Source organism: Accipiter gentilis, chromosome 14 (genome assembly GCF_929443795.1).
Source record: "Accipiter gentilis chromosome 14, bAccGen1.1, whole genome shotgun sequence".
In the NCBI taxonomy this organism is placed as follows: Eukaryota; Metazoa; Chordata; class Aves; order Accipitriformes; family Accipitridae; genus Astur; species Astur gentilis.
The window spans coordinates 9,851,443-9,995,621 of NC_064893.1; the positions used below are offsets into that span (position 1 = coordinate 9,851,443).

The window sequence follows — 144,179 nt, forward strand, 5'->3', positions numbered from 1 at the left end:
GTACTCCCATTCAGAGACACTTAACTCAGAAACCCAGGAAAACCTGTTTAAACTCTCTGATCACCCATAAAACTAGAGCTAACTTTGCACGAGAGGTGATGCTGGTTTGCAACTCTCCAGGGCTAAAACCAGACCTGAGCTTACCCAACGCAAGGCTTACTCAAGTGAGAGAAATGCCAGGAGATACAAGGTTGTGTGTGACTCGGGGCTCCTGGCACAGTCGGGGTTAGTAAATTGCAGAAGGCTTTGTGGTACCAGAAAGTCACTTTATTCAGGAAAGGGAAAAAAAAATCCCACCTTTCCTCCCCATGTCAGGCAAGATCTCTTTTATCATCTGGGCTGCAGATGAGACCTCTGATGCTGCCCCCGCCGGCACAGAGATAATGCTCCAGTTCAGCTCTCCTTCTGCTACGGCTGGAACATTGTAAAAACTGCCTCTGATCTACTGTGATCCGCTTCGTGCTGCTTCTTTGAGACAAACCCCCATTTCCACTACAAAAAAATAACACAGCTGTAGTTCCAGCATCATTCTTTAAAGTCAAAAGCAGACGTTACCTGGATTGATCAAAATTAGTGGGCTAGGAAGTATATTCACCAGTCAGGTTCTGGTGATAGACCTGGCTTCACATTCAACACTTCTCTTACAGCACAGTCCTTTGATACAAAATCAGCTCAGATCCAAATAAGGAGGGGACTGAAGAAATAAAGAAGCAGAAAAAGCACCCAGGAAAAACAGTGTATGTACTCTTCTAAGTTGGTAAATACACATAAATAAAGCCAATCCACTCTCCGTAAACTGTAATAAGTATTGCAAAACTAGAAAAAAAACCCAGTGAATTCTCCCCTATCCTCATTTATAGCCAAGCTTTTAGAAAAATCTTCTATACTGCAAACTTCCCTAGGAAGAAACAACCAGCAAAGTGCTAATTAACATTCTTTCTAGTTCACGTTGATCGTAAAATGTTTAAAGAGGAACATTTTACTTTCTGTGGGGCTTTACACTGAAGAGGGGGAGACAAAGAAGAGAGACTGCATGACCTGCATTATCTGTGGAATTTCTCCCTCCAGAAGAAATAAGAAGGCTTTTACAAAGTCAGATCACAAAAAGCCATCATTAACCAGATGTCAGTTCTCGGCACAACTTTTAATCCGGTAAATCACCAAGAGAGCACACAGATTTTATTTTGCACCAAATCTCTGTGTTCGGATTCTGGTGAAGGTCACAGAAAAATACATGCTTGTTCAGCAATGCCCTCGTAGAGGTTTTTTTTCAAAGCATAAGTGGGACAACCTGGCTAGAGAACTGCCTTAGCTAGTGACCTGCGCTGCACCATTGTTCCTCGATGTCATGTAAAAAGCCCCACTGCTGTGCTGCAAAGCAGCATTGGCGTGACATCTCAGTCACCAGAGAGGACTATGAAACACCCATGCCCAGTAACACGTTCTTCTACACAGTGGGGTCTTCCAGCACATTTCAGTGCCCCCATCACTCCAACGCCTGAAATCCTTTCTCCTGAAATCAATGCCACTGGAAAAGTACTTAGTGACCTTTCCGGACTTTGCCAACTTTTATTTTTCCTGAATCAATGTTTGAAGGCTGGATTGTCTGGAAATTCAGCTGCATGAATGATTTTGGGGTAGCAAGTGTGCCAATAATTCTTTTTAAAATTGTATATTATTTAAAATAGAAATTTGACTGGTTCAGCGCTGTGACCAGTCTTCTATCACCTTGAGTGACAGGGTGCAGAAAATGCCCTTTCCGTGTCGTGGATCTTTTTCTTGTTGTTTGTCCTGGGTCTGTCCCACTGGCAAATCTTCTTTGGCTCATCACTTCATGGAAGGACGACAGTGGCACCGTATCCATTTTAATGTGTGTGACGAATGCAGCACAAGTTCCGATGTGACCAATCACCCATCAGTGCCCTTCCTTCTTACTTCTCAAGTATCCCCTCCCATACTATTTAGCCACTGAACTCTTCAACGGCACGCAATCTCTGGGAACATTTTATACCACCTTCAGCATAAAGACGCATCTGTACCATGAAACAAGTAGCAACCGTTAAAAGAAAGGAGAGGCATCTGTGCTAAGTTATTTTAAAACAGCATGGTAACAGGTTACAGCCTGTGCATCAGTATCAGTCCCATCTAGGCACAGACCAAACCTGTGAGTCACAACTATCGTTAAGACAAATGGCAACTGTGCTTCAGAGCAGGTCAACCTTACACGAAATGTCAGCAGCCGTCAGGACAACCGCACAGCACCACAGCTGGCACCTCTGCCATCTTCCAAACATACACTGTCCAGGGTGTTAGGCTCCATCAGACTTTCTGCATCCTCTCCCTTCCTCCCTTCTCTACCACCTTTCTTCTATCCGCTTGACCACACTGAATTTCTACTCACTGTAAACACACCGATGTGACTTCTGACCAAAGACTTTTTGTGCAATTGCTGTTCGCTACCTTTCCTTTTTTAGCCTGTAGAAGTCCATTCCTTATTTTGATTTTTGCCTGAATCACTGAGTGACATCTGCAATTCACTTCCTCCTGCAAGAACAAATACCCACCAGTGCTAAAAGCAATAAACACTGTGGGCTGCTGCTCAGCCCTGGAGTGACTGCAGCTTTTGTTTAAAGGCACCGAAGGGCTGCTGGGCTTGCAACATCTTTCTTCATCCTTGTCAATTTAAAAAGTTTTTATTTACATCAAACATGTCACCTTTCCCCCAAAGAAAAACTCTGTTCAAATGGTTCCACAGGGCATGTTAAACTTTTATATAGGGAAAAAAAAAGCAGGACTCTGCTGTGCTACAGATTTTACTTTAAAGGATCTCTTTCACAGTCCTTCTAGGGCCTTCTGAACAGGAGTTTTATGAATTTATAACAACATATATGTCAGGCAGACACTGGAATTCAAATTATTTTAACTCCAACTAAAGGCCTGTGTCTGAATGTCTGAATGCATTCCTTTGTGGTTGAGATTTTTGGAGTCTTAAAACTGCAAAGACTGTATCTCCATTATAAATATTCCATTTCTTAGTCATTCTTGTGTCAAAGGACTGCTGGAGAGAAAATCTACACGAGCGGGGTCCAGGAGGAAGCAGAAATCAGAAGAGTTTTGTTGCCGAAGCAGGGACGTGTAGAGCCAAATCTGCTCGCTGAGCCTGGCATCTCTGTTATGTAGCCACATCTTTGGTACCAAAAATGCATAAAACCAATATGAGTATTGGTATTGCTTAGCTAGTACTCACACTGCAATGTGATTTGTCTTGATCCTAGCTGCTTAGGATCTATTGGACTTAGTTACTGTTACAGGGGTGATTTTCGTTGGTTTCCTTTTAATCCAATACAGAGTCTGGATGACTGCTGGGCTGCCAGGTTAATACAGACCTCTGTATTTGCCTAGCTGCTTGTTATTGCCGACTTCTTAACTGTCAGAATGGCTCATAAATGGCTGGCTTATTGGACTACTTCATTTAATGGCTGTTAAAGAAAAGACATTCTTACACAATGAACCCTGTAATTGTTTCTTTGGAAACCCCTTTTCAAGCATTTGCTAAATACAATAAACATCTCCATGTGGATGTAACAGCAATGCAGCGTACACATAAAATGGCTGAAATGAGGCATGAGAATGGCTTTGTGTTTTATGAAAGTCTGATTGATTTTTAGAAACCTGACAGCTATTTCCACTTAATGAACCCCTCAGAAAAAAAAAGAAACTTTTTATTCAAGTTTTACGATCTAGGCACTACAAGAACTAGGAGTAGAGGCAAAAAGCGTGCTGTCTGCCTTTCCCATTGCTGCATTTCTAGCAAGCTGACTCATTGCTTTCTCGAATCCCCTGAAAGTCTCTGAGATGGCTCCTGTGTAGGAAGTAACATCCATTCTGTTCTGCACAGAAACAACCACCAGCACTTTGCTGAAGTTGAACCTCTCATGTATGAGCCAACACAAATATGCCAGTGAGGAAGGAGGATCCTGGCTAAGGCAGGGCTTGGCTGAATAATCTGACCTTTTTCTTGGCTTGACTCTGAAAGGTATGTGAAATATATCAAACCACCCCATTTTGGCTACCTGCTGTGCCCAAGGCCATTGGCCTGCGCTAAAGAAATTCTTTTTTAAATTAACACTCTGTAGAAACCATTTTCTTACAACTGAAAATGTTAGTTAATGGTAGGGTACCCAAACATGAGATATAGGGAGCAAAGGCTGACTGTAGCACACCTGAACATTTGGTATAGCACATACTCAAGGCAGTTGTTTAGTCTTGCATTTAGCCAAGCCAACTTTCCAATAGGATATATTCCTGAGGCTGACACTAAAACCCATGCGCCTTGTATCATTTACATCCTGTTAAAATCATTTAGTTCTTCTATGCTTCCTTCTCATTCTCCCATAGAATATGGACAAACAGCACCTTACTGTGACTCGGTAAGAAACTTTAATTCTGCGCATTTCTCCACACTGAAATGAAGATTTAGCAGCAACCTGATTTTAATAACATTTCTTCCCCACTGTTACATGAGATTTAAATAACTAGTATTTTTGAGTTGGTTTCATCTCAAAAGATTCCAGTTCCCTTTTACAGCCCAGCAGAGCCTTTGCTATTCTTGCACTAAGAAGTTGATAAGGGCAGTTCTGGGAGACAGAAAGGCCTTTTTAATGTTTCGTCCCTGGAGATGCTTGACACCAAGTTCACTTTGAAGAACTAGCTCGTGGACTTCTTCAAAATTGCGGGCTGCTTGCTGAGGCACAAAAACTGTGCCACAAGCTTTGTTATTGATCTGAAAAAGAGACATGAAAACAAGAAAAACCAGAAGTTACTAGACTGACTTATACAATTTCATTTCCCAAATCCAATCAGTCTCATTACACGGGGAGCTGGGGGGGAAAGTGGATCAAACTCTTTTCTCCAACACCAAACTTTCTACATAGAGGGTAAAATGCTCCATACCTCCTGTCCATCTACCGGAAAATAAGAGAATGAAATTCTGACTCATGATACTCGAGGAAAATTTAGAAGTGGCCAAAGGAAGTCTTAGTTTTGAAGATAGCAAGCAGCATGTGACTATGCAATGCAGCGATCTTTTAAGTTTAAAAACGCGATAGTTACACAAGCTGAATAATGAGAGTGAACATAATGGTTTGTTAGGTGGGAATCCTGGTTTGTACATACTTCTAGGCTGCAATTTGGATTCTTTAGAGCTAAGTGATTTCTTACAGAGATTCAAATGCAGGATTTATTAAAATAAAAATATTGTGGCTGAAAAGATATCTGAAAGATTCATCATTGCTCATTTTTAGAAAAATAGGCTTTAACTCATGATATGTTGCATTTGTACTAAATGCATGATTCATTAAGCCAACAGTGACCACAAAGACAACAACCACTATAAGGTAATGCTTTCCTGTGTGCAGCTGGTTTTCAGAGCAGCTTCCATACTGGTTTGGCATCAGCAGGGCAGAATCATGTAAGTAAAACTGAGTAAGGCCTTCAGTGGCCTTAATCTTTAAAACGGTCTTTCAAATCCTTTCTGTCATCCAGGAAGAGTAGATAATGGACAGAGACTACAGAGCCTTACCGAGTACCTTTCTGGAATTGGCATAAAATTAATTATTACAAAAGCTTTCATATTTATATGGAATACTTGCAGTGGATTAATGAAAAGAATATCAATCCCACATTTTAGCAAATGAAATAATTTGAATTCTTAAATCCAGTTCAATCAAATCACTTGCATAAAAATCTGCTGCAGGTACTGCAGAACTTTGACCTTTAGACATCATTGTAATGAATTTTCAGTCATCTAAAAGGAACATAAGTTGCTTCATACAGCTTGGACACGAAAATGCCCACAGCTTGGTTTTCACCTGGATTTTGTCTAGGATACATGTATGCAATGTACCACGAATGAGAAAGGCCTACTTCACTTAGTTTGTACTTTATTGAAAATAAAATAATCTGTACAATTCTCTAAGTGAGGAAGTTGGGACAGATTTTTAAGGAACAAGATGAAGTCTCAAATGCAGCTGGGATGAGTCATTTCTGGTTTTTGACTAGACTTGACATTAATTTGCAGTGATAATGTAGGTCGGTTTTTAACTATTCCTACATGCATCCGTAACGTGGTATCATAAAAGGCTGGCTGTGTTAAACTTCGCCTTTAGCACCTGGTGCAAAGTAAATCCCTTGAAAAACACTGAAGAGTTCATTTTTAAAGCTTTTGTAAAAAATAAATACAAGTAGTTCTTTTTGACAGGGCACTTCAGAGAAGAAATGCATTCCACAGGAAAAAGAAAATGGTAAAATCCAAACAGATACAGTTTTAGTGAGTATATAAAGCCAAATTGCCAGCTCGCTGCTAGGACACACAGCCTGCAGTTCAAAACTATGCCTGCTTAGTTAAAATGTCATTCACTGTCTGCTCCATGATGCAAATTAACATGTCCCAGAGGATGGATGTTGGCAGGGGGAAACTTGCCACAACTAGCCTATTTGGTGCCGTTTTCAACAGAAGAGCCAAGCACTCTAAATCAACTTAGTAAATAAATGACTGCTAGCGGTTGTGTTTTCCTAGAAAGGTCGAGAAGCCTGGGCGATCCGACACTGTGTACCTTCCCACAGCATCTCTCCTGATCTTCCCACACCACACTGCAAGCCGAGTCCAAGAATCCTATCCAACAGCAGACTGGTTATGATTTCACCACGTCTGCAGCGTGGCTCTCATTATATCATAGGTATCGTGATGCGAAGTCAAATGTATTAACACCATTCTTAAAAGAAGCATCTGCAGATTTAATCACACACTGTGCGTAACAAGCATCCTATTCACATATTCTTTTAGTTGAGGGGTTAGATTCTCAGCAGGACATATATCTTCTGGTATGCCTCCATCTCTCTCTCTCTGTATCTCCCTAGACCAGCATAACCCTCGGCCGCTCCAGGTAAACGTGCCAGCACAAGAAACTTGGGTGCTGGCAGCCTTGTTTCTCTGAAAAACCATGGCAAACTGCAAGAGGAGAAATAAATGAGGCTTGGGTCCTTTCTTCCCAAGGAAGGAAGCTGTTGCTTTTTCTTTTCTTCTTCTTTTTTTTTTTTTTTTTTTACATTTGACATTTTAGACTATTTTGGTTCTAGAGGGAGCTAGAGGGAACTGGAGAGGTTATGAAGGATGAAATGAAATCACAAAAGACTGAAAAATAAGCACCTGGAGGCTGCAGAGAGGAATTTTTAGTTCAACTCCAATATTTTTTTACCGTTGATGCATAATCCTTCTGAGAAGTAAAGGAAAATAAAAATCTGTGCACTGTTAGGCCTTCTTCATATGCCAAAGCAAGAAACATGACACCAACTTTGTTTTATAAAAACATCAGTCATAAGACCACAGCTGCTAACAGTTCTGCACCACCTAGAAAATGTGAGGAATGCTAGTCAGAAGCATGTCCATAGGATAAAATGCACACTACATTCAGGTCAGATTTTTTACAGCATTAACAATATATGATACGATTAAAAACATTCAACTTTGCAGTAACATTTAGAGTAACAGATACCATGCATATGCAGTGAATTTAAATGTCCGTCTTGTAGGCAATCTGTACTGTATCAGCCAAGGATGCAGTGAGTTGGTTGCTTTTGCTGCTTTGGGTTAAATATGGAAAGCCATAACTCCAGCACAGACAGGAAATAATGAAGTATTTTGTGTCAAGAGAAATAAACCCATAATGTCTCAACAGGCAAATCCCTGAGGCAGTTTGATGTCTTGAGAAGAATAGGGTTGTGGCCCAAAGACTCAGTTTGACTGTGCAGCCTTGTGAAGAGACACTGCCTCTTTGCAACTAACCAATTCATCCATATGTCGAGTGTTTCTTGGTTTAATGAGGGCAATTTATTTTTACAGCCATACAAAAACCTACAGTGTTCACAAGACTTTAAAATATTCACATTTATGGTGACTTCTCCCTGCTCCTCCGTATTTCCCTTTTGCCTTACTCTAATGGCAGAAAGCCAGGCACACCCCCTAGGCACTATTTTTAAGAATTATTCCCAGTTCAAAAAACGAACTTGTCTCTCTGGTCTTCCAGACCTCACTTTCTCAGAACTAAGGAAGGTGTTTACATACATTATATTCTTTTATGAATATATGGCTGAGAACACAGGGGTTGCTTTTTCTCTTATTACAAGACTTCTACTTAAGGCTATGGCTTTGACAAAGTCAACCAGGAAAAGAAACAAAAATAATTTTCGTAATGGTTGCTTAAAGCAAAATTAATTTTTCTTTTTCTGGTTTTTTTTTTTTTTTTTTTTTTTTTTTTTTTGAGAAGTAAGTTTTTAATGTCAGAAAAATATCAGTGAAATGCTTAGGCATTTTCACGTTCAGTTGTGTAGTCTTAAAAACATTGAGTTCAGAATTTTCCCTGTATTGCTGAAAATTTTATTTTAAAGATAAGTTTAATAACATGTTTGCTTTAACCACAATTGCAGAGAAGTTTCTATAATTACACAATTTCTCATTCATGACTTCCTTATAAACTGAACACTGGCATTTAAGATGTTTGCTAGCTGTGCTTGAAGGTGAAGGTTTATTTTAAGCTTGAGCAAAGTGATCATACCTCAGTGAAGATTTTTGTGGATATATGACCTTTTCACTTGTATAAATAAATGCTTATCACTTAAAGCAAGCAAGCATGCAAGCAATAAACCCACAGTAAATATTAGGCTAAGTCTGCTATTAACCCCAGCTGGCACTTAAGTCCTTCTCCTTGGTTTGGGAAAACATGACAATTGAAAATTTCCTCAAAAAATACATACTCTGTAGCCTCTGCCAAGTAGGTATGTTGAATGTTAGAAAATTTAGTGTTTTAGCAGCATTTCTCATTCTATTCAAGTGGACCAACTGAGAGATCTGGCAAGATATGAAATTATTTGCAAAGATACTTTGATTACAAAAACCTACAGCAACATGACTTCCCCTCAATCCAGCCAATCTCTTCCCTCCTCAAAAAAATCCAGCTGAACAAAAATAACCGAACTGCCTTACTACTTCTACCCAAAGGAGCTAACACAATAAAATACAGATGAAATGCATTGCTTCTGTTTATCTTTTACACACACACAGAGGGAACATGCAGTTTTACATGACCAAATGACATTTCTTCTAGAGGCTCTGTCTCTTTCAATATCCAGAAATACAAAAAGCATTTAAGTTGAAACATTTAATTTAATTTAAAACATTTAAGTTTAGAATGTCTGCATGGTATATTAAAGGTTATTCTTTGGTGAATAATGCAAAAGGCAGGAGTCCTGCAGATCTAATAGTATGCAACTACGAAATTACAGACCATCATAACACCTAAGCATGAAGAACTTGAATGCAAATTGACCAGGAGTCAGGTGATGGAAGAGCAGAGACACCACTCATGGAACCCACACCCTTGGCTCCAGGCAGTCTCTCTATGGCCTGCAGTGGCACTTGCTGCTACTGTGCACTATTGAATGACAAATGATGCCTGGGAGCATGCTGAATACAGGCTAGTTAACTAGAGATGTGGGAAAAAAGACAGTGACCTACACTGTGCATGTGCACACACACACGTTGGAGAATTACCGGTTGAATATATGTAGTTATATGTCCACTCTTCTACTGAACTGCCAGCTCTTTCCCTAGACCACAAAGGTGTTAGAGCTCAAAGAGAAACCGGAATGCAGTTATAACATTACCAAAGATACCTGTTTTTCTTCAACCTCATTCCTGCAAATATGCTCTGCTGAAATGTGCCAGAAGTTCGTCCCAAGGCAGATGGGAAACATAATTTGGCAAAAATCACAGCAATTTAACCCAGCTTATGATAGGTTGTATTAGGCAACCAAAGCACTACAGGTACCACAAGAAGTGTCACCTAATTACACATTTTTGTACAGGGCCAAGTTCCTAAATGCTCTGTTTGGCAAAAAATCTGGAGGGACCTGTACTTTGATCGTAGTTTTGACTGTACTATCCTTGCCCACAGCCCTTCATCGGTCAAATCTCCACAGGTACTAATATTCAGTCACTCAAAAAGATTTATATTTAGATTGTCTCCCTTCCAGATTTCCTACATTTTTTTCATTTAGGAGACCATTTTAATTACTCAGCACAATGGTAATTGCAGCTTCTATTCTAGCTGTCCTTTCACTGAGCCACGTAAAAAGGGAACCAACTACCACCAGAGCACAAATTTTGTCATCCTCTGAGCTCGTAATGCATTAGTTGGCCACCACTGAAAACACATGAAAACGTTCATACCAGAACAGACATCTCCACAACATCTGACGGCTGAAGGAACTCTGGGTCTACTTTGGGCCAGGACTGATGCAGCACATCAGCATCCCAGTGATGATGAGTACAAAGTTTAATCTGCATATGTGCCAAACCTGGAAAATGAAAGCAGTCAAACATTCAGCTGTACTGTAACCAGAACATTCGATCTTTGGAATTCGTTTGATAAATAAGAACAGAATAAAGTTGACTTTAAAAGCAAGTCCCTTTGGAGGAAATAACATTGTTTAGATTAGCATAGAGCACATTATAAACAGAAAGATATATATCTTTGAAGTACTTGTTTTATACCATGTGTAGGGATGCTAACATGAACAATGTGGGCCCATTTTAGATTTTCATTAGCACTCCATAACTTTGCCAAAAGCACAGAAGACCACTGTTTATTACTTTAAATTGTAATACTGCAACACAAGCTGACCTCTATTTCTGGAAGTCAATCATAATACTGATTTTTTTTTTTCAGTAAAACCACCAGTTTGATTAAAATTTTACTAACAACTCAATCAAAATAATAAATAATTATGGCTTATTATTTTACCATCTGTAATATGCTGGGTAGCTTCTAAATTTGCAAGTCAAGCTACTTGCAAGATTTTTTCATATTTTGTAAAGTATCTATTTTCTCACAAATTAAAGGTGCTACATAAGAATACCTTGCACAGTTTGCTTTCCTTCTTATGAGACATACATTCTGAAACACTTTATCCCTTGATTTTATTTAAAAAAACCTCCTAAAATGGCTATAAGTGATGTCCTTTTATTAAATAGGCTTTGCTTTTCCCAAGACAATTCATTCCTGATTTATTTGAATAATAGGAGAATAGGATGCAATTCATTCTGAAGCTGCATTCTTTAACTGAATAAAAGCTTCTGAGTGGGATTTATGTTGCTGTTTACTCCAACTGTATGACAAAATAAAAAGATTTCACTTAACAAGAGGCTGTCAGATATGATCAATATTGATGATGATTGCTCTTGTGATTCTCACAAAGCCAGGGGATTTTTAAATGAAAAACATTCTCTCTGTATGAATAAGAATACAGACTAAAACTTCTTGTAAGCACAGGCTTACTCCAGAACTGCAAAATGTATGTGAAATCTCATCTGGTTTAGGGCAACTCCAGCAAGAGCATGAAGAAAACCCATCAACACAAGATCTACTGTTAAGACTGAGGTACCTGAAGCTGTTCAAAACCACAGCACAACAGCAGACACAGGAGCAAAACCAACCACATGTAATATATACATTAATTTACCTAGCTGGATTGTTTAGGTTAAGACTGGGAATAACAGCAAACAGAGACATAAAGAGAACGCAACTTCCTCCAGAAACATCTGCCAGATTTTTGTCAGCGCTTTTTCAGACAAAGCACTTTGGTAAAATGACACACAGCCTTGTTATTTGCTGAATGATTCAGCAAGGGGCACTGGGGTGGATCGATGGGAGCTATTTCTAATGGCAAGCAAGAACGTGCACGTTTCCCAAGAATAACAACTAAGCCACAATCTTATTCAGTAAATAATTGATTAAAACACTTCAGTGGATCTGGTTTTGTGTATTTTTTTTTCTTACAACGGTAGCTCAGAAACTGAAAGAGTAAAAGATAGGAACTCAAGCAGGAAAAAAAAATATCTTTGCATTGGTGATTCATTATCACATTGACTTTAAAGACAACAGCTGCTAGATTCTTCCCTTTTTGGCTTTTGAACAGCCAGATGAGCTCATTGCTTTCCAACTGATCACATGCCTTGTGGCAGAATCATGCATACTCGCCACTCCTTATTTTCCTGTTGAAATGGATTCTTCAAAATATTTAAAAACCACTTTCTGATGTAAGTCAAGAGCTTCTATCTATTAAAGCAAAACCAGTGTCACTCTTAATCCCTGTGGAAGCTGTCAGTCCTACCACACCTACTAATGAAAAAAATTAAAATGTATTCTGAAGCAGATAAACTGTGACTAAGCACAATGTCGATTCTTTGGTTCGTCTTCTTGCTACAAAATGAGCTATGAGCTCATCCGTATTAAAAAAAAAAAGTGCAAAAGTCAACAGAACTAGTTTCAGAAAACAGTTTGACAGGAAACCAAAATGAAGGTTTTAGTTATGTTGCCTGTTTGGCTTCCTGCCTTAATTCACATTTCGTGAGCTGTAGAACACAGAAAACACAATGATTTGGTTTGTATTTTCAAAATGCAACACACACAAGACCAGAAACTTCATTGTGATGATCCAGAATGGTGACAGTCCACATGTCAGGACCCAGACAGAACCCTCCTCCAGCCTTCCCACTTGATTCTGAGACACTACACAAAGGCACTGTTTGAGAAGTTATAAACTGTCCATTTCACAGACTTTTACTGTGGAAACATTAAAAACCTGTTTTACTGTCTTATTGTACTGGAAAGTACCTAGTAAAGTGCACTTTATGAAGCAGTGTGCATTTTGCTTTTTTTTTTTTTTTTGATGTATTTTGCTTTTATGGCTACAGATTCCCTTGCAGATGTAGGACAAAGCCAACTGAGTACATTTTTACTTACTGTAAGCTGCTTACTTATATGTATAGATCTGTACAGCCATACAGGACAGATCAAACACAATACTTGTGCTCAATCTGAAGCCCTCATCCTGCTATTGAGATCTGCTTCAGTGGACTTTACTGACTAGTAAGCTAATATGAGAACAAGGTTTCCCTAACCAGCAACTCACAGCATTGGAGCCCAAGTTAAAACACCAAGTTAAATGTGTATTATATTACTGTAAAAGAGTGAGTGGAGAGAAGGAGGGGACAGGACAAGACTAACAACATTTCAGCTCATGGCAATGTTTTAGCAGTATTATATGAGTATTTCATAAGCATAATACTTCCCCTAAGGTGCTATTTGGCAGGGAAGAACAGATTCTCATATTAAAGAGATTTAAGAAGGAAGATGTGGAAGCAATCGTGTATCAGCAAGGTGTTAGGACAGCATGGTAATTCTAGTCTTACTGATAACTTTTTCTAGTGCTTTTTTTCTGTAAAATTCCAGCAATAGTGCAACTAGTTGGACACAAAATTATGTAGGCAAGAGAAACAGATGTGATTATGGAGTAAACTGAGTAAGAGCTGGCATGGGACAGGCGCCAGCACAGAGAGGTTAACAAAGCAGAAAAGGCAAGGAGGATGGAAGTCTTAATGGGCATCAAAAGGAAGTTAACAAAGGCAGCTGAAGCAATGCCAGATTTGGAGTTTAGGATGAGGGATCTCCTTGTATTTCCTGTTAGAAAATCAGCGGGAGCAGTGTAAGGTGACTATGAGAGTGCGTTATCCAAATGCTGATAACTTTTGGATTTAGCAAAATCAAACCAATAGAAATCTGTGTTATGCAAAAATCCACCACACTATCAGACAAGCAGGTCAAGTTTTTAAACAGCTCAGAGTGGGAGTGTATAAGGGTACGTGCAGATTCTGGGTCAGTATCTTATTCCCCTCTGCAGTCTCTTCGAAGGACAGGATGGTTGCCAGGTTACTTTGTTCTTGATATGCTTTTTTACTATTTAATGACTCTTCCTATTTGACAGATTCAGGCAAGCTGCATATCCAAAATACCTTTCTGCAGCTCAGGAGGAATATGTCTGTCAGTCATATGTGAAATGGTCTGCAATCTCAAAGAAATGACAGCAAGACAGTAACAGCTGTTTCCAGACAGCTCTGAGAAAAACTGTTATTATATTACTGGTACAGTAGTACAGAACTGGGTTAAGTCAGGAAAATTTACATGTACTCAATACAGTACCAGGGGATTCATTTTATGTTTCCTAGTGAGAGCTGTGGAGCACCAAGGTGGGTTGTGAAAAGCCTGGGTTACTAAAAGCTAACTCTAGAATCTGTTTCCAATTCAGCAAACTCCACGTGAATCCTTTTAACCTTCTGAAAATGATCTGCCTTCCTCCATTTGTACGAACTTACTATCCCTTCACTTCAGGTTATTACTCTTGGAGGTAAAAAATATTTTTTTAATTCCAAATTGTGTTTCTTCTTGGATTTGTGAAGAGGGATTTCTGCATTCAGATTTTCAATTAAAATCTGCAACATCAATTAGCTTCTAGTCAGCTCTATTCTTTACAGAAGCCTTCTTCAGCAAGGACTGAATTCAAAGAAATTCTTGCAAAAGAGCTATTGCAGTGACAGTTAAAATGCTGCCAAAGCAATTACACCATTACAAATTCCAATAATTATATTTAATTTCAATATATCTTAAGATGTGTTTATCATCAGTATATATCTTTCATGTGCCGTATCTAATAAAAATTTAACAACTCACAATAAGCAGTTTCATATCCTTGTCTGAACAGCACAATACTGTACTACTACAAACTAAAAAAAACCCAAAATGTTTCAAATGGTGTCTGTATATTCCTCAGATACAAGGTTTCAGGAAGGAAACAGATTTCCTCATCCTGTTAGTGTTCATAAACTGCCAAGATATCAGCCGGATGAACTCTTCCCACACTGAGGGGCTACAGTCGCTTTTTATGTTATTAAGCGATAAACCAGTGTATTCACTACACAATTAAGACCATTAGGTTGACACACCAAAATACTGAAAACTGTTCCTCCTCTAAGCAGGAGAAAGAACTCCTTCACAAACAAAATACCGGGTTATAATTGTTCAGCTGCTGAAAGGTGAGGCATTGCTCAAAGAGCATTCAGGCAGCTTTTCCTTCACTCAAACTGGAAATACGTACTGCCAATACTTAAGTACGCTCTTCGGCCAGCTCACAAAGAGAGCAAACTCTTAATTTCTACCTGATGCATGAAAACAAGATGGTTACATACAAACTAAACCCCATGGGAGAATAATTCTTCAGCTGCAGAAGAACAAAACTTGCTGTACCTTGAATCTATCTAATTTTACTTTAATTATACTTAAAAGTTGCACATTGCATCAGAAGCATCCTCAGGATATCAAACTGCAGTTCTGAGTTTGCAAAGTTCATCAACAAACTAACAAAGAAAACACAGTGGACTAAAAAGCTAAAATTTCAAATGAACTCTGATGCAACTCTTGCAAAGCAGGATAGCATTACTACAGTCAAAATTACTTATGTCACTGATGCTAGTCCTTACTTAAAATGTCAAACAAGCATCTTTAATTAACACTCTAAAATAATCCTTGTAGTTTTCCTAGTCTTTTCATTAGTTGGTAATCATTAAGATGGACTGGTTTGCAGTTAAATCCAGCTGTAAAGAACTTCTTTGCTAACCAAGAGGATACCTATATACACATTTATACACTTAGTTTTAATTTTTACAAGCTATTGTATTAGAAAACACTTTCACTTTTTTTTTTTTTTTTACATTTCATTGTCATCTATGTCAAATAGCTTTTAGATTGAAATGGAAATCAAGATGCAAAAAAGCATTTTTTGCTATTTAAATATAAATGCATTCAGAATGGAATTATTTAAGAAAATCTGTTAGATACTTAAAATTTATCATATCATGTTTTGCAGTTAAACATTGTTTTTTTGAGCAAAGGAGAATATTAATGTAATTACTGAATAAAACTAACAGTGTTAGATATTTTTGGAAATCAGAGCCTTCAAGAGTTTAATATTTATAGATACTAGCCTCTTTTGCCTAGCTTTTTATTCCAAAACTAGAAAAGGAAGAAAGGTTGGCTGATTTTTTTTCAATTTCCAGAACACCTGTCATTTAAACTGAAAAAAATACAATTTGCACCTGCGGAAGAGCTTCCAGTTGTCAAAAGTTATTTTATTACCTCCATAGAGCCTCATCTTAGCCAGAAAGTTCTATAGTTCTGTCGTTTAATTGCCTTCAAATCTTTGGCAGAATTAACTTAATACAATACCTTAAGTCAGGGTCTTATTATAGGTTGTCATTATTTCACATTTAGTTTTAAATTCTATCATAATTTCTTCTTAAATGTTTCTTGACAATAATCAGTGATCAGAAAAGCATAAAAGGAGAGATTACAATGCAACATTAAAAGTATTATTCATCCTGTGAAGCACAATACAAACAGTTGGAATTAATGAGAATGCTTTTTTCTTCTCTCTCTTTTAAGGCTGTAGTAAAATTAATATTAAGCATATGTCATTATGTAGTAAGCACTTTCTAATGAGAAACACTAAAAAGAAAGCAAAATCCTTTTTCTTCAAAAAAAGCTTAAATACACAAGGAAGCATAATGTGGTTCAGAGTTAACCTAAGTCACTGTTCCTACCAGCCTTCCTACTCAACTGCAAAATTATCTGTTTGATAATAACTACATAGCTTCCAAGTTTCCCAGTTTCATCTTCCCCTGTAGAAAGAAAAATGCTCCTCCTTTTAATCACTAAATCAAAACGTAAAGGCTGCATACAAGTTATTTTAGAATGAAATGTCAGTATTTAATTATAAATACGTTGCTTATGTGTTGTTTATTATTGGCAGCAGACAGAGGCTTCCATCAGAGTGTGGGGACCACTGCTATAGGTGCTATTTATAGAGCTAATAATATACAAAATCCTCTTCCTGACTAGTTTACAAGAGAGGAAGCAGCACTATCCCTACATTTAGATGCAAAGCCAAGGTACAAAAAGAGAGACTTACTGTAAGTGTGGATATGGAGAACTAAAGCACAATGAAAACTAAATAGAGCATTTAGAAAGGTTGATTTTTTTTTAATCAAAATTATTTAAAATAAGAAAGCATCATCAGCTATACATAATAAAGTTTAAGAAATTGGTTACATCAGAAGAGCAAGAAGAGTTGGTGGAACCAGATTCAAATTCAGAGCATGAACTTGGGGAATCTTTCTCTACACGACAGTTGGACATTTTTCACCAGAAATCCCAATCCCAGGACAGAATTACTAGATGTTGGCTATTTCAAAATAATACAGCCTTCTTACCACAACGCAGTAGTTAAATGTACATACATTCTCCTGATAAAATAGTTTAATAAGTTTGAGGTAATGTAATGATGATCATGCTAAAAGAGACTGTGATTTTCATGTTTAGTCATAACATTCTTCAGGTAATAATCACCACACAATGTTTTTGTGTGCTAGTTGCACTGAACTACAATGCACAGTCTTTGAGCCACACAAGCAAATTTCTGTCTTTAAATGCAGACAGAAGGTGAGGGCAAGACACTCCCAATTTTTATACGCTACCTTTTCATTCTTACATCAGAAAGAGATCCAGCAAATGTTTTATCATTCTCATTCTCTAGTGATTTTAGTAGTAAGAAAAGACTTCCTTCTCTAACATTCAAAACGTTACAGCATTAAGCTTTACCTTTGACAAGTTGTTAGTTGAGACATCCTAGTGTTGTCATTTTATCAAACACATTTGATAATTCTGTATTCCCTAACATGTATTTGAATTTCAAGTTCACAAGGCACTGTCTGTTTAAGTAATGAGCCTAGACCTCTTCTGCCTCCATCTCAACCAATGCAGAAAACAAAGTCATGGCAATTACTTCCATTTAAGTATAATTTTAACTAGACAGTACTTCATATTCTAAGATACTATTGACCAGTAGTTTTCTCCAGATGTCTGATGCCACTCTTTATTCTGAACAATTAAGGTTGTATTATGACATCTTAAAAACACTGGAAATGAAAACAGAAAAAAAACCACTCTCCCTAATATATCTTGCTGTATGCAGAGTCTGTCCCTATGTTATTGCTTTGAACACGAGCAGCCTTTCTTTGCCAGGTAACATTACTACAGGGCCATGCACAACTCTAAAATACAAGCAATTTAGTAGCTCTACTCTGTAAACACTTGAATGCACGAAGTTTTAGGACAACTGTTGAAAATAAAACTATTAAAACAGCATCCAAAAGCTAATGTTAGGCCCAAAACCACATAGCAATTTGTGGCCAGTCTTAATGCAGAATATATTCCTATCTTCCCACATACGTCTTGGGACTTCTCCCAATAAACCTTAAAAGCAATGGCTGAACTCTGTCATGCAGGTCTCTTATTTCACAGGTTTTAACTGTAGCAGCACCACGCAACTTAGCCCACCTGGGATTCAGAACTCAAGGTTTACAAGCGTGACAAATCTTAAAAAAGATTTCCTGTCTACCATTCCCACTTTCCACGAGAGGTTAATTTGCAGCGTAACATCCCTCAGTCTCTAGAGAATTCTACAAGAGTAGGGTTTTTATTGAACACTCCTTTAGTCTTTTTAGTATACAGCCCTCTGATATGGCTTCCTGTGGCTGAATTCCTGAAAGAAAATATTTGCAGTCCAAAGACTCTGAAACAGTTGTTTGAAAAAGGGCTGTTTCTGTCCTTACATTCAGCTCTTAATACTGCCATCCAGATGCCGGAGCAGCTAGCAGCTGACGTGAATTCCTCATGCAAGTCCTGTCTTGACTTTTTTCCTTCCTTCTCTCTTTCTCTGCCTAGTCTCAAGAAATCCACCTTTCTATGCAAGGGGAAAGAAACTAAAGCAGAAAGAGAGATCTGGGAGCACCACAATCTTCAAGTTTGTTTAGGAATTATGACAGAAAGGGACAAGACAGATGCAGAATTCAGGGTTAAGTGACACATGTACTACGCTGAAGACACTTTTGCAACCTTTTTACTTTTTTCCTGGAACATCAATAAAAAGTTTATTTCTATAAATACCTTTCCACATCTCTGATGCAATGTGTGGAGCCATAGGTGCAACCATAATGCAGAGTGAAGCCAAAGCATCTTCAAATTCTGTGCTGTGGAGAATAAGAGGCTGAGAAGCTTGCTAAGTGAAAAGACAGAAGGAAAAGAAAATAAATTGTTAATATTCTGAGGTGGGGAGAAAGTAGTTTAAGAAAAAAATGCAGTAATAAAATCCAAAACCAATGTCTATGCTTAGGACAGCATAATTTCACAATAAATTGGAAACTTATGGTAAGTTCTGGAGAATTAAAATCGCAACTCGTGGTCACAGAGTGCTGCTCTCTAACACTTGGAAGCCGATCCTGAACAGGCTGATGCAGACCCTTGGGGTTCTGCTCTAATACAGGAGCTGAGCACAGAGCCACGAGGCCAACAGCGGCCCTCAAAAACATTTTGAGTGTCACCTCTTCTAGAAGTGCAATCTTAGATAAAACCGGAGCTATCTGAGGAGAGGTGAAGTACTTGTATGAGAGTCAAACTGTGCTGAATGCAGCATGGGTTTTGTTGGGATGAGGTTCAGTTGTACAGGATCCTATAGTGGCTTAAGTAAAGCTGAATTTAATGACAAAGTGAGGTTTTAAAGCTGAAGGAAGCTTTGGGAATGAACAGTGCAGCACAGCCTTTTACAGTTTGATGTCCAGATTGCTTTAGTAAAGTGGTCAGCTTCTCTAGTTCAGAAAATTTTCAATTTCTTGCAGAAGGTGCTAGACTGACAAAATTTGAACCTTCATTCCTCTATTTATTGTATCTTAATAGAAAAGATATAGCACTAAAAGTAGCTGGATGAACTTTTTCCTTCTTTGCCTGTTTGAGAGATTACATCCCATGGTAAATTCAGATTCTGTGTTTATTTTGTAATTTGCCCCTCTAATGAATCAGCACAGAAAAATGTCAATACACGTTAGCTTATGAGAATTATTTGGTGGGTATTGGTGAACACCCGTTCCTGTCTACTAGAAAATTGTCCAAAACCAGTGATTTGTTTGACATAGACCACAAATGTTGTCAAACGACATGTTCTTATCACTGATACTAATGAGCTCAGTGCAAACTTTGTTTGAGTAAGTTTTAGTAACTACTCTCTGCTTTCTGTATTTAATCTTCACCCACCTCCCCACTTCCTCCTTTCAAAGGGGAGCAAAAGAGGAAGTGTCAGCAGGCTATATGGAAACTTGTTCTTGAAAGATACTGCACTGACTTCACTGGTCAAGAAATATGCCAGATACTGATTTTTATTTAATAATTTTTTTTAACATTCACTCATCACCATCCACCAGCCCAAAATGCATATGAATCACTGAGTTGAAGATGAAGAACCATGTGTCACCTTCCCAACAACACACAGTACCCCAGACTTAAGTTACCTCAATACAGCACTTACACACACCCTACTTAACTTTCTTTTAAGTTCCTTTACTTTGCCAATAATCTCCTTGGAATCCATAATGTATAAAATGCTATTTCAATAGAGAAGTTGAAAAATCCAGATTTATGACTTCTCATCTAGATCAGGTTACCATTGTATGCCTGAAGGACTGCTCAATCAGATCTAAGAGTAGTAACAAAAATAACAATAATAGTTTATTGTATTTGCTCTATTGCCACTGGCTGATAAACAACATAATCTAAATAAAAAATGCTAAAGACTTAAGTTATTGTTACATTTGTTTTAAAATGGGGAATTTGCAAACTCTATTACTAGCAGACAGTTCAGTGGTGAAAGCTGTCTCTGAGGAACGCAAGATTATGTGTGATTTTCCTTGCAAGTAATAACCCTTTTAGTGAGAATGTTTGGTAATTCTATAATGTACTGCTATACCTAGCTACCTATGCAACTTGGTTAAAAACAAAAGAGAGCAAAGAACAAAGCTAAACAAAATGTATCCTTCTGAACTTACAGGATGCAGACGTAAACACCAGAACCTAGTGGCTCTAATACCATCAAGGTCTTCCTGCAAAACTGTGAGTTTCAGGGTCACAGTGATATTAGAACATGCTGCTTTTGAAGTGAATAATTCAACAAAGCTCTTGACTTAGTAGCAATGTTTATGACAGCAAATGACTTATGGAAAGCTGGACCTATAGTTCAGGCAGCTCCTCCTTTGTATAAAGACTTACAGGAACAGGGTCTGAGAGAAAAATACCTTCATTAATATCGTGTACTTACATGGAGTATATTAGTGAGGCTCATCAATCGGGAGATAGCTGCATTGAACAAATGATCCTTTGTGAAGTACTCTGTTACCTTGTATTAGAAGAAAAGGTCTGTCACTAATTACTTAAAATTCTCAAATATGGAATATTGGGTTTTTAAATGAAAAAGAATTATTGATAGTCGATTTCCATTTGTGAAACACACCCATTTTATCTCTTTCATGAAAATCACTTTGGCATGCAAACACATCATTTATGGAATCACATGTGTATGGGGAAAAAATAAGCATAAAAATTCAGTTGATTAGCTTTCCCTCTGTTTCAGGATTTTAAAAGCTTCAATCAATGCCAATGAGAAGTGTGTATTAGTAATCACCCTCTATTTCCTTTAATAAAGTATCTTCCATTTGCCCCTACAAGAGGCCTTCATATTTGTTAATGCTGGTGAAAGCCTGTCCACAGATTGCAAGATTATAATTTTAAAGTCTGTTAAAAGACCTATAAGGTCTCTCACCACAGGGTTTAAATCAGGAGAAGTTTTTATCCGTAGAAAAATATTTTAAGTTAATTTTGCAGGTCTCAGAACTTCTGAGTCTTGGATAACTGAATTGACACTATTCACAGCATGAAACAATACATAAGAAGAGATGAACAATCATTTCAGTAATATTTTTTTTTTTAGGATATGCTAATATATTTTCACCAACAACATTTTTCATTCTGTATGAAACAGCAGGCATCATAATGAGGTGTGAAACAAACAGATCAAAAGCTTTTGTTAGGGATAACCCGCATAACTCACCTACAGCTTTGCTACTGGAAATGGAGTTACTTGAAACCCAGATTGATAACACTTCAGTGCCATAACATTTCATCCTTTAAATGAGGCACAAAGCAGAGAAATTTTCCCAATCCAAATCTTATTACTTTGCAAAAAAGTTCTGTCCCATAGAATTTGTTGGTAAATAAAATTACTTGTACAGAGTAATTCACTTAAAAATTATGAGCTACCCATCTGGGGAAAAAGCTTTTGGCTCTAAGTCAAGCACACAGTTTTAGCGTAAGCAGCAACTTATTTAGTCATTTACAAACTACGTAAGTGTTTCTCTTAACCTCAGAAATCACCAGATTCTTCTGCTCCCAGATCTTTCTGGCTTCAGCCTTCTCTTTCTTATTCAGAAGCTCAGGATTGGGCATGGTTCCTGAAGTCCTTGCTTCAATAAGTTTGGTTACGAGTGCCCAGAGGCGCGTCTGCCATCTCTGAACACCTGGCATAGCATCAGCTGAGATTAATGAAAGATTGCAGAAACAAATTTCAGTTACAATGAATGAATCCAAAACTTTAAAGAAAAGCAGATATGAAACTGAATGCTAGAATTAAACATTTTTTAAAAAAACACCTGTATTTTAAATGAAAAATGTCAATGCAATTACAAATGCCTTTACAAATAATGCTGGGTTGCCTTAATGAAAAGAAATCAATAAGACAAAACAAAACTATTTTTCTGCAACGACTTTAAAATGTATATTTGCTGGTTTAAATATATAAATGTATAAACCAATAATATTTGCTATATCTATAAAATAACCCAATGTTATGTCAATGTTAGAATGCTCACCTCATGTTTTAATGACTCAACAAAACAGTTCTACATGCTCTCATTCTTCAAACTCATGGAAGAATACAAACATACATATATACACACATGCATGCACACACATATTTTTTAAATTGAGATGTATCTTCTAAAATTTGAATTTAGAAATCACATATACTTTTGTTGCTACGAGATGCTACTGCGCTAATGAGTATAGGCTGTGATTCTTGGTACTACCTTTTGACACAGCTTCGTTTGTGATGGGGAGATTATAAAGCTGTTCACCCTGTTCACTGATTGGTAATAAATGAAATTAATTTCCCCCAATTCAAGTCTGTTTTGCCCATGATGGTAATTGGCGAGTGATCTCTCTCTGTCCTTATCTCGACCCACAAGCCTTTCATTGTATTTTCTCTCTGCTGTTCAGCTGAGGAGGGAAGTGATAGAGCGGTTTTGGTGGGCAGCTGGCCTCCAGCCAAGGCTAACCCACCACAACTTGCCTGATTTCTTCAATTTAAACATTCACTAGTTTGTTATCATTAAGAAATTTAGACCAAAGCTTAAAGATTTAAGAGATGCTTTTCACCTACTTCCCATTTTTTTCCCCTGGAAGTATCTTTAGGCTGCTGGCATCTCCTTCTGTTCATGTCTTCCAATACTCTTCCAACATGACATGACTCCGAAATCCTTCTTTGTATTTCTCAAGTGGTAAACAGATTGGTTTGAATGTCTAAGTGCATTTTTGCTAGCATTATACCTGCATGTGCTTCGCTTTCTTAAAAAATGTTTAACCACCAAGCTCTAGTATACTTTGCAACTAAGATTCTGTACTCACGATTCTCACGCTAATTTAATTATTCCATTTTCAAGATGGAAAAGTACAGCAAAAAGATTGTGCATCACTGAATTAGCTGCTTCAGAGGGAATTATGTACCTGTGTACTGTTAGGGATGCAGGAGTTAAAGTTTGATTCCAAGTCGTCGTTTTTTTTACAAGACCCTTTCATCTGCCTAGCTCTGTATGGTTGTGATTACATGGTGACAGAACGTAAACTGAGAAAAGCCATAAAGCCCACTCCCCCAGTACATTCCATAATGCAATAATAGATAAATGAACATATATGAATGTAAAGGTTGACAGACACCAACTGACAGATACCAACTGAAATAATGCTTAGTGCAGGTTGAACTAGGTAGCAAGAAGCTAACACCAGAAAGAATGAAGAAATACCAGGCATGGAGTGTTTTATTAAAGCCTTATGCAACAAGAGGGCTAGATTTAAATGTATGCATAAGACATTAAAATGTATGAACCACAGTAGATAAAAGAAATTAAAATCTGTCAGTGTGACAAATTGCATGATGGCAGTAAATAAGTGCGTAGGAGGGTGAATCTTGTTCAAGAAATAAGCTCATAAAAATGTCATGTACGTACAAATATTAGTTACTAGGAACTCTGATTATCTTCTAATGAGATTCTTCCGAGAAGTATTTCATAGTCCAGCTTACAAAAGCCATTGCATACATGTGTAAATAATGGAAATAATAAAATATTGCAAAGTTTTATCTGTAAACTGGTATGATTTAAGCAACAGCTTATAATGAAGAAAATAATCTTGAAACAATCATTTTCAATCAATCGTCACTAATAAAAAAATAAGAGAATGAGGTCCAAGTTTGCAGAAGAAAATACCACTGAAGAGTACTTTCCATACATGCTTTTAGCTCCTAAGAGGTAAGCTGCTTGCAATAATCTTGCAAGCCTGCCTCTCAGTGACAGCTTTGTGACCCGCTCTCTTTTAAAAGAAACAAACAATAAAACCTGCTCATTATACTTTTTTGATTCAATTGTTCCAAAACTTGGGCATCAAGATCTGTATTAATTTTGTGTTTAAAATTTTACACACTAGAAAAAAAACAAACCAAACACAAACAACAGAAACAATCCGACTTACTTTTAGCATCCCATAAAATATCTTGTTCTGGAGGAGCAGCAAACAGAATGTAAAGACGTAGGGTGTCAATGCCATACTCTTTGACTAATTCTTCAGGGTCTATTCCATTGTGCTTAGATTTGCTCATTTTTTCCCAAGCAACTTGGAGCTTCTCACCAGTTTTTAGGTGAACTGGTTCAATTCCTAAATATTAAGACATACGCAAAATATTAAACGAAATTTTGCTTAGTTGTAACAGCAATTAATTTTGTTCTCTAAGCATAAGAAGAAACAACTATTTCTAGTGGGGTTTTTTGGTTTCCAAACAGCTCAAAGAGGAAGAACAACCATTGTAAACACCCTCTTCCCTCCCAAGATTTTCCTACTTGAATGTTTTAACACAAGTAATATTCCAGTGCTTCCATTGCATCATGACAGAAAGTCTCCTTCTACCATGTGGAAGCTGTATCTGGCACTCATCCTATGCACTACCTTGGCAGCCCCTGAGATTTAAGCATTGTTATAACCTGACATTTAAAACCTCCTAGATAGGCGTACTAATTTGGTACAATTCTGACCTGCACTTAGCTTTTACAAACACAAGATTTATGTTTCAATTGCAGTAAGTTATCCTGACAACGTGCCTTCTGTTGCATGGATTTAGAGATGGAGATGGACATTTACACTGATAAAGGTGCAACCCAGCAAAATCACCTGCTACAAAAAAGCCCTAGCTTTTCTGGAAGAAAACAGGATAGTAGACAGTGGTTTGTTTTGTTTGTTTGTTTAACCGACTTATGGGGTTTGTATATAGGAGAACAACAGTGAAAACAAGGTTCCGTGAGAGAGGAGTGCTTAAGGGAGGCAAATATGACCAAACCACTCTTGTTGCTACAGGTCCCCAAGCCAGGGCTTGCTGCTCCAGCTTATGCAGTGAAGCCACTGGAAAGAATCTGAGAAACAGCACTTTTTCCTATACACATTTTACATTCCTAATATCTACTGAATACACCAACATCTGCGTTAGCTTTGCCACAATGTTTTTGTAGGTGATCTGTTTGCTGGGACTACTAGCTCCACTCAGCAAGCTGCTGAGCACTGTCTTAACAAAACTGACTTCTGATCTTTTGGACTATACTGGAGCTAAAATAATACCAGAGCGCTGTTGTTGTGTTTGGATAAAATTAAAAGCTGCTGGGTTAGTAGCATCTCTACTCAGTAGTGCATATGAATCCAAAACTCACAGAAATTGCTTTCCAGTTTAAATATTACAAGGATTCATTTTCTCTTCTAAATTTTCCCAGCACTGAGACTTGTACACTGAAGCAGTCCCTGACTTTCTGGATACACCTATGCCAATTTTCCCATGCAGTCTCTCTTACCAGTGAGATCAACCTCCTCTCTCTTCAAACACTGGCCTGTTGTTGTTAGCCTGAATGTCTGATTCTTGATAAGACCTTGAACCAAGAGTTTACGGAAAGGCTCCCTAAGGATGGAAGGAAAAAGAAACTTGTCTGTTGAAAAAAGCTGTCAAAAGCATACTTTATGATAAGCCTCAGGTGTTGAGCCAATCAGGCACAATTATTTAATGCAACAAGAATGTCAAGCTCACTATACATAAATGGTTGTCACCTTAGAAAGAGTACTTTGTGCATTTATTCATGGCGCCTGGCTGGCAAGTATAAGTATTTATTTGTATTCTGCACACATTCTTGCATCCTGACTTAGTACTAAGTTATTCTAATGTCACTTTTCAAATTAGCACATGGATAATACAAAAAAGTTTCTTGGCCAACAGTGCAATTTCACTAACTTCAAGCTAAATCCCCATGTGTAAAAACATTCAAGTACCTGACCTCACTGCCTCACAAATATTTAGTTCTAGCGTTGAACAAATCAAAATCTCGCTGCACATTTCTTTCTATAAACGGAGAAGATAGTTTCTCTAACATTAGCACTTGCATGCCTCGTCCCTTTGCAGAACTAGCCATGAAGACCTAGCTGTAAGGAAACAAGTACACTAGAAAAACGGCAATGCTGTTAAGTTATTATGTTAGTGGATCATTTTTTTAGCATCTTGAACATTAAAACTTTACTTTTCTAACAAAATTTACATCAGGAAGAGTAAACTGTCATCAAATATGTGTACGATAGAGCTAAAAAGAGCCTTAAAAGCACCAAAGCTAAGGGCAGTAGTGCGCACACACATGAACTCTAAGTAAGCACTGCTCTAGTTGTCAAATACATTATTGTGGCCACCTCCTTTAATGATCTTGCATTTCTAATTCAAGTCAGATGTCTGTCACTGTTTCCACTAAAAAAAAAGACAACAAAATTAATCTCTAGAGTTTTGGTTGCCACTCAATAGGCCAGGAAAGTAAGGCAGTTTTAACAGCAACCCCAAGAAGAGCAGGGGCCATGGAGGAGGTATGAAGCCAGATGCAGAAGGCATACACAGTCTGGGGAGCCTCCTCATGGGACCCCCAACACAAAGACATTGGTGACCATCATTTTGGAGGATGTGCTAATCAGCGCTGGTTACTACTGACTTGCACCTCCTACTGCTCATGTGTGCTCAATATTAAGCAATCTGAATCCTCCACACTTCCACCTAACGACACCCCACATATCTACCAAAACAACTTATGTAAAAAGAATGCATTACTCCTATTTACATATTTTTTAAAAAGCAAGAATAAATGCATCTAAGGAAGAAAGGGTAAAATCAGACTTCCACATTTTACTTCACATGTATAAAAAAGTCATAATCCAAAACACCACTCACTTTTAAGGAGTTAATTTATTATTTTACATTATTAGGAAATATAAATTATATGACATCTCACGATTTAAAACACAGTAATTTATTTAATAATATAATTAAAATATTATTAAATTATATAACAATTATGCATGTTTTAACTGTATTAAAGCAGATATCTTCCAAGTACTAGTCTTTAAATCCTTTGAAGACTCCGAATTAAGGAGATATTTGAAATAAAAGCCTTAAACTGGGAGAGAGAATGTGACAGGCTTCATACTTTAACATATTCATGTTTGAACACGAGTTTCCTTTCTCACATATTTTGTACACTTCTAAATATTGTGCAAGTACTGGCACATAGTGGCATACCATTCAGTCATCAAGCAGTATATGTTTCTGCCATGCCACCTGGTTTTATCAACAATGTTAAGTAAGACTTGCAATTCAAGCACCTCTCTAAATATTTTCCAGACAATATTTCACAGGCTGCCTGAAAAACACTGTTGTTTTGAAATAAATTAAAGGAACTTAAAGAGTGAGAACTGAAGTCAAATTTAGACAGTACATACAAGAAAAAGTATTTAAAAAATAGGAGGCAATAATTGTCTAAAATCTCAATTTACTATCTCAAATTATCCATGTGAACTAGAAGATGAAAATCAGGAAAAAAAATCTTGTAATCCTATTGTCAACAAATGGTGGAAAAATGCTTCAGGACATAACTGTTCAGGATAAGTTTCTTCTGCAAATTAAAGACATTACACCAAGGAAAAATAAAAAGAATTTTTCCCCCATCATTCAGTACTTCAGTTTAAGATCTCAAACAGTTATTAAAATAGCTACACTTGCCACTATTTAAAATAAAGCTAATGAGGTAGCCAGAACATCCAGATCAGATAGGGCTCTCCAGTGGAAGTGATTTTTCAAGGAACACTTATTTTTAATGACAAAGAGTTAGTTCAGATCACATGCCAAGTTATTAAAAGCTGAATGCAGGAGTGAGCATTTCCTATTTTTGTTTATGCTGACAGAGGCTACAAAAATGCAATACAAAATACATTACCAAGTATGGGGACCCCCCCTACATGTTCCTAGTGGGAGACCACAGGAGAATGGAGACATGCCCAAAATGAGAAAGCCAGAGCCCATCTAATAAACACAGGGCTGGGAAACAAACTGAGCCCTGTACTGAGTTTCTCCTGAAGCGCAGTGATTTTGCCAGTGCTGTGGCTCCATCTCATGCTCACAGGCAGAGTTACACTTTAATTTACATTAATAAAACTGCACACCTAAACCCCTCCCCTTCGAAGAAAGTGATGCATTTCTTGGCTGCGGAAGGGAACTGCCAAGACGCCACAGCACATCAGGTGTGATACAATTCTGATCAAAATACTGCAGCACCCAGTCGTGGTGTGGTGTCATAAATACCTCCTGAGTCATAGCACTGCAAACAATGGGAATTAAGCTATGTTCAGACAGACAGACATTTCCAGCACAGTAAACAGAGGCAGCTTGAGTTTCTTTGAGTGCTCGATCACATTTCAGATTGTAAGGATGCTGGAACAGGATATACCTTCACCTGCCTGTGAAGTCTGTCTGTGCCCACACTGGAATATGGGCACTGTGGCCTTAGTTGTGTGCAGCTTTTGATCATGTTGTACGTCAGATGGGACCCCACCTGTGAAGTCTGCCTGACGCCTCTGGGAAGGATCAGCTGTGCTAGCCACAAAGTTTGTAATCCATCTTTTTCCTTTCAGTAATGTTCATAGACAGGTTCATCTCTATGACAGATCAATTTCTCTATTCAGGAGCACGCAATGGATGGACGAACAAGCACGACTGGCAGATCAGGATCTCCTGCTCAGTGCCACATCCTGACACTCCTTGCCCTGCTCCGTGCAAGGTGAGTTGTGGGACTTTCAATCCAATTACAAATGACCTGGCTGGAAGGACTCTGTGAAGCCTGCAACAGTGATCAACAGCAGACTTGGAAGAAGGGATAGCTCTAGCAAGGAAGCTGACTGCGTGCATTTGCATCCTGCACCCTCAGAAAGGCCAAGAGAGCCCGATGCTGTGCCCTGGAGTGAAGACAAGATCTTAGTCAGTGTCTGATGAGTTCAGGTTCCTGTGAAACCTGCTGTTAGGTCTAGCTGTAACAAGCTGGCAACCCTGTGGAAGGCCAGAACAGAAGCGATCGAAGGATGTGGAAGCTGATAATTTTAGGTAGAAAAAAGATCAAACGGTATTGAATGTTTCAAGATTGTACACAGTCAATAGCTGAGTGCTTTTACTTAAAATCAACACTCATGATAAAGTCCCCAATGAACACAGAGAAGCTCTAACATCCTTCCTTCACAGAATAAGCCATTTCTCTCACACACATACCTTCTTTTATTCTGTAACACAGCTATGTGAAAATATTGCCTCCTTACTTCACAGATTTGCTATCAGTTAGATCTGCTGACTTAATGGCAACAACAAACTTTTTTATTGCTTTACAATCCTTCAGGGAGAATGCACTAGATCCCATTTCCAGTTATTCATCAGACAGAACAGATTTACTAAAGTCTAGGGAAGAGCCAAATTCTGTGTAACTTGTACTTGCAGTAACACAGTTGAGCAGATGTAACTGAGTGTGTCAGCATACACTTGCCATGGTGGATTAAGCTGGAACAGATGAGGAGGTTGCTGGTCCCAGCTGCCTACCTGGCTCCTCTCCCAGCAGTGGTCACAGCTGGGAGGGCTGATGGGCTTGTGAATTAATTCTAGAACCAATGCACTGTACAGACCAGATTGCTAAAAAAAAAAAAAAAAAAAATTAAAAAATATCAATTTGGGCTTAATCTGTTCTTACATGTATCAATACCCAGAGGGTGCCATTTATTCTGCCTTGGCATTACTGAGGAAATGAATGACACTTCCCACCATCTCCAGTTCAATGCATTAATTAAAAAAAAAAAAAAAAAAGAAAAGTAAAAGATCGTGCCCCATCTTCAGGGGATATTTATACCACATTGACACCTTTACAATTTTAGATGTCTGCAAGTACTGCATTTTCTATGAAAGCATGTGTGATGTCTGTAAATGCCTATTTTATGTATGATGCCTATAATATTTCTATAATAATGAAGTACATCATATTTGAAGAGATTGCTTTGAAAACCTAAACTATGGAATTTTTAACTTTTGTTTTCAACCTCATTATTATATTAACAGCCATTAGTACAGAATTAAAGACTATCAGGAAATATTTCAATGGATTTGAAAGTCAGAAGATAGATGCCAAACAATGAAAATTTCCATGAAGAAAACCTATCAAAATGAAAAATTAATATAGATTAATAGGGGAATCATAAAAATATGTCAGGATACTAGATAACACTTTAAATGGTGGCAGCTCTCATTAAGTGAGATACAGCAGAATTTTACTAATTCAATCAGTGAACAAGACCTGAGCTACTAGAGAAAGACTGAAAATGCACAAGAGGGCAGTGTTTTTTAACATTTTTATGTTCTCTCTCAGAGCTGTGGGCTTTGACACCATGACTTTAAGCTCCCTAACAATAAGCTTGTTGTTTCTAATCACCCTTTTCACATCTGTCAGACCAGCCCTTGAGCAGTCCTAACATAAGACTGAGCAAAAGTGGCTTCTGACCAATGCTAAAACATTTAAAACACGTGGTAATATTTATAAAGGAGTTGCGATTTCCATATCAAACAAAATCCTAATTTGACTTCATGGCTTAAAAGCACCTAATGCTTTAACTTGCGTAGAGCTAAAGCAAGCAATTTTGTGCATGATGATGAATTTGTTACAGTCATCTTGCAGTCTGAGCACATGTATAAGCAGTACAAACTACAGATCCTAGGGGCAATGCTGTAACATTCCTCCACATGTGCAACGTTCTTGAGACTGTGTATGGCGTCAAAGGAATTCTCCACTGTCTTGCAAACTACTTCTACGGAAAGCAATTTTGATCTCTGCTATTGGCACTAGACATAGTCTGTGCTTCTTAAGCATTTTTTTTGATTGAAGTTAAGAGTTTTCTTCTGTAATTTACCATATTTAGCCCAATCTACACTACACAGCTTTGGTGCTACTGCTCTGTCACAGTGCAGTGTGAACAAAACACATTCCAAATTAATACAGCTACAGAATCACAGAGTCTTAAAATAATGTAGGTTGTTAGGGACCTTTAGAAGTCATTTGGTCCAACTCCTTTCTCACAGCAGACCTAACTTCAGGTTGCTGAGGGCCCCATCCAGATGAGTTCTGGAAATACCCAGTGATGGAGATACCACAACCTCTCTGGTCAAGCTGTTCCAGTCTGATCACCTTCACTGCCAAAACTATTTTCCTTCTGTCTAGCTGGACCTTGCTGCAATCTGTGACTGTTAGTCCTTTCCTTTCTCTGTACATCTCAGAGAAGAGTCTGGTTCTGCATTCTCTATAAACGTCCTTTAGGTAGCAGTAGACTGCAGTTACATTCCTTCCTTGGCCTTCTCTTCTCCATGGTGAACACAGCCAGCTCCGTTAGCCTCTCCTTGTATGCCATATGCTCCAGCCCCTGACTATCTTAGTGCTCCTCCACTAGATCCTCTTCAGTTTGACAGGATTAGTTTTGACAGGGGGGGCTCAAAACTGGACACAATATTCCAGATGTGCCTTCCCAAGTGATGAGCAGAGATATCAAAGCTGGACATGGTTTTGCTAATGCAGCGCAGTATACCCTCACACCAACTGCTGACTCACATCTAACTTGGTGTTCACCACCCTTCTCTAAAGCCCTTCTCTGTCAATCTTCCCCACATAGTCAGCGCAGCCCCAGCTGTTTCTGTGGGTAGTCTGCTCCATGTACCTGAGATTCATGTCAGCACTTCAGACTTGCTTCTCCGACTCACCAAACTCCTCTGCATAGCAGCCCTGCCATCCAGAGTATCAATGGCTTCTCTCAGTGTCCAGTGATCAAGGAACTTGCTGAGGGTGAGCACTTTGTTGCACTGCCCAGGTTGGTGATGAAGACTTTAAATAGAATTGGTCTCAGCAGTGAGTCCTGAGGAATACCACTTGCAAGCAGCTGCCAGTCAGACTTTGAACATGGACCCTTTCAGCCTGATGGTCCAGACAGTTTTCCCATCAACGCTGTAGTCCGCCCATTCAGCCTGTATCTCCCCAGTTAGACTACAAGGATGCCACGGGAGAACTTGTTCAGAGCCTTGCTAAAGTCATGGTAAAAGATATGCCCAGCTCTCTCCTCATCCACAGAGGGAATCATCTCACCATAGAAGGAAGGCAGATCAAGCTGGGCATAATTTCCTCTTGGTAAATCCATGGTGGCTACACTCCTAGTCACCTTGTCTTATGTGCCTGGAACTTGTATGTCTGGTTTACTTAAGTGATCCCTAGCTCAATCCTACTCTACAGTGGGTAGTACCTCTCTCCTTCGAAGTCTCCTACTAAGCACAGACTTTGACAGCAAAAGCCAAGGTAAAGATTGACCTTTGCTACTAGGCTCTTTGTCTGATTTTGCATCAGGCCAACATTTTCCTTGACGCTCTTTTCAATGTATCTGCAGAAGTCCTTCTCAATACCTTCAGATACTTCACCAGTTTCAATTCTAGATGAGCTATGGCCTTTCCTAATGCCACCCTGCCTACCCAGTCAATGCTTCCACATTCCTCCAGGGATAGCGCATCGTCATTTGTACTTTCCATGCACTTCTTTTAGTGCTTGAGCTCACTCAGTAGATCCCTTCTCAGCCAAGCTGGCCTCTTTCCATGCCTCCTCACTTTCTTGCACACCAGAGTGGACCACTTACTTTGCAAGCAAACCTCCCCTTCCTTGTGATCTCATTCTATAGTGACAATACTTAAGCCACCGTAGTTAATGTTCTTTTGGGAGGTGGAAGAATTTGACTAGCAAAAGAACATTTTGCTGCTGTCTGTTACAGCTCCACCAGATGGCTGATAGATTTGGATTGTAAAGTCTTTTGTACAATTGATAAGCCTGAAATTGCTTGCAAGGGAAGAGCTCTGAAATTATCTGCTTAAAGGAATAGTGCCTCTGAGAGGAAGGGTCTGCTTCAAGAGGTCCACTCCCTGAGAGAAGAAACAGCCTTCCTGCTGCAGCTATGCAAACTGGAGACAACAGAGTGAGACACAGGTATACAAATCATCCATAACCAAAATTTCAAATACAGCCTTCACTGCAAACTATTTTGCAGTCAAGAATGAGCAATGAAAATACATTGCCTATTTTCATCAAATGATTATGAAATAACTTAGGGAAATATTCTGCTGGCTCCACTAACTAGTCCATCTTTTTCTGGCACACAGCTACTTAAGTTCTAGTTTTGTAGCAAACCTACTGCATTTAAGAGAGCCAAGTGCCATGTATATATAGATTCCTCTTTAACATCAAGTTTTTAAAGTGGATACTAGTAAAGAATGAATGTATACAAGTTGCCAGCTGAGATATTACTGCGCAGGTCTTCTCATGGGATCACTCATTTTGACTCAATCTATTCAAAAGTCTCTGCTGATGGGAGAACAGGACAGATCACCGGGCAGTATTTCACTGCTCTGACACTAGGATCCTCCCAGCTGAGGCATTCCTGTGATGGCATTTTAGGGTACAAGAAGGACAGAATTTCAGCAGAAATGGGGATGTCAAGCTAGGAACCTAACTGAGAAGACAAAGAATAGAACATCATATGAATTACCTTCTTGCCTCAAACTTTACCTCTTACCAAAACAGAGGATAATGAAGTAGGCTACAGCAGCATCAGCAATGAGAGTAGTTAAAAGTAATTATATAAAAGTCATTAAATAAAAAAATAAATTGACAGCAGATAAATATACTGCTTTTGCTTACCAAGAAGTGTTTTGCACTGTTCAGCTCCAATACTGTAGTGAATTATAGCAGCACTTATTTTTCTACATATGCATGGTTCCACTGAAACTACTAGTATTACTTGCAGGAAGTTACCTAATTTGAAATAATAGCACTGCTCAGAATGCCTGAAGTTACTCATTTACGCAAGCTTTTGCAGGCTGAAAATCTACAGCAGCATTTTATCACTTGCTTTCAGCTAGTTAATACCTCATGTAATAAAAATGCTATGTATGTATGCATACAGAAAATGCAACTGTGAGAAACCAAGTAGTTAGGCAAGACTGACGAGCAGGAAAATTCAGGCTTATTCAATGTAATGTTCTACCATCATAACAATGTCCACTAACACTGTTGCTAGTCAAATGAAATATGAAAAGATTTTTATAGAAATATATAAGGCTTACTTGTGTTTTGTCATCTTTAGATCATGGCAAAAATGGCTGAAAAACCTTGCATAGAATAAGTGCATAACTGCATGCTCCTTTCCTCCGATGTACAAATCCACAGGCATCCAGTAGTCTGCTAAGTCACTGTGAAAGGGCCTGAAAAAACACAGTTATAGAAAAAATACAATGTGGAAAAGAAAGATTAGCTCTACTAAAGCAGCCACTGTTTACTGACAGCAATACATTGTAATAAAACTTTTATTTTGCTATCACATCTTTTTAATTTTTAGGAATTGATATGCTTATTATAGAAAAAAATTTAATTTCCACTGAGACGCAGATCCACAAAAATATTATTTTCCTATATTTTAGGCAAGCAACTAAGATTTCACATACATTGCCTGAGAAAGTGATGAAAATATTTGCTTGCTCTTTAAACAATTTTTTAAATGAATACCCTGTGGCTAGCCTTTACATTTTTCAGTATTTATCCAGTTTTACATACAAATATATTAGAGTGAAAGACAAAAGACATGCCCACTCAAAACCAGTTCATTTTTTTTAATCGGAGGTTTGCACTGTTGCCATTAGGGGGCAATGAAGCAGTTTAAGGCTGCAAAACATTCTGAAGAGTCAGATGGGTCATCGCACTCCAACTGAAGGATGCTTGATGAATTTACAGTAAATTTGTCATTTGCAGCATATTTACTGGGTCGTTGGAGGTCACCTGCATGGTTTCCTAGGATTGCTTACTGCTTCACTAGATATTTTTATGTCTCCTGTAACGGGCTCCTGCCTGTAAAATACCATTTGTATAGATGTTCTTCTTTAATGTATGCTTTATGGCCCTGTTCTAGCAAATTTTCTTGTTTTGTCAGTCTGTTTGATTATTCCATCTGTAATTTTTGTAATAGCAACACTTTTTTCCTCACAGATGAGACCAGAAGCAAATTGTGGATCTGGGATTCATGTCTTTACAAGAACAAGTCAAAACTAACTTGTTCCTAGTGTTCCAAAATCAAGAGTAATTCTCCTGAATTCTAGACGTGTGAAATATGGCTTATGGAAAGAAAGGGTTTACATATATGCAGCTTAGCTAAAAAACCCAAATAAACACATCAAATGGAGGCAGCGATCTAGTGCAGAAGTCCATATATATGTTCAATATAAAACAGATTTAGCTGCACTGAACTTTGTTACTTCGACAGCTGGATGTTACATTTGACTACTTCTTCAACTTCTGGAAAAGCCCTTCTTGTCCACACACACAAAAATATTTCAAACTGTCACTGAAGAGGAAGCAATCTGCCTAATTTAATATTAATAATAAATTCACACTATCACTAGAAAATAACTAAAATTAACATGAAATAAGTGTTCACAGAAGATTTTTCTTTAGTTTAACTAAACTAGTTGCTATACATTGGCTATTCAATTAGCTATACTAAATCACTTGGTATGTAGTATATACCCAGACACTGCTCTGGACAATAAATAAACAAGTTACTCCCAAAACAGCCCTACGTGTGGTATCAATATCTTAAAAATGCAACTCTTTCTATCTTCCTCAGACTACGTAGTAGAGCTGTTCCACTAATTCCTCTTTGGAAAAACCAGTGCTATCAGCAGTGCTACTACGGGCAGACTATAAAGCAGAAAACCAGCTAAATAAATACATCTATCTTCCCACGCTCTCCACACTGCAGCCACTAATACACAGCACATGAAAAAATCTCCTTTCATTAATTATGCATGTAGTAGAAGTGCCAACACAGCAGGAGCTTGCTGAGATGCTACTTCATGTTAGGTCTGCGCCTGAGGAAGTACCAGAGTTACTGGAATTCAAAAGGAGAGAAATGGAGGTGCCGGTCTCGGCAGCTGGATGTCACACCAGTGTTCCTCTTCTTGCCGGTGGAAAAGACCGTCTGTCCACGCAGTGAACTACTCAGTGTACTGCAGGGGAGGGTATACACTCCATGCAACTTACCACAACTTACTCCGTGCTCTCTCAGAGAGAGTCATGGTTGGCCATCATTCTTGATGGCACCCTCCACTGCGGACTATCTTTAGTTCCTCAGCTGAACTTTTCTTCTGTGCCCTGCCCCATAATGCCCTTCCATGCAAACTTCTGCCCCTTGCCCTGTAGCTCACAGGGTTGTGCCTACACATCCTGCTCTTGTAGATCTCCTGCCATGGGAGCAACCATATGCCACATTTTTAGAGCAGTTCCAGCTCTACTCTGCACGGCACTCAGGCCAGAGGGCAGGCACAAGAAGAGAGCAGCACAGGGGTTTACACCACCTTCTGCAAAGGCAGATAGAAGCTAGAAGCACCGGAGTGTCTGGCCTCTTCTGTCCCTTCTGTTCTGTGAAGCGGGCTGGCCCCATGACAGCCCTGTGCCTGCAGCCCTCACCTGTCCCTGTTGTGAGGGTCCGTGTACCTCAGGTAGTACCAAGAGGAATCAACAAATGTGTCCATGGTATCAGCTTCTCGCCGTGCTGCTGCCTTACACCTGAGCAAGAGAGGAGGAGAAAAGCTCTTTTCAGATTAAGTGACGAACTTGGAAAAAACAGCCGTGTACAGAGTGGCCACAAAGACATTTAGACTGAAAACTAAATGGGTCTGAACAATCGGAGTAGAGACATGTTCAGAAAAAGTCCAACACCAGTAACAGGGCTGACTCACCGTCCCTCTCCCTCCCAAACTAAACAAAATGCAAACCAAAAAGAAGCCTGAACAGCTATAGCATCCAGCAATAGCAGAAGACGGCACTGCACCAGACAGCCCTCTTGATTGTATGTTCCAGGAATTTTTTAGAGTTGCCATTTTAAAAGAAACGAAGCAAGTCTTAAAGCAGAGACAAGCATACTTTGCTGTAAAGTTAATGGGCACTGAATATATATAACACTCGTTGGGTACCAGCAGACAAATCATTTTATAAATATTTAGCAGAAGGAGCAGGTGGTTGCCTCTCACTGATTGTCTGTACAAAAAGGTCTTTGCAGATTCCATTTATCATCTCTAGAACAAATGAACTTAGTTTAATTTCAGCTTTCACTGAGATGTAGCAAATCTCTTCCAGACCTTGTAGCACAATTTTAATTTGTGATTACAGCAAATCAATTTTGGTTGGAGTTATACTGGCAGCCCTGAGAAACAATTTTAAAATAAATTTTAGAACCTCAGGTTACTTTCTGCTAATTTCTCCCTGAATATAAATTGTTTGTAGGAGCCAATAATCACATTTAATAAACTTCCACTTGCTGTAAATGATCCCTCTTTAAAACTCTTACTGTTAGAACAATGCCATTATTCTAATTTCAACAAAACTTTGCAACCTGTGACATACTTTTATATAAATACCACTGGCTATATGTAACAAATGTATGCAATTTATAACTGTATGTAAATTTAAATCTATGTATATGTGTAATAAATACACATAATAAATGGGGACTGGCTATGTAATATTTTCCAACTGCATATTTAGTCTCTGATCAGGCTCGATGACTGAGCTGCAACATGTATCTGCCTGTCTGCCTGATACTTCAGCTTGGCTTGCTGAGGTAAGCTTATGAGAGTATCACCACTTAACCTTTTCCTTCACTCTGTCTCTGCCCCAGGTCCTTCTCTACAAGCAAATTTTTCTTTCAATGGGAATAATGTAAAAGAAATTTTAGTTCTAACTGCTTTTTAATATAGAATAAGCATTTTAATTAAACTGTACATACAAGCAGACTTGGCCAATGTAAAATAATGCTGTATTACATTGAAACAGAATGGCTTTTCAGTCAAAAGCGAGAAGAGAGTCATTGAACCATAACAGTATCTGCTTCATGGCCCTGATGTTGCCTGTACTCTAAATGGACATGGCTCACTAACACAGAGACAGCATGGGCATCTTTCAAAATTTATGCAATTTATATCAATATTGTGATTACAGGCACAATACTGTAATCTCATTAGACTATCTTCAGACAACTAACCCAATTACCTGGACTTGTATAACAATGAGTAACTTGGGCATCTCCTCCCATTTACTATCGCTAACTTTATTGTCACTCAAATACTCACAGACTTTTGTATCTTTCCATCTTGCTTTCCTTATTAATTCTAGGTATTAAATGCAACCAATAAAAAAACTATTATTGGAGAGAAGGCCTAAAGGAAGGGATGACATAACTTCTCAGAGCAAGGAAAACCAAGGAAGACTATGCACACACAAAAGTAATAGCTCAACAGATTTGAAACTGTAGCAGACATATGGATGAGCAATACTGAAGACAGCTGTCAAATAGGTGAGAATAAAGAAGCCAACTAAAGGTGAGAATTTTTAAAAAAGTTAATTTCAGCAAACTACCACATTTTAGGCTAAGAAACTAATCCTGTATGCCTTTATTTCTAATTAAACAAATGCCCTTGATTAACTTCTAAGTAGGGCAGCCACAGTAACTATCCAGAAACCGTAAGGATTTGCTATACATCAAAAGTACATTGCTGCCTGGTAGACAACATTATCATTTTTTTAATTAAGGTCAGGAGGAAGCCAAGAGTGCAGACAGTGACTTCCAGTCACATCAGGAAAATTTTTGAGTTGAAATTAGGAATTGTAGACCAAGGCATTTCTAGAGATTTTACTAAAAAAATCTAAAACTAAACTACTTGTTTAGTAAGACTTCCCTGCAAGAGTCACACTTTAAAATACACTAGGTATGTAATTTAAATAGGCACATCTGAGAAGAAATTTTCTATGCAGAAACATGGAAGTAAATGTGTGTTTTACATAACGTACATGTCATCAGCAAAGGTCAAAACACATGTTCCCAGAGAACCACAGAGCTGCTGTGCGTAAGCTACCTAATTGGAAATGAAAACCACACTGATATTCTAGCCTTCAAAAGTTGAAATAACATTAGATGTTATGAAACTGCTGCTTTATCAGTGAGACCCCTAATGACATTTATATGTCCGATTCCCCTGCCTGGCAGCCTGATAATGTTCCCATTTGGTCAGTCTGTCAGTAGCAGCATTGCATTGTACTACTGATGAAAAACTTCTCTGGGACATCTCATGCTCTACCAGTTCCTTCTGCAGAATCTGTATGCAAACTCCAGTGTACAGAGTAACTAAGCAGCTCTCAAGATTAGACAACTGATTTTCATGACATATCTCTCACTACTTAATTTAGGCTGCCTTATTTCTTAAACAGCTGGACAACAAACAATAAAGATTACAGCATTGACAAGATGCATATACTTCCTATCCCCTTCAATCCGAATTACATGCTGTCATCTGTAATGTACAGTGAGCGTGACTCTTCATGATAAAGAATTACATAGCTGAGGAAACACTTTATTGTTGGACTATTACTAAGCAAATGAACACAATGTTAGCTTCCTTAACAAAAGGACATAATTCAATAATCATTATAAGCTTTATATGAACTCTGCTGGTGAAAGATAATGAAAATTATTGTAGTAAATGAAGTAAGAAATACTGTTAAGAAATGGGGGGTAGGGAGAAAATCATTCTAGTCTTCCTTTTTGCTTTCCTCCAACTTATAAACAGTAAGCTTTGCTTCAGTTTGTTTATGAAGAAATAGCAGTGGGTGTCTGTGTTGCAAAAAAGGAGTTTTACAGATTATGTAAGGAAAAAAACAACCTACGCTGGGTCAGACCAAATGTCATTTTGGAGTAGTATCCTGTCTCAGAGTGGTCAGTTGAACTCTTACAGAAAGAGCACAAGAAACAGGCAGGTACAAAGCAATCTCTCCCAGTCTGCAGTAAATGCAGGATTGGCTTACCTGGGACAGAAACAGTTCACCCATTCTGGAACTGTTTCTAAGGGTGAGGCTCCCTTTCCTGTGAAGGTGCTTACATTGGGCAACACCACAGGTAAGTCTTCATAAGGCACAGGGACAGTGCCGCATGTCTGGCAGTGAATGATAGGAATAGGTGTTCCCCAGTACCGCTGTCGAGATATTAACCAGTCTCTTAATTTGTCACTCGTTAGGTCTCCACCTATTCTTTTATTTTTGGCCTGCTGGGTAACAGCTTTTAAAGCCTCCTGCCGAGTCATGCCTGTGATCTGATTAAAAAAAAAAGAGAAGAAGAAGAAGAAAGAAAAATTTATACTTGCTGTCAGTGAAAGTGCAAGAACAGACAAAAAAAGTCACAAATGCAATTTCTAAGAGTCAAAGTTTGAGCCTCATATTAATTTCCCCCTTCCCACTGCTTACCATCCTCCTACCCAAGAGACTATTCACTTACCAGCTACTCATTTAACCCCTCTTGCTCAAGGGATAATGTTCTTCATGGTCTGAATAGAACAAGGCTAAGAAAAAGTGTTGTAGACCTCTTCAGCCTTTATTGGCAGATATTTGCATTTACTGCTGGTATTTTAATCAACTGCTGTACACTGAAACTTCCAGAATATCACCAACACAAGGTAGAGACTGAGGAAATGCAAATGGTAAAACAGCTTTCGTTCTCCTGTGTTCATTTTAGGTTCTTCTATTCTTGCTTCCACATACATCTGAACCACTTAGACCCTATCTTTAATGTAACAGAATATGAGCTTTGTGTCTGCTACCAAATGCATTTTTTTGAGAACTATAACACCATATATATCTTAAAGACACGATTTCTATGTCACTTCAGGCAGATATGTTACCATAAAGGCTTACACCACGTTTCAGTGAACACGTGGAAAAAGGACTAATATGTTAATATTTAGCTTAAAAAAAATCTATTGCGATGATGAAATAATCAACTTTTAACATGGGTTTAATTATTCAGTTTCCATTATAAAACTCAGACCAACACTGTACCTTCCTCTCATGTACAAAAGGAAAAAAATCAGTTTATTGCTACAGAAGAGCCAACACATTTCATCATTATATTATTCCTAGAAATTTGGTAGCATAAGCCTGGCTTGATTCTTTAAAAGAAATAAAATAAAATAAATCCCTTCAATCATACAAAGTATTTGGCACTCTTGAGAAGACTTATTTAGTTTGCATTGTTATTGTAAGTTGGAAAGAACTCCATACTTGTATACCCACCTCTGCAGAATTAATGACTTTCTCCAAACCATTTGGCAATGTCTCAATGACTTCAGTGAAAGAAATGCCCAGATTCTTAGCTACTGCAGCATCTTCTGCACTAGTACTAGGAATTCCTAGGAGGCAAGAAAAATAAATCAGTTCTGGGGTTGACTAACATGGATATCAATCATCAGTTTGAGGATAAAATGTATTATTTCTATGATGCTCTCTTTATAATGACTTAGGTTTGCCCAAAGGAGATTAAAAATCTAAGAACAATAAAAAAGTTTTCATGTTCTTTAAGCAGTGAAGTTCAAGCAGCAATAATTACAAACACATTTTCTCAGTTTCTCTGTAATCCAAACGTTCATCAATGTCCTACCTCAGAAAAGGCTGAAAATTTGATGGTTCCAAAAAAGCCTAAAAATAAAGCTACAAAATTTGGATAAATAATAAAATTTTCAATACAGTTATAGTATCTAAATATATTTAAATAATGCAAATTTTAATTATTTGCTAATATGAGAAACAAACACTAAACAAACAGCCAAGATACTCTTCTTGTTTCAATAGTAAATTTAATCTCTTTCTAATTTCATAGTTTATTAAAATGTACCACAACACAACAGTCTCTAACATTACTATTCCTTTAACTTATTATGAACAACGTGATTTGTTTATAAAGTCAGGAAAACAATTCAAATAACATCAATTTTCTATTCAGAATATAACTACTGAGAGCACTTCCTACTGCCTCTCACAACAGTTATAGAAGTCACAGAAATTTCTTAACTTTATCATCACATGTATTCTGAAATAACACTGAGATAACAACAGATTTTTTACTTCCACAGAGAGATACATCTTTCTGCACATATTTTCTTTCAGTGATAATTTATTTAACATTTTGAACAATCTTGCACAATTGCTGTCATCTTTAAAAGGCAAAGAAATTTATTCTGACAAGCCAATGCCAACATTAATTTGGTGAAAACTACAGACAAAAAATGTCAAATATTGCTGAGCACATTAGAATTATTAACATACAAACTACTTCATTCAAAACCAGTGTAACAATCGTCTTTGTTCAGGCAATGAAATGCCTGCTATATGTTAACTCTGTCAATACATGGAAGTTTGGAAGCAGATAACTAAAGAAAACCAAGCAGAACTCCCCTGTGACAAGTAAGTCCTTAACTAGCAAAATATGGAGCCGCTATTTTATCTTCCCAGCAGATGTACGCTCCTGCTGTTTCAAGGCCCTATTATAGAATAATGTAAGTATCTTAATTTGTCAAAGAGCCCTGCAGCCTGCAACAGGTGGCTTCACAATATGCTCTACAAATGGAAAAAAGCGGGTCCCACTTTCTGGTCCTCCTCCTTTTGAAAAGATGATGCTATTAATGTACATTCGCAAAGCTCAACAGCTGGCATCCAGAACTTCCCAGGAAGAGCTGGGCTGTTTCCAACAGACGTAAGACCAAGGGATGTGCCAGTGAGCCAGCTGGAAGCTTTCAATAAAAAATAAGATTAGGTATCTCAATTATTTGGCTTTTCTTCCATCAGGAAAGGCTCTGGGTCTCAAAACCAGATTAATTTCTAAAGTGTAAGATGCAGGCATGTTGTTAAGGTATACAGCCCAAGTGGGTAATTTCCATCAGCCTTTTGAGGGTCATCCAAGAGATTTTTGCACCGTCAGCTGGTTTTATTCAGTCCAGTTGTTGTACAGGAACAGACAATATTGGCAGTGGTGTAGAAAAGCAAGCAGCAGCTCCAGGGCAGGAAAGAAGTATCAACAACAGGGAGGCAACAAAAGGGAGTTAAAAGATAAGGGAGGTAGTGAGAAGGGGGAAGAAGAGATAACTATTTCCTATTAGGACTGGCACAGAACATTGCCTGCTCAATGCAGCCGAGATGAGACCACAGCAAAACACAAGAGTAAACAAAAAAGCTCAGTGGGTGCAGATTAAAACTGACACCATTTTTAAAAGTTAGTACAATTTCTGATTTTCCTTAGAAGGACAGTCACATCACCTAACCACATGCACTCAGCTGCCCACGTTGAGGGGCCAGGCTCCCTGTGCAGGAAAGGGGTAAGGCAGGCTGCTTCATAGGACAACTTTGAGAACAGAAGCCCACTCCAGGAGATTCAGGGTATCCTCTAGCAATGACCTTCCCCCTCCGTTTATGGATCCTCAATCCTAAATTATGGGAATGCTTCCTTTAGAGATAAAGGATCCAAGATAACTGTCCAAGACTACCTGAACAGAATTATTACCTATTCTGAATTATTTTACTGACCTCGACACAAATATTATCAGATAAAAGTCAAACTTGGAAGTTTTGTACATTTACTGTCTGAAACATTTCTCTGTAAGGATGCACATATTCTACGTAAACATAAGACAAAAAAAGGTAAAAGTTTGGGTTGTTTCCAAAATATTTATGTCAAACAATGGTACAGTTCTGGTTTGATTAAGGATGGTGAGAGACAGCCAAATACACGTGCACTCTAAGTAATCAATCCTCTTAAGATATGCAGATCCTCAAATTTAGCTCATTAAACATACTAAGTTTATAATGTTTCCATTAAAGTTTATCATCCTGTAAATCTCTTCCCCCAGACAGATCCCGCATAGCTACTCTTCCCTGCCTTCTTCACTAATGAAGAACAGGAATGAAGAACAGAGTTCCAAAGTCGAGAAGAGAGCCACTGTGTTCAAAGATTTACCGCAATGGTATCTCATGCTCCAATGCAGCAACTGAAAACTGTACTATTCTACTTACACATTAAATGTCACATACCTATTTTAGTATCAAGAAAATTCTCAAAACTGTTTTTTGCTGAAATGACTACAGGAATCTCCTGATCGGTAAGCAAATTCACAGCTGTCACCGAAGTGAGCGAGTCTGAAAACAAATGTAATGAACATGGTAAGCAAAATATGACAGAAGATATGCTAAGAACGTTACTTACTGTTAGAACTCAGTTTATCTTAAACATGCATGAAATTTGAATTACAATTTTGTTTAAAAAAGAACAAAAATGAAAAGCCTAATCACATTTCTAAAAAGCTCAGACATATCAAAATCTTCAGTAAGTCCGACTGATATATTTTCATGATTAGAAAACATAATAAACATCTGAAAAAAGCCAGAGTAAGATTTGGATTATAATAAAAAAATTGATTCATTGGCCAAAATGCAGGCCTGCTGCAAAGCTCTGTTAAGTCCTGAATTATATACTAACCTACATTATTACAAAATTACGCAAAAAAAATCCAGTTATTCAGATGAAACTGGAGGCGAGCATATATCCTACACTTACTATTTGCTTTCTTACAGAATAACTACAAAGCACAAGAAATATTGACCAGTGTAAAAAAACCCAACCCAACACAAAAACCCAGCCTAAATAATCTATTGATTTCCAAACAGAATATTCATATTAATATTAGAGATGAGGAACCCAATGTCTACAGGGAAGGGGAGAGAGGAGACAGTCAAGGGCGAGAACTGTTATAAACTGAAACTGATATACAATGTGTAGCTTGGGTGGCTCGACCAGAATAAAATCAAACCTGAATGCTCCAATTTCTGAGGATTCAAACCCCAGATCTCAATTTGGGCCTGTTTCTAACTTTTTCAGTGCCTTTAAGTTGATGATAATTAAAATAATTAAAATACAGATGGCTTAGGCTTGTATTGCAATGCATAAAATCTGCTTGAAATAAAGTACCAGCATTTTAGAGAACAGGGCTACTATATCTCATCACTCTTCTTAACACAAGCGATATATTTACTTATTTCTGATTACTACTTTTTGAAATTTCAGGTGTCTAAGATATCCAGATTCTAGAGAAAATTTCTCACTTTCAAACCACTGCACACAGCTTTCTTCCTCTGTTTAAAAAAAAAAAAAAGTACAAAAGGAATCATTTCACTCTTTAAAAGCAACTACTCAAAAAGCCTCATGAACAGGAAGCTGAGTGGGTAGGACAGTCTGCTTTTAAAAATAACTTCTCTCTTCCAACCAGCAATAATTTTATGATGGAACCCAAAATAGTAACTTCAGTTTATGAAGGCACTCCTTCTTGTGCTCATTTGCTCACATCATTATTAAACCAGCTGTAAAGAGATGGTATTACAGTTACAGATGTAAAACAATGTACACATAGTGTTAATAATGAGATAATGAGCAACGTAAGGGTCAAATCTCAGACACCTCACGCTGTCAAAACTAGAAGACTTACCAGATTCTAAATTAACATAAATTTTTCTAGGCTAAAAAATTCAATGTTTGAAAACTGGCTGCTCACCTCTATTTAAATAGTAATAGCTTGAAATACAGAGCTGTATTCCAAGAGTAAAGGTATTAGAACTTTAAGTTACTTTGCCATACAACAGCTTTTTTTTTTTCTTGCCTAGAAAACAAAAACATACCCTCCTAGTTATTTAAATAAAACAGTCAAAAACAGGGAGTTACAAGACTATCTCCGTTGAAAAGACGACAATCACAATTAATGAAATTAAAATTTTAATGTTACTGGTGATTTTTTAAAAAAAATCTTGGTTAACATGAAAATATGGTCTATTCAAGGCCATTCAAAATTTCTTTTTACTTAAATGCCATTGTTGGCCCTTCATATGTACCATGGCTGAAATGCAAATCTGAAAGTCCATGTAGAAATTCTTCTCCTTTATGTTCTCTTCTTTGAAAAATACCAGTCTGTGCCTTTGAAATGCTCAAGAAATAGTAAGAAATATCAGCCAATTTCAACTGCATATAAGAATGCATATAAGTGTATTTGCAAGTAGCAGTACACAACAATAGCAGAGTTATGATTCTGGAATTGTGCCTTTTTTCCAAGGACTTATGGCTGTCATTATTCCAAATCAGAGTTTCTTTAGCTCAACCAAAAGGTGAAATTTATTGTTAACAGACACAAAAAAGCCTTTCCAATTATTTCCATGTAAAAACAATATAAAAAAATATACTGTTGCCCTTATTAAAAACAAATTTTGCACTTGTGTGGTTTGGATTAAAGCTCAAGATCCAACAAAGACACAGGCACATACATGAATGTGCGTTTTGCGGCTAGTGCTTTGATTTGGCTGAACTGTAAGAACTGCAAATTTGTTCCTTTGTTCCTTAACAAAAATTCGCCAAGCTTTGCTCAGCCCCGAGACAAGGGCTCTTACATACTCAACACATTCAGGCCCCATTTTTTTCTGCTAGCTAACAAACTTTTTTTTAAGGTTATAGAAATGAAGCACTTGAAAATAAAGCAGGTTCTGTACAACCATCAAAATTTCCCGCAAGATTCCTGCTTCATTGCTGTTGACATCACATGTTACACAGTCAATGAAGCCTCATCTTTACCAGTGAGGAAAAAAATAAATATTGAACACCAGCCTGAAGTGGAAACAAAAAATATTCAGTATACATTGTATTTACTCTTGTAATTTTCAGGTTTTCCAAACAACAAAAAAGTAGTAGGCCAGGAATGTTAAATACAGGCCAAATTGGTGGTAGGAGTCTTCAGGAAACCAGTTAACACCCATTAAAGAATTAACACTTATTTGTATCCTCTGTACAAGTCATGACCTGCCATAGGGATACTCTGAGTTTATTCCATTAAAGTCTTGTATTAACTAAGGATCTGCAAAGCAGAGTATTATTTTGCTACCTATCAATGATCCACTTTGCTATGTATTGGTGATCTATTGCCCTCTTTATATTCCCTACAACAGGAAGATATCATCACTGGTGCAAGAGTTGGTTCTGCTGTCTTTGTGCTAATGACAAATTACCATACAGCTGTGAGATTTTTCCAATGGGCTGACACAGTCAGAGTTGGACTGCTCACTTCTGGTACATGAGGAAACAAGAATCTGTTCCATTGCTTTTATATACTATGAAGTGTTACAGCCATGGTAAAAGGAAGAATTCTAATGTAGCTGCTTGTACCACATCTGAAGCCAGAACAGGCTAATATGATACTGTTTGACATATACCAAGAATCAGAAGACCTGTTCCCTCTCAACAGGAACAGCTCCTGCTCAGCTTGACACACATAATATGAAGATCATTCTCTAAAATTGTTAGTCTTCTACAACAAAATGCAGTATGAGAAAAATATCACCTTTCCCTGGGACGAACTCCCTTTGAAAGACTTCCTTGAGACTGCTATTCCCATGCAGCAGTCTGTGAGTCGGTAAGATATATAAATGGGAAGCTCCATAGATGGCTTCAGGTGTATAGGTGTAAGCTGCTAGCTTCTCTCCTGTTACTTCACCATTAACCTGAAAAAGAGCAGGAAAATTCCCACTGGAAGTGCAGTGGTTTTACATTCCCCTTCCTTTTTATGCAACTAACAAATCTACATCACCCTGTAGAAACACACAGTTCTGAATATCAAAGCCAGATGCATTCCCACTGTAGGGAGTTTACAGAATCAAACCTTGACAAAATTTACTTTTAAGACCCTGAGAAAGTTGCTTTACAGTCTTGCCTCAGTTTATCCAGATAGAGCTATAAAATTTTTTTTCTAAAATCCTATGGTATATTGCATTGTGCTACTGAGAGAGATTTAATCCTTGGCTAAGTAACTTGGAATCCTTCTATTCACTTTTAATACACATGCCCTGTTTCTAAGAAACAGAAATGAGATGTAACTTCTGAAATCTAAAAAAAATTTAAGATTTTTCAGCTACCAGGCTTTCTACCACACTTCTCTGATAAAGTCAATGCTGCAACTTATGTACAGGAATAAAATAATAAAAGGTGGGACAACATTAAAACAACTGGACATAAAGTACAAGTAATAAACTTAGAAGACTGCTTAAGAATTACCACCTGGCACTATCAACAGGCTCCAATTAACTGTGGAGTGTATGGGGGTCTAAGAAGGAGATTTTTCTACAACAGGTATTGACATACATTTTCCGAAACAATTGATAAAAACAACTTAAATACAAAAATGCACCTTCTAGCAGTGTCTGGTTCAGAAGTATTAAGAAAGTTTAAGCTGTCTCAATCTGAAGTTCCCCAAAATTCAGTATTTTAAAATAAGAAGTCACTTTTAAAATCTTATACCAGAGTAAATAAGTACAATAAAGCTTTGAAGCACAAGGGCTGAAATTCCATCAGGTCTCTGAAAATCTCTTCTGTCACTACTGTATTCAGGAACCCTTTTGCATCTCTTGAGAAAAATGGGAAAATCTGAAGTCCTTCTGTAGATGATTATAATTTTCTTAAGGTTTCTTTTTCCTTCCTCTCCTTTCTTTCTATCTAGACTTCTCTGAAGGTCCATCACTACCTAACTGTGTGGTTTTCATTATTCTAATTATCGGATGTAGTACATGAAATAATGGATAAATCTAAGTAAAGGGACTGGCCTGAGGTCAGCCTGGGTCTGACAGAGAAGATGCTGTGCAAGGAGCAGCAAAAGCCCAGCTAGATCCCAGCTGATGTGTGCAGTACCTCTTGATACCACTGCTGGCACTGCTCCCCTAAATGTCCTGGCTTTCAGGAATGCTTATTAGCTGGCATGTATTTTGGCATAAATACACACAGACAGTTTGCATCCGATGTTGTGCTTGAACACACAAACCCTTTCCTGAGGAGGATAGCAGGGAGTATCTCTTCAGCCCACAAGTGGTGTTCTTGGGGAATCTGTGCTGGTGTGGGCATGAACACATAATAACCTCTTTTAGTAGGTTTCAAGCTTTTTAGATCTGAAAACTCATTCCCATTTCACACATCACACATTTCAGGGGTTCCGGTTAGCCCAACCAAGATAGCAGTATTGAAATTTCTGCCTTACCTTTAGCAAGAAGTCAAGATAGCATCCAACGCAGTCACCTATCCAATTTGCTTGCATTTCTTTTATACCATACCACTCAGGGAGATCGGACAAAGCATCAAACATAGCCTGATAGAATAAAAGAAAGAATTAGGACATTCAGCTTTTGTAAGCATACAAATTAAGACTATGGGTTTAATTATAACAACAGCAAAATGATACAGTGCTGGTAAAAACATAGGAAGAGGTGGTTTTGTACTGCTGCTGCCTCAAATTCATCTCTTTGAGAACAGAATTAACACAGCACAAACCAGAGGCATGTTGTCTCCAACAGAGACCCTGTTGTTATTAGAAGCAGCCTTCCTTTTGAATGGACTAAACCTTCAACACAGAACAAAACCCTTAGATGAAAACAAACACAGAAAATATTCCCAATGACTGTTACTTGTGGGAAGTTTAAGTGACCCAATGAGCTGAACTAGACTACAGATACGCAAGAGGTGTGCTTGCAGGTATGAAGCCTACATTGGATTCTTTGTTCTAGACAATAGCCTGGAGATGGCAGTCAGACAAAAGACATTTACACATCCTAAAATTTTCAAGCTCTGACTTAAAATGGCAAAATAGAGTTTCCAGCTGCCAATCTATTTTTCATATTTCATATTGATATTTCACCAAGCAAAACAGGCTGTAAAATTGAGTGGGATCTTTAGGTGATATCATCCTGTAAAAAAGACCCAACCAAACCCATAATAATAAGGGTTCACATAAAATTAAAAAAATATATAATAATATTATAATAATATAATTATTGTAAGCAACCAGCAATGAAGCTGGTGAAGGGTCTAGAGAACAAGTCTTATGAGGAGCGGTTGACGGAACTGGGGCTGTTTAGTCTGGAGAAAAGGAGGCTGAGGGGAGACCTCATCACTCTCTACAACTACCTGAAGGGGGGTTGTACTGGGGTGGGGGTCGGCCTCTTCTCCCAAGTAACAGCTGATAGGACAAGAGGAAATGGCCTCAAGTTACACCAGGGGAGGTTTATATTGGATATTAGGAAAAATTTCTTCACTGAAAGGGTTGTCAGACATTGGAACAGGCTGCCCAGGGAAGTGGTTGAGTCACCATCCCCGGGGGTATTTAAATGATGTGTAGATGTGGTGCTTAGGGACATGGTTTAGTGGTGGACTTGGCAGTGCTAGGTTAACGGTTGGACTCGATGATCTTAAAGGTCTTTTCCAACCTAAATGATTCTATGATTCTATATTATGCAGCAGAGAAGAAATTAAGTGTTGGCTCCTTCGTTAGCCATAATGTCCATTAGCCAACCTGTAACTTCGATGTATATTTATAGTCAGCAAGAGATATATCCATATATTTATGTGCTTTCTGATGTGTGGCATGGAAGCATAACAGACTATTCCAACTCAACTAATATTTGCCTACATAATTTGAACACTATGTTTTTAATAAATGAAATCTATAAAAAAGTAAAGAAGACATACAAAGGGATGGATAACTCAAAGCTCATCTAATTTTTCACTTCATAACACTTCACATTTTTGTTGTGAATACTCCATGACTGCCCACAATCTTTACTTTGGCAGAAGTACAGCCAGAGGCATGAGTCACTCGGACAGATGGTGGATATGCTGAACAATTACAGTTAAAATCTAAGAATAAAGCAACATGTTGAATAATTTTTCCTTAGCTGTGACTGCCAACATCAGTGTGCAAGCTCTTTAATATCTAATTAATTGCTAACAACCTGCAAGGATGGACAGTAGCTACTACATGCTGCTCAAATTAAATAGTGAGTAGTTTGATAATTAGTGAATATACAACTCATTCTTTTTCAACTGTTGTGTTTTAACTACATTCTTAAATATTTTCAAAGTGAGATGCATAAAAGACATTATAAGAATTACTTTCTAGTTACTGCTCTGTTGTATATCTACCACTCAAAATACAACAAAGGGCATGTCCTTCATAAATCATAATATCATACCACCACTTGGTATTATTGCTTTCTAATCCTTAAGAATCGAATTCATTTTCTGATTATTTAAAAATAAAACAATGGTGAGATTTTGGAAGGGTTTTAATCATACTGTGACTTTAATCAGTTCTAGCTCACAATTGCAAGCATGCTATGTCACAGAGAATTCCAAATTCTCATTATTCTCATTAATTTTAGTGTTCCAGAGACTACTGAGCTTTATTAGCCATGAATAATCCATGTACATATACACCTACCAAAGAATAATGAAAAACAGGAGATATACAGAGATATAGAGAGCTATATAGACAACAGTTGGATATATTCTTTGTAAGAATTTTATGCCTTTTAGAAAGAATGAAATTGTGCCAATACACACAGAACTGGCTGGACACATTAACATATTTTTATAAATTCTCTTGCTTGGATATCCATCCTAATCTACACTACATTTTGCTGGCAGAAGCAGCTAAGTGTGCATGTGCTCTACTGAAACTACAGTCTGCAATTGCTTGCCAGCAAAACTTTCCAGGTGTTTTTTCACTGCAGGATTAATACATCAAGATCCTTAATACTAGTGTGATAATGATTTTAACTCCAGTTACTTGGCCTTATTAGGAGCCAATCTGACTTAGCCCAATTCTTCTACTGATAATGCAGTTGCTTCATGTAGCTAAATACATTAAGAGCCAACTTGGCTTCACTTGAATGAAGATAACAAAACTTGTTCTGCATGATGACACAGCCTAGCAGAGTTTGCAAACACAAACCCTTCACATCTTAATATGCACTCAAACAGTAGCATAGTGTGATTAAAAAACCCCAACCAAAACAACCTTAAAAAAATATTCCATATGGAATTAGGATTCTCTGTTCTTTGTACTCAACACTACTTTGGTTACTTGTCAAGGCTACGAATAGCAGGTGAAGTAGAACAACATGTAACACACAAATACTTTACATAGTGTTACAGAGGCAAAAAATACACAGTATGTATACTGCTAGCATGTTAATAAGTGTTTCTGGATGGTAAATTAATGTAGGGAACTCACTAACAGGAAAGTAGAAAAACATTAATTCTTACACACGAGTGCACTTGTACATTCAAAATTCATCTGTGCAAATTAGGAGGTTTTTAAAAACTGCCTAAGGGAAAGTCTTTTAAAAAAACTTTTCATTTTCAAATCCACTTGCACCACACCCTGCAAAAACACAAATCTATAAATGTATGTTAAAACTATTATTAATTTTAAAAAGTTACATATAGACTGTTTGGCTATACAAAACTCTTGAATTGAAGCTGACCAACACTAACATAGAAATTCCTCAATATTATAAGCTAGTGTTTGAAAAGTTAAGTATTAACTCCATGAATTGTGCTTCCATGATCTTTTTTAAAATTACTGCTACGTTTGGTAAAACATCTTTTGAATCATTAAAGTAGTCCCATGAATTCTGCTCCAATTATTATTTTGCAATTACTGATATGATTCCTTAAACAAAAATTGTGACTCTTAAAGGCATGTACATAACTCTTAGTCATCTGTGCCACAAGTTTGTTAACTAGGTAACACAGAAAAGGCAATCAACAAGAAGATTCCGAGCACATAGGCAAGTAAACAAAAGTAAAACCGTGTTGAATTCTGCAAGGGACAAAGAACAACAGCAGCATTACAATCCAGTAAGCAGAGAATGATAAGCTTATCAAATAAACTCCATTTTCAAATTTCTGATGATGATTTAATAGTGAGAAACTTGGAAACATGAGGTAGCAGAGTCTTTCTACTTTTACTTTTCACGGCTCAGGAAGAGACAATAAACTTCAAATGCAAATGTCTAATAACAGGAGAAATTACCCCCATCTTAATTAAACACAGGTCAAGGTAAAGCATAAATACATTTTGGCAGTCTTCCAGATCTAAAGATAGACAGACTCAGGAAAAAGCTAAAGAAAATGAAAGCTACGTTCAGGGATGAGAATGACTTCAAGGCTGTTATGCCTTTAGGAAATTTTGACTGAAGTGCTGAAGAAGTTGAAGATTCAGGATAAACTAATGTTTCACAGGACTACTATACTCTTTCAGAACACCTAGAGAATTCTGACAAAGCTAGAAGATGAAGTCAACCAACTCAGATGATCAGAGAGTCACAAAATCAATATGAGTTTGCTGAAAATTCATAACAGACAATGATGAGACCAAGACTGAAACTAAAAGTAAAGCATTTGAAAGTGGAAACCTGATCTCACATATCCAGCTGATTAGTCTGTTGAAGATTTGTAGAGAAAACAGAACTTCCATTTAGCAATCTTCAGACAAAAAAGGTCCATAAAATCACAGAACAGAAGTGCTTTATAAGTTCCCATGAGTATCTCGACCCCAAAAATCCCCCTGCTTGTAGTTCAAAGAGGGAAGATTCTGCTGAACACCTGAAAAATTCAGTCTCTGACTTTGGAAATTAAAATTCTTAGTATGATCAATGCCTGCCACTAATTTCATACTTACTGGGAGTATTTCAACTCCTTCATGAGAGTAAATGAAATGAAGTGAAAGATCTTAATATAAGCTATAAAGCAAAATGTTTACTATGTTTTCAATGACGACACTTCAATGAAGTTCGACAAATTTGCAACATAACAAGACTAAAATAAAAAGGTCAGCAAAAGGTTTCATTTCAAAAGCATTCAATTCATTAGCAAAATAAAATTGTCTTCTACTAAATTAAATAAACCACATTGCTACTGAGGAAGAGTCAAAGAAATATTCAAGATCTGTTTGGATTAAAATGAAATTCTTTACTTTATTTGATCAAGCTCCCACAAGAGTAATCAAATATAAACTAAAAATTACATGAAATCATTTAATATAACTCAATATATTAACTAAAGTACAGGAAATTAAAGTTAGGTTGCCCACTGTTTTATTTTACACTCTGTTGCACAGTTCCAATTGTGATTATGCAGTACAACTTCTGCTAGTATTTAATCTCCTCTTGTTTTGTTTTGGTTTTTTTTACGTTCAGTGCTTTCTGCCCATGCTATTGTAGGTCACTCTTGACTTATTTCCCATGTATGAAGTATACTGAAAAAATACATTAAAAAGGAGCAGTAACACAGATACTGTGTATACTTCAAATTCCTTCTCATAAATGTCTGAACTGTCAGCAATTTTCCCCTTTCTTTACCCTATAATTTACGGTCAACAAACACCACTGCTTTGATTACATAGAACTGAGGCAAAGAAATGATTCCTCAAAAGCAAAACGTAAAGCCAGCATTCTTCTCCAGAGCTGTTCTCATCATAGCAACTACCAAAGAGAAGATATTCCCTTTCCAATATAATGAAGCGTACCTTTGGGATTGATTCCATAAATATAAAAGCTCTTTAAAACATTTGTTATCATTTTTAGTAGTCCTGAGCATTCACTGTTTTGATTAATCTTATACCATCAGGCACTTGAATTTATTAGTTTATCAGGCCCATCCTGTTAGGAGAAGACAAGTATGAGCTAGACCCCAGGTGTGGGAAGTGAAAAAAAATAATCACACAAAGCATGAAAAACTTAAGAGCCAGCATTTCTGTTTCCTCAGTGACGAGGCATTACCTCATGCTATGAAATCCAAAGTACCGTCAAGACTCTTAACATCCTAAAATGCCGTACTTTGGTTTCATTACATTTCATTACCATTCTGTTTAATATATCTCAGAAAATAAAATGGAAAATAAAAAAATCAAGCAAAACACGATCACGTGAAATAGTTCCAAATGTATTCAGACTAAAGGGGCTGTCAGATGCAGTGCAAATGCCGAGAAAAGCTGGAGAAGAACTGGTAAACCATTTGTTGCTTTTCCTTCACAGAGTCAGCACCATGCTAAACATCTAAGTTCCTGCACTCCATGGAACATGAAAAGGATTTGTCTCTAAATGTCTGTTTAAAAAAAAACACCAAAAGAGCACTATGTATCTGTATGGCAACTGTAAATTAGAGTGGCAGAATTTTGTATGCCCTGTCATTTTCTCCAGTATTTAAATTAAACATACATATACTATCTTATTGCTGTGCAAAAAAGGGAGATGATTTAAGGCAAAACTTGAAGTTTCAAAGTTGCTTTTATTTTATTTTGTCCAAAAAAAAAAAAAGGATTATTTTCCAGGTATTTGGGTGATTTTTGAAAAGTAAAATATGAAAACATATTGTATAAAATTAATTTAGGAAGAACAGGGACTATGCAAAGACTAACCTTACAGATTTGAGGATTCAGTTGACTGTGCATAAAAAACCGTAATAGCAATTTACAGGTACACACAGAAAATACTAACATTTACAGATAGACTTTTCCAATGAATCAGCCTACAGATTCAGCTGGGTAACCATAGCAACTAAATGTTTTAGCTTAAACATCCTAAATGCACAGACAACAATTTGAATAATAATGCCGTCAGTTAAGGTGTTATACTTTTACCAAAGAAATCTGTCAAAAGAAAAATGACAATTAAAATGTTCTTTAAAAATCCATAAAAGCTGCTAGACCATTTCAGATGTACTACAAAGTTTAGAAAAATGGGTCATGATTACTTTATTACTTTACATAACCAGAATGCTTTCTGCTAAGCGTTTAAAGCATGGTCAATATTTTTGCCCTTTGAAAACAATTCACTGCCAATGGTAAATTGCCATGTGGGCCAACACTGCTTTGTTAGTTTGTATTTTTTATTTCAAGGACGGACTATGAGCTGTGCAGTAACAACAAAAAAAATCAAAGTAAATCCACATAAGATGATTCCTCTGGACACAATAGAAAGCTAAAGAATAGGGTGTGTAGGAATGAAACGCTGACTCCTGTAACACAGGAGATGACTTCACAGGTGATTACTGATCACGTAACTTCTTGTTGCTATTCGCCTAGTAATTTAAGCATTGCAGATGAAAATTACCCTTACTATTATTGCTTTTTATTAAGGTTGTGAGATACAGGAAAAAACGTAAAATGAGACATGGGTGAAATAGCAGAACACAGATGACTAGAAAGATCATCAATATTCAGTATAAATAGGTTGAATAGTTACAACAAAATAATTTGTGGATGCTCCAAGTAGAAAATAAGTTGTATGCATATATATTCAGCCATTATTGCTAGCTGGTAATTTGCATGAAGAATTAAGGGATAGCAGATTCATTAAATGTGTTTTAAACGGAACCTTGTCTATGGAACATGGTTATGAAACAAAGACTTACATTTTCCTCTAAGCCACAGAGGGAAAGAGTTACCTACCAGAAATAAAGCTTTTTTTCAACAGGATTTTCCACTGTGTCAACTTAAAAGAAAACTCAGGGATAAATTCTGGAAGGAATAGGGAACAGGTTTGCAGAGAGTCTTCTTGCAGAAAAAGGATAAGGAAAGTGGAGCTTCCTGACATTTGGTCTTGAATTTCTGTAAACTTTTCGGAAGAAATAAGTCGCCATTGAAGATGCAAGCAAAAGGTGACCAGAATCAAACGGCTCTCCCCATGAAATACCAAAACCAGATTAAGGCCTCAGTGGAGAAAGATGAGTGGGAGAAGTAGAACACACTTAAAAAATACTAACCCTCTAAGTCTAAAAGTAGCCAAAGTGGGGAAAAAAGTACAAATCTTCCCCAAAAGGTGCAAGGATTAAATTACTATCAGATAATATCTTCGTGCCTCCTATTTTTTTAATTTCAAAATAAAAAGTAGTGAAACTTCAGTGGGTAATAGAAATCTAGCCATACAACTCACTGAAAGCTTCATCCACTTCACGCTCTACCTTTTCCCAAACCTCACACATGTAAGATTAAGAACATCTCACACAAGGAAGGAATAAATCTGCTCTGTGTCCATGAACTTGTCCAAGTTGTGAGATACAGGAAATATGGGGCTAGGTGTGTTCTGATACAAATTCTGGCAGTATAGCTCAAAGACTTAAAAGCTACTCTATACTGACAGAAAATGATCTTTGGATCAGAATGATTTTGACCATGCTAATGTGGCACCATCTTGCCTTAACCTTCTGGATACCTTCAAAAGAAGCAGAACTGGACAAAAAAAACATTCAACAGGCAATTGACTCAGAAATGGGGAATAAAGACCTCAGGGCCAGACAAGTTCTGGAAGGGCAAACTTCTATTTCTATTAGGGTTTTTTTAATGCAAAAATGTTGACCATGGATTTGAAATCCCCACTAAAGATAATCTTTTTAATGTCCTCTCAGATTTCCCATTTACAGGAGTCTGGCATATGGGGTGCCATAAGTAACCTTCACCATCTAAGCCCAGCTTGGATAAAAATGCTTTCTACTACTTCAGCATCCTGAGCCTTCAAGTGCCTGAAAGTAACTGCAGAGAAGGTAATACACATGCTCATCGCAAGCCCCAAACAACTGAAGAAAAAGAGAAGTGAGATCCATAAAGAACCTAATTGTACTCATTCATCATTAGAAGCACAAATATCTGAAGTCTCTGAACAGCAAAGACTTTCAAGAAAAGGAAGTTGTACTGGTAGTGGTTCCAGTCCATGATGTAAGACAGGAAATAATCCCCCCTGCTGAAGTGAAGGTATTATCACCACTAATGTTATCATCCTAAAATCATATTAGTGATTAAAGATCTTTAGCTTCTTAAAGAGATGTCTCTATCCTCCACATCCGTTAGGACTAGCTCTGTAAAATCTGGACCCTCCACTCCAAGATGAAAGGCTCCGTAAATGATAAAAGTAAATGAACGTCTTTCAATAAAGTCCGGTCTCCTGGGAAGGGCTTTTGAAAAGAGGTGGGGAAGAAGGCTTGAGGAATAGGCTAGGAAGAGTGATTGCTGTAACCATGGTGTTCAACACTATGCTATTTAGGATGATATAGATTCAGATCAACTGTCAACATCCTGAATCCAAAGAAAAAGTATACAAAAGAAACAGATTTAGAAGGAAGGACTCGCGTCTCTTACCACTCCTTGAAAAGTACTGGGATGACTACGGTAAGGAATGAAGAAATGCGTGCAAAGTTGAGTTTTGAGGATAATTAGTCAAGATATTCAGAAAGAGGAGCCAAAGTGGTAGCATTTAAGATCTGTAATTTGGCTTCTGTCAAAATGCTATTGTGAAGCTTCCTGGTTATGCCAGTGTGGGCACAGACTCTCTAAGAGACTGAAGTACTTGGCCAGTGCTAGCTCAGAGATGGTCTCCCTTCCATGGACAATCTTCAGTTGCAGCTTGCAGTTCATGGGCTATTCAGAGATGTATGGCCAAAACAGTCTTCTTCAGAAAGTAAGGCACAACGTGCTACATCATCTAGCCTCTCGTAACTTGAAAGAAAAAACATAAGTACCAAAAAAAGGGAATGTATTTATCTTAATCTTCCAAAGGATGAAATCCATCTAATATTAGATATTGGACTTAGAACAGCAGAGCCTGGTAATCTGCTATTCTTATTTGAAGGTTTGGGGGAAAAAGGTAATTTTTTCTCCCTCTCTACAACTAAATGTTCAAAGCCTTTGCCAAAAGAAGCAGAGTGAGACTGCTTAAAATGTGCCAGAACCACAGCAACAGAAATGGGATTCAGTGGAAGGCGAGTAAAAAGGAAAATCCAAACCACCTGCTGATCGTTGGTAGCATCTGTCACTGTAGAAGAAGTGGAAGCACATGAAGACAATGCTTGCCAAAGCACTTGAGCTGGGAGCAATATGGTATCATTCATCAACCTGGTTGTATCAGCTAGCATAAACCCTACAGAATATCAATCATGTGCAAAACAAAATTTTGGGAAACCTTTACAGAGATCTGTAGAGTACTCAGCTGTCCTCTGTAGTAATGCTTAAAGGTTTTGTACAGGTCGATATAAATGTTGATCCCCAAATGAAAAGCAGAAGCAGCTCTCATTTATGATGCCACTGAGATGTTCAAGAACAGGGGGTTGTTTACACTTTTGACCTTCATGTAGGTAGGGGATATGGTAGTCTACTGAGGTGACATCTATGGGGGGGAAAATGAGGGGCTGCTGTGGAGGCAAGAGTTACTTCTTGTCATCAGCTGAGCCTACTTACTGGAGAATGACATGTGGGAGATGTGATCATCCCAAGAGCTGATGCCTTTCCTGTAATGACATTTCTTAGGTCAGAGAATAAAGACAAAAGATAAATCCTCCTCCCTAGAGGAGGGCAGATATTGAGCAAGAGGTAATAATCCCATAAGTCAAGGGTGTTTTCAAGGTTACTGAAAAGCTCCTCAGTCTTGTCTTTTGGTCTTTAGGAGTAAAAATTTAAGGCTGATTCACCCCTCTTAGAGGGAGATAAGTGAACAGTGATTTGGTGCAAGCAGGGATACAGCACAGAAATACCAGTCATTATTTCCTACAACCTTTATAAAGACAATAGACAAAAGATGTATCAGAAACTCTAGTGAAGCTCCAGCCTCAAATTGAGGGAAACAGTGAGCTGGGGCAGACCCTGAAATATCACAAAGGGCAACAAGAGCACCAAGAAAAAGCTCAGAACATTGTGATCATTTTGTGATTGTGCAGACATGCTCCATTTTTCCTTCAGCTACAGCAAATGTTCCCTCCTTACTGCCAGAACAGGCAGCACAATCAGAAAACATGCATCAAGCACCCTCTCTGTGTATGAGAAATCAAAGCATCAGGCAGGATATGTAAAGTTTTTCTCTTTATCATGGAATGCACCTAGAGTGAGACCTGGATTTCTTCTCCCTGGATGATGGTAGAAATTTGATCTCTTGAATCTGAGGGTCAGGAAATGGGTCAAAGATTAATTTTTAATATTTCCTTGGGAATAACTTTCTCAATCTGTACTTGAAGTCTCAATACACAGAACACTTGGATGGAATAAAAACTTCACTCAGACAAAACAGGTAGTCGTCACTTTTCATCTCAGAGAGCATAATGCCAAAATCTTGTTGAAGAATTCCTAGGTGTGGAAACTATGCTGTCCAATCACAATCAAAATTTGAGCTCATAACAAAACAGGATGTTTAAAGAACTTGAAAATATTTTTAAAATTACAGATAATCAAATAGAGTGGAGTATGAAGTAAAGTAAAACAAAAGGTACAGATGGAATCTTCAATTAAGAGCAGTTAATCATAACGATCTATGGTTCAGACACAAGTGGAAATGAACGCTAGGTGACAGGCTGTATGCCACTGCTTATACCATGCCCATAAGTCCAATAGGTTGACTAGGCAAACAAGTTTCTGGCTCAAAAGATTGCACAGCTGTACACTCAAAATATGCAGAAAAGCACTTGATGGTAAACACAGGATGACAACGTGTGAATGCAGAATTCATTCATTCACTCCTAATTTATGCCTTTTGATTTCTTCAAAACTTAATCCCACACCAATTACTTAGAATTCTTAAAGACGCAAACTGAAAGACTTCAGGGATAATAATTTTTATATACACACATACACAGGGATAGATCACATGTATTACTATATAATTATATATTACACAAACATACATATATAAAAGACCACATTCAGCTTGATGAATATTTCTGGAGGAAAAGTTGCCCCTGTTAAGTACTACCATAATTTCCAAAAACTGTATTCTCATACCTTTGCATAAGCAGTAGTTTTGATAAACCACTGTTTGAGGTATTTCTGTTCCACTTTTGCTCCCGAACGCCATGAGCAACCATTGCCATCCACCTGCTCATTAGCTAGAACAGTCTGATCCACTGGATCCCAATTAACCAAGGCCTAAAAAAAGTTACAAGAAGAAAAAAATATTTTCAGCAGCTATTTCAAACCCAGAATCTTACTTTTCAGACACCAAAAGAATTATCCAGAAACACTCCTTGGGTCCCTGACTTTTCTACATTTTTATAACATCCATTTGAATCAGCAACATGGACTCAAGTGAAGATGTTTTGAATATTCACCTTCTCAAGAATGCAGTTGGCAGCATTTGTCTTGATTGATCATGCTAGCGAGATAGGCTGACACTTGAATATTAAATAGGTAGGTGTTCCAGTTGGCTATACTGCAAATTATACAGTCTGATGCTTAAAAGCTGTCCACCACTAATCCAAAAGCATTGAGTCAGACTGAGGGGGGTGAATAACTGAGGATCTCCAGAGGACAGAATCACAAAGAAGTATTATAGCGGTCAACTATATTTCAAGTGAAATAGTTGGTATTTTCTGTACATAACTTCTGTCAACTGTGAGCTACTTTTGGAATCATCTTTCTTTATCAATACAAATACATTAAAGAAAATCTAAAGTGAAATAAATGTTGATGTTCAACTCTACAAACCTTGGTTTTTGAGGGCTAACTGAAACACCTGACATAACATAATGGGGAGGGAGCAAAAATCAAACTCACTCCCCGCAGTGTTGAACAGTTTAGCTGATCATTTATCATAGAGGATCTAAGGCCATAAATGAATCCTAATGGTCATTACAGAAGTGGTATCCAATGCTAGACATTAACTTGAAAAAATGAACAGCAAGAAAAAAGAAAAAAATAAAACAAAGCAATAAAGAAGAGTAATCCATTATATTGAGTGTTATTTAGTATTTGAGCTAAATCAGAGCTAAATCAGCCTGACTGAAAAGCAGTAGCTCCAGCTCCATAGCGTTCTAATACATTAAACATTATTTGAAAATGTCAAATGCATTCTTCGGGCATGGGGAGGACTTAGTATCTCAATCTAAAAACTAATAGCTGTCCTCATATTACTCTACATTTTATCTATCACCAATCACCTTCTGAAATGCCCCAGTTTCCAAGCAACTGATATTGCTTAGTTTTAAATATGCTACATATTCTCAGAAATAGTAAATATCACAACCATTTTACAAATCTTATAGTGATGACAGCAGAAAGACAGATGCATGGATCCTCCTCCTTAGGAATACTGTTGCTGGTTTGTCATCAGTGTGTGTGTGTGTGTGTACACGCATGTGTGCGCATGAAGTCTGCTTACCTACAAAATTTATTATAATGAAATGAATGAAAGTCACTCTTTGAAAAAAACAAACTCACCTTCAAATGAAGCTTATATGTCACTGGTTAAACTTTTTACACTTTGCCTACCTTTTATCTGTTATCTACCAATAACACCGCACTGGTTTTTATAAGAGGCTTCTGAAAATTCATTGGGAAGTTAAGAGCAATCAATGTATTCCACTATTACAGATCTATTTTCTAGACTGTCAGAACACACAACTTCTTCAGTAATAATACAACACATTATGAAGTTGGCTCTAAAGTAATGATCTTTATAAATTTAAAGTTTTGAAAAAAATCCCACACCACTATAAGTTAATATAACACCTAAAGAGAGATAAATCAGATAATATTAAGAAGTAATAAAATGCCAGCTGCATAAAGCAGTATTAGCATATGCTTGTATTAAACTGGTTATGACTCAAAGTTGAGAAAAAAAATACTGTTTCTACTTTGATGATACTGGATTAAATTTGTGATGAAAATTTTGGAAGGTAACTGAAATTATTTATACGAGTATAATTAGTTAGCATAACATATTCTCATGATTCATAACAGGAAGACTTATCTAAACAAATCAAGCAAATATGCATTTAAGAAATCCATAGCTGAAAGGTCTTGTCTGTGAATTTTTAAAGTTGCATTTTGTTCCTTCCACCTCTCTCAGCCTATTGACTAATATCCAGAATCTGGATAGTAATTAAATCCTTAGCTCCTACTTGTACCTCACACAGGCACCTTCTTTACAATGACAGCATCTGAAACTATGGCCCCAAGAAGCTGCTAAAAGTCATCTACACAAAGAGAGTCCAGTGCAAAAGTGTATAGAGCACGTCAATTATTTAGATCTCTTCACTACACCAATGTAGACCATATGGTTTTAAGATAGGATTCATCTCATCTAACTTCAGGTATCTATAACGTAAGTATCTATCTCCAGGTTTGGTGTCTATAGTTCCACTACAGTCTACCGCTATCTAATCAGAGTCTAGGTAGCTATTAATCTCAGCCTCAATGAGACACCCACATCTAGCCAGGTCAATAACCTCTACAGCGTATTGACTAGATCAGTATTGCAGGGAGAGAGGATTTTGCTACAGTGAATAAAGATGCCCTCAATGGATGCTGTGGCACCCAGGCAGACATTGTTAATTCTCAGTAATTGCAGCTCCTGAACATTCTGTGTCTCCCTGCCAGGGTAATTTCTGGCCAGACACACATATTCCTGAACAGAGCATTAACTAGGCTAACACTCTACATGTATTATTCTTATTGCCACAGTAAGGCTATGAATTATCTCCTTGTACCCAAAATGAAATTGTAATACAGGAGACTTCAAGCTGTGCAAAAGTACTGCCTAACATATATTACAGATATGCTGACAGCGTGGGATAAATACATGCTTTAAGTATATATAACTGTTTGAAGAGACCCAGGGTTATGGGCTAGCTCTGCCATCTGTTTCCTGCCAAAAAGCAACTGGTTCATATCTACCAGAGATTACATGCCCTACAGGTTGACAGATGCTGATTTAAGTCCTCAAACTGATCCTTGACTCTTAAGAGGGAAGTAGATCCAACCACTGGTACCCAAACACCTCCAGGATCCCACACTACTTGGAGCCTGCATGCAAAATTTGTTTTGTCTATCATCACTGCTTCTAACGAAGCAGCAAGTCTCTTGCTTTTCAGATTCACGTGGGGCCACCTGTCAAGCAAACAAATTTACAGATAAAAATAAGTTTGTTATGGCAAAGCTAAGGGGTTAATTTTTTTATTACAAACACAAAAATAATCACAGAAAAAAAAAAAAAACCCATGAAAAAAACCCCACCCTAAATCCAGCATGTTAGGAAGTATCAAATATTGAATCTTTTTGCTGGTTGTTATTTAAGATTTCCGAATACATCTTGCCTATGAAAATAGAAGAAGTAGTTCAGTAACACCCTGCCATTCCAAATGCAACCTTTCCCCATCAACTTCTTTCTCTGGGTTCAGAGAATAATTAGAGTACATCCCTAATTATATCCTATGGAGTTTCCTGGTTTCTACAGAATACAGATGAAACATCAAAGCATATTTAAGAAATCTTAGTTTCCATTTTAAGTTAGAAATGTTCACTAAATTGCAGCTTTATTTACATGCAGCTATTCACGTATTTTGGAACCGCGTTGCCTTGGCTATACAGAGAGTTCTTTGGAATGCTCATTTAACATCGTTGTTTCACCTCCTGCTTAAAAAGTTAACCAAACCCTTCCCTTTTCAGGTAGCCTGATATATGTTATTTATGAAATATTGTAAGGTCAATAATTTCTTAAAGTACTGCTAACAGATAAACAGCTGTGATAGTCATACAGCACCTAATATTTCTGTAATACTTTAGAGATCACCAACAGGGTCCAGGAAGTGGACGGTTAGGCACATAATCTCCTATTATCCTATCCAATCCTATCAGTTCTGAGACAGTATCACAGTAATGTTGTACAGTTAAATAATCTCACTGCTGAAGAGACTCCGAAAGATCACATTATCTAGTATGTTTTCATGAGAGGGAAGTTAAGATCTAGAAAATTCGATATTAAAGCCATGAAATAAACTAATAGTAGCTATATTCTGATCCTGCACTTCAATGTAAATCACTGACAATAAACATTTCTGAGTTGACTGGCTACAATATCCATTCATGTTAGTTACTTACATATAAAATTTAGTTACATATAAAATTCAGTTATATATAAAATCTATTCTGTTTTGCAGTGATTTAAAACCAAGAGAGCACAATCCACTTAATGAATGTGAATGAACGATCCAAAAATGTGCCACTGACATGAGTGACTTGAGCAAGTGCACCTGCAAAGTATAAAGGTCGAAGTTTGCACCTACCTCTTTTTGATACACTATCCCAGCTTCAAAAAGCTTAAGAAAGAGATATTGTGTCCATTTGTAGTACTCTGGTAAGCAAGTGGTTATTTCCTGTAGAAAAAAAATAAAAATTCCCAAAGCTATTCTTAGTATTTTCCTACAGCATTTTAACTTAAACAATTAACTCCGGAGTGTGCAATATACTCCACAGAGAAAACACAAATGTTTATGTATGTATTTATGTACAAACCCGATTTGTGTAATGTTTATAATGAGTGATACTCACCTGTACACAAAACCAGAGAACATGGGCTTTGTGTGGATTTGAAGCACAAAGAAAAGTTTCTCTGTTAACATGGAATATAAGAGCCTTGTGAGATCAATGGTGATGGATATAAGAACAGAAGATGAATGGAAATGACCACAGCTGCCTGACCAGGGAAACTTGAGCAAAACTAGAAAAAAGTAGATGTCCTCTTAGCCACGTTGCCTTTTCCTCTGAGGCAGCCAGGAGCTGGCTGCAGAGAAGCAAGCAGACCAGGAAAGCCTACAGCAGAAGCAGTAGGTACAGGAAGACAGCAGAACAGCACTGAGACCAGATGGAGCGTCTGGGGCAGACAGGACAGAATATGGGGAAAGACTCCAAACTGCAAGATGAAAGACTTGTAAAGGATCTCTCACAATCAAAGGTCAAATAAGCAACCATTTCAAAAGGCAAGCCAGCTCAAGTTAGGAGAATGCTCTAGGTCAAAGTATGGAAAAAATGAGAGTCACAAATGAGGGAGATTGTTAAAAGGGAAATAGAGATAAAAATAAAAGACAACGTAAGAAAGAGGAATGGGAGTTAAGAGAACAGCAAGTACAATATAATGGATAGCTTTTTTAAACTTACGAACATTTTCTAAGTTTTTAGAGAACTCTAATAATTAACAAACAACCTACTTATCAACTGCTTATAAAGTTCCATATTTTACATGTTTGTTCTTAAAAAAACCCCCGCATTTCAAACAAACATCTTAATATGTAAAGAAGACTAAAGAATTACATGACTATAGACTCCCAATTTTCTCTGCACAACCACAGTGGTTTCACAGGCGCAATGGAAACACATATGCTTGCACCCACATATTTTAAAGTTTGGTCAAAGTGAAAAGAACTGTGTACCTCAGTGTTTAAGTGCTCATTACATCATAAATATGTAACAATAAACAGAACCCATTTCCCTCCTCGACAGTTTTTCTGTTTAACTGGCACTTGTTTAAAGGAGAAATTTCTACAGATTTTCTGTTTGACGACATTTGTACTTATTGAAGTGGAAGATGGCTCCTGTGCTGAACTTCAAATCAACAAGAACATCTCTTGATTTTAGAGTTACAAGGTTGACAGTAAGCCATTGACAAAATTTATTCCATTTGCAAATAGTTATCAACTACCTTAAATAGCTCCAAATGTGAAATATCTTTCACCCAGGCTGTCCTATCATCTAAGCCTCCCACTACACATGACTTCAGCAATATCATCTGCTACTCAAATGACATCTGAAACACTCTAGCATAAAAATGTTATTCTTTTTCTACAACTTTATATTCCAGTGCCGAAACGTTGCTTTGAACAATTAATATGACCTTTGAATAGCGGTGCCTCAGAAATGTGTACAAGAGGCTTTCAAGATCAGAAAGAGACACTTAATGGCAAGTTTTCAGCACAGCATGTGAAGACTTAGCCATGAAAAACACTTGCTTGATTAAATCCCTGTGCTCTGCACTGAAAAAAAACCCACTTGATAAAAGTCTGGTCTCCATCTCTCCAACTAAAACACTATCCATTTAATTATTCTTTTTTCTTTTCTCCCCTGCTTCTCCACACAGTGACATCAGTTCTTCTGCCAGTGTGATGCCACTACAGGCATCGGAGTTTCATCACTGGAATATCAGACACACAAAAGCAGAGACAATCCCTTTTGGTACAATATAAGATTATGTGAGCAACAGACAAACAGGTAAGACAACAGAAATGAGTTGTCAAATAAAAATAGTAAAACGGTCTGAGATTTGTCCTTTTGGTCCTGAACAGCAGAAGTGTGTCAACTGAAACAAAAAGAGATGACATTTCTCAATCCAAACAGGCATGTTTAGACTGCGCTACAAGCTACACAACCCCCTGGGCACAGAATCCCATGTACATGCTGTCTCACAAGTTGTAAACTGACTTTTTAGAAAGAAATGCAGCAGACTGTATCACTGAAAAAATTTGCTGTGTGGTCACTGAGCTGCAAAAAAATCACTCAAGCTCATCATTTAAGTCTATAACCATGAATGTTTGCAGTAACACTTGGAATTAATGAAGAAAGAGAAATCACATCACTACCAAGTGAAGTGAGCTGCTGATGACAAGCCAGCAACCTCATGTCAATCTCAAAATGTGTTTTGTTATTTTCCCTACCATTTAGATCATTAAGACTTACAGTGAAAAATAATTTTCCATGTATTCCAGTTACTGATCTTGATTAAATAAATAATATCTGGTAAAAAGTTTCCATTAGGCTGCTATCATGCTTGAATTAAGGTGAATGTTAACGTTCCTATTCATACTTTATGAGTATGACAAAGATTTGCAGTGCATTAACAGAACTAACTTAACTCAGAAATACAGAAAAAGGGTTTATTAAACGGTTTGCAAAATAGTACGATGGAGCCCTTCCACCCTGCCAAAAAAATATAACTTTCTGCTTCTCATTTGTGAGCTGAGCACTAGTATATTAGCACACGTATAGAACCCCGTATCATAAAGCAGTTCACTAAACATATATAAACAGGGTATTACCATATTTTCTCCAAAGATAAAATATATGCTAAAAATCAGAACCCTTTTACAAATACGAAAAATGCTGTTCAGCTGACCACTGCACATGCTCTTCAGTGCTCTGTGACAGATTTAGTGATAACCCATCGCCCCAGCATTTCCAAAGGTAATATGAAATGGGAGGGACAGCATCTCCCTCTTCCCCCAAACATTTTCCCTTTTCCTTTTGTCAGCTTGCCAGTTAAAAAGAATATCCGATACTGTCACCAAAGTGCATCTTTATCTTTGGTTACTGTTACTGCTCCTTATTCCTATAGGAATGACACTCATTCATTAACAATTAATTAAAAGACTTAAAACAAACTACCTTTAAAAGTGGTCTGCTTTTAAAAATAGCAGATATTGCCAAGGTATAGAAGAGAAAGACCCTCACCTTTACCAAAAACTACCTTACTTAATCCCTTTATCGCAGCACAGCAGTCTGTTCCTAACAAGTAACATGATGGAAGAGTTAGTATCTTCTTTATTTTTACAAATAAATTCTCAGTTACAGACTAAACAGCAGTATTACAATTTAGATTTGACAGCACTGCAACTTGGGAAGCAACTGATTCATGTTAAGATTAAAGGGCTGTTCATTGTTAAAAAAAATATCTGATAAATAAGCCTCCAGCTACCAAAAATATGGGAAAACCAACAGTAAAAAATCCTGGGTAAACAAAAATCCCTAACACCCCCCCCCCCGATCAAACTGGATGGAATATTTTGGTCATTAATAAAAGAAAAAAACCTAGTTTTCAAATGCCTTGTTTTATAATTCATTATTTGTTCTAAATCTGCTCCATTCTTACAACTTTCCATTATGTAGCTCTGATCGTAAAACTGGTTTCTGTTTGTTTTTTAAGAAGGGTACATCTTCAAGCTACTTTCATGACTATTTTCATTTTAAATAAAAATAATATTTACAAGCTGCATAAAAGTGTTTATTTGTTGTAAGATCCACCAGGCTTTGTGAATAACATGTAACTAGACTAGACAGAAGTAATTTCCTAGTTTATTACTAATGATTTTATTTTTAGCACAGTCTTATGCTATACAGAAGACAGACATGTTACACTTGATACTTATTAAAAAGGTGATAAGGAGAAAAAGTCTGAATGGATTTTTTTGAAAATCCATTTGGGAAGATTAAACAGTCTTTAATCTTATTATTTGCCTATTTTGGTATTAAAGGCCATGTACCACCTCATCTGGGAGTATAATTATTTGATTTTCAGAGGTTTAGAGCTAGACCAAGGTACATTTCTACATTAATTTGAATATTTGTATTTCAAAGGCCCTTAGTTTCATGCTTTATTAGCTACAAATACAAACATCATGCAGTGTCTACATTTTAGACCATGAATACCTTTCTTGCAAAAAAGTAGCCTTGTATCAACAGTTTCCTTTTTTATTTAATTACAAGTAGGGTGACTGATTATCAGTGGTATGTGGATAAAAAGAAAATTTAATAGGTAATGCTCTATCTACTGTTACAGTTTTATGCATGCTCAGGCAGTACACAAGAATGACAAGTTCAAAACTAAACAGAAAAATATCTGCACAAAGAAAATCTACCAAAGATTTCTTCTTTTTTAATGTACAGAGCAGAAGGGGAACATTACTCTTATGCAAAAAATTATATCACTTGGAATGCATGAATTGAAAGGACTAAAAAATGTTGGCAGAACGAGCTACCTTCTAGCAGAAAGTTACAGATCGATAATACAGTGGTGAACTGATGGCTTACTGGGAACATGCATTCAGTCTGACAACACTCCTGAGCAAAAGAAAGGAAAAATGCTATATGCTCTCCATCCCTTGTTACTGATAATATGAATCTTTGAAAATAATATTGTCTAATTCCCTTGAAAATCATGTTTAAAAGAAGTGGCAGGCAGCTTGCTATGCTGTCTGAGATGGTATTTTGGAGAAATCTGATCACCAGGAATGCCCAAATTATTGTTATCCTAAAAACAAAACATAGCCGTGATGGGTTTTTTTATTATTATTTTCCAGGTGTTTTTAATGCCTGAGACATTTCTTCCACCCTCAAACCGCAGCTTTTAAACCCTGGATCTGACAAACATAAATGTTCAGAATAGAAATGTTCTCTCTCATTATTTTATTAAAATGTCTCCCCAAAATCACACCATTTTCAAAGTGATTTAAAAATGTAACATTTATTACTCGAGGCACTTAAAATACTTACCTATTTCAGGGAAAAAATATCAGATCACTATTAGTATTCAAAACTACTCTAAAGCAAAGTACTTACAGAGCTATTTCATGCGTTTAATTACGGTTTTAGTTTGCTTACATTTTCTGTTTAGGAGAATAGTTTTCAAGTGTCTTTGTAATCTGGCTTTCTGAAATAATCTAATTAGCTTTTAATAATGCCTTATTTGCAATGCCTTACTGGTTAATTAATTTCACTGACTGCTAAAACATAAAATACTTTTACATTTTGATTTGTAAGACAGAGAGAACAATGAAAAAAAACAGGTTAATTAAATGAAATTTATAGTATCCCAGACACACTGGGATTTATTCATAATAATTTTACCAAGCAATAAAACTACAACTAGTCTTCATATTCCTGGACAGGACTTTCTTGAACACCAGACATGACTTGATAAGCAGTCAGCTTCTTCAGCACATGCACTAGGTATTCAAAATGTACTTTTTATTGTTTTCCCACCTTTTTTTTCCCCCTTAACGTTTCTAAAATGGTAAGATTTACTTAAGTTTCCTTCACATCATCTAGGCATATACTCTAAGCTGGCCACAGAGGACAGAGACAGTTAACATAAAAGGTTATCACGTTAAAAAGGCAATTCACTGCATGCTGAAACAGGGATCTAAGGTAGGGCAATGGGTTCCCTCCAGCATGTATTTGCCAAGTACTATGCTCTAGCACAATGAAGAAGCACATTTAAGCAACACCAATGAAATTAAATTAAAAACAAATTCCTGTTTTATATAGTAGTCTTGGTTAATTAGACTAACCCTTATAAAAAGTGTTTTTCTTGCACTTTTCATAGGCATCACTAATGCTAGTGGGTTTGTTTGCATTGTCACAGTATTTTGTAAGCCACTCATTTAGTGCCATACAAGTATAGAATAATAAAAAAATATTCCTTACCTCAAAGAGCTCACTTTTAAGATAAGTACCTGCACAGCACAGTGCACGCTGTGCAAAGATGCTTGAGTTAGCCCAGAAGCAGTACAGCTAAGGCAGCAAGATGCTCTGCCCAGCCTAATCAGCCTTGCAGAGAAGCAGGCTTTATCAGCCTGGAAAATATACTCTGCTACAGCTTAGCCATTCCGCTTCCGAAGATAGCTCTTTCATGGCTAGCTCAAATATCTGTGCATTGGGAGATCATGTAATACAGATATATTTCAGGCATGGTACATTTTTTGCAACAAAGAAACATATCTTTTTCTAATGGTTACCATTCAAGTCACCCTTACTCCAGTTAATAAGGCAGGCTTTCCAGGTAAATAAAACTTAACTCATAAGCTAAGGAGTGAAAACTCCAAAATTCACTGTGTTTTGAAAAACACATTTTAGCTGTTTCAAAATCTCTACCTTTCAAAAACACAAACTGTATGCCCCTAGAGCTTTTTAAGTATTTCAATTACACAACTGTTCAAATGGACTTAGTTGTAGAGTTTCAAAGCCCTTTCCACATGTATTCAGTGATCTGAAAGGTCATTAACCAAAACATGATTTACTAGAAAAGTGGAGGTAAACCTCAAAGAACAAGCACAGAGATGACAAATGACTTTTCCCTGTGTACTTATACTTCCTGCCATGGTCTTCAGTACTGCCGGTTCTTCATCTCTTCTTCAGAACGAAAGGGTTAAACAAAAGTGCATATACAGAGGTGAATTTTCTCAATTTTCTTTAAACGCAAATCTGCAACATTCAGCTCCTGTGTGTTCCATAATACAGCCTACACGTATGATTTCACTGTTTTGAAGTATCACTGTATTACACATGCAGAAAATCTCTGAGATACCAACAGTTTTAAATGTAAGAAAATAATTGTCAAGAACGTGTGCAGTGAAAACATACCTTTTCTTTTCAGAGCAACTTTTTGGTTACCAAGAAAACTAAATCTTACTAAAAAGCCTGACACTGAAAAATCTTGCCATATATATGACATGACGAAATATGGGTTTTTTGATGCAAGACATACAAATAAACAACTTCCCCTTCAAGATTGAAGAAAACATATGCAGGTCTCAGACTACCAGAAAACTAATCCTTTTCAGATATATAATACTGTTATAAAAATCCAAGATTAGCATCTCCATCACTCTATTCAAAATCATATTAAGGTGATAAGCAACAGTTATTGCTGAGAATATAAAGGTAGTGGCTGACTTTGATTCAATGGTAAATGCAATAACCTCACAATTGCTTCAAAAATTAATTTCTTTTTTATCTTGAAAATGACATTAGCTTATGTCCGATCGTGTTTGGTAAGGTTTTTAAAGCGAACACCTGATTCTCAAGCATTAGTGTTTTAAATAAATTTCTCTTTTCCAAAACAGTCATGATAGCAACACCTATGAAAATGCAGGCTTATACTTCAAATTTAGAATAAAATAACCAAACCACCTTTTCAAGTTACGAGCTTTAAAACCTTGAGTATGTTATAAAAACATACACATTGAAAAAAGAACTCCTCAAAACATATATACCTTAACACAAAGGCATGCTGTTTCATAAGTATCTATTTAGACTATTGCCTAATTTCTAACACAGAAAATTGCTACTTTGAAAGTGCTGAAGAGGCAGAGAGAAAAATCCAAATGCAAAACTGAAATTACTTTAAATAAAAGAAAGATTCTCCTAAACCTTGAGATTATCAGATGATATCAGTATGTCAAAAGTGAGAGAAATCCGATTAAAAAGTTTGAGAGAAGCTCGATTTTACAGTTTCATAACTTAAACCTGTCACTTTCAAATACTTCTATATTGTCATAAATAAAGTGGTGAAATTCCATATTTTTCAATGTTCCATCATACAATAAAATAAAGCAGCATCCCCTTAAAAAAGAAAATCTTACCCTTTCCCATGTAAAAGACAGACCTAGTGCATCAAACTGTTCCCTCATGTGTTGAATATTACTGCAAAATAAAAAAAAATTAAAATATTTCTATCATGTGATCATATTTAAAATCAGGTGCTTATGAAGTTCTGAGAAATCAGAAGCACTAGTTAACCACTAAACACTATTATCTCACTAGCAAACTCAAGGAACTGTCAGAATACTCAAATAATAATTTTAAAAGTTCCTCGTGCATTCTGGTTCAATTTCAATGGCTGTGTATACAAGACAACAATTTTGCTTCTCTTGATTTGAGCATAACTGAAAAGCAAATATGGCACTGCAGTTTGAGGGAAACATTCCTGAAGCATCACGTCTCATTATTTTTAATTACCTTTACTGCAGTTGAGCCAAAGGACCCTCTGAAACCTTCACAATGCAGCAGAACGCACTTCCACCATCAGTTTAATCCTGCTCTATTCTGGCAATGCTATCCTGGCTGTATTTTGCTTTGGCTCTGGTGATCATATGGCTATAGGATGAGTTGAATCAACTTACCCATTCAACTGAAGACATGCCCTATGAAAAGTTCTCCAAAACAACCCCACAAATTTTCTTGCTTCCCTCTGATCAACGGGCTGATCAAACCAATACGGTGGCTACAAAAACAGCTGAGCCAACACAAAGGAGGTGGTGGGAACATATATCCTGGGAGGTGACAAGTAAGTCCTAAACTTCTGGTGGCAGCACAGCTATAGATAAACTTAAGTCAACTGCAAAACTGTAGGGCTAGACCTTGCCCCAGATGGACTATATTAAAAATGTAAAATAAGATACATCAGAATATACAGCAAAGCTTTAGTTTGAAAAAGTACTAAATTCAGTTTACCAAAATAGCCACAATTACACAGTATTAACTAGTGACCTGGTGTGAATTCATTCACATACTTTAAAATTTCTTAAAATATTTGTGGACTTTTAACTTTCTACTAAAATGCATTACATCAGATAAAGTATCATCCATCCTCCCTCAGTGGCTAATCTGACAGTCATGAAACCAAGCATTTAATTCTGATCCAGAACGAACTTGCACTGCTGAATAACCGAGTAATGCAAATATCCACTACTAACAGTCGCAGAGCCCCAGTTACACTAGAAAAAGCCTGCCTTTTCTGGTAAGGTACCTTTCCTGGTATGTGTATACTAGGCAATCCTCTTACAGACTCACAGCTTAGACTGGGACAAACTATATTTTCAGTAGTATTGCTTATATTAAAGTCCCACTCAAAATGAACTGTACCAATAAAAAAAATTTTCAAATTTGAGTGTATTTTCACAAAGCTTCTGCCACTACACTAACTCTTACTAACAAAAATTTCTGTGTTTTGTGTAAGTAACTCTGTCTTCAACTTGTTTTATGTTTTTTTCCTAACTTTGAGAACGTAAGAAGTAATAGTCAACTGGAGTTAATTTTAAATCCCTTTGTCAGAAAAATCAGGATGCTTTGATATTTGGTTGCTCACTCCTGAAACAAGTGAACTGGAATGCCTACTGTGTGCCCCCTTTTACAGGGGTGGCTGTCTCCGCACCAGGGATGACTAAAACACATCACATAATCACAGCATCATGTTCAGTTCAGTCATCCCTGCTGCAGGCATGAGAAACATTCAGGACAGTGACAGCAGAGAAAAACCGGAGACAGCAATTACTTCAGTGGTCAGAATTTAAACTGTCTGTATGATGAACCAACTCCCTTCCATAGCATCAACAAAACAATTGGGTATGTAAATAATTTGCCTATTTGGATGTTGTTATAATCAGTCCCAATGGTGATGCACTAACCTTTTTCAGTTTGTTGTTATAAAATTGTTATCTAGCTCTTAAAACTAGACAATCACTCATTTCAGTATTAAGGCAATTTTCAAAGCAAAATTTTCTTCCAGAATAAAACATCTTGTACATGTAACTACTAGCTAAACTGCTTTAAGTGTATGGAACAATACACACCTATTTACAAGAAAACAGAAACAGCACAGAAAGTAGCAGAAGAGAAACAGCTCAGGCTGTGCCCTGCCACAAGCTTTTTGATATGACCTGGACAAACTGCTAAGATGAGACAGGGTGAGCTGATTCAGTTCTTTGCTATGGCACAGTCTCTGTGCTTTTCTTCTGAGCCAATTCAACTCAGGCAGATAGCAGAATGGCTGTCTTCTGAGCTGGCAAGCCAAGTCAATTCAACACAAAGTCCTAGAAGTGCCAAAGCTAGTGTAATAGGTGAGGAGGGACCACATAGTAGAGAGAAGGGGAGAACACTAACCCTTTTGTAGTCAGCAAGTACTTAATGTCAGCCTTGTCATCTCAAAGCGACAACCATCACTTCTCTGTGCCTCATTTGTCATGTAGGCAAGGATCACAGTAACGCTCTATCTGGTGAAGGTTCCGTCAAGATAACTGAGGTAAAAACGAGGCACTTGGATGTAACAGACAGAGATCTGTTTTACAGCTGAGCTTCAGTAGGCTTATTGAAGGAAGGCAGAAATCATCCATTTACTGACCATGGTAAAATATATCTGATAGCCCACAACACACTATGCACAGTGATTTTTCAGACTCTCTCAAAAGAACAAAACCAGGTTTTTGTGTCTTGATGGTAACTGGTTCTCACGCATATTCTTATCTAAACCATATACAGAGGAAATTTTAAAAGAATCAGAATAACTAACTCAGAATTTGTGTATAGTGCACTCATGCCTTCTCCCTAAGTGAAATCAGTTGCCATCGTATTTTAGTTGGAAAAGTATCAAGCATCTCAACATGGGACCAGAAGCATAAGAAAAACTTAAAAGAAACAGCATTACCAAAGGAGGAAATGGATCAAGGTCCAAAAAGATACCACAGCTAGGTTACTGCATCCAGAGCACAACGAACTGCTTCACTTAAGATTGGTTTCCGAGTCATTTATAGAAATTAATGTTTACTTACGTAACTTTCTACTTTCTACTTTAAAGAATATTAGGGGAACACAACACCCAATTCTGTGGCCTAAAGCCCAAAATTGTCACAGAAATCAGCAGCAATAATGGCTGCTTATCACTTTCCAAGACCCAGTCTCAAATGAAATAACTATCTTCTTCCTCTTTTGCATGGTACTGAAAACTGCTAGTAAATCTAACCACATAGTTCATAATTTTCAACTGTGTATTCTAAACCAAGATTTAGCTCACCATAATGAAAGTCTGATTTATTTCTTGCTCACCAATTTGGGTGTTTGGGAACTGTCACTCTTCCAATATTCTACCTTTTTACAATTTAAAAGTATCAGGAGGTTTTAATCTCTATGACATTTTTTTTTTTTCAAAACTGAATGATCAGCACAGTCCCATAAAACATTGGCAAATAACCCTGTTTCTTTCTGTACTGTCTTCTACACTGGTTTTGCTCTGTTTTGTTGGTTTATGGGGGCCACAGTACAGGTATTCACAGTGGAAATGCCATATTACTTAAATTCATTAAAAACTACCTTTGTGTCCAGCTTGCAGGGTGAAGCCCATGTTCAACTGCAGCATTTTCTGCTGGTAAACCAAATGCATCCCATCCCATTGGATTTATTACCTGTCAGCAAAAAGGAAAAACACAATCTTACATAACTTTCTGGAATGGCACCAGCAACACACACAGGCCTCCAAAATAATGAATGGTGTTTTGCATTTCAGCATTTGTTTTGCCTGAATTGAACCTCTTTAAAACATGCCAACTACGGCTAGGTCTGTTTTAAAAGATGAATACGAAGCATACTTGCTATCTACAATGTGATGTTAGAGGGAGCTTCAAGTATTAAGCATTAAAGTAAATCCTCATGTCTATTTCAATACCAGGTTGACAATGACAAGAATCAATGCTTTGTAAATTTGTGTCACGGTCAAAATTAGCAGTTGATGCTACTGCTAAATAGAAAAAAATATTCATTCCAAAGAAGGAGAAGAAGAAAGCAAGCAAAACTAATTGCACCAACTGTTTTATAACTGTACCAGATGCATAGCCTACTATTTTTTCTTTTTGTTGAAGGAAAAAAAAAGAAAAATGCCATATGATAACCTTAAATCCAACAAATAAAATGAAGAGGGTGGGGAAAACCAGTTTAGTCAAATTTTACTAAAATATCTTTTGTAAAGATAGACTACAGGCTGACAAACTGTATTTCGTGACCACAAATAAGTAAAGGGGGAAAAAATTTTTACAAAATATAATAGATAATTTCTGTTGAAATAGTTATGTATCTTTCCTATTAACATACAAATTATTTAGAAAAATAATCTAGCAATACAGTAAGTATTCAAAAAACCTGTTTAATAACCAGGGAAAGAAAGGCCAGTACTTAAGATGCTGTCATTAAACATCCCTGTATATTGGATACTTGATAAAACCAATCCCATTTCTTACACCTACAAATGTGCTATAAATTCAATAATTATGATTAAAGTTATACAAGTTTAACAATAGCAAAACATGATTGAGTAACATTTTACAGTTTGTAAGAAATAGAAATTTTTACCCCTTAAAATATGTCTTTATATAAAGAACTTGTTCTTTAGTGGCATGTAAGCAAACAAGCAATAAGAAAGCAAGCCCAGCAATACTAATCTCATAAGCTATTTCCATGTGAAAAATCTGCTCATTTCGGAAGCATAAGAGCTACTTTTCTCACTGGTTTGAATTATTTCTATTCTTCTTTGCCACAACCTTCCAATCCTCTGACTTCAACGGATTCCTTCATAAAAAATATTTTAGAGATGTGTTTATAAAGGTGCCCTAGGCACCAACTCAGTGTAAAAGCAACAGGATTTAACAGCTGTGACTCCTCAGCATTCTCGTTTTCAATACCAAGCTAAACTAAACCTGCTGTATATCATTACTCTGTTGGTGCAGCAACAAAACCAAAGGTACTAACCTTGTCAACAGCTGTGATTCAAGCCAGCACAGTAAGGGTCCGTGCACAGCACATTTTTGATGTATAAATCTAATAGAAATTAGAATGCTATTCTGTGTTACAAGTTTCCCCTATTATCAAACAGATCATTATTCCTCACATCACAGCATCAGAAATAGAGTTCTAACTCCTTACTTCCCCACGTTATAGGTGCTACATAGAATATCTTATTTGGAGTCTAAACCACTTGTCAACACCCCACTGAAGCAAACCTCTCCCCAACCCTTCTCGTCTCCATCCCCCCAAGAGTAATCAAAACTATTGGTATAAAAGAGAAAAAAGAAAGGTAAACTTTACATAAACTTCAAATCTCAACAGAATTTTTTAAGGACACACTAAAATATTAGTTTCTGCAGCTGAGCTCTTTTTGACCACCACTATTGCTCACAACCTGTCTCTGGACAGAAATGATGAAATAAACCAGATTTTTTTTTCATGTATAATACATGTTTTCTCTTATTTAAACCCCCTTTGTTTAGACAAATGCCCTACATTTGCATCCCTACAAATACCTTCTTTTACTACAAGCTGATGCACATGAAGTGAGATTAGAAAAACTACTCAATTAATTTTTGTAAAATTCAGCTTCTGAAGATCTCCTGGATATAGATAAGCAGCCAAAAGCAAAGCACAATCTCATTTCTCACGCTCATGAGCAAAAGGATGTGGGAAGAACAGCTTCACTACTGGCTACAGACTCCCCAAAAAGACTGACTGATGCTTCAGACAGCTAATGTGCAGGCATTTTATCACTGTACCATCAGCACTAGCAGGAGTTATCTGCTCACACAGATCTTCCCAATTCTAGCATGTATATTAAAATACCATACAGTGTATTCACTTATCACATTCAAAAGACAGTTCAATTTAAGAACCAACAACATTCTTCAAGTTAAAGGGCTGAAGTATGCTAATTCAAGTTTCAATCAGAAACCTGAATTTAAAGAGACATTAAAAATATCCTCAAATTAATCTCCAGGATAGATCTATTTATGTAGTTGCTATAGAGATGAATGTAACATGCACAGTGGTTTAGAAAATTATTTCAAGTTTATTGTCTCTTTTACTTCTCTACCATGAATGGATTTGAAAGGCTTGTGAAAGGAATTTGTCTAAACAACAGGTCAGCAGCTTCTGGCTGGAATGTGTGTTACGTATCTACAGTTAAAATGCCACAGTCACCACACAGGACTTGGCATTACATCTTAACTCTACTTAGCCAACATAAAACACAAGACTGAGATTAACTATATAGCTCTGGAAAGCATAAAAAACCTCAACAGACATGGAAGAGAAGAAGAAAATATACAACTAACATGTCAGAAGTTGGCACAAAGAATAAAGGAACAGTTTGGCTGTTCAAAACAAAGGAAAAATAGGAAGAAAGCAATTTTTAAGACCAAAGGGTATTCCTTACAGCTCCTTGATGGTTTGGCCATAGGCTCTAACTAGCAGAAAACATGGCTGCTCGCTCCAGAATTACAGATGAGCAGAAGAAAAAAAGTCATCCACTTTCTTGAATTTCAAGCTGACTTGACTGCTTCTGACAGCAGTCTCTAAACCTTATGCAACTGAGGGATAAATTCTGCTCACTAGAGTGACTGTTCTTCCAAGCATGGCTTCTCTGCCCAGACAGTATTTTCTCTAAGCCACAAAGAGAAAGAAAAACAAATAATGAACGTATCTTGCAAGACAGCAGGACTGCCCAAGTCTAAGGATGCCTATACCTGGTAAAAGAAGGCAGGTGATAGTTTTCGTCATTTTAAGATGGCAGAAGCCAGTACTATCACCAAAGGCAGATGTGTGTTTCTGCTCTTCACAAAGAAGTGGACAGGTAAACTCTTCCTGGTTAAAACTACTAGGTTAGTTTTGAACACAGATTATATGGCTTAAGAAGTTCACATGATCAGGCAGGATCAGCTATGAAAGACCGGCATTTTCTACCAGTCAACATACTATGTTTTGCACAGGAACATAAAGTTGCAAGGAGATGATTAATTAGTGTGTGGAGAACAAAGCACTTGATAACTACCACACTGAGCGGTCTTTTCAGGAGCAGATTATTAAAAAGGAACACAGTTGCATCTTGAAACATTTTAGATTGCAAAGGCTCTCACTTCATATTGGCTCAAAGCATCGCTTTCAGAATCATTTCACAGCATGGTCAAAAATCTATCAATAATGATGGCTAGAGCTCTTAATGTGACTGTGGGACAAAGCAGAGGAAGACACAGTAAATCCATGAATTCATGTCTGAGATTTCAGCTCTTCCTCTCAGAGGTTTTTCATCTAATACTGCTGTAACAATCAGCCCATCACACTGACATTAGTAGGCAAGATCAGTAAAAGTACTCTGTAACGCAAAGCTGACAAAGATCTCGTAACACTCAGTTCCATGCCTCTGTCAACATAACTAGGACAGACAATTCAGTGAATTCTCCTTAACGTTTGTAAGGAAACAAAGAACTTGTTTGCTCTCCTGATGTGCTCAGTAGCTCTCAAAACTATGACCAGGGAGCTGACGTATCTTTCTGACATCCAGATCAGTGTATTCTAAATTTTAAGAAAGATAGCAGAATCAGTGTCAAAAATGCCTGTAAATAAATATATTTCAGAGAATTGTGTGAGAAGACAACCAAAGATGAAAATGAAGAAGCTTGCTGACAGATTAGTGATTTGAATCAATACAGCAAAGTCTACATTCCTGTCTCTATTACAGCCCCCTGACACCCTCGATGTGAACCAACCAAGAAAGGCTGACAAAATAGGTGATCTGTAGTCAAGAGTTTCAGCTGCCAGAGAACACCCCTGGCTCCAGCAGCAACTTTCTGTCATCCTCCTTGCACTTATCTCACAATTGTGCAACCACACACAAGTGAGACAGTAAGGACACGTGGCTGGAGAGGGGAAAGGAGAGGACGGCTGCCCCTTCCACTGGCCACCTACAATGAGGCTGAACATGTTGAAAATTGGATTTGTAAATTGACAGATTACAGATACAACACATTTTAAATACAAGACCTCCACCCGAATGCAGCCTAGATTGTCTTTTAAGCATACTTGGTATGCTTAACACCAATACACAACTGCTAAAAATTACCATCACCATCAACCAAAAAAACATCAAGCAGACAAGGCACACCTGGAAATAGATTAAAATAATGAATTTCTGACTAGTGCATATATTCTAGCAAGGACTATTTCAATGCTTCTGTGCAACAGAATGCTGCATATTAGCATTCTGATAAGGCACTTTCAAATTAAAAAATAATCAACCCATGAAGATTTCTATTAAAACATAAGTCTGCTTATAAAATGCTCTCATTTATTTCTTGTTCTCACAAGATACAAAATATGAATAATTATTCTATGTCCACACGCTACCATAAACGTTTAGAAAACAAAGGTGTCTCTCACCTCCTTAATCTCACACATTCTTGTCTAACATAACTGCATTTAAAATAATATCTCATTTTCTCTTTTTCTTTCAAAATGAAACAGAGTGAGCTCATTAACACCTTCAGTACTTGCTACTGGAAAACTAATTTTAAGTAAGATCCAATTCATACAGGAAAGGATACTTGTAATACTTTCCACTTGGTTTATACCACAGAAAATAACCTGGCAAAAGGACACACCAGCCTCACACAAAAAAATGGTGGAAGCAGCTAATGATGATTAGAAAATGGAACTGTATTGAAGTAATTCATCTTACTGATGAATTAATTGTAAAGTTTTAATTAAACTTGCCTTTCTACTACACCATTCACTTTTGCAATTTCAAGAATATTAAGATTCACTGCTGAAAGGGAAAACAATTAATGAAAATACATCCAATTTAAAAAAATAAGACATTCTGGATAAAACAAAAACGCTCTTTAAGTCATTTGGGGATACTGTGGAACTATCACTGACAATATTCCAATCCCACCTATCAGGAGCAGTCTAAATATAAATTAAGAAATCTGCTCCTAGTGTACAGGAATTTCACCCTGAATTGTCCAATGATCGTTCTTATTTCTGCACAACTCACACATGTGACAGCCTCGCTGTGGTATCAATTTCAATTCAAAATTTTATTAAAAAGGTATCACAGAAACTATTGAACTGAATCACTCTCTGTTTACTGATTGCTAAGGGAATAATTCTCAGTTCTCGGAGAGGCACAAATTATCCACTTTGAATTTATCAAAGACATGATAATGATAGCATTATAAAGCAATAGTAAATACTTTTTCCCCTGAGCAGCAGCAGACTGGAAATCTGCCATGGTGAAAATCACCATGAATATCTCTATAATTTGTACATGGCACTCTCAAATAATGAATAGGAAATCTCTTAACATCTTACAAAACTCCTACATTCAAATTCACAACATGCATGTAAATTCACAGAGAAAACACAACCAGAAACTGCACTTTATAGTTCTGGATTGGTTTATTAATAGATACAAATTTGTAATTTAAAATATATAAATTACTTTTTCATAGCATTTTAAAAGAAATTGGTTTGTAATAAGATCTGTGACTAAACTCTACATACACAAAAATTATTTTAACTGCACTTCAAGAAAAATGTTATCCTTAACACATTTTGGAAAGAGACTAGCTCAGTGCATTCATGCTAAGTAATCTATACAGTTTACAGTTCCCATGCAAAGACTTCCAACTTCATCTTCAGTAATCAGAACGTAAACAAGTTATAACAGATGTACTCTACAAATCATTTATGCAGCAACCCAATCCAAGTGCATGACAGAGTTTGTTTCTCATGCACTGCCTACAGGTCCTTGAGGACTACTGGAACAAGACAATGCTTCACTGGTCAGATCTTCAGGTAAAACAAATGGGACTTCACCACCCATCAGCACAATCGACGTACTGGCCCCGTATCGATACAACTCCAGTGATTACCTCCATAGTGCAACACACAAATTAATGCACCCCCTACTGAAAACTCTGCAAAGTTTACCACTCATCAGTACACTGAAAAAGTAACTGACTACCTACTGCAACATTACACTTGCATTAAATCCCACCCTGCACAGCATTTAATAAATGACTAGCCAGTCACGTATTGCAGAAAAGGCTGCTTCTCATTAGGTAATCTGTTTGATTGCCCATTTTCAGTGTCATAAGTTACCAATATCATCTGTGGCTTTATGTTGAAGCAGTATTTCTTCCAAAAACAAGGAGGGGAAAAAAAGAGCAAAAATATTTATTTTTCCCACTTAAAATGCTGGTGAAGTACAGGTTTCTGGCAAGTATCAGCAGAATTCAGTGCATATTACCTCTCTAGAATATTTTAATTGAAACAAAATCAGATCCTATCCAGCTAGAAAAATGAAATACTAATGTTGCCGTTTAGAAAAACAAAAAACCAGCATCCAAATAATTCAACGCTTTTCCAGTTAAGATTTCAAACTACCTCCAATATGAAGAAATTACACAAATGCATTCCAAAGAATGGTTCCAATTTACTAAAGGAGCTCTAATCCCTTTCTAAAGGCATTCAAGCTTATCCTTACTTAAGTATTACAACAAATAAGCCAATTCTTGCCTTCTCAGATTAAATCAATATGAAACTAATTTACTATCTTCTCATGAAGGCATTCTCTTAAGAAAAATATCTCCACCTTACTGAACATACACTACTGTCTTACTCAACCATATATACAAGTCAACTATGTACACATCATACATATTTTCCCTGATATTTTCCCTCACTGTTTATTAGACAACATATACACATTGCAGTCTGAAGTTTTCCCTGGGAACTTTAAGTGTGAATGTTTTTGCCTCTATTTTTCATGGTAACAGCCCATTATTCCTCGTTGCCTTACAAACGCTTTCAACCTACCTGTATCGCTTCTAGCACAGTTTTATGACTTCCTAACCAGGGTCAGTTCTACACCTGTATGTAGAGATATAGCTCCCAATATTATTTTCAATTACTCTTCCTTTTTTTTTAGTTTGGAAATGATGGAAGAAAAGTTTAAACAACATTACTACTCCAAACTCTTAACCTCAACTTGCCTTGAATATCTGAAATGTATTCACTTCTACTTAGAATTTTGACTTGGGAAAAATTAGCAGTCCCTGAACTTTCAAACATGCAATATTAAAGCTGAATTTCTGGAAGGGGCGGGGGGGGGGGGAATAGATCAATAGAATAACTTCAAATTTATGCATACTAACATTTTTTGTTTCTAAAGAATTTTTTCTTTTTATGTACTGAAGAATTACAGTAATTCCCTGAATACAGGAGAAAACATTTTTCTTGGGAATATCTATGTATAAGACATAACCATGTCATAGCCTACAACCAGCACAAAAAAGAAATTTTAACAGATTGCATAACTATGGCAATGACCAGAGAAAACATCTAGAGGCTGATAAATTAATTGCAAGGAGAAAAATCAATCATAAAGGCTTTAATTCTAAGTGATGGACAAATTAGCATGGCTAATAAAGAAAAGGGTTTTTTAAGGCAAATATAAGTTCCAACAAGTTAATGTACATAACTAACACAACAGCTCTCAGTCTGACATACTCAGGAAATCATCTAAGAGATGTTTAATGTCTCTTAATTGTACATGAAGGTTAAATTCTTTGGCTGCCCACCTTTAGTCATAAATAGATGTTCAGAGTGGTTAACACAACAGAAGATACACACATTTATAGAAATTCAGCATGTTCTACAGGCACTCTAATACCTTCAAAGTAATTTTTACATGAAATATAAAAATAAGCTGAAATTCAAGATTTAAAAACTTTATTATAAGACTTTTAAAACTTTTCTGGGAAAAAACAGGCAATCATGGAAATAAAACTTGCTTTCACAGCGGCTCTTGTACTTCATTGCAACTATATTATCTTTTCATTTTCACCAAAGCTAGAATACTTCCCTTGTATTCAAAAGCTAACACCTACAGCATCCTACTGGACGTAGACAATTATTTTCACTTTATTTTAGCTAGTACAAGAGGGAGCAAGTTTTCATCCGTCTGAACAGAAATTTAGTATCTCCAGTGTTACTGACGAGAGATGGCTTATGTCCTGAAATGACGTCTCCAGTGGTCTTAACATCAAGCAAGAATCAACAGTCCCTTCAAGAGCCTAGTTAGCACAATTTTTTTATTGAGATCTAAGCTCTGGTCATTCAGAGAAGTTAGGAAAGATTAGTGTTACAACAGACATCGGGGTTTTTTTCTCATTTAAAGTCTAAGGCAGTTATTTCTTTTTCCTGTAATTTTAAAAGCATGAGAATGCAATTCTGTAAAGCAGCAGCACATATTCAGTGCATGGTATGTTCATCATTGGCATAAAACACACAGTATTTGGAAAGGGAGCACACTGAATAATTCAGTGACAATACCTTTAAGAGTCTCATGGATGGTGATAAATCCAGGAAACGCTACACTTCAACAGCACTTGTAGCAAGGAAATTGCACTTAGTACCACAACCAGCAACTAACATTTATTTCTCCATTTCATTTTCTTTGTACTCTTTTGAGGTTCTGATTCCTATATTCTTGAGCTGCTCCTCCTCTCTCGTACATTAGAGAGAATTCCTTTCCGAGTCTCATCCTAGATTCTTGCTTAAGGCTATTTCTTTCCTTTTGTTTGTCCCCTGCCCCAAAATTGGGTATTCTCTTTCCATGCTCCTCCTTCCTACTGTTTCCAATTCTTGACATTTTCCGCCTACCAGATGTCTTCTTCCTCCTTAATATGGTTGTCACTTGGGCTGCAATTCTCTTACATCCTTCAAATTTTACCCACCAGCCTTTACTGCAGAACACCAATTAGGATCCCACCTGTAGACTGCAGGGACTCTCAGCTCCAGCTTCTACCTACCAGAGAGAGAGAAGGGAGCAAGGGAAAAATGATGGCAAGCATGGGGCAGACTGGGAAATGGAGGAATGTGGAAGAGAAAGTGGGATTTCTCCTTGCAGATGCAGCAAGTTAGTTAGTCTTAGCCTACCTGGTAGGCTTGCACCTTCAGAAGACAGTGTTTTGTATGTACAAGCAGAGCTGAAAGAGGCAAACCAAGGGGCCAGTCACTACAGAACAGAAACTTCTAGTTTATTCTTCCACATGATGTGACGTGCAACATGACCCTGCTCATCTGACTTGTAGCAGTCGTGCAAAAGGGTTTCCCTCCCAGCTGGCACAGAGGAGCAGGATGTCCTCCCAAGTCTGACAAAGGACATCAGTTCTCAGGAGAAGAAATGGTGAACGTTGACTTCTGTAGTCTCTTTTTCTCTTGCCCGCTACACCTTTTCCTCCCCCATGGCAGTAGGGTCTTCAGTCTCCTCTCACAGAAACGGTGGGGCTCACAGGTCTCATCAACACTGTGCCATGCATCAATAGATTCATTCAGGTAGCTGATATAGCATCAGCTGTATCATTTGAGATAGCTTCTAACAATTTGTTATCAACAGTGAGTTCTTAACACCATCTGTTTTCAAAAAGTCTCAAATTTCAATATTCCAAGCTTCAGAGGTCATTATCTATGCACCTACAGCATATATTCCAAATAAACCTTCACCTTCATGGCTTTTGGAAAATACTGATTTCCTGACCAATTACAATACTAAAACATCAAAAACCTACTGCCCATCTTTTCTTACCTGCATCCCTCTCATTTTCTGGAACCGAGCTACTGCATCACTCATGGTGTAGACACGAACATGGCCCATGTGAAGCCTTCCAGAAGGATATGGGAACATAGAAAGCACATAAAATTTCGGTCTTGATTTCTAGAAAGAAATTTTTAGAAAGTTGTAACTATATGAGTTAGCATTTCACTTGAATACATGTGCACATTATAAACTACATGGCACGATGAAGAGAAAGAAGGTTTTGCTGGAACTGATCCAAGTGAGCACTGACAAAGTTCATTGGATCAAATTCTTTGGGGCTGTAAATGGAGATGTTTTACCAGACTTTGCTGCCATCTCATCAATTTATATTGATATTTATACAGCACTCAAGAATTATGTTTTTAATTAACTTTTACTCAACAAAAGATACTTTAACGTAACTGCAGCTTAACAAATGACCATTCCCTACCATAGCATCTGTAACTGATTATCTATGCGTTCCTAATCTGTCCCACCAAAAAATGAAAACATGACAGATTAAATTATCCTCTTAACAGTTTAAACAAGTGTTGTATTTTGTATTTACAACAAACATGGAGCTCACTCCTGGCCAGTTGCTTTTTGTCAGCTGAACTGCAGTAACTCGCTGAGTGACAAACTCAATCATTTGCAATTGCATGAACATCCACTGAAGTGAAACCATTCAGTTCCACTATGTATGCTCAGATCCAAATACATCTTACAAGCAGTACCTTGCACAGTGAAAAGTAAAGATTTAATTTAGTTAGGTTTGAGTAAATGGACAAAAGTTACAAAGAAACCAAACATTATCTCTTTCACATAAATTATTCCTAATACATCTTGATTAGCATTAAGTTATCATCGATACATGCCTGGTAAGTTCCCACAATATTTTTTTTATGTTAATAATGAAAGAAAAAAATTATGGGCAGCTTTTACTATTCTGAACAAAACTCTATTCATATTTGTCAAATACTACTTCTTTACCACTTATGTCCAATAATAGCAAAATCAGAAATAATCTGAATACTTCACTGCAGCACTATACACTATTTGCCTCTTAATATGAGTTATTAAATCTACTTCAACTGTAAGGATAAACAAAAGTATCATTAAAAATAAAATTTAGAACTTAGCATATGTAGCTTTCCCTGCTACCTGTATGCATGCACACCATTTTCATCTCCGTTTATCTCCTCAGAAAAAGCAAGCCTCTTTTCTCTCTTCGACACTTTGACAGAATCAGGTTTTTGTTGGAAAGGAGGCACATTTTAGGAAAGAACAAACATGAAGGGGCACAAAAATGTTTTTATACCTATGTGACTGAGCATAATTGAGAAGGCAAAAAGAGTCAGAGACTGAGATCACCACTATTTTCAAGATCTTTTATTGCATGGGAAAATTTGTTTTTTCTGCAAGTCACTCATTATTCCTAGGACACTATAAACCAGAAATTATTCTTGAAAAATCATATTCCCTTAACATAGATTTTAATGAGTCACAGTGTGTAGTGTAATAGATCTGCAATAACCATTGGGAACAAGAACTTAAGAAAATTGTTTACAAAAGTTACGAACATAGATGTTTCTTTTAATCCCTTAAATAATTAATTCCTAAATGTGGTATAATATACAAACATAAAAACTGATTAAACACTTCCTAAATTTACAGGTTCATACTTTGCTTATCACCCTGTTTATCCTCAAGATTTTTTTTATTATTTTACCACCTATTTCATCAAACACTTCCTAAATTTACAGGTTCATACTTTGCTTATCACCCTGTTTATCCTCAAGATTTTTTTTATTATTTTACCACCTATTTCATCAAACACTTCCTAAATTTACAGGTTCATACTTTGCTTATCACCCTGTTTATCCTCAAGATTTTTTTTATTATTTTACCACCTATTTCATCAAACACTTCCTAAATATACAGGTTCATACTTTGCTTATCACCCTGTTTATCCTCAAGATTTTTTTTATTATTTTACCACCTATTTCATCAACAGTTTTTAATAATCTACTATTATATAAAAGTATTTTCCCCCAAAATGTAATATACATCTCATCATTATAAGCCAACGGTACTAAGTAAGTTTCAATTCATTTCACCGAGAAAACAAAAATATCAAACATATAATTTCCATATTTCTCATAATGCTTACATTAGTTTCTGAAATTCTGCAAACCTGATCCTTTAATCTCGGGAGCCACCAATTTTCAACTCTTTTTCTTGTCTCCAACCCATAGCTTTTTTCCCATTTCCCCGTCTCACTGTAAATAGTTCTGACAGAAGGAGGAACCAGTCTTCTCTGCCATTTAATTAATCCCAGGAAGCCATTTAGCTGTCTCTTCAAACATGAGGAACAAGTGCCAACTCTCTGACAAACTGACTGCATTCTTAAGGTTATGATATCTGAAAAAGACAAAAACATATATTTCAGTCTGCAATATATAACAGGAATTTAGTGGTTATTATCATTATACAGAAATTGGTAGCTATGAAACATATTTTAGCTTGATTTAGATTACTTAGCTGTTTTGCATGGTACTTGCATTTTATTCCCATGTGTTTGAATTATAAAAGCATTTATTTTTTAGCCAAGAGAACTAACTGTGGCCCTTGCACGAAACAAACCTGTTCTGTTAGATTTCTTCTCTAATAAGATAGAATTCTCACATTCAATCTCCCATAAAAGCAGGATCAGTCAACTGAAGGTTCAAGAAGCTCAGTTGCCTGAACAGAAGATGGCTAACAGGGTGTTAGTAAAATTTAGAATGAAGTAGGGAGAAGAGGAAGTTGGATGAAATTATCTTGCAAAACTACTGAATTTGTCATCACTGAAACGACATGGGGGAGGATGACTATAATTAGTAGATTTCAACTAGACATTCTAAATTGACTATTTTGCTAAGGGCTTCCTTGTCAGTATAGCTTCCTGCAAGAACTACATGAGAAACTTACACTGTTCAGACAAGATATAATTTAACAAGTCAAGCAAGTAAAGCAATCCAGTTCTCTTTCAACTAAAAATCCAGTTAAAAGAACTCCTCATACACTTTAGAGTGAGTCTTCTAGAATAAAACTACTCAGATTTGAGGAAGATCAAATAGCCCGCATGTTTGGGATCAGTCTCAGTAAGATATTTACTGATTTTACTTCCTACAGGAGGAAATACAGCATTAAAAAAACCCTGCCTACTCTGAGATTTGTTCTTCATCTTCACCCTCCAATTCCTTTCTTAAAAAATTTGTTTCTTTATTTACATCAATATTTCCTATCCTCTATGGTTGTGGGGTGGGTTTTTTTTCAAATTTTGGCCTATATACATGACTGTTGTACCAAGCTAGCTATTCAGTCTGTTCATAATTTTTCTTGCAGTTACATCAGTAAAATCTCTGTGTAGAGAAACCTTGTATAAGAAACAGTTTTATTTATGTATTTCCCATACAACAGCAACATTATCAGTAGAAATAATTGCTATACCACCTAAATTAGGTCCCCAGTAAGCTAGTGGGAGATATACTTCCTTAACATTTACCACATATGCGTACGCAAGCCCTCATTGCCTGTCTCATTACATATCTACAGAATTGCATCTCTTCTCTCTTACTTATCAAGCAAACTCTTTTAAACATTTTTTCATTTATATACATGCCTTATATTGACATACTTATTTACATACACACCAGTGCTTTGAATTTTTTGTTGTTAATCTCTAAAGTTGCTCTCATTCGTCATAATAACAAATCCACGGCTGAACTCAGGATTCCCTGTGCAGGTGCACAGGAGTTATTCAGGAGACACTTAACTTCTCCCCCACCATAACCTTACACTTACTCACTCAGCTCAAAATTAGCAAGAACATTTCAGTACTTCACTGTTTTGCTTATTCTTATTCATGATTTCCGTACTACTTAGGTCTTATTTCCATTACTTCAATTTATTTTACAACAGAAAGGAGCACTTCCTTATGGCAGGCCACTTTCAGCATTGCTGACTTACAAAATACGTATTTTAAAACACAAGTTACACACATGCAAATTCTTCACTTGCCCACCTGCCAATGTCATGTCTGCCAGGGCACATTTGGGTGATCTTAGGCCCTATGGGTCACACAAGCACTGGATGCAAGTGAGAAAGGGACCACAGCCTGGGTTACACAGCGTTAGAGCAAAGCTCATTTAAACACAGGGACTTCCAGGACGAGAAAGAGATCTGCAGTCTCTTTCCTGCTCCCAGACCCCCTCACGCACAAGATGCAACAATCAGCAAGCCACACACTGGGCCAAGCAAGGACATGCAGCACAGAGGACAACCAAATGCCAAAGATGTGGCACTACGTGGTTTTGCCTTTCCAGACAGGTGTGCATGGGACTAGGACAAGAAGAATGCTCCTCCCCACCCCAGTTAAGGGGATCCCAGGCCAGCACTGTGTGGGTCTTCAAAAGAGCAGGTTACCAGCCGTAACTGTCCAACTCGGGCAGGTGTGCCAAGAAGGGAGGAAGGGGCTGGACTGACAGAGGAACAAAGGTTGAGACCCTGCTTTGGAAAGATGGAATAAGCACACAGGAGAGGGAACCTTTACTACATTAAGGTACTGAAAATTGCTTGGTAAGGGCCAACACATTTCACTCACCCTGCAAGTTAGGCAGGCAGGCAATCAAATTCCTTTCTTTACCCTGTGGCTCAAATTTGAATTAAAAAAACCAAAACCTCCCTACGCTCCTGCCCCCCCGCAGTTTAACTAGCAAAAGCCCTGGTGGGGGGTGGCCGGCTGCTGGGGCAGCAGGCACGGGAGCAGGCAGCTCCCTCGGCGGGAAAGACCAGTCACGGCGGGGCGGGAGACTCAGAGGGGTGCTGAGGCTCACCGCGCCGCCGGCACGGCCGCCTGCGAGGGGCTGCGGCGGGGGCAGCCAGACGAACGGAGCGGGCCGGGGGAAGAGCGGAAGGCGCACGGTTGCAGGCACCGGAGGCAAAGGCCGCCCGAGGGGGAGCGTGAGGAGAAGCAGAGACAGTCGGCAGTTAGAGCCGTTGGCCTGACAGGAGGCGAGCCCCGCGCTCGCGCTCGCGCCCGCCGCTGAGGGACCGTTACCTGCACACGGGAGCCCGCTGACCGCGCCTCGCGCACCCTCAACTTCCCTTCCTCGCCGCGGGCGCCGCCATCTTGGTCTCGGTTTTGGCGCCGGCGGCCCGTATGGCGCGTGTGCCGCTTCCGCCCCGCCTCTTGCGCATGCGCGGCGCCGGCCCCGCCGGAGCTTTTGCGGAGGGTCAGTGGTGCGGAACGGCTTCTCCCCGCGGCTGGGCGCGGGGCGGGGGGGGGTCCAAAGCCCGGTTGGAGGCCAGTCCGGCCCAGTTCTGAGCTCTCCCGCCTAGCCCAGCCCAGCCCACCGTGGCCCGGCCCGGCCCGCCCAGCCCAGTCGAGTGCCTGAGGCCTTGCCGCGCAGGTCCTTGCCCTCCTCCGCCCGAACCAAAGTGTCTGAGAGCCGACAAAACCTGAGGAAATCTCCCGTGTTCCGAAGCCCCGAGCCTCACAGTAGGCAGGGTGGGAGGGGAGCGTGGGCCTCCGGCAGGGCAGCCGTTCCGAAGGCTGCGGGGCGCCTTGCCTGCTTAAGCAGGTTCCCCTGTGAGCCTGCACTGAAGACTTGCCCTGCAAAATCTAGGGCAAAAGTTGGATTTCAACAGCGGTAGGCAGTTGTTAACCTATTAGAGGTGGGTAGCAACCGTTTTAATTGATAGCTTAAGGTACAGGTACGCATTTTAGAAGACCAAACAGCACCCCACCGCAGACAGAGCATGTAGACTGTATTTACATGTTACAAGGGCTTACCGAGATCACAGTCTTTGCCTTGGGAATGGTGGTCTGGTAGCTCTGAAGTCCTTGGCCCCTCAGTCCTGCAAACGTTTCAGTAGGCGTTTGACGAGGAGGATGGAGGATCAAAGCAAGGTAGTGACCTGAGGCACACTGAAGAGCACGCTAAAGGGTCCGCAGGATCTTGTGCTGGGCAATGTGAGGCTGGATTTGTCACTATATCTTTGTATTTTGGATATTTAACATGCAAACCTAGGAGACCAACAGTAAATAAAAACATTAACTGGGATTGTCTGTGTAAATTGCACAGTGTTTGATTAATATTGCTTGCCTCCACGGCATATACAGATAATCTGTAAAGTGACCGTATAGTTTAGGGCTAGATTTCAGTAGCATTTTGTTTTCAGTAGTTTTATTTCCCTCTGTAATATTTTTTTTTTTAAGATACAGATTCTGAAATAAAGCCAATAGTTGTTTTGTGACATATTTTGGACTAATGAGAAAAAAAGCAGAAGTCAATAAAGATAATCTAGAGCAGTGTAATTAATTTTACATCTGGCTGGAAAACAACATCTTACCCTGTTGTCAACACTGTACAGTTCAGAGTTGGTTTTAATTACTGCAAGTAGCTCATAGTAGCCTCCAAGGAACAAGAATACTTTTTTTTTTTCCCCTGGGGATTGTGCCCTTTTGCAGGTGGTAACCGTTGATTCTTTTCATTTTTAAACCTTTTTCTTCACTGTTGTGTTTCCAGCAGAGTTTAAAGCAACACTTTCTGTTTGTGCAATGCAATGCCTCCAGTACAGTGAACATCTTTGTACTCTAGGGATGCGGGCTTCTTCGATGACTAAAAATCAGTATTTACTGAGTATAAGCTTTCTGCTTGGATGTGTGTACCTGTCAAGCATGCTTAATTTATAACCTTTTCACCACAAAAATGAACTGAGAGCAGCTCTGATGCTTACCCTGCTTATAAACTAGTACGGCTTCACCAGGACTGTGTGCACAATTTTAGTTTGCTTTCCTGTTGATCTCCCTTTCAGCAAGTGATGGTGACTTTGGTCTAACAGACCTTCCCATCTCAAATCTCTGAGCTGCCGTGCGAGTTCCTGGCTGGTGGGGGGGGAGGGCAGGTGGACGACCGGCAGCACAGTCCTTGTCTGAGACCCTTCCTCAGGATAAACCAGAGCTCATGACCAGCTGGGACATGTTTTCACTTCAAAGGGTGATTTCCTTCACACTGGCCCTGACCCCTGCATTCTCCTGATTCACATGGAGCCGTTTGAGGGCCTGTGTCCCTGCTCACTCCCTGTGCTCTGCCGGGGTTACTGCCTGCTAAGGATTGACAGATGAGCGAGCAGTGCATCCAACCCCTGCCTGGCCTATTAAGATGAACCCTTGTTGAATTTAATTTTCATTCGTATGGTGGGCTGTGCAGCTCACAGCTCTGATTTGTCATCCCTGTTGGATTCAGCTCAGGAACCTTAGAGGTTCCCACTTCCAAAGAGAAGGGACCTGATGTGGAAGAGCTGGCCATCTTTGTTTGCACCTCTTTACTTTGGGTGTGTATGGCCCTTCACCTCAACTGGGGACAACATGGTAGAGCTCAGAGTGAGTGGAGGTAGCAAAATTAACAAGAGAATTGTTTTCTGTTGTCTTGAAAACATTTTGAAAGCCCAATCTCTGCCTCAAATTTAGAATTATGATTTTTTAAATACATTTCAGTCTCTGGACTGTTGAAGTACCTAACATTAAACATATTGACTTATATTTTTCAAGGCCTACCATCAAGATTATAGCTGATTGAGTAGTCAGACCTTTGTTTTATCTTTTTAATCCGTTCATTTCACTAAAATACTGCTTTCTTATCCTGACAATCTACTTACATGTTTCATTTGCTTGAAGCTGAGGATAATCTGTTTAGATTAATAATAAGTTAATCACAATCTTAAATGCTTTCAGGGAAGTTAGGTGGATGCTATACACAAACACAGACCTGCCATATCGCAGGAGGATTTAGGTCTGGGCCCATGTGGAGCCTCCAGCACTTCTCTATTCGCCATATTATGCAACAACCAAAACTGGGCTTGGTTAAAGTCAGACGTAGCTTGTGATACTGCTGAAATGGGAACTGCAGGAGGGATTTATAAATGGGTAGAGGCACAGTATTGTGCCAAGTCTTGGCTATAGGTGCCACTTTGCACCCACTATTTCCAAAAAAATAATCTGGAGAAAACTAAAAACCAAAGAATACCATTTTCTATTATTCCTTATTTTCTTCGGGGAGGACTTGCTGGTCTGATTTTGATTAGCTGCTAACAATAACAAGCCAAGCACATTCAACACAGGTTTGAATTGTGTGTTACTTCAGGTTGTGTAGAAGATTACTTCTGTCAAGATACTAATGGGGACTTACTCTGAGAATGTATTGAACTCTTAATTTGTGTCACTTTCCCATTGATTTTATTGAAGCTTATTGTGCTGTCTGGATTCTGATAGTGAGGAAGGCAGCCAATATCAGCTGAAGCTAAAGAAGGTGCAAGATTATCTGTAAACAGAAATTAAAACTAGGTGAGAAAAACTGAGACCAACCAGAAGCATACTCAGAAGGAATGAAGAGCAAAGGTAATTTGCATAGCATGATAATCCATGAAGATCAAAACGAATGCAGATACACACTGTTATTTGGTATCTGGGCTTGTTCATTGGCTTATTCATGGTAAGAGTAGTAGTGAGTTGCCTGTCTATTAAGCACTAATTGTTTGGCATCACTGTTTTAAAAACACCGAGACCCCATGTCAGCAGTAAGTCCCAGATATGGCAATGAATGATTGTCCCATGGTGTGAAGACGACAGCCAAAAGCACACCAAAGCTTTCCTCCAAAGTCTGATACTGTTTTCTGTAGTCGCATCAAAGTCTGCTAACCTCTCCGAGATATCTTCCTCATCCAGCAATGGGAGGTCAGATTTTCCTGTCTGCTGTGCCCTGTATGCATGTTTGGATGGGTGGAAGGTGGGCCAGGTTGTGAAAGGAAGGTAATTCACCAGCTGTATGTATGACAAACAGAAAAAGAGCCAGAGAACATGACCAGGGGTAATTATGCTCTCTTTAAATGAGAGGGAGCTTGAGATATCGCTGAAAATTACAGAGAGTTTAGAGGCTACTCTACCTCTGCTTTGTTCTTTAATTTCTACATTCAAGAGTGTCCAGATGTGCCAGGGGCTTAAGCCAAAATATCAAACTAGGAACCCCACAAATGGTGGGGTGTATTGTAATGGGACAAATACAAGAGAACCCCACCTTCCCATGATCCCCACCTTCCCCATGGGAGTTTTGCTTGTTAACCTGGGCTGTTTGCTCAGTCTCCTTTCATTATGGGAAATTAATGATATAATGACATTTGTATCTGTCTTAATAACAACCTTGGTAGTAAACTATTTTCCATAATGCTGACATTCCCGTTTTCTTTTTTAGACTTTACACTAACTTGTTTGTTAGCTTTTTTTTTTTATCAACGCAAAGCCTGGGGGTGATTAAGTAGTTAGGTAATTCCTTAGTTCCTGTATGGGAAATGTGCAGAAGTGCCAGCCCCATTTCAAAATCCCAGCCCCATTTCATGTAATTAAAGAGTTTGCTTGGTTTTTTCCATTGAACTCCATGAAAGTGGCTTTTGCTTCTAAGTTTCATTTTGCCTTTGTTTACATATACATGTATTTAGTAGTTTTGCTTTAAAACACGAGGTCAGATAAAAAATGCAGGTGATTGGATTGCATGGATGTGAAGAATAGCACTTGAGAATATAAAAAAGCAAGAAATTAATAGACTAAATTAAAAAAAAAACCCAAACCTCTCAAAGCCATGTCCACCATCTGAGCCTAGATCTCAAAGGGAAGAATTCTGAGTGAACTCATGAAGATCAACAGAAGCTTCATTTTTGCAATAGATTTTAATTAAAAAGCACTCACATATTGTGTTAATGGAAGAATAAACTGTTGAAACAGGTAGAAGAGGTAGAGTTATACTTTTGGTATAGAAAGGAATGGATTTGGGCAAGACTGGTCACAGTCTTGTGTAGAGCTTCGCCTGCTCATAACAAGTATTATTGCATGATGTGGTTGACGTCTGCTCCAGCCAGGGACTGGCCTTGAAGGCAGAGGAAGTTCTTGTCATCCAAACCAACACAGGTTCGTCACTCCTTGGTTTTGCAAAATGAAGAAGATCTTACACAGTGTGTCAGTGGAAGAAGAGATCAACTAAATAAGAAGTCAGCACCCCCACCCCCCCATCCAGGGGTCTGAGGTCGGTGACTAGGATGGCCCTGTCTGCTTGGAAAATCCATGAACCTGTGCCTGTCCCTGTGCCACTCATTAAACCACTGAAGGATATGGAAGGATTTTGAAAATGTGCGAGATCCAAAATCAGTGGAATCGTATTTATCAGCGTTGTTTTAGCAGGCTGATGTTGGCCCCTAAGCCTGGAGCTGGGACATGGGGCTGAGTCCATTTTGAGTCCTAGGTGAGCCTTATTCTGAGGGGATTTTGTGCAGCACCTGTATTGTGTTGGGTGTTTGCAGAGGGGTGCATTTAACCCCAAATGCACATCCTTGATGTTCCACACAAAGGTATTGGACCAGTGTCTGTGACAGTTGGCAGCTTCTTACTGATTCAGACTAAAGTTTGTGAGTAGGGGTGTGTGTAGGTGGGGAGAAGTTATCAAAATCAACGCACCTTCACTTTTTTGCCTTTCATCAACAGTCCAGTTTTCAAGCAAAGAAATCTGTGCTGTATTTTCATCTTGGCCACCATCTTCTAATTCACTAGCACAATTTTGGTTTTGTTTGGCACTAGTTATACACTAGTGGTGAGCAAACTTAGCCCTTTGCAGCATTCAAAGCTCTACGTTTCTTGCTTTTAATCTGGAAAAAAGCTGTAAGGCTGTTTATAAAGTTTTGAATTTAGAGTCACGGGGCTAAGAGCCCAATCCTCACAAGCTGGTGAACTCTGGTTATGGTGATACCGTATTGTCATTAAGCTATCCGCAACTCAAATGCATCTGGGAATGTTATGTGTCCTTATTACAGCTAGGAATGCAAAATTTGGAAACCTTGCTTTTAATTCTCCTCTCTTGAAGCCTGTCATTTGAGATGGCAAGTCAGTTGTGTGCCAAGAGGCAGGCGATTCCAGCTGCTTGAAGCCGTCAGTGAAGACTGCCCCACTGATACAGTACGTTCCATCTGTACGTATGTCGGGGAGAAAATCACCCATCTGGACAGCCGCCTTACAGAGAGGCACTGTGCCCCTCTTCCTCCACCTTCTTTCACAGTTAATTTTTGTATTACAAAAGTGTCTGCTACCATGTCAGACAAGAATAACAAGGCAGACACCCGTTAATTAAACCCTTGTCATGTGATGATGTTTCTTTCATTAAGAACCAGGCCCTCATATCTAAAATGGACATTTTCTGTTCACTGTGACTATTAAACCAGCTTTTTACACTGATGGCCAAACTTCATCATTGCAATTATCTAATAACTAGATTGCACTCAAACTTTGTAATGATATCTGACAGCAGGAAACAGTTTTGAGTGCTGGGTAAAATCATCCTGCACACTGTGTTCATCTTGTTGGCTGTCAGCTGGCTCCAGAGGAAGAACTGGAGTAGAATAGGAGGACAAATATCTGCAAGTCTTAAAATTAATGAGTGTTAATTGATCTTTATTGTATGGAAAAGTTAAAATGCTAATCTTTACTAAAAAGCTCAGTGCAGCCTGGAAGCTGTTGTATACACATATTTACATGTATGTGTATATGTTGTCCTTGTATATATATATATAACACATAACACACATGTGCACATATAAATACGTATATGCGTGTTTTCTATCTATATACATATAAATGTGCCCCAGATGGAAATAAATGTGATCTACCTCAATTTTTTTTCAGTATTTCTTCACATGGTATAATTACTAAAGGAGAAAGAATGATTAAATTATTCTTTCTAGTTAAACAGAAAACTGTTTAAAACAGTGAACGGAGCCTGGGTTTACCAAGGGAACATGGTGCCAGAATAATCTGATAGCTTTCCTTAAATGAGATAATGGATTTTCCAAAATAGAAAATTTGGTAAATCTCATTTGGACCTTAGCAAAGCACTTGATACACTCCTAAATGGGAAGATATTAATGAAGCAAAAGACGATGGAGTTTAACAGAGGACATGAAAGGTGGGGAAGAACTGACTGATGGGGAAGGGCAAAGGAAGAGCAAGAAAAGAGTCAAGAAGCAAGTTATTGTGAGTTCCTCGAGGGTCAGTTTTAGGACCTGCTAATTATTACCTGCTGGTAATATCTTCATTAAGTACATTAGCCTACGAAGTCAGCGTGCTCTTAAAATCTGAAGACAAGGGGACATTGCTAACATGGAAGAAGACTATCATATATTAAAAACTTTCTGACTCTGACAGGTAGGTAAGTGGAAAGAAGTGTTTGACTAGAACAGAATGTCAGGGCATGCATGTCAGGGTTAACGAGGAATTTCTCTAAGGGAGACGAGAGATGACTCAGGTGGAGAGAACTCTGGGTGTCATAGATGATCACAGGGTGACTCTGAATTGACCAAGGGATGAGGCCATGAAGAAGGTATACATGCTTATAGCATTCATCAGACAAGGTATTTCCAGCAGAAAGAGAAAGTGTGATTGTAGAAGGCATGGATGAATGCAGATCTGCAACACAACTGCTGTCACATTTCTCTAAGAAAGATGAATTCATCTGCAACAAGTGCAGGGGTCCCATAAAGCATGTCATACAAGAGATGACATAAAGTGCTGCTTAGTCTAAAAAATAAAGGCTATGGTAGGATACTGATTTCTTTCTAAGAATATATTGGTTAGCCTAATACCAGGAACAGAGAAGAGCTATTTAAGGAAAAGAACAAAAACCCCCAAGTAACCATATTACATTTAGACTGGAAAGCAAGAGCAGGTTCTCACTATTGGATCAGAGAGGTCCTCTAACAACCTCCCAGAAGAGTGGAAACAGCCTCCCCCCTCCAATAACTTTAGCAACTTTTAGGACAAAATTCAACTAATAAATAGAAAAGATGATGTGGCATGATCTCTGTGGAAAGCCAGAGTCTGGTGGCCTCTTTAAATACTGTAACTGGTCATACAAGTCCTTATTTCCCTGGAAAAATTCTAAATTACCTTGTGAAGTAACATTTAAAATGGGAGCCTTGCTCACTAGCTGCAGCGATGAAAGAGACTCGGGACAACAACGAGCTGGTTCCGAAGCAACGGCAAAAAGACCTCTTCATTGTCTCTTACAGCACATTTGTATGTTACTAAAACAGGAGCGCATATCTGGCTCGGCTGGGATGTTTGCCGGTCCTCAGAACACTTAAACACACACTCCACACGCATACTCGTGACTGTCTTCAGCCACATCTTCCCAGGCACACACCAGGCAGCCCTCCGACCTGACCTTGTAAAACTAGCTCATCAAAGGCTTGGCAAACATGCAGCACAAGTTCTGATGTTCACTCTTGATTCAAATGCAGGTGTTTCAAGCTGCTCCCACATCTCCCCCTTTTTTGTTAAGGAACATCAAGTTCACGAGGAAGGCAGCGAGGATTCTAGCTTTGAATTGATGCAATCCTCGCACTGCTCCCCAGATGATTCTGATTGCTGCAAACACACAAATGATTAATAACCCTCCAACAGCAGTAAAAATTCAGATACACAGATTCAAACCTTCAAACCATGTTTTTGGATTTAACCATTTACCACTATTAGAAAATCCTTCAAAAACATCTTGTTCTGCTAATTTTGCATATTTCCCATTTGATCTTGTAATGTCTGTGCAAGATCTTGGATCTCTCCTGCAATATTAGTAGCAAACGCACCTTGTAAATGTGCCTTCACCTTATTCCAATCAATACACTTTCATTCCATTGTAAAGGAGTTACACACAGCCCTTGTTTTCAAGATTCCCAACCACAGTGTAATTTCATTCTATTTTGTAATGCACTTTGTCTATCTCCATGTGATGGGTTGACCCTGGCTGGATGCCAGGTGCCCACCAAAGCCGTTCTGTCACTCCATCTCCTCAGCTGGACAGGGGAGAGAAAATATAACAAAGGGATTGTGGGTCGAGATAAGGACAGGAGAGATCACTCATCAATTACTGTCACGGGCAAACCAGACTCAACTTGGGGAAAATTAACTCAATTTATTACCAGTCAACCAGAGTAGGGTAATGAGAAATAAAACCAAATCTTAAAACACCTTCCTTCCACCCCTCCCTTCTTCCCGAGCACAGCTTCACTCTCAGATTCTCTACCAACCCCTCCCCAGCAGCGCAGAGGGACGGGGAATGGGGTTTATGGTCAGTTCATCACATGTTATCTCTGCTGCTTCATCCTCCTCAGGGGCAGGACTCATCACACTCTTCCCCTGCTCCAGCGTGGGGTCCCTCCCACAGGAGACAGTCCTCCATGAACTTCTCCAACGTGGGTCCTTCCCATGGGCTGCAGTTCTTCACGAACTGCTCCAGCATGCGTCCATTCCACAGCATGTAGTCCTTCAGGAGCACACTGCTCCAGCGTGAGTCCCCCACGGGGTCACAAGTCCTGCCAGAAAACCTGCTCTGTGGGCTCCTCTCTCCACAGGTCCGCAGGTCCTGCCAGGAGCCTGCTCCAGCGTGGGCTTCCCACAGGATCACAGCTTCTTTCGGGTACCCACATGCTCTGGCGTGGGGTCCTCCACGGGCTGCAGGTGGAGATCTGCTCCACCGTGGACCTCCATGGGCTGCAGGGGGACAATCCACCTCACTGTGGTCTTCACCAGGGGCTGCAGGGGAATCTCTGCTCCGGCGCCTGGAGCATCTCCTCCCCCTCCTTCTTCACTGACCTGGGTGTCTGCAGGGTTGTTTCTCTTATATGTTCTCACTCCTCTCTCCGGCGGCTGTTTCTGTCTGTCCCACAACTTTTTTTCCCTTCTTAAATCTGTTATCCCAGAGGTGCTACCACCATCGCTGATGGGCTCAGCCTTGGCTGATGGTGGGTCCAACTTGGAGCCGTCTGGCCCTGGCTCTGTTGGACACAGGGGAAGCCTCCAGCAGCCCCCACAGAAGCCACCCCTGTAACCCCCCTGCTACCAAAACCTTGCCACACAAACCCAATACACTCCAAGCCAAATTACCACTGCTTCTAAAGTGTCCAATCATGCTAGTATTTGTTGATCAATTTGTACCTGGGTATTCATTTCAGCTGTAACATTTTCTAGTACATTAGCTACTGCGTGAGCAGTCTGAATGGATTTCACAAGCACAGTGGTAGCAACGGCGGCAGTAGTTGCAATAATAATAGCTGATATGATAAAGGCAGTTAGCCATCCTATAAATCATTTTGGGCAACTATTTGTCTGCTTTAAAAGCCTTGATAATTGACTTAATCCTGATTCCCCTTCCCATGACTTGGTCATGTTTACAGGGATCCACAATTCAGCATGATGTCGCATTGACATGATTACTATAAGATTTAGTTCAGATACCTTCTTATGAGTAAAACAGCTAAAATACCAAGGTTGACTCAGATTAGTTTCAAAAGCATGGTTATGTAAAGCGATACCTACAGATTGAGCTGCTACAAAAACATAAGGATGTGAAGTACATATCATCACCGAATCTTTGTGATTCTGTGTCAGGTTCAAAGTATACAACAAATTGTTCTTTTGATAATCACCATGAGCTATTTGTCTTTTTATAAATGGCATACCTATCATCCATGACTTCATGAAAAAGGGTCCAGTGTTGTTATTATACTGAGCTTGTAATACTGGCCCAGACAATCCTCCCTCGGACCATTTGAGGGTTTCATTCGTTACTTGTGAGACGTTAACTGGATGTGATGAACTACTTATAAGGTGTCTTCTGAGTCCCCAATCTACAATCAGAAAGATTAGTGCCATTAATGATTGAATCATGATCAATGCCAATAATAGAGACAAAAGTCAAATTTCCTATATGGGACTGTTTATTCTCACGTTGCTGATAAAGCAAATGAAATTTGGGGGTCAGTGGCAAACAATTATTTACAGCTTGATTGGATAAGCAAAGAGGAGGAAATTCAGAATAATAAGTATGTGTGTCATTGACATGGATCCATTCTTTCTGTATTTCTAGTGGGCCAGGAGGTGGTAACCATACCCCTCCCATCTGTTTTGTGTCATTACTAGAGACAGTAATCTCTGAATCCCATCATGTTACTGGCCTAAACAAGGAAGGGTCAGTAACATGGGCCCAATAAAAATGTTGCGATTGAGCCATGGTGACTATGTAAAGAAAAAAAGACCAGAATTCTTACAGTACTGTTGCTGACCAGTATTGCCAGGTATGCTAAAAAAGGTGTTCTCTGGAGTAGGAACCTCTCCTACACATTGCATCATCACGCTAGCTTGTTGCTGCATTCTCTTCAAATCTCCCCACGTGATAGCTTTTTCATTCTCGATGCACTGCTTCCTCCTCGTTCATTTCTCCTCTTTCGAATTCAGAGTCTTCATCTGCAGGATTGGGTTGTCTGAGTGGTTTCGCCAGCTCATGATAGGGTTTGACGTGACGAGTGGGCAGCCACCTGAGTCCTGCTGGTAGAACACACGCATACCCTCTTCCCCGAGTTATTAGTGCAATAGGACCAAGCCATGAGTTACTTACTAATGGATCTCGATATAATACTTTTGGTCATTCTGTAAACTTCACCTGTTCACCAGAATAATGCTTTTCCATGGGCGTGACAGATTGTTGAGAACTCACATTTAAAAAATTCAAGGTATAAATTGCATTGTCTAATTGTTCCTGTGGGCTCATATTCCCCTTTTTTTGTCTTAACAGCATGTTTTTTAAGGTTGCATGGCTGCGTTCAATTATACCTTGTCCTTGCGGGTTATAGGGTAGCCCTGTGACATGAGCTATGCCCCATTGTTGCAGAAACAATTGTGTGCTTTTAGCGGTATAACCAGGCCCGTTGTCTGTTTTCATCATTTTAGGAACCCCGAGAATTGCGAAACAACGGGTCCAAAGTTTTTTAATATCTTTTACCTTCTCCCCTGTGTGTGCAGATGCACACCGCTCCAGAAAAGGTATCTACAGATACATGTACGTACTTCAGACAGCCGAAAGATTTTACATGGGTAATATCTGTTAGCCATATTTCATTAGCTTGTAGGCCTCAAGGTGTAACACCACTAGGAAAACTGTGGGGTGTCAGTCGCTGACAATCAGGGCAAGAGCGAGTAATGTCCTTGGCTTGAGATAAAGAAATCTTAAATTGTTTGCTCAAGCCAGCAGCGTTTTGGTGAAAAAAGGAATGAGATGATACTCTTGCATAATCAAATTGTAATACAGCTACTGTCAATGAATCCGCTATTGCATTACCTTTTGTCAAGGGTCCTGATAAAGTGGTATGAGATTGAATGTAAACAATAAATAAGGGATGTTTTCGGTGGGAAATCAAAGACTGAATTTGAAAAAGCAAATCAAACAACTCTCTGTCTTTCAGAAAGATGCCATTGATAAGTTGGACGATATTAACATACTCAGAGTCGCATACTATATTTAAGGGCTCATGTGAAAACAATGTGAGGGCATGCAAAACTGCCCAGAGTTCAATTTTTTTAGTAGATCCATCATGTTTTGTTATGGAATGTTTCCACTCGTTGTCATGCCACAATACAGCTGCTTTTCCTGTCTTTCCGGAGCTGTCCACAAAAACAGTTTTAGCATCGTTAATAGGTTTCTGTTGAACAATTATGTCTTCAGCTAGAGGTAAATATATTAAGTTATGTAAGAATTTATCGGGTGGATAGGAAAATGTAATTCTGCCTACAAAATCAGCCAATGCAATCTGAACCTGCTTGGAATTTTCTAAAAGGAATTGATAATTAGAGGTAGTGAGCAGCAGATGAATTCTTTCTGGATCATAACCGGTAATACTTTGCATCCGAGCATGGCCTTTCATTATAAGAAGAGCATGCAGTTCAGCTGGAGTAGTGATTGTTTTCTTTAGTGTGTTGGGGAGAAAAATCCATTCCAAATAATATACTGTGTTTGTAATTTCTAGCTGTCCTATTAATCCAATTGGCTGATGCTCTGTCCTCAGTACAAAGAAACGGACAGGCAAAGAACTCCTTATGCGATCTGCTTTCATCTTTGAAATGTGTTCAGTAACTAATTTCAGCTCTTGCTCTGCAGCAGAGGTCAATGTTCGCTTTGAAGAGAGATTGGAATCGCCCTTTAATAAATTAAAGAGATTACACAGTTGATGATTAGCTAATCCGAGCATAGGGTGAACCCAATTAAAAGCTCCTAAGAGTCTTTAAGCTTCGTTGAGGGTGCCGATTTGTACATTTAATTTTAGTGTCTGAGGCTTAACATGCTGTTCAGATAAAACCCACCCTAGATATTTCCAGGGTGGCACAGACCGAATTTTCTCTTTTGCAATTTGCTATCCATGAGCTTGAAGTGCTATCAGTAATTGTTCTAAGGTCTGATCAATATATGTTCGTTCTTTAGGACTGATGAGAATATCATCCATATAGTGACAAATGATACTAGAAGGGAACTGTTGTCGAACGGTTGCCAGAACGGCAGCAACATACAGTTGACAAATTGTAGGGCTATTCATCATTCCTTGTGGCAACACAGTCCAATGATATCTATCCATTGGTTGTGCATTATTTACAGTAAAAGCAAAATGTTCAGTCTTCAGGACGGAGAGGGATAGTGAAAAAGCAATCTTTTAAATCAATTACGAAAAGGTTCCAGTCTGCTGGTAAAACGGTAGGATTTGGGATTCCTGGTTGTAAAGATCCCATTGATTGCATTACTGCATTAATAGCTCTCAAATCATGCAATAGTCTCCATTTCCCTCATTTTTTAGGGGTAACAAAAATGGGGGTATTCCATGGGCTATTAGACTGAACAATGTGCCCTGTTTGAAGCTGTTCCTGGACTAGTTGTATGGCATGAGTTAACTTTTCCCCTTTCAATGGCCACTGATCAACCCAAACTGGTTTTTCTGTTAACCATTTCAGTTTGAGCAGGGCTTTATTGTCAGTGACCGCTACAATAAATTTAACTTTTCCGTGGTTAATGTCATGTCCCATTGCTGCAACAAGTCTCGTCCCCATAGATTCATGGGTGTTTGCATTTACATAAGGTTGAATCCGTGCCCCCTTTTTTTCAGGGCCAGTTACCGCTAACAAATGAATGCTCCAAAGTGGTACTTGCAAACCCCCTATTCCTGTGATGGTAGTATGTACTGGTTCTACAGGCCAATCAGGTGTCCAAACATTCTGAGACATAACTGAAACATCGGCACCTGTATCTGCTAGTCCAGAAAACTTTTTTCCCTGTGTTTGGATTTCTAATGTGGGCTGGTTTGTAGTAATAGATTTTGTCCAAAAGGCATTTTCATTTGTGCTGCCAAAGTTCCCTTGACCTCGGGGAACTTGTTTTGAATTTGGAACCCAAATAATAATAGCTAATGCCCGGTATTCTAATTTCCAAGCAGAGTACTGTGCTGAGGTAAGCACCGTTTTCATTAATGCAGACCTGTCCCAAGGTGTCATTATATAAGAATTCGAGATAGCATCTACAATTCCAACTGTAAACTGTGCTCCGTAAACCACTTTCCTGTCGGGACTTCCTTAACTCTCTAAAAACCTGATAAGGCAAGCCATCGTGAACAGGGCTTTGATTTTGGCGACGTACTACAGGGAAAGGGAAAGTAGTACGATCTCCCCGTGACACCGCCTCTTCCCTGCACCGCTGTAAGGCAGAAGCCACTGGACTAGGCAGGGGCATGGAGTCAGAGGGATTGGCAGGAGAAAGAGATACAGGTGATGCGGCAAAGCCAGGTTCTGTTTTAAGTTCTGCAGACCCTGGAGGGGGACTACCGGGAGGTCGGGGGGTGAAGCGGGCGCGGAGGCCGCGGGAGGCGGCGGTGGGGACCTGCATGCGGTGGTGGGGGCCGGCAACCCGGCGGAGCCCGTGCTGCCCGCCCGCTGCCCGCCTGCGGGCCGGCGGGGTGTGTGCTTAAGCGGTGGAGGTATTGGCGGTGGTGGGGGACAGGAGTCTGGTTCTGGTTGGGGGGGCCGCTGGAGCCGATGGAATAACATCATCAGAATCACAGTTATCATCACCATCGGCCTCAGGTTTTCGTTCCGCATCAGCCTCGGAAGCCTGTAACGGGTGTGAAGCAGCAAAAAGGGATTTCCACGTTGTAATAGCTGAATCGGGAAGTGCAAGCCCTAGCTCCTTTCTTGTTTGCACGTGCTCCCCCACTCTTTTCCAAAGCGCTGTATCAAAGGTACCATTCCGTGGAAACCAATTACAATGTTCTTTTACGGAGAGCAATAACTGTTCTAGTTGCTTTTCAGTAAGCTTAAATCCCGCTGCACGAACTATTGGTTGCAAAACCTTTAAGCGTAAGCGATGCTCTTGTGATACAGCTTGTCCCATTGTGCTATTCTACACCACCCCGTAGCTTTTCCATTCAACGGACGCTACTGTTCCTGATTTTTAAGGAATTGTGGCCACAATTACTCACCCATCGGGTTGCGGGTCGCCGCAAAGTTCCTTTGAGCTTTCTGCAGTCTCCTGGAGCCTCACATGGGGCACCAAAAATGCGGTGATGAAAGAGGCACTCGGGATGACAACGAGATGGTTCCGAAGCAACGGCAAAAAGACCTCTTCATTGTCTCTTACAGCACATTTGTATGTTACTAAAACAGGAGCGCATATCTGGCTCGGCTGGGATGTTTGCCGGTCCTCAGAACACTTAAACACACACTCCACACGCATACTCATGACTGTCTTCAGCCACATCTTCCCAGGCACACACCAGGCAGCCCTCCGACCTGACCTTGTAAAACTAGTTCTTCAAAGGTTTGGCAAACATGCAGCACAAGTTCTGATGTTCACTCTCGATTCAAATGCAGGTGTTTCAAGCTGCTCCCACAACTAGCAGTTATCCTGGAATCACAAGGTAAGGCAGATATAGCCATGCTATCCCTCCTACAGTACAGTGGGAAACCTGAAGGTCTCATAGATGTAACGCGAAGTTGGCATTTCTCTAAATCACTTTCTGCCCCCCCTTAAAAGCTCATTATGCTTTAATAAAAACAAAAATTTACATTTTGACAGGGGGAAGGTTCTTCTGCACATTTTTCAGCAAAACTGCCTGCATGGCTTGCAGGCGTACCAGATGTACCGGATAAGCTTGCTCAGCATTCCTTACGCCCATTGAAATGCCTTGCTAGAGACGATGCTAGGGCAGGAGAGGATGTTCCATGCCTTTCTGTCCCAAAAAGCAGATTCAAGCAAAGGACATGCAATTTCAGCACAGGATATACCTTGATTCATACTTTATTGATGTAAGAAAATCACTTGTTCACTCAAGAATGACCTAAGCCCAGGAATGATGGTCATGGATGGTGACTCAATGCTGTTCCCCATCGGCTTTTTTTTTTACAGCTGAGCTGTGGCAGCTGCTTGCTCTTGGGGTGATAAAGCAGGTAGTGCTGCAAAGGACAAACAGACTGTTTTCTTGTGCCAGGACATTGTGCCCATTTAATACCTAAGGTAGCCAGATTGTGTGGGTCACTTTGTCCCAGGCCAGTGAGGAGCCGTGTGTGGGACTCTGTGGAGCCCCCCCAGGCACGGGGCTGGGGACAATGTTCACCAGGGCCTGTTTTATCTGAGGAAGGCTTTGCACTAAGGGAGAACGTTCATCCAGCAGCGACAACGCAGGGTACCTGAGCCGGACACCTGCTCTCCCCGTTGACTACAGAAGGAGCCGAAGAAGGGAGCTGGCCTCCCCTAAGGATAGCTTTTGTCGACACCTCACTGAGCCATGCCCTCTGGGCACGATGGACTGTTGTGAAGATGTGAAAGCTGCAGGACATCTCTGCATTTTAAAATCAGTATTTTATGTTCCTTTACCAATCTGCTGCTTCTCTGTGATGCCAGGATAAGGAGAAAACCTGCCAAAAAGCCAACAGCCCATAAGAACAGCTTGATAAATTGAGCGTGAGAAATTTCACAAAATGTTGAGTGTGATGTTTTGTCCAAATCTGTGTGCTGCACTCTTCTGACACAGTAAGGGCTCCATCACCAACAAACACAAGAAATGACTAACGGGAAGGTCCTAGGAGGAGCGAAGTTGCTGACAACCTGCTGTCAGAAGTCAGACTCTCAGCCCAATAGCGAAGCAGAGAGGGGAAACAAGTGCTGGGCTGGGAGCCCCAACACCCAGAAAGGGTTCAGACCGGATCTGGGAATGGTGAAGGCTATTAGCTGGGGCAGCCAAGGCAGGACCAGCCCAAGAGCAGCTAAAGACTGGACCCAGCAAGCCATGATGGCAGGGAATGCATGCACAGGGGAGAGGGGAATCCTGCTCACGGTCCAGCATGCTGCTGGATATCATGCTGCTTTAGGATATTGCATACATTACAGCTGGGAAAGCTATGACGCTATTATAGGCCCCTGCTGTCTCATGCAACTGCAGGTACCTTATATTCTTCATTAGCACTATTTGCAGCTCTGAGTCCTGTTAAAGGAATTTTTAATTTAATCTTCTTTGGAAAGGAAGCAAAACAGTATTGGTAAAGCATCGTGGATGCTGTTTGAAGTCTGGTGGTCTTTCCTAATGATCATCTACTATGATATAACTTTTTTCCTTCTTTTTGGGCTATTTTTATTAATTTATTCATGCGACTATCAAACATATATTTAATGCCACACAGACTAGGGATAGAATGGTCTTGGTCATTAGCTATGATGCATATGCTATTCAGATCCATTGGTACTAGATAGAAATCCGCTTGCTTCCCAATGATTAGATAACTAATAGGACGATGGAATGCTCTGGTCTGCAATTCCTAAATACCAATTAACACCTCATTTTCAGTATTTGATGTTATAAAACCTGTCACTCATTTTCTCTTTGTAGCTGAAATTATAGGAAAAAAGATGTCACCAAAACTGTATAAGAAAGTGGAGTGTATTGCTTCTTAATAGATGTTTGAAACATATATCTAAAAAAAGAAAATATATTTTAAAATTTAAGTAGCTATATTTCAACAACGTAAGACTTTTTACATGAGTGCAACTTTTCTTTCAACAGTTGAGAGTGTCTCTTTGGAGAGTATGGCTCATTTTAGGTTCTGTTGCCATAAATAAACTCAGCAATGCCAAATTATATTCTGGAACTCAAGGCAAGTTTTGCTTCTAGCTATGCAGACCCACAGGGATGCTGAGGTGACCTGTCTGTGTGTCCTGTCGTTGTGTCCTATGTGAGAAGTACAGGGTTGCTTCAGCAGCCAAACTCCACGTTTTTTTTAGTTCAGCTTGAACTTGTGAAAAAGAACCTGCATGAAGTAAACAAAATACCAAAACACTATTCAGGCACTCTGTACCTACAGCCCATACAGTCAGATTCCTACATTTTGATTCTTACTTCTAAAGATTTCTTTGGAGGTATTTTTTCCCGTTAACATTCCGAAGTATAAGCAGAGCATGTAATGTTTGCGGCTTTTAAGTAGGTTTTGCAACCCAATACTTATACTGTTAACCTTATGCTAATTTAAATATTATTTTCTACTCTTTAACATTCAAAAGCCCACTAGGGGAATTAAGATTAGAAGGTAGCTTGACACCTAGAATCCCCAGGCCACATTAGCACTGCTTTTACGTGAACACAACGGTAAGATTTCTTCAGGCCTGTCCAGGATTTTTAGTGCCTGTTCTTTATTAAGTGTTTTGCTGTACGTGGAGAAAAAATGGCCCATCATTGGTGTAAAGAAGGATAGAAAAATTGAGGAGTACTTCTTACTCACTTTCCGGCTTCCATTGAAGTACTCCTCACTTCTCTTCATCCTAAACCAAGGGCTTCTCCCACACATGCCTGCCTGCGGCTGAGGTGTTATTCCAACACAGGATGCTTCCTGCAGGACACTGTGGACAATCGTTCAGCAGCAGTTTCTGGACTGCTGGACATGCTGGGACTCGCAACACGCTGGGGAGCAGTAACACTGCCTGCGCGAGTGGTGGTACCCCCGTACATCCAGTGTCACAAACGTATGTTGGCTTACTCAGAGCATTCCACAACCTGGAGTGATGCTGACGAAGGCTGTTGAGGGATGTCTCTAAAACATCCTCCTAATGCTGCGGAGTTTCAGGGAGCTTCTCTGTGTGCTGAGGGAGCCCGGAGCTAGGAGCCAGCACAGACACTGGCTGCACAGATGTGTTGGGAGATGGTTACCACGGCTATTGTAAGTCTATGACTTACAAAATTGCTGGTGGGAAATCAAATGTCAGGGCTTTCCTGATAGAAGTCTACCAAGTGAGTGCACTGCAGCTTATTCCCAGGTTGAAAGCTGGCTAGGGGCTGTCTCTCTATCCGTCTGAGCTTCAGCAAAACTGGAGAATACCAACCAGAAAGAAAAATTTACATACCAACAACTTTCCAAAAATCTGGAAGGAGTGACAGAGAATTAGGTGGGTAAAAAGGTGTATAAGAAGTTGGCATCATGCCTTTAGACATCCCATTAGAGAGAAGAAAAGTAATCAAATTTTTAATAAAAGTTTAGAAACTCTAAAATGGTCTGCAATGCCTATGCAAAAGCTAATTCTGGGGCAGTGCTATGGCTCAGTATCTGGTGAAGTACCAGCTGCAAACTGAATGCTTTATATCCCCTAGGAAAGTAGACAGTCTTGGCTTTCTAATGATAAAAAGCAAACTGTTCCTGCCTTAATGCCTCCAAGGGTTCTGTATCTCGAGCCAGACTCCATTTTGGTGCTGTAGCCTGGCTGTTTGGGGGCTGCAGGCAAGCGTAGCTTTTGGAGATTAAATGCGTGTTTTAGGAAAGAAAGAGAAACCATTGTCTGGCATGTTGTTTTGTGTTTTAAAATTGTAGCTACTCTCTGTAAAATGTTGGTGTGAGAAGCCACCATGTGGTGTGAACTTGTTGGTGCTCGTTGTTTTCCCAGGAGAAGTTCAGGAGGCCAAAGGTGCATGATAAATGGAGCTTATTAGATGTTTAGCTCATTGGCTAATGACCTACTTTCTGAACGGAGTGTAACTGCGAGTGCTTTTTGTTCCGGTCTCCTAGATATCACAAGGTGAAAACTGACCACCAGGCTTTGTGAACCATTAGTCATTAAATGTCTGTTACGAAGGATGTTGGCTTCTTCATCACTACAGATTCCCTTTCTATTTCCCTTCTTTTCCCCAAAAATTTGGGAGCAGCAGCAGATTTTCCTGACCTGGAATCAAGCAATTAAGCAATAGTCCAAGATTTTCTTGATCACAAAGATCAAGAAACAGAGAATGAAGTAAAGGGCTTTTCTTACATAAAGCCCTTTATTTCGATGCTGAGAAGGGGTAGCACAGTACACCATGCCTCAGAAACATGGGTGCTTTACCAACCCCGGCAGTAGTCTACAGGATGATCTCACATTAGTTATTTCATTTTTGGGTTTCAAATACTTGCTTCCCTCTTATCTTATTTTTAAGAGGTTCCCCATATCTGGTGACTTACAGCTGAAAAGCTGAGACCTCTTATAACTTAAGAAGAAGGTGAACTACTCTAAATTTCAAAGCTTTCCTTGAGTCCGCAAGAACACAGGAATGCCTTTACCAGCCAGGGATTTGCAAAAGCAGTCTAGGCTCTGTAAAAGCAGTTTTTACTAGTATTAGGTCTCATCTGAAGTAATTTATTGGAAAACACTTTATACACAGCAAGGGGAAAAAGATTCCCAGACAGGATAGGATTTCCTTTATGCTTTGATCTTTGGTTTTATAATCCGTGGGAACTAGTGTACAAATCAAAATGCCAGCCAGTCTCTTCCAGAAATCTGGATTCTCACAAAGATGAGCATGTAGCGATAGTTTTGCTTTTGCCCAAATTGGCAGCTTTTCTGTCCCATTGTTTTCTACAGTGCCTCACCTCCTCATTGAGCTGCTGCAGCTAAAACCCTTCTCCTCTTAAACCATTTTGACAACTCTCTCCTTCTGGTGTTGATGATTAAAAAATATGATAGGAAGATGCCACCTGACAACAGAAGAGGCTCCCCCGTGAGTTATCTTCTATAGCTATAAACAAGCAGCGATAGTTTCTTCCCCAGAGGTTATAACTAGGTGAGGCAGACCAAAGGAAGCAGCGGTAAAGATTTTCCCACTAACGAATCTGGAAGTACAAGAGAGAGGATTTACAAGGTTTGTGCAGAGGAGATAAGTAGCTGACCTCAAAACTGAACCCAGATCCCCTGACATCCAGCCCTGGCTATAACCACATGGGCACCTCCACTGTTTCTTTGTGCTTGCCAATGCAGGGCTGTAAATCCACACAAGCAGTGCTGAGCATTTTCAGCTCCCACTGAAGTAAGGAGGACTCAGAGGTGCTCAGCCCCGAGCAGGAAGGTGGCACCGGACCTTCTCTAGGCCAGCGCTGGCTCAACCTCCGCCACCCCCAGGCTCTGCTACCTGCCTGCGTCAGCCGCCTTCTCCTATTTCTCATATGTCTCTAATCCACCAAACACACATGTGGGAGTATCTAAATTAAAAATAGCAACCCAGAAAAAAATGCTGTGCGGTCGGAGAGCCGATTTGCAGCCGAATTATTCATCCCCGCATATCCCTCTCATTCCAGGATGGTAGTACCGGAGCTGCCCAGATGCAGTCTGGCTCAGGGACTGGTGATGCCAGGGAGAGACAACACCCTTTTGGGTGTCTATCCCCTTGGTCCCTTGTCAGCAAGCCAAATGCCTCACTGGTCAGCTCATCTGTCTTTTTATACCAACTGCCATGTGAAATCACCTTAAACCACTGCCCCGCTCCCCTCTACATTGCCTCCCTTCACTTATTACCCAATAATTGGACTAACGCAGCTCGGCTCTCGCAAACCCAAGTGACTGAATTGGTCCAACCTTTTAAAAGGTTATTGGAACATCCTGTTCCATTAACGCCAGACCTTAGTGGAGAAACACATGAAAAAGCTGTTCCCATGCTTTTACTGGCCAGGGCTGAGCCGGGGCACTTTGGTGGGTTGCCAGCATGCGAAATTGCAATTTGCAAGAGACCGTGAGTGATTTTCCCCATGTATCTGCAGGGGTGGCCCTTGGTTTCAATCAGCATTCTGGTAGCTGTGATTGCAGTGCATATTACAAAAATTGCTGGCACTTAATTGTCACTTTTTTGCAAGGGATTTTTGTAAGTAACATTTTTTCCCCCACAGAGAATCACCCAATTACCAGAACAACCATAAAAACCTCAGAAGTCAGAACATCCTGAGACATGAAAGAAGGACAAAACAACCTCTGGACTTAACCTCAAAGTAGTCTTCACGGTTCCTGGCTGGCATCCTACCTCCCTTGCCTGGTGTGGCCTATTTTGCATGGTCTCCCTCCTGGGCTGGAGCCTCGCAGGACCCCACTGAAGCATCCTCCCCAAGGATCCAGCCTTGCTATGAAACTCATGGGTACATGAAAGCTGAATGATATAATAAGAAGAAAAACCTAGGTGTTTGGTAGTGCCTCTCTGCTTCTGGCAGACGAAACCTCCCAGTTTAACTGCTAACGTAAGCAAGATGTTACAAATTTGTATTGTGTAAAACACAGCTCAGCCCCAGACTCCCCTGGGCAATGGCTTCCATGTCTGCGTGCTTCTTTCCATCAGCTCTCCTGTCCGTGGGGTCCCAGCCCCATTTTTTCCTTCCACGGTTTCTGTGGGATACCTACATGGGCGTCACATTCCTTGTCTCATTCCTGCAACCTGGTGCCACATGCCACCAACTCATTGACAATCCAGCCGTGGCTGCTTTGGAGGTGGGCTGGCATCTTAGCGGGCTAATCTTCCCCCACAAAACTGCAATCACTTCATTCTGAATTACAGCCAATTGTAGTCCTCAGAAACAGGTAAGGGAGACATGGAAGGATGGTCCCACCTCATGTTGCTCCCGCAGGCATTCAGAAAGGAAGATAGCGATGGCTGCAGTAGCACCCTACCCCCTCCCGTGATCCAGCACCTCTTTCCAGCTTCCACCTCAGCCTGAGGCATTGCATAGGGGGAGCAGGAGACCCAGGCTGGCTTTGGATGTTAGCCAAAGTGACCAAGGGACTGAAGTGACCAAGAGAAACAGAAGACACTCAACAGCTGTAAATCAGGGATGGTCCAAGGAAGCACTTGCTACTTGGATAGAAATGCTACAGTCTCTCTCTCAAGTTTCTGACCTACTTCTGCAGCACAGCGATACAGGAGACTTGCCAGACATCAATCTGGGCACCTGTCTCAGCGCTTCAGCTTTGCCATCTTCTACTAGCTGGCACTCAGCAGCATCATCCCTTCACTCCAGGGACCCGTTTCTTCCCAGCGGGAGCTGCTGGGAGCAGGTCTGCTGCTCGTACACACGCGGGCATCCTTCACAGGGACATAAATGCCCAGGCTCAGACACTTCCAGGATACAGCCAGAAAGAAGCCCCTCAGTTTTCATAGCTCTCCATTGCTTTTGCTAGATTGTGTATCACCTTCTCTTTAGCTGACAAATCTCAGCTGGGAGGCAGCTGTTCACTAACCACTGATATGGGGCCAATTTCTCCAAAAAAGGCCATTCAGTGACAGTCCTGCTACTTTCTGTATTCAAGCATATCCTCCATACACTTCATTTTTGCAGCTAAACGTTAGCTTCAAGTGAAGATTTGCTTCAACTGAAGATAAAGCAGGCTGGAGAGAGGAGAAGAGAGCTAGGGAATGCTATTTGTGTGATGTCAAAAGAGCACCAGATTTTACTGTTATCTCTGATGAAATGCTGAATGGCAAGGTGAGAAAACGGAGAATTGTTAGCACTGATCATAGTTCCTCCCTGGCAGGACTCACAAAACAGCAAGGATTGGGGAAAGAGAGAATTCTGAGTGGCGTTCATCTGTATATTTAAACATGAATCATCTTCCATCTATTGCAAAGTCTCTCTTTTTTTTTTTTTTTTTTTTAATGTAGTTGAATTTTCATGAAGGAATAGATGAACTCTGGCTACAACAGATGTCATCTTGGAGGTTTGGTGTTTTTTTTTTTAATATCTGACTGTAGCCCCAGTATAATGGGCAATATTGGGCTTTCATCTTTCACCACTACTAGCTACAAAATCGAGAGCAGATGATCATTAGCATACATTACTTAAGAGAGGTACAGCACTCAGTGAGTCATGGTACAGACCAAGAATTAATTGTTGAAGAAATTAAAAAGTAATACATTGAAGAAAAAACACATTTGAGAATGTTGCAGTCTGTCAGAGGCAGTGCACAGTAGAGATAGCTCTGGTAATGTGTTCCCCTAAGGCTTCCCTGAAGGGATGCAGGGAGAATTTGCTGGGAATGCAGTGGCCACTGGAAACATGGCTGGGGTCTGCAAGGGAAGTTCTGGCAAGGTGCTGCAATGGGAGTATGGAGGGTGACGTTGGATGGTGGGAGCTTCCAGCCCCAGGCTTGTATTTCCATAAGAAAAGGAGTGACTTGCTGAGCTGAAAATGGGCAAGGAGGCTGCCAGGGAGGGCAGCAAGAGCTGGCCACAGCACAGGTTGCTGGAGGCACCTTTTAACAGGCTGCTGGGGAGCAGGCTTCAGTTTTCACAGCCCACCAGCATGGGCTGAACCACCTGTAACAGGGCAGTGGGCTATGGGACATACATGCTTGGAGACAGATGGAGAAGCGCGGAAGAGGCCATGCTCTGTGGCAGCATCCTCAGCCAGCGCTGAACAGAGCCTTTTAGTAGCTCCCTGTGGAATTGTCCCGCTGAGCTTTCCTTCAAAACATTTCGATCTCTCCTGAACAACTGTTTTGGTGGCAGAGCCTAACCTCTGCCACGCTTTCTGGATGCTGGGAGTTCTTTGTTGCTATTATTATTCACCCTGCCCTTTGTGCAATGCCAACACTGCTGCTGATTTATCTGCCGTATTTCAGGGCCTTTTGCAAGACCCCAGTTTCCCGTGAGAATATCTCTCACTGATTCACATGGGCTGCAGTGGATCAGGCCATTAGGGACAGAAATGGCCGCACAACTGGCCTCAGCCTGCCGGCTGCATAATGAGCTGTGCTGTAAAATATTTGTGAAAAAACCACCCCAGAGCTCTGGCTTTTGAGGGGAAGAAGAACAGGTCCAGCCAGCGCAGACTGTTTCTCTCTTCACCTGGAGTAATTGTAGGGTCCAAGCAGCCAGGATTTCTTACAACTTGCTTTGATTAGCTCATCACTTTGTAAAGAAATTCTTTTTGACAAGCCTTCACCGTTTTCTTCTGCTAATTTTCCACAAATTTCTCCCAACTCTCTCCTGCATCACATCATGCATGTGCTCTCCAGATTATGCTCTCCAGCTGAGTTCCTGTTGCTTTCACGCCTTTTGTAGCTTGGGCAAGTCACAAAAAGCGACCCAGACCAAAACTATCTGAAATCAGACTAATTTAAAAGCTCAGATTCTGCCATCTCATGCTCATACCCAATAAAAAGTGCCCCTGAAGCCCATTCATCAGTGGAATTGCCTGGAGGATGCCGGGCTCAGAGCAGAGCACAGGTAATGCACCAGACAGTGCCCCTTGGCGGGCTCCGCATTTGCCTCCGCTTAGCAAACTCCCCTCTGCTTTGCTCGGAGTCCTGGTGTGAAAACTTTTCCCTTTTTGTTTACTAGATGGCTCTAGGAGATGCTTATGGGTAAGAATGATAATCTGGAAGATGGAAATTGATTCGGTCTATATGTGTCCTGCTGTCAGAAAGCAGAGGAGTGCTTCACATCGTGTTCACCCCATTAGCTAAGACTGCTAGAAGATTATTTTTCTACCATGGACTTTGTGAAGTACGAGACTCCAGAAATGCCCCACTGACTGCTGACCAAGGGTGGATAATGGACTGTCCTTGAACTCTTGCCAATGGGACAGCGAGACGTAGGGCATGGGAAGATGTTTTCTCTGTTTTCAGTGCCAGTAGTGATTATTTCTCCGATCTGGAAGTCCAAGTTGCTAGACGTTTCAGGTGCCCCTGTTAGAAAGCCATAATTTTTAAAGACAAGGTTAGCCCTGCCTTAGGCACTTCTGCAAAAGAAGGCTTTCATTCACATGTCACGCTGAGACTTAATGACTAAGTACGACCGTAGAAGTAGGAGATTAAATGGTGGACTGTTTAGTGGTTATCATTTTCACAAACTATAACTAGTTGACTTTTTTATTGCCTAAGAGGTTCCCGCCCCATTTCTGCCCCTGCCTCCTGGCCACAGGTCTCTGCCCTCTCAGTTGTGCCAGAGACTAAATCAGTGATCTTTTTATGGCCTGTCTCTAACAGAGGGGACAAAAATCTCCTCCCCTTGTGGGTCTGTGGGAAAGGATGACAACTGGCAGTTACTGTTTGTACCTAATGCATTACTGCCTGAGCAGTTATCTACAAAGGTAACAATCCTGTCTGAAGCTAAAGCAGAGGTGCAGCTAGGAGTCACAAAAGTCCTGTCATTCAAGGAAGTATATTAAGAAGTTGGTGTCAATTTAATTGTCTCTTGGTGGCACAAAAGACCTAATGCTAAGAGAAAGACAAGAAGAGCTGTCATATGTTACTTTACTGATGATAAGCTCTGATTTAGTCTCTTGGTTAGCAGTTTGCAAAAGAAGGTCTGTTATGCCATTCAGAGGACGTGTGGAGGCTTCAGTACCTGCCCAGCTTGGTCCTATAGGGTAAGGAGAAGGTCTGATCCTGCCCCTTAATCCGACCCATGCTAGCTTTCCCTTCCCATCTCAGTAGCTTGGGTGTCTGTGCCATTCCCCTGCACCTTGCTATTGCAACTCCTCTCCATCGTGTGAACAAACAGGAGCTTCACACACCCCTAGACGTGAATGGAGCTGGGACCATCAGCTGGAGACCCTGCAATCCAGCTGATGGTCCCAGCCGACGGTCCCAGTACTGCTGTGGGACAGAGGTTCAAAAGCTGCATTTGGGCTGGGAGGGGATTAGCACCCCACTCCATGCCCACGGTATTTGCCTTACAAAATAGTCACAGATGTGGCTTATTTTCTGCTACTAACTAGAAGAATAGCTTTAAAGCTACGTGTCACTCTCCCGCTTCACTTTTAAGAGACAGTGCTTATTTTTAGAAGAAATTACTCATAAACAGTAGGTTTTCCTGGTCATATCCGCTGATAGAAATGTCTGTATTGCAGATGGCAGCGTGTCTAATCCTCATGAGACAAATTTCCTGGAACTGAACAGAAGACAAAGTGTGAATATCATGGCATCATTTAAGTAACTGTGCCCGTTTAGTAGAAAATCAGTCAGTGATACAAAGCAATTATTTAAAAAAGCAGTGTCTCAGACATCCATTTTAAATTGCACATAAACAGCTCAGTCTTTCTCAAGCTACTTGTGGCTGCAGAAGCAAAGTCAGGTAATGAAAGCATTGTTTTGAACTGGGAATTAATGAACAAATGAGAGAAAATAAAAGCTATTACTTTTCAGGGGTAATTACTAACTCAGAACTAGCTTGCAAGCCAGCAGAAGAACAGGGTCTTGAAGGGCCTCCTGTCAGCTTTCTCCTTGTTCAAGCCGAGTGGACCAGCTATGAGCTTTCATAGATGGGCAATCAAAGAACCAGAGAGAAACACTACAGCTTTAATAGGACATGCTTATTAGTGAAAGGCAATGTTTGATGAACAAAAGTCTTTCAGATTAGCCTTTGGTATGTAAGGATATCGTAGGAAAAAAATAATTGTACAAACAAGTTGAGAAAAAAAAGTAGCAGAGACACGAAACTGAGGGTTTGACTGCCCTGAGAGATCAGGACTATAATGCTGGTGTAAAAGGCTTTCATGTTTACTTTTAACATTGCTTGATAACTACAAATTCATGAAGAGTAGGAACCAAGAGTACCCAAGCATGACCCGTGCAGTTGAAAACAAAGTATTAGCTCAAGTGATGCATTTCAAAGTGATCTGGTTCTGTGGAACGTATGTAGGGGGATTTGCTAATACAATAAAAAGGGGAAAAAAATTATATGATGTCTGAGGTAGATATTCTCCACATTTCTAAAAAGACTCAATCCTAAAGCGATTCTAGAACATAGACAAAGCCCATGAGCAAAGAATAATAAAATTAATTAGGTTTTTTTGCCTCTTCTCTTCTTTTTTTCCTCTCCGTCTCTCACTGTTTAAGTCTAAAGAAAAATAATCTGCATACACTGATAAAAGGAGGGTCAGGACAGAAGCCCCAAAACTCTGCCAGGAGGCACTGAGACCTTTCCCCTTATAGAACTCAGCACAGGGTGACAGAGGAAAGCTTCACTTCTTTTCCTGTCTCCATTACAGCAGGTCGGGCATCTGCCCTTTTAATCCAGCCTTCATTTAGTGGAAGGGGCCTGAGACATTTCTTCCTTAGCTGCTCTGCTCTCTCTCTATCCTTTCCCATCCTGGAAAGCAAGAGCTGTTTGGGATAGCACAGGTGAGCAGGACCACTCCCAGTACATGCATGATAAATATTGAAAACTCCTGGCAGCGCAATCTGCCAGCAGAGGAAGTAAAACTAATATATATTTATGCAAATTAGTATATTCAGCACAGACAATATATGACCCAAAGATTCTGTTGGCTTTTTTAGGTTTAGTGTAGGTGGGTGGAAGGTTCCTCTGTGCCTGCAATAGAGCAGAAAGGCTAATAAGTCTGGGAAAGAAGGGAGGTAGGATGGACAGAACACGCTGGATCAATCACTGGAGCATGGCCCTGAGGAAAACCAGACATCTCGGGGCTATGCTGCCAGGAGTGGAGTGGTGCCCTGCTCGTGCATGGGATAGAAGCTGCTATCATTTCTGTTACCTAGTCTGATAAAGGAGATAAACAGCTTTTTTACAACTTTTAAAAATTATTCATGTTGCGAGTTACTAAACAACAGAGGCCATGTGGAATATGTAGGAATTGTGTGAGGCTGAAGTTATTGCACCTTTCTCTGCAAAATAATTTCAACATCCCTCATACTGTTTATGTCCTCTGTCAGTACAGTGAATTGCAAATGTTTGTAGATGTCTCCCTGCACACATCTGTGCGTATATTTGTTTATATAAAAGAACCATCTTCAAATGAATTGCTGGTGTTCAGCAGTTCTGGCTATGGGCTCAGACTAGAAGGCTGGTGAATCTAAGTCAGGAGAAGAATTCATATTTTTAAACATGAATCTCTCTTCTTGATGTTCTCTATCACCAGGATATCTCACATTTTAAAATACTGTATTCTCTGTGGGGTCAAGGCTGGGCAAGGGGACACATGACAATAATCCCTTGGTGCCTGAGCAAACCACAGCCTGCAGCCAGGAACACAAAGGATGCCCGGTCTTCGTTCGGCATGCCGGCTTTCCTGGAAGAGGAATGCTAAGTCAGCAAACCACTAGCTCTGAAGGCACACTGCACCTTGCACCTTTAGTACTACTCCAGTCACTCTAACAGAAAATATTCCATCCAAGCCTTCTGTCTTGCATATCTGGAAAAGGATCTCTTCTGACCAATGCAATCCATCACCATCAGAAAGAATATGTATTAAATCTTATCTGGATACAAGCACCAACTGCGAAGCCCTTTATAAAACTACTCTCTGTGACAAAAAGAACAAATTACCTTTTTCCAGTCTCTTGGGTTGCACTTGCTCTATACTTTCCCTCTGTCTCTTTCCCAGGCATTCATTTGTCCTCCAAAGCAGTTGGGTTTACTCAGTGTTGCCTCCACTGACCCACACAGGAGTATGTGGCAGGCAAGTTTTTTTGGAAGGAGTTGGTCACTTTTAGTAAAAGTTAGCAAAAAGAAGGGGGAATGCCTTTTCATACTTAACTACCAGTCTCAGGGAAGACAGAAATAGTTTTTCTTTCACCTGCATTGAGCTCTTCCACGATCAATAGAGGAAGAGCTTCCACACGATAAATACATTTCCACGTTCCTGCAGTCATTTGAAACGAAGGTCCCTTCTTTATTTTCCAAAAGGCAGAAATACACCAAGGGGCTGATGTGTACGGAGACTATTTTCTTTGCTGGACCAGATCTATGTATAGGCAGAGCAGACTGCCTTCCTGCAGCCCTGCCTCTGCAGCCTTTGCTGAGCCTCATCCATTGTAGGAAGAGCTGCATTTTGCCTACCCTGCCGAGAAGCCTCCTGCCCCCCTTCACATTTCTTATGGAAATGTTGAGCTCACACCATGGCACTTCTGAGGCCAGAGTGTCTCATTGCTCTTATATAAATGAGCAATAATTTATATATTATATAAAATAATATAAATATTACAAGGCTGTCTTTCTGGAGGAATAGCAGCTCAGCTAGTCCACAGGTTACATTACTATGCATTAATCATCTGTGCTTAAATTCCCCTGGCAGTTTGCATCACCATGTGACAGTCTCTGGAAATGAAACCTTTAGTGTCAAAGCAGCCCCAAACAACCCTCTGCATGCCTCCGGTGAGTGAATCTGAGTGTTTAGCAAAAGAAGTGACTGCAGAGTTTCTCTCTGACTCCTGAGCCACAACTGCTACTGCAAAAATTAAATAGGCAGCAAAAAAGGCCTGCAACTAATGCCACACATAGTTGCCGTAAGGATAATAGCTGGCATTTGAGTCTCATTGGCCAGTTAAGGATAGCATCCACAATGCCGGAGAGGTTGCCATACCAGGCTCGGGATTTAGAAGTGAGATTAGAGGCAGCTGTTCCTTTACCAGTGTAAAGATGAAAGCTCAGCATATAAAAATAAAATGCAACCGATCATCATTTTCCTCGGAGGCCGTAGCCAACTTCAGCAGCGGCTCTTGCCTCAAGCAGCAGTGGCAGCATCGTGGGGACCTCCCGGTTGCTACTGCATTGCAGCTCCCTTGAGGGATGTATCCTGGGGGCACAGCTGCCCCTACTGAAAGGCTTTGTTTGGAAGAGTTTTGCTATTGAATAAAAAGCTGTGAACCACATTTGGAGCTGGGATGAAGGGCACTTACTTTTGTTTTAATCTCGCAGCATCATTTTTCTGTAGTGAAAAGCATCCATGTAACTTGCAGGCTGGGGAGAAGCACCTTTCATCATGCTTCCAGCCTCCTTGTCGGAGGTGAACAGAGCAGGTCTGCACTGCTCAATGCCCAAGGTGATCTCATCCCAGTCCTCAGCACTGGGGGACAGCTGCCACAGAAATGCTGACAATCGTGCTGTAGGGGCCAGGGCAGATATGGCTTTTCCTACAAAAACAAAAATGTAACTAACTGTCACAATGCAAACACAAACGGAACTATTAAACCCCAGCTATTCCTAATATATGCCTTCATCCAGGTAAGCCACTTTCTTTAAAGCGTAATAAATCATAACTGTTTCTACAAGCCATCTCTGTACAAGGAGATGAGAACAGAATACAAAACTTGGGAGAAAAGTTTCAAAACCTTAATCCCAAAAAAGGGTACTCTTTAACACTGCTTATAATTTCTGCAGTGTTTTATTAAACATTGACTAACATGCCACTTGTTTAGAAAAATCAGAGTATTCAAACCAACGTAGCATAAAAATTTGTCTTCAATGAAAAATGTGTTCCCTCTGTGAATACATCAGATCGCCATCAAGTTGCATAGTGAAGCATTTATCGTTGGCCCTTAATGTTTGAAATGTTGTTACATGTACCATCTTAAGTCCACTCCTTATCCTGTATCACCATACTTTTTTCATCAGCAGATAGCAGTGTTAATCATATGAAACAGTATGCTGATATAATGCATTCTTCAAACATAGATATGAAGCTAGAAATATTATGAACATCTAAAAGGAATCATCTTCAGGAAGGGACCAAGCAATGAAAAACTTCATTCCCCAAAGTGATTGCATCAGGAAGTAACAAGCCCCTCAAAACTGTGGACTTTAATGATACCTTCCTAAACTACCAATGCCTGATTTGGTTTATGTACAACCTGATCATCTGCCTTGAGAATACATCACCACTAGTCAGAAGTCATAAATATTTCACTGTGTAACTGGGAAGTGCTGGTTTCTTAGACAACTCAATAAATGATTACCAGATTTCTAGGTAATTGACTTTCTTTTAGCTGGCACTTAAGTAATTTACTAAAACAAAAATGGCAGGATTGTGTCAGGTAATTGAGAGAATGATACTTAAATCCTCATATTGGTTCCGTTTTTATGCTGGTCTTCATTTACTTCAGTTCTGAAAAATCATCAAATCTTTAGTTCCCAGTTTTAACGATACGCGAACTGACATGGCTGAAGTTACATATCTGATCATTCTGTAAAGCTCTGGAGCCCTCTGCTCTGCCATTGTTGGACAGCCGCACAAAAACCTTGAGTACTTTCTATAAAATACCAGGAAGCTTTGTGGAGTGTGTGTTAATCTCTGGTCTGAATATCAGAACAAGCAGGGAATCAAGCAGAAAACAAAACGAAAACGTCAAGAGTGAGGAATCTCAGTCACTTAATTCTTCATAGACTCTTTCTTGCTCGTAAATGAGATTCATCAGAATGTCTCAGTATGTAAAATATACATGAAAGAAAAGTCTCCTAACAGGAACAGCAATTGTAATTGTCCTCATATACTTACTGCTTTCAACTAGTTAGAAAATTGCAGGCAGAAGAACAGGACCATTACTAGAGGACCAGCAGAACTGCTGCGCTCTTTGGCTGTGACAGTAACTGTATTACATCCCGGGAGAGGTATCATACCAAGAAGCAGGGGATCAAAATGTGCCTTCCATTACTTTGGTCCCTGCTCAGTTCAGTGACCTTGTGCCGTTTAAGCAGAGTGAAAATCTATTCGCTTTGTATGCACAGCATGTACAAAAAAATGCATCATAAACCAGCTGAACTCCCCAGGTTTGATTACCACTTGCATATTTATGCAAATCAACCCGATGATTTCTGTGGAAGTGACACAAAGGAGAAAGGTTTCCTACAGTTCATCTTGGAGGGAGGGGGGTTCTTGTCTATTCACCCTGAATAGGTGAAGATACCAAGCACTTGCTGACAGTGGGGCATATAATCTTTCCCACTGGACTGTGCCTGTCCTAACGAGTGCCTGCTTGCTCTCTCTCTCTGTAGAAAATGGTCTTCCCACTAAATAGGACACTAACCAGCACTAATGTACTAAACAGTACATTTAACACTGGCCCTTCTCCAGAGCCCAGGGAACGTCAGCTGTATGCTCTGCCTCAGTTTCTTTCCTGCCAGGTAGACTGGTATATGTGATCAAGACCGCGCATCTTAAAATAGCATGCCGGAGACTGTGCTGCTCAGCACTCTCCAAACATTAGCTAATTGCTGCAGCAGCCCGGCACAGCACATGCCTGGGACCTGCTCTCTGCACTGATTAGGAATTCGCCCACACGGGGAAGAGCGTGGGGGAGAAGGACAGCAAAAGACAGTGATAAAGAAAAAGAAGATCAAATCAGACAGGCAAACAGAGCGAGAACAAGCAGTAGAGTTAGGAGTGTCAGGGATGAAGGCAGTAGCTCCTAGAGGATGCTTGAGTGCTGAAGGACAGGAGAAAAAGGGTTTGATTTCTCCTTGCTCGCACCAGCTACGGCTGCAGCGTGATGCTCCTGCTAGTGCCAATGCACACGGTCGCCACTGAAGAAAAAGACCAGGAGACAAGAAGACCAGCCTGTTCAGAGATTATAGCGTGCTTTCCAACCCAAGAGAGGACCTCCAAGCAAAATGATGGCTTTCAGTGAAAAACAGATAGGTCAGTCTGCGGGAAGAAACCAGGAAAAATGAAAAATGCATCTGCAGAGCCCCGGTGGGAGTCAAACACACACAGCCGCAGCCAGACACCTGCCTTCATGCCCTGCCTTCCCATATGGGCAGAGAGTCACCTAGAAAGCCTTCAGCCACACCATGCATTGAGTGTGCAGCCCCTCTGGGCTTAGGAATGAGGAATGCACACACCTTGCAGGCTTTATTCGGCCCAGGTTTATGGCTGAAGTCTCTCGAGACCAAGCTTGCTAGATCTCCCTCAACTCTGTGATTTCTTGCCTATCCATCCCATACTCACCACAGCATGTTCAAAGCATCTGGTTTGAGAAGCTTTTCCCACCTGCCTTGTCAAAGATGTGCTACACACACTTGTAATGTCACACATTGGCGTGACTAGACTCCCACTAATAAATGTTTAAGTTAGGCACGTAGTTAGTATTGAAAGGGGCATAACTCCCAGCTTCAGTCTATTTCTGGCACATAATATTTGGATTTTTGTGTTCTTGAAAAGCATAATCACAAAACTCCCGTTATCTTTCTACCAAGCCATCATTTTGTTCAGATGCTGGCAGCAGAGTAGCCAGTGAAGATGTCTGTGTTTCCAAGGAGTTAGCCCTCGAGCTGATGTCTAGAAGATAAAGAGGCCTGAACAGCTATAAGTTCTCCCCTAAAAATCACACTTTGAGAAGGCCTAGCCAATTTTGCTTTATTACAGTGTCTTGCAAGAGTGAAATTAAGCTGCATAAGCATGATGGAGCAGGGAAGTTCTGCCTCACTGAAGAACTCCCCCACGCACCTGTTCTTGTAGAACCGGAGGGAAAACGCTTTTAAGAGATGAAATATGAATTTGAAGCATGACATCATCGGAAGTATCTCGCTCACTCGCATAAGCTATGAACAGGTTATGGTTACCTAGCAACTCCTGCAAGCAGCTCACTTCAGCGGCAAAGCATTAGGGTTTAAGTGGCAGACGCGTACCTGGCTTTAACACTCTGCTCTCTTCATCGGCAGAAACCGGCGTCCAGTGGCAGAAATCAGAAAAAAGCTGCAGGTATTAAAGACCTCCACTGCAGCCTCTAAAGTGAACCTCTTTGGGGGCCCACTCTGTTGCAATACTGTGTGGTAGGTGACAGGCTTTTTCTCCAACAGAGTCCACTCTGAAATGCAAGTTAGGTAACAAGCAGGTAAGCAAGAGAGTAGAGTGTCTCACAGAACTGCAAGGGTTGCTTTTAGATGATGCTGGATGCTGATGTCCATAAATTTCCCTCTGCAGCTCTGTATCGATCCTAATCGTGTGCGTCCAGCTAATGCACGCGTTCTAGGAAGTCACCGGTTTTAACTGGACAGGCACCAAGCATGGAGGAATCGACCACCTCCTGCGTTCTGCAGCAGGACGTCTGTAAGCTTCCCTGGGAGCGGCTGCGCAGTCTCCAGGAAAAACAGTGCAGAAAAGCCTGAACAAACCAACTACCAGCATAACCGCTCCATAAACTTCAAAGCCAGCACCACCGACTCAAAATTGAGTGAATTATATATTTATTTGTCTTCACACTGCGACTCTACTTGCCTTTACCAACGCATTTTGGCATATCTTGAATCATTCACACAGTCAGGATTTCACCCAGATTTGCCACATACATTGGCATCCACAGAGAAATGAGACACCTCCCATTTCTACACGTCGGTGTCCAAATTGTCTCATTTATGGGGGAGCTAACAGATAGCCAAAGTCTGCAGCAGATAAGGGGTGAACTGACAGCAGTCTATACTGAGTAGCTGAGGCAATACAAATTGCGTGAGCATGGTGTAATGCAATATATGATATTATTTACAATCTCATCAGGCTTTTTGTGCCTTCAACTACTTCCCCTTCAGATCGTCATAGATTTATTTCTACACGACAGTCACAGGTTCTATTTAATATTAAGGTGCTTTTCATTTTTCTTGTTGAAACACTGCGATTCCAGGGAATTCATCTATCACTTCGGTGTCTAGTCCTTTCGACAGACTGTTCTCAGTCAATCCTTTCATTAAAAAAGAAGTGAGCTGTGATGTTCCTTCTTGCAATATTTTCATCGCACTCTCCTCTCCTGCAAGCCTGTCCTCTGTTACAGGATATTGGAGTCTTGATTTAGATAGGGCCTGGATGGGGTGATAAATACGGTTGTAGATAAACTCCCCAGAGCAGGGCAGAGCAGCACGGAAGAGGAGCCCTGTGTGTGGTGGTCCGGGTTCGCCCTGTAAAAGGAGGAGGGCTTTTTTGTTTTGCAGCTGTACCTGTATAAAAATAAGCTGTATCATTACTGGGCTCTGGTGGATGAGTTTGGAGTCATACAAAAGAGGCAGATGAAGAGGAAGGAAACCATGCACTGACCATAAAACCCAGTGGATTGGGTTTGTATTTCACTACAGCCAGCTCACAGCTGCATTGCTGCTATTTTGATGCCTTTCTTTGGAGGAAAGAAAAAAAAAAAAAAAAAGAGGGATTTGCTCCGCATCTACAGATGTTACTCTTCTGTTTACTGCTGTGGCATTAACGTATCTAAAAAAGCTTAGTCCCACAGAAAAATGTTACATGGGTTTATACGAACTGCCTGAGGCCCAGGAACAAGGTGAGCTGTTCATGAACATGCTGGCTAACCTTTACCAGTTTTCTTCTCCTTAGTAGCTTCATAAGTGAAAATGCAGGAACAGCTGTCAAGGAGCAGGTGAACGGTCCACTCGTTACCATGTCATTGATTCTTCCATTCCCCAAGACTGTAGAGGAAGATGATGGAAAACCAAATGGTAAACAAATAGGAAATTTGCCTGCTAGCAGGGAAGGGAGACTACTTCTGATCCTTATGCTAGTAACTTGACTTCTCTAGAGACACAGAAGCGTAAAACCTTACATTAGATGGGATAGAGAAAATATCAAACGAATACTTTAATAATTTATACAAACATCTAATCCTTTTTATAGCCTCACTAAGTTCTTGGCTTCAATGGTTATTGTAGGAGGTTAACTGTACTCTCTATAAAATTGACATCCTTTTATCGGATGTCAATTTGTTGCCTTTAAGTTAACATCTTGTTCTTCTGTTACATGAAAGACTAAAGAGCAGCACCCTTCTCCATGACGTGCATGGCGGGGTGGGGGGGATATGACTCTGTCACATCCTTCTTATCCATGCCCTCTCCAGATTCAGTGTTGCTAATCGTTCCAGCCTGTTTTCCTGCAAACACTGCTCCTGTGCACCAAGGCAGTCTTTCAAGACACCAGCTTCTCTTTTATCTGCCATGGTTCTTTCAGCGTGGTGGTCAGAGCTGCAGGGCACTGAGGGAGCTTGTGCCTTTCAAGTCTTGCAGTTTAATGCCATTGGGGCATCTAGTTCTGCTTATCTGTCTCGGGGAGAACTGACTTCACCTGGTGAGGCTGGCAGGAATTTTGCTTCATTGATGAGCCCACAGATGGCTTCCCCTAGCAAAGAAAAAAGTCAAAATGAATGCTGCTGTCCTGTCTAAAGCCTTCAGCAATCCTAGAGTGGAAAAGGACTGATTGTTCTTTAGCCTTCCCTTTTTCTTCTCAACAAACTGTTAGGAAAGAGTAGGAGCTGCTAGAGAGATAACAAGAATAACAAAAATCCCTGCAGTGCAAGATGTGTGGAGGCTCGGAGAGTCGTGGTACCATCTGTGCCTGTCTATTTACAGCCAGAACAACTAACGCCCAACTAATGGTGAAGAGAAGCAGAGCATCATGTCATGGAGACAGCTCTCTAATCTTACATAAAAAGCAGCTTTCTGAAAAGCCTGAAGTGTTCAGATGGAGAGAGGAACGGTCACAATTTACACTTAGTGGGGTTTATTTATGGAATGGTGGAAACATTTCTTTGTTTTGGCCACATCCTTTAAACAATCTTCAGCCGAGACTCCCAGACAAGTTTGGTCAGAGCTCTTTCAGCAACACAAAGTTTCCTACACAGAAAACACGGCATTACAGACAGATCCATGGTTACAGCAAAAGATGGGTAATGAGGGGAAAAGCAAGTAAGCTGTGAAAGCAGTCTGCTTGTTTTGATTTTTGTATTTGGTACAGCTGCTGTGTGAAAAGAATAGGTAGTAGTCGAAGGGAATGAACAAGCTCTTCCTTTCATACTTTTCAATGAAAATGTGTTTTGAAAACATCTATGTTTAGGCTGGAATTTTTTAAAATGCTCTGAAATATAAGGAAAGCACAGAGTTAAATCCACTGTATTTACCTCTTTGGAGTTGTCCTCAGGGATAATTTTAGACCCTGTGACTCAATTTGACTCCAGCAGGGATAAAAGATTGGACTGGAAGAAAGTACTGTTTTCACGTTAAATGGTTGCAGGCAATTACCCACCTAATGAATGGAGCTGGGCGCACAGGGAAGAGGCAGAGACATGGTATATCCTGAAGCAGGAGACATACCTGGGGAAAGGAGAACCTGGAAATCAGAGAAAGACCCAGATGAAGGAAATAAAAGGTAGAAAGGAAGGAAAAAGTACTCAGACTGGGGAAGTTTCTGTACAAGGGATGAAAAGTTCTATGTTTATGGTTAAAAAAAAAAGTATATAGAAAAACAAATTAGGTTTCACTCAGACCTGAGCTTCAGAGGAACTGATACATGTAAAGAAGTCTCTGAAAATCAAAGACTTTTTTGGATTCATAAAATGTATGGGTTTAAGTGCTCAACTTCTGCCACTGGAAATTTTAGATGCTAATGATAAAAAAAGTCCACCGAAGTAACATCTGAAGTGATAAACACTACCAGAAAGTGTGCTAAATTTGCTTGCTGTTCTGTCTCCATTGACTTCAGTGGAGCTGGGAATTACTCTCTCCATCCCTTTATGTATTCTTTTATTTTTTTACTTATTTCAGGACAGATATCTAGACCTCTAAACACTCACAAAAGTATAATAAGAAAGGAATAAAACCCACAATACAAGAGAAGAATAAATGGTCATAACTAAGACTGGCTACACTCCAATGAAGTCACACCCCAGTGGATAGAGGGAGTATGCCATCACCATCATCTTATTAAAAGTTCTGGTAGAAAAGATGAGCTCTGCAGTATTATGTTTGCTCACAGAAACAGGCTCCTGCAAGAGATTGGTCGTTTTCCCCTCTGACTGTCAAGTTTCAAGTGATAAAGGAAAAATAACTTGTTTTGCCGATAAATTGCGAGGCTATAGAAATGTTCTGTGACCATCCAAATTGCTGCCTTGAAACATCTCTGGAGACTTCCACCAGCCTCTCAGTACTCTAACATGTACAGCTCAAACCTTCTAATTAACAAAAGTGCCTCTGAAGATTGTACCACCAAATAGATGCAAATTACTCCTCTAATTTCTTTCTTCATTACATTCCTTGTTTCCTTTGATGCTGTAACGCCTTTTTCTCCCCATGACAGCACACTAGCGATGGCTGATAACATCTTGAAAGTAATTGCTAACATTTGAAATTTTATTTTTCAGCTTTAGACTTGTAGGGACTTTTCTTTGACCATGTCTCGGGTTTCTTCCTACTCCTTCTTCATCTTTCCACAATCCTCAAGGAACTGATTCCTCTTTTCTCTGGAATTCCAGCACTCTTTGCTCTTGTTCTCTGCTTTCTCTCGCCCCTGCTTTCTTTTTTTCTCCCCACCCTGCCCTCCCCCCCTTTTTTGTCCAACTATGGCAAATAGTTAACAGACCAAATTATGCCATTTGTAAATGGGGGAATGCCACCAAATTTAGTGGAACTGAAGCATTGCTACACGGCTTCATCCTGTATTTTCTGTGAGGAGCTTATTCTCAGCTCCTCTGTGATACTTTAGGTAACAAATTCCCTTTGACATCAGAGTTGCCTGAATACCTTTGAGGAAGTGAACCTCTGACAAGCATGCCATTGCAACTTGCCTGGACTGAATAAGAAGCTAGTAAAAAGTAAGTTTCTTTATGTATATGATGAAGACATATGTATATATCAATATATAGGTATGGCTATTACACGTTCTTATCAAAACAACAAGATTTTTTAATCATTATGTATGTCCTGTAGTTGTTCAGTAGCAACAACATTTTAATCTCTTACACTACTTTACACAAATCAAACTCCTAATAATAGGAAAATAAAGACATTTGGAATAATTTGGTTTTATGTGAGCTATGAAAAGATGTCCTTGACTATCCAATTGTCTGCTTTTTACATATTTGGGTTCTTGGCAGTAATACATTTGGCATCCAGCAAATTTCCCTGCTTTTGGCATTTCTTGGTTGTTTCTCCTTTTGCAAGCCAATGATAACAATTGTAAGCACAGGAAAAGATTTGCACCTTTCATATGTTACAAGTTCAAAATCAAGCTTGTTCCATAAAGCAAGCACAGGATGAACCGTTGTGGCATAGCTACTCAGATCCCACACGAGACTGTGATCAGAGGAACTGAATGTCCTACGTGGGCTACAGCAAAAGAACGTTTGAAATGCAGACACTCAAATACTGCTATAATTTGTCTACAGAAGAGATTGTGAAGACATTCCTTTGTTTAATGGACCAGAATATATCAAGGATATGTTATAAATTAAGTAACACTGACTTAGGTTTCAGTGTACTGCCAAGAATAAGTATGCCAAATACTCTTAGAATGGTGAATGAAAATAAAAGCAGGACTTGATCTGATGTTAAAATGAGGCATTACTGAATCCATCCAACTTAACAATTTAATCATTGAGTAAAAACGAAGTAATTGGTAACACGTACACTAAATAAGCTTTTACGCATGCTAAAGAAGAGGTGAAGGTGGGAAGAGATGTCTTATTACGAGAATCAGCATAAGAAGCGGTATCTGGACTGCAGAAAATCATCACGAAATTGTAATAGAGATCCATTCAATGTTCAACAAATCCCCTTAAATATTGGCAAACATTTCTGGGTCATGCAAGTTTTCCCAATTATAGTCATAAACATGTAATATGGTATGACTGTAAATCTCTCTCTTTTCGAGAATTATAGGAAACTAGTTACCCTACAGCATTGAAATCACAAAGGAAGGTTTTCAATTTATGGCACAGCCAGAGGAAATGGGTAGGCTAAAAATAATAACTCAATCCTCCTTTCATTCTTCAGACATCCCGTAAGAACAACATGGGGGGGAGTATGTGTGTGTCATTCATACGAGGAAGTCTTTGTCTTGGGTTAGATAAACAGAATAAGCTCCTTAACCCTTCTGCATAGTCATGGTGGGCTGACTTCAAAGAGGTCTTCTTTAGAAAAAGGGCCATTGTTTTCTTCTGACTGTGGCAAAGACAGCCACTTTACTAGGTAATGGAGATGAGTCTGCTCACTATGGACTGTGGGTCATTTTTCTTCTAAAGGAGAAATGCTCAGGCCATAAAATATACATATATACACAGACACAGAAATTCACTTTGCAAACAGCTGTACCATTCCCAGCTGCCTGTCACCATGTCTGTGCTGGAGGTTGCCACTGCCCCAGCTCTGCCAGTGGAAGAGACCTTGTGAATGCTCCCTCGCCTGCTGCTTCAGGAAAAAATGTTGGTGGGGTCATCTTGCTTTTAAGGATGACTATGAGTCAATAGTCACAGAGCAGATCAGACGGAGCTGACACAGCAGAGCGGTGGGCAGACAAACAGATAACTCCAGCTGGTAGGTAGCTGCAAGCCCCAGGAGAGCCACGAGCAGAATCACTGTTGTACTTCAGGTAGCATCGCTGGAGCCAGGAGAGAACATCTGCCCAGAGCCGTGGGCAGATATGGGTCTCCTTGACACAGAAGATGACTGTGGGCTCCCTGTACAGCTGGCAGCATCTTGACCACCCAACAGTAATGACTCTGGAAAACTTCTCCAAGTCAAACCTGGAGCAATTGTAGTGATCTATTAAATCAAACTGCTGATCTCTCTAGAACAGAGATGGAGAACTTGTGTTCACCTCACCACTGGTTCTGAATAAAAAGGGGCGATATCTAGTATGATACTCCACTCAGTAAAAAGAATGTCACATAATTATTGACGTGGGTTTTTTTCAAAGCTAAGTCCACCTACAGTGAACAGACAGGCTTTCATTGAGTTCCCTACCCTTTCATATTTTCCCTTCAACCAAAATCAATGTAATTTTAGATTTGATTCCTCTGGTTTGTTGTTTGCATTTTTTTAAATCCATTGTTGAATTACAACATGTGTTACCATGTAGGTTTCTGATTTACTAAACTATAAATAGAGAGATTTCCTTGCTGTGTCCTGTGCAGTTACTGTAACTGCTCAAGGTTGAATGTTTGGTGGTGTTAATGGAAACTCTGCAGGGTGATATAAATATGCAACAGGAGAATCTGATATAAATATATACAACAGCAGAATCACAATGTTGGAAAATCTAGATAAGCCCATCCATAAATGCACAAATATAGGCATTAGATTAGATAAATCTAAATGTAGAATTAGATTATTTCTTCATGTCTGGTTCTGATGAGATACAAGCAGGTGTGTCCAACAGCAGATATGAATTTGTCCTTAGTATACATATTGCTTCCTCCTCTGAAGAAAGGGATTAAAGTTTAGGAGTGGGTCTAAAGAAAAATATAAATGAATGGAAATAAGAGCCTGAATTCATTAGGAGGTTTGACATCAATGTTAGTACAGTGAAGACTGTCTTACGTTTCACAAACTCTCCCCATATTCCAAGACCAAAAGTAGAGACTTCAGAAAGCCATTTTGTTTGTGAGATTCCTACAAGCATTAGTATGCCTTTGATTACATCCCATTATGAGCTTTACTTGAATTTTCAGCTCCATGAGTGCCCAAGTCTAAAAAATGGAAGTGAATTGATCACAGATGACACCTGCTATTTACTCTCACTCTTTGAGTTTCACGTGTTTTCAAATAACACAAAAAAAATTTTAGCTGGTAAAAATGGCACAGATGTAGTACAGGTTTTCCTTAAAAGACCTGCTTTCCTTAAAAGATCATGCACTGCAATTCCGCTAGTCCCACCTGATGCTAGACTCCGATTAGGAGAAAGTTCCCTGCTGTCTGTAAATCCGGAGCTAAACTTGAGATGACTGGAGCTAAACTTGAGATGAGTTTCCAAGGAAAAGAGATTTCTATTTTGCTCATCTATAAGAATAATTTCAAGCAAAACAGATCCGGGATGAGGTCACAGTCTTCATCCTGCAAGGGATTATTCCCATCTCCTTTTCTTTGCTCCAGACCCATCAATTCTCATGCAACGTGTTCCCCCATCTCCTCTGAAGGCTCAGATATTGCCACAGCTGCACAGCCTTTCTGCATCTCAGTGATACCCTGTACTGCATGCCCAGGTGGGCTTCAATGGAGCTCTGCAGACCAGCTGCTCTGACATTCTGGGCTCAAAGAAATGCAGTGGCAGTGCTCCATATGCACCGGGAGCTTCTTGGTGGGACTTCATGACCCTAAGAGCCTTGCTAAAACATACATGTCCCAACTGCAGTGCTGTGACTCTTGTTATCTCATGGACCAACACATCCCTCACGTGACTTGATGTCTCTGCGTGTGCCTCTAACGCAATCCAATACTGCAGCGCCCTCCCTACTTGTTTCTCCAGGAAGAAGAAAGCTTTCAAGCAGGCAGGAAACTAAAGCCACTGAGGTCTCAAATCAGCACGACCACTTAACTGGGTAGGTAACGCTAAGTGCTTGACCAGTCCTCTGCAAGTCATGCTGCAAATGTGTTCATCTACTTTGCTAAACTGGGGGCTTCACACCCTCGAATTTCAAATTAAAAACACAAATGGCAGCCACCTGAAAAAGGATCAGCCATAGAAGTGCTGAAATTTGAAGAAGTTCCTAAACCAGAAGTTAGGCTTCATGGTCTGGTTTCTGCTAAGGTCTTGTGCCTGGGCAGTGTCGTTATTACAACTCTCTCTCTTCTATGAACCCCACCCCGACTTCAGCAGCAGAACTTCTGAATCATCAACTGGAAATAAACCCTGCTCTCCAGGGACATCTCTGCTGGCCCTGGTGACAAGACAAGCTCTGCCAACTGTGAACCTTGCTCTCCATCAGGGCCCATTTCTGGCCCCAATCTGTGTTCGGAAAGCCACCCCCCGGCCCAGTGCCCTGTGTGGCTGGAGCACCTTGCCCTGTGGCAGCAGGGGCACCTCCAGCCCTGCGTGCCCTCCTGACGCTCCGAGCCAGCCCATGGCAAGGGCAGGGCAGGTCTAAGCTGCGACCATTGGCTCAACAAGTGGAAAGCTGAGCTGCAGAACTGCCAGATAGGCAACAGGAGACCATAAGTATTTTAAAAGCCCTTGGAAATCAGCTACCATGTCTTTTATTTTCAGCTGGGAGAGAATTATACGCTGCTATCTTCTTCCTCCTCTCATGTCAACAGTGTGACGTGAGGATGCCTTACTGGTGCCACACCTGACTCAGAAGTGGAGAAGATCTAGTCCAAGCACATATAGTAACTGGCAACAGTGTGAGCTGGTTTACTTCTTATGTCCTCAGCCCCCTCAGTTTTCCCCTTCCTTTTATGATTTCCTAGAAATGGGAAGCAGCCTCAGCCACGGCTTAGTGCCCACTGAAAGTCTGCAAGTCTCAGGTCCTGAATACCCTTCTTGACCGGCAAAGATATAGGAGGGGCTTCAGCTCCCCTGCCCTTTCTCCAGATTTTTTCATCCGACCCCTCTGCAGCAGCAAAGTCATCAAAGAAGATGAGGCAATGGAAACTAATTTTGATGGTGAGAGCTGATTAGGAAGTTTAGCAGTGATAAATAATTGGAAAGGGGGAACAATTTGATTGGATTTAAAATTCTCCACCCTAATGGGCTGTGTGGAGGTGATAATTACTTCTGAATGGTGGGGAAGTAGCCAAGCAAGGAGAGAAAGTCCAGCACAGCCACAGGTATCTCTGCCTCCCATGTCTCCTGTGAGGTGCTTGCAAGAGAAGCCTGTTCAGCCGCTCACACAAAGCACACGTGCTGCACAGCTCCCTGCTACTTTGACAAGGAGGTCCTCTTGCAGAAAGGAGGGAGCACGCACCACATTGACTCTTGCACACCCCAGTTGCACCTCTGCATTTTCCATCCAGCTCTCGAAACATTCAACGTATATTGACTAAATGCTACAACGGTCCTATGTTTTTCTTTCTGCTTAAGAACTAAATAGTTGGAGAAAACAAGCTTGCCTTTCCAGTCAGCTCAAAATATTTTCATTTCTGGGAGAAATCCCCAGTCTGTACTAACCCTTTAGCTTCAAAATATAAAATAAATTATCTCACAGTGAGCACTATTTAGAAGTGACTAGTTCATTATCTCCTTGCCTAGGGCAGAGGACTGATGAAAGGAAGAAAAGATCCAGATATTTTCTGGATTCTTCCTCAGGATAAGTTACAACTTTAATTAAAAATGCTGCCTGGGAAGATGGCTGAAGTGCAAAGGCTCTGTTGGTGCCTGGAATGGGAAAGTCTGGCTCCTCGAAGGAGAGCTGTGCACATGTAGTCTACGTATTGCTTTCTCTGTCTTGATTTGGAACAGTAAACCGGAATTATATTTATTTAGTTAGTTTAAGGAGAAATTCAGGATTATGCCTCCCATTCAGAAAAAAACACTGCTGAAAAACCATTGAGCACTGTCTGTCAGCCATGGTGACTATTTCAGGTGCTAGGAGAGGTGGTGCTGGCCCACAAGCAGCGCCTCCATCACCAAGCAGCTGTAGGCAAGGCTGCAGGATGAGGCTCTGCCCTTCTTTCCCTTTCCAGCACATACATCCATCTCCACCTACGTAGCCCCCTCCTGCTCCACAGCGCCATTTGCAGGTGGAGTCAAGGCCTTGTGTCCATGCGCAGTCTAAACTGTCCTTTCGAGGGAGGCTGGCTACTGCAAAGAAACCGATACCAGGCTCTGGGATAAACAAGCTGTTTTTAGAGATGGCACCTGTGCTGCAAGGAGCACCCAGTGATTTCATTTCAGTGCAACTCCCTGCTCAAGTCATATGCAATACATGTGTTTTGTTAATTTTTGTTGATTTGGGGATCATTTTCTTCACTTGTAATAAACACAATATCTCTGGGTAGTACGAGCATCTGTCTGGGAATGGCAAATGGGCAGCACAGTCCTGCTCACCTTGAGTGCCGGTCTAATAAAGCCAACAGCACTTTTACCCAAAAGACCCCTAAAGAAATTAAGTAAACATATATGAGGGAACAACTGCTATTTTTTTTTTTTCTTTTAAGAATGTCAAATGCATTTCCAATTCCTTAGGCCCTCAAAAAGTTTTCAGTGATTTCTGTCCTAAATCTGCTTTGCTGCTATCATCTGTTTCTTCATAGATAATGCAAACAGTCACAACTCCTCTCCACCAGGGCAGGATTGCTGGTAACCTTCCAGGGCATTCAGGATGTGATGCTTGACTCCTTGATTGATTCCTTCTGCTGATATAAAGTTTGCTCCCTGTGGGCAGCAGTGATTGTGTTTGTGATAAGAATGCCTATTGCGTTGGTTCTTCCTTTGCCTAGGCATGTATACATTAGTGGCCATAGATGTGCAATGCATACCTGCAAATCCCTTCACATCGTGAGGAGGCAGTTGCGTTCACAAGCCTTCCCATCCCTTGAGGCTTACTGGTTCCACATGCAGCAGAACACTGCCATCACAGGAGGTCCCAAGGTTGTTTCTGAAGCAAGATCAGTCCAATGGAGGTTTAAAAAATAGGAACTAAAACATTGAGCTCACTTCTCTTCTCATGGGGTGTCATAAGAGAGTGCAGCATTGGATTGTATTCACTTGCTTGGTCTGACAAGTAAGCCATAGGTATTTAATCTGCTGGATCTTCACAAGCTCAGGAGTTCCATTCACATTCAGCTCACTGTACTAAACATGCTAGCAGAACACAAACTATGTGGCCTAAGGCCAAATCCAGGAGACATGGGTACTGGACACTGTTCCCCACTGTCACGGATGCTTGTGTGTACTGATGAGGGCTCCAGAAATGGCTCTCCTCTGAAGGCCACGTCAGCAAGTGGATGACAAATGGATGACAGATACCTCTAGAGAAGCAACGGTGATACTAGGACTGGTAAACTCCTAACAAACAGAAGCATTAATGTTATACACTATATCCAAATTACCAACAGATCTGCTATATTGGGATGTCTTACAAAAACTGACTTGGCCTTCCTACAGATACTGGCACAGGCTACTGCTTACTTGGGTCATGCTTAGCAGTTTAGTGAGGATGCATTCAGTCACTCAAGTGGCAGTAGGTTACCTAGCATTTAGTGTTTAAACGATTACAAAATCACAAGTTCTTGACTGTAAATACAGAAGGTGCCACAGATTATAAAAGGGAAGAATGGGGGGAAATCTCAATTCAGTAAAATGTGACCTTCCAGGAATAGAATTTGCACCTTAGTACAGTATTTCCCCTTCATTTTCTGGCTTTTTACACTACTTAAGACATGTACTCATCTTTGAGGTATCAGATTATCCACAAGAAGATTTAAACTAACAGAGTCTTTTATACTCCATCAAGCACAGCTATTCCAGTGAAATATTGCTCCTTTCTGTTCTGTAAGTCAACAGCAACCAAACACAATGTATTCTCCACCCTCTTTTCAAAACACAGATATAATTGATGCTATTTCCTTAAGACAAAAAAGAGTGAAAATAAAAATAAGCAGCCAAAATTCTTTAATTAGGCAAATTTGCTGAGGCTGTAAGATTTAAAGCCTTTAGTGTCCTGGGTCACTCAGTTAATAAATACTGTATGGGACCAAATTAGAGATAGGGAATAGAGATACAAAACTGAGCAAAGTTTGGGTTCAGATTCTCAAAGACACTCCATTCAGCCTCCAGAATTCAATTCAGGTAAGCTCAGCCAGGAAAAGGGCTAACTGGCTGAAGCGTTACAGAGGAACATAAAAAGCTCTGTTCAAAACAACACAATCCTCACCCTTTGTACGACACAGGCAGCTTTAACTTGGTGTGGGGCGCCAATGACGCTGCAAAATGGTGGGAATAGAGTTTGGAAAAAATTCCGGACTGAAGGGTCAAATTCTTTGCTTGGGATGTGACTCCAATTTATGCCAACCCCCCTTTAAAGTGGTAGAACTATAGGATATCAGTAATAGACCACACAGCTTAAACTGTAGTTTGAATTGAACTTTGGGGACGAAAGTCAAGGAGCAGAGAGAAAAGAGTTCTTATTTCATGGGAATGTATTCCTCCATTTCTCCATAATTGCTGCCTGGAAAGAGTTTTTTTCCCTTTCTGGTCAGACACCTGCTGCTTTGCTGAGCAATACAGATATTAAAGACCCTTCTACACTTTCCCATCTGTCTCCAACCTTTGAACAAAGCTTCATGTCACAACATGCATTAAAAGTCGAAGAAATACTGCACAATAAAGTATTCAAATCATACATCTGAGTGACTGTAAAAGCAGTGTCATCATCTTTAACCTATTAAACCCAGGAAGTTTCAAAAGGTACACTGAAGAATGCTACTTCTAGCTCTCCCATGCCACATTGGAACTTGCCCTTCATCCTCTGCATTGCTGGGGTAAGAGCAAGTAAGATAAATCTGTTTTGGTTTGTTCATAGGATAATTACATGAGCCTTAGGTGAAGCATGCAGAAAAAAACCCATTTTGTTTAATGATTTGTAAAGTGGTTAGATCCAGAAGAAATGGGACAGCTTAGATCATGTTTTTGGATGACCTGGGCACCATTTTGCAGCCTTCACTGGGATAACAGCTCAGTTGCTGATTGCATAATTCATTTTAATCCTGCCCAGCTGCATGCAAAGGTTAAAAAAGATATAATTAGTTTCCTTCTCTGTTCCCACCTCTGGCCCACACAAACCCTGTCTCTTATTCAACCTGTCATTGTTAGCACTGTTATCCAGGTCTCCTGAAAAGAGACAGCAATGAAAAAAATTATGGTAATTTAATTCAGAATGATCTTTCCTTTGTAGTTTGCACATTACTTTTGCAGATACATCTATTAATAACCTATGGGAACCAGCTTCTATTTACGTAGCACTTTTCTTCCCAAAGGGTCTCTGAGTGCTTTGCTAACCTTAGGGATCATTTCATTCTTTCCTGACAAGTAAGGCTCAGTTTCACCTTTATGGCAAAGGATGGGGAGAGAGGAATACTGAGCCCACGCACTCTGCAGAGCCTCCAGCTCCCGAAGTGGGCTGCAGGTGTCCAGCAGAAGGTCTCCTGCCCTACACAGGCATTGTTACTCCAGTGCCTGAGGCTCACTTTGTCCTTCCCAACCTGTGTCCCCTATGGCTGCACAGAAGGAGCTCCAGCAACCACGGAGGTTCACACTGTTCCTGGGCGGTGATGCTCCTAGTCCCCACTCCATCAACACTGAGCTCATCTTGAGCAATGTCTGTGGTGTTAAATGAATTATTTATTCTATTTAATTAAGAAGTACTGGAAGCCTCTGGGAATGCTGGGTAGAGAAATCCTGCATGACTGTTGCTGTTATTTCTCTGTGGTTTTTTTGGACTACCGGGGCACCTGCAGGCACCACCAAGACTAGTTCTCATTGTGCTAGGAGCTGTAGTGGTATCCACTGGGTTGTAGCTCAGTGTTACCCAGTTAAAGGACAAGAGGCAACAGGCACACACTGAAGAACAGGAAATTCCATTTAAATATGGGTGGTCAAAGACTGACACAGGTTGCCCAGAGAGGCTGTGGAGTCTCCATCCTCGGACATATTCAAAACCTGACCAGACATGGCCCTGAACAACCTGCTCTAGTTGACCCAGATTAGAGCGGGAGGGTTGGACAAAGTGGTCCAATGGTCCCTTCTAACTCAAGTTACTCTGTGCTTCTGTACACGGAGATAGAGCAAAATGCAGGAACATACTCCCAGGTGCTTGCAGTCACAGGTGAAAGTTGGAGGAAGCAGTGGCAGAGCGAAGCACCCTGTTCTGTCGCATTACCAGACAGGCTGATCAAAGAATTAGGATTCACTCTGGGGTCTATTCTGATGGCCCATCTGCTAGACCGTGCCAGGAACAGAATGTGGAGGGCCAGGAACTGCTTCCCGTTCAGAGCTCAGTTGTTACAATAGGCTTCAACATTGCTCAGTGCATGTCTGGGTCTGGCTTTTATAGAAAACTCAATGGGAAAATGAAAGAGAAGTTTTCATCTGAACATAAAATTATCTATATGTAATACATATGTGTGTGTATATGTATGTATGGGGTCATCCTGTCTCAGGTATAGGCTTTCAACTCTTGCAGTAGTTTCATAGACTACCTATATACAAGAGCACTGCCGAAGTTATCATCCCTAAGTTTTTCTAGTGCCTTTTGTAACTTCTCTGCAGCAAGCTGAATGGATCCAGGTGCAGTAATACTACAGGTATACCATTTATACAAACAACGATTGTCTTCAGTGCTGAGCTCCTGGAGCAGTTCACTCCATGCTGACAGTCCCTGTGGGACTCTGGAGCAAATACTTTCTGTGAAGCAAATACTTTTTCAATGGATTTGACTTCAAAAGCAGTTTCTAGTAGCTGAAAAACCTGACCCAAAGGATTACTACTGAAATCACAGAGAACACCATTATTTCAGCAGCTGCCTGGCCAAATTTATGGTCTCAAGCCTCTCCACTCTTCTGTGTCTTAATCAGAAATAACTCTGTCAAAATCAACAGGATGATGTTGATGTAAACCCTGTATTAGGAGGAAAACCTGGCCTTTTTAATTAATTGTTTAGCATCCATATCCACACCTCTTCATAGCCCTGGCACATTGGAAACGGTATATTAGGAGGGCTAGAAGAATCTGACCATCTGTGAGTGACCAGGAGTAAAATCTCTACGAAGGATTTTTCTAACAAGACTAATAATCAGGGCAGCATTAGGTGTGTAAATGAGCCAAAGGCCTGGTCTGCAAAGTTGGCACAAAATGTAGCTTTGTTGACATATCTATCAAACCATTCTGTGACAACTTGCCACTTACCAGTTCAGTTTTCAAAGATGTAACCCTCTCACCCTTTTAGTTTTGTTGTGATCTTGTAGAAATGCTTAGTTTAATAAAATACAACTGCTTTTGATGTACTTGTTTGGTATTGGCTTGTGTGTGTATTATCTTCCGTATTTTGTATTAAATAATATTAGATAATATATAAACATAATATTGCAGGTATGTGACATTTGAGACATTAATTTGATGAAAAGTCTAAGCAAAGTTAATCAAGATAGTAGTTGGTACAAAGTAGTTTTTGTTATCGACGTGATAGTAGTAAGCCAACTCTTTAAAATCCATATAATAATAGCTTGGAAACAAATTTCTTTAGAATTTTAATTTCTTGAGGAATTTCACTTTTCAGCTCTACTTCAGAATGATTTTACATTCATTTATTTAATGTCAGAATTGCCTGTGGAAAAGGCCTCAGTCCAAACCAGTTCTGATTATTGGTAGATAAGAATTTTCACAAAAGAAGCTCCACTGCCTTGAAACTGTTTTTGGACTTTGCCTTTGAAGATGTCATTTTCAAGCATGCCTCAAGCTCCTATTTTCAATAGTGACACAAGAAATCCCAGTTCTGCTTTTGTGTCACATTTCCTTCCAGTACAAAGGACTGTCACAAGGCCTTCTGTGTCAGTGAAGCCTCAGATTTGAGTTACATGGACAATTTTGCTTAAATGATATAATTTGATTTTACCACTGAGGAAATCTTTATAGTGTATCATGTCAATGTTTGATACTAAAGACACTATTTTGAATAAGAAAAAAATGCTAAAGAATTAACCATAGTCATCTTCACTAATCAGCAGAGCCTCAGTGAGTCCTGTTTATTAAACTCATTTTTGTTCCTTATGTGTGTGCTCAAGAGTATAAAATTATGGAACAAAAATAGCATCAGCATTTGTAAAATCTCTAGAGAAAACCAGCTACCGGTGTACTTGACAACAGGGAGAACAGCTGGAGAGTCTAATACCCGCCTCCTCGAACCACATACAAACCAAAAATACTGGCAGACTGACTAAGGCTTATGCTCCATATTTCTTCCTAATTTTGTCCCTATAACATGATTTTCTCTGTAAGACACAAATATCTTGATTTTTTTTTTTTTTTTTGGTTAATGTGTGACACTAGGGTCTGTATTTCCTCTTCTGCAATTATCACTTGAACAAGCAGCAGCCTTCACTCAACATTTCTGCAGCGTTCTTATCACCACTGACATACCAAATCTGTCTTCCTATTTGTAGGCTAGAAGCAGGGAGAATAGAAGTGAGAGAAAAATGTCCCTAAACTGAAACTGTGCTCCCTATCTCCTGGGACCTGCCATCCAGTATGTCCATTTCAGCAGAGTTGCTGGCAGAAAGTGAAAATAAACTATACTGGTCATTTTACACAGTGAGAGACATCCAACTTGGGAGTCCCAGTAACACTGTTCCGGAACTGGTAGGTACAAATCGTAGAAGAGGAGGACTGGGAATACCAGTTCAGATACTGCAAGCAGAAAACCCATGCTGCCTAGGGAAAGTTCTGTAACTTCTAAGCGTGTGAGTCAAGGTCCAGCCTCTTGAGCAAGGCTTTGACATCAGCATAGTAGAAAACAAAAACTGTACAGGGATGATAACAGACCGAAGTAGAAAACGGAGATGAAAGTCCAACATTAATGATGGGGTTTTTTTGAGAAGTTATATTCTGATATTGTACATA

The 144,179-nt window shown here is 39.5% G+C and overlaps 1 protein-coding gene across 2 annotated transcripts; it reads right to left on the bottom strand.

Moving 5' to 3' along the window:
* Positions 1–649: 649 nt before the first annotated feature.
* LARS2 (leucyl-tRNA synthetase 2, mitochondrial) lies at positions 650–92,131 on the bottom strand. Of its 2 annotated transcripts, XM_049816550.1 has the most exons (21): positions 92,022–92,131; positions 89,091–89,341; positions 86,930–87,058; positions 76,831–76,922; positions 73,329–73,389; positions 65,427–65,516; positions 61,147–61,290; positions 49,588–49,695; positions 47,905–48,064; positions 44,564–44,668; positions 41,777–41,892; positions 40,517–40,800; positions 37,127–37,225; positions 34,732–34,869; positions 26,051–26,154; positions 24,690–24,872; positions 22,251–22,420; positions 21,151–21,228; positions 18,954–19,065; positions 10,286–10,413; positions 650–4,783 (listed from the first exon to the last, which is right to left on the bottom strand). In XM_049816550.1, the coding sequence occupies exons 2-21, from the start codon at positions 89,322–89,324 to the stop codon at positions 4,604–4,606; spliced, it is 2,715 nt and encodes a 904-aa protein (XP_049672507.1). In that variant the 5' UTR covers positions 89,325–89,341; positions 92,022–92,131; the 3' UTR covers positions 650–4,603. The 2 variants fall into 2 exon arrangements, with proteins under 2 accessions (XP_049672507.1, XP_049672506.1); XM_049816549.1 differs by lacking the exons at positions 650–4,783; positions 10,286–10,413; positions 18,954–19,065 and adding an exon at positions 19,101–20,532 and having other exon boundaries at positions 92,022–92,115.
* Between the last annotated feature and the right edge of the window lie 52,048 nt (positions 92,132–144,179).

What these genes read in the sequence shown, in the direction of transcription:
- LARS2 (XM_049816550.1), bottom strand. Translation starts at nt 89,324, where the DNA reads ATGCAGTCAGTTTGTCAGAGAGTTGGCACTTGTTCCTCATGTTTGAAG. An exon ending in CCTGCAAGCTGGACACAAAG is followed by an intron (nt 73,390 to 76,830) that starts GTAGTTTTTAAT and finishes TTTATTTTGCAG; the next exon opens with TAATATTCAACACATGAGGG. An exon ending in CTAAAGATGACAAAACACAA is followed by an intron (nt 26,155 to 34,731) that starts GTAAGCCTTATA and finishes TTCCATCCTTAG; the next exon opens with GGAGCCTTTCCGTAAACTCT.